At 37.9% G+C, this 144,179-nt stretch overlaps 1 protein-coding gene across 1 annotated transcript; it reads right to left on the bottom strand.

Moving 5' to 3' along the window:
• Window positions 1–46,140: 46,140 nt before the first annotated feature.
• LOC5564665 (neuroligin-4, X-linked) lies at window positions 46,141–139,652 on the bottom strand. The gene is made up of 7 exons (XM_021852766.1): window positions 139,439–139,652; window positions 127,396–127,545; window positions 126,266–127,328; window positions 126,094–126,212; window positions 125,763–126,023; window positions 96,474–97,253; window positions 46,141–46,799 (listed from the first exon to the last, which is right to left on the bottom strand). Exons 1-7 carry the CDS (start codon window positions 139,536–139,538, stop codon window positions 46,438–46,440), a joined length of 2,835 nt encoding a protein of 944 aa, XP_021708458.1. The 5' UTR covers window positions 139,539–139,652; the 3' UTR covers window positions 46,141–46,437.
• Window positions 139,653–144,179: the final 4,527 nt, after the last annotated feature.

Below are 144,179 nucleotides of genomic sequence, written 5' to 3'. Positions count from 1 at the left end.
CCCATTTGGCATAATGCCATTTGGCATAATGCCGTTTGGCATAATTCCATTTGGCACAATGGCCAATTGGCATAATGGCCATTTGGCATAACCGCCATTTGGCATAATTTGAAGAATGAATTTCCACAAAAAAAATCTCAAAGTTGGACTCGATAAATCCAATGTGTCATCTTTGACTCTGGACAATAGAATTGAATCTCTTCCGAGTTCCGACCAGTGACTTCCAAGTCACACTTGTAGATGTGAGTACTTATTCCTATCGCTTCATGAAGGAGTAATATGAGGAGTATAAAATTTGGCACCATAGAGCGATTTCGCTTTAATAAATCTTATAATGCTCTCTGAACGTCTGTCTTCTTTTATTTGTGATAATGCCGTAGTTATATTTTTGACTGTGGCTTGGATGTCTTTATTTTTTTCAGCTGGCAACACAGTTATATGAAGCTGTGTAGCTTAGCCTCTGGAAATATTGTTTTTTTTTTTTATTTCTGAGAGCGTAGGAACCAAATATAAAGAACTGCCAATGTTCTAAAGAAGCACAATCTCAAGAAAGATGCTTTGCCTTTAGGCATTCAACAATTGGCGAATTACTCTAGTAGAAATTATACCTTCTTTCAAAAATAAACTGTTCTTTTTAATTTGAAGCGTAACGAATCATAGGCACACCAAGATCGAAGTTTGTTACATCGGATTGCGTTGGTATCGTGTTGATTTTAATTGCCCGGATGCTTCGAATCTTGGACACCAGCCTTAATTCACAAAAAATCGTTTTTTTTTGGCTATTTTTATGCATGGATAATGTAGAAGAAGTTGCAGTTATGGAGGTTAGACGATAAAACACTTTTTCTTATATCTCTGGGCTAGTTATTTTTAATGTCGGCTGGGTCTAGGATTGAAGCCTTAAAATTCCGACGCCCAGAGAGACAGCCACACACACCTGGGACCCTACATATCGAGTCCATCAACAAATGGGCTGGCACCAAGGACTTTTCTTCCCTTCCGAATGAAAACGCGATCTGGGAGTTAATATCATAGAAAATCCCGATGGCGTCGACGAGAATTGATACCCGACTGACTGGGATGTGAAGCAATCACTGGGGCGAGAAGCACCACCACATCGACACCGTTACGAGAAAATCGGAATCAGGTCCAAAAACACCGAGAAACAGGCCACTGAACGGCTTTCAAAGCGTCTAGCAATTCGAAGCTGCACGGCATAAAAGTTAAGATTAGCCAAAATGCAAATTCAAAAGAACAGCTCATGTTTGGAAGAAGGTCAAATTTACTAATCTATATTAATTACTCTGCACCAACGCGTAATTTTAATTTCTGTAAAATTGGAACAATACAGCAGCATTATTTTGCAGGTTCTGCCATTTCAACTTCTCCGCTAGACACATAACGTATACGTGAAATTCAGTATAATCCAAGTGAGTACTCAGCCGCACATGGAATTTCATAACTTATGAGAGTCAAGCCCATTCTTTCATTTGGTCAAATTGTACGCAACGATTATCCCATATACTTGGATCTTCATCTACACGATACCTTTCCAGAGATATGTTCAACCGAAGATGCTGATGGTTTTGTCATCAACCTCAAATGCACACTTCATGACAACGAGTCTTTCTTAATGTGTTTCCTTGTACTTCACATTATTTCTTCAAACTAATAATCATGGCTAATATTTCCCCTTCTTTCAGTTAACTTTACTTGTCTTAGGGCCAATTTCTTCACCTTTGCTTAAGCTGTAAACCACGTTATCCATAGTTAAACTAGGTTTAAGGCGTAAGCGGTGGTGAAGAAACCGTTCATTAGACAAATATTTCAAGCACCAAAATAAACGTTTTGAAATGTGAGAGAAAAAATAATATTTCGTTAATTTATGCCAAATGGCCGTTATGCCAAATGGCTATTATGCCAAATGGTCATTATGCCAAATGGCATTATGCCAAACGGCATTATGCCAAATGGCTTTATGCCAAATGGGGTAGAGCCCCACAAGATATACGAATGCATTCGAAAATGTCAACTTTGGCAAAAAAAACTATGAAAGTGCTCATTAAACACGAAGCTGAGGAGCAGGCTCTGTCCCAGTGAGAACGTAGTGCCAATAAGAAGAAGAAGAATAATGTTTAATACTCTATTCCAAATACTTTTAAAAATAAAATAACTCAAGACATTTTAAATTGGCTTTTGGAAGTGAGTAATCAGTTCCTGAAAGAATTCTTAGAGAAGTCACATTCTAAGAAAAACCTTTCTAGATGTTTTTGATTAATAGCCTGGTAGTGGTAATCGTAGAATAAAATCCTAAAGTAGTTTTTCTGTTGAAACCCCTATGATAATTATGAGAAATGTGCTTACAAATTCTTGAAAAAAGAAATAAGAGAAATTTCAAAAGGAACGATCTAAGCAACAGCGGAAAGCATTGGAGAATACTCTTGAAAACTTTGTAATTCCCTCAAAATAATTTTATAGAAATGCGACAAAGATTTACTAGTGTGACTTTTCTATAGATTATAAAATTTTCTGTAGATAAAAACGAAACAAGGTGCTTTCGTAAATTTGCAGAAATATGTCGTTTCAAACCTCGAATGAAATGTTATATGTTTTTCAAGGTTATTGTCTTATAAACATCAGGATGAATCTATGAGGTCACTTCTGGAAGTGACGGCCATAAATTGTAGAACCCGTTGAACATATTTTTAGATTGAGTCTTGAGGATTTATCGATTAAATTTCTGACGGTATTGTTGGGTAGATTCATATAAAATTATATAAAATCTCAACTATACTTTTTAAAAGCAAACTGGAACGCTGGAGATATTTCAAATGGAGTCAGTAGATGGGTATCGGAAGGAATCGCTGCAACATTGGTTGGAAGATATCCTGAAGGTTTTTCTAAAATCATATACTGAAAAACTGCCTTTGAAATTTCAATGATGACGATGATTACGATGACGGAGCGTTGATCGTTAAGAGTAGCAAGTGCATACCGGACAGTATCTAAAGAGGCCGTGTGCATCATAGCCGGGATGACGCTCATCGGGCTTATCATTGAGGAAGATGTTCAATGCTTCAACCAGAGGAGTCCGCGACACGTGTAAAGAGAAAACGCTCAGAAGCTGGCAACAGGAATAAGATAACTCCACTAAGAGTAGATGGACCCTTCGGCTAATACCAAATGTGTCAGATTGGTATGGAAAAAAACCATGGGGAAGTGAACTTCCACCTGTCGCAGTTTCTGTCAGGACATGGTTGCTATAGATAGTACCTGCATAGGTTCGGGCACTCAAAATCTCCTGCGTGTCCAAATTGTGCTGGTGTGGAGGAAACAGCGGAGCATGTCGTATCTAAATGAATTGCTCAAGCACAGTGCATAGGCTGGTTTTAGCGGGTCGTCGTTGGTGCGTCATTTCCGCATTCCCTGAGTTACCTTCTCAGGGGATCTGTTTGCAGATTTCCCCCTTGTAAAAAAAAAAAGACTGCGTGTGCAGCTTGGTAAGCTTTCCTTACGAGACCACGTGGGAGTGCTAGATCAATCTTCCAGCCCTCCGAAGCAGTTCGAGAATGGAGCATGATGAACAGTTCGGGAAGCACCTCCACAAGGTCGTTTGTCGACGCCTCCTATTGGGATAGTCGGGCAAGGCCGCCGGTGGCCATATCTGAAGGTTGTGCTTGAATGTTGACAACGATAACGGGTGGGGCTACTTTGATGATTGGTCCGGATGACCGTTTACTTGGGACTTCGATTGGCGAAGGCGGCTGATGGTCGACTCAGGTGATCGGACTGTAAATAAGTACGTCACTATTTGCGTTGCATAAGAATAAGCTTGGGGCCCCGATAGCCGTAGTGGTAAACGCGCAGCTATTCAGCGTGACCAAGCTGAGCGTCGTGGGTTCGAATCCCACCGGTCGCGGATTTTTTCGGGTTGGAAATTTTCTCGACTTCCCAGGGCATAGAGTATCTTCGTACCTGCCACACGATATACACATGCAAAAATGGTCATTGGCATAGTAAGCTCTCAGTTAATAACTGTGGAAGTGCTCATAAGAACACTAAGCTGAGAAGCAGACTCTGTCCCAGTGGGGACGTAACGCCAGAAAGAAGAAGAAGAAGAACAGCGGGAGGAGAATAAAAGAGAGCTAGTGACAAGCATCAATGATCTACGCCACCTGAGTAAAATCCATAACATTGGGGTTAGTCAAGAAGCCACCAAGGGTCAGGGATTGAATTTAGAGAAAATTGAGAGATCCTCTCACTTATCGCTCTCTGTACCAATCATGAACCGCAGCACATAATTTTCTTCTACAACTCGGATTAGATCGGGAAGGCAACAGTGCATGAAAAAAAGCATCTAAACAAGCTCCAAACCTGGAGGACAGAATTGCTAAAATGAAACACTTACCTCGAATGGTAAATAAGCGAGAGAAATTAATTTAATCATCGCTCTTTCTATGGGGCTCTTGTTCGCCAGCTTGTTACAACTTGCGAAACATTGCTGTTGCTGATTATGGACCGATACAGATGTGATGTGTTTTTTTCGCTTGCTTGAAAACAAATGATAATGAATTCTGCACTGCCTGTTAAGGCTTATTATTTTTGCTTCAGCTTTTTTATAGGTTTCGAAAAATCAGCAAAATAGTTCTGCATGAGGAAGACTGTTCTATCAACAGTGTCATAGGAATCTCAACTGTAATATCTAAGTTCACCTTATAAAGCTCAGCAAAGATCTGTTTGCCAAGCTGCATGCACTTGTTTGCTTATCGTATCAGCTGCGAACGAGATAAAATAAGCATGCAGAATCAAAACGGTCGGCCTCCTGTGCGTGATGGTAGAGGAGGGGGAGAAAGACTTTTCTCCAGCTGAATAGACTTACGAGGAGATGGCTCATAAAACTTCACAGCCAAGGATGAGCGGAACATGGGTTCAATTTCCACTCTGTGTGTCTTATGAGCAAACACGAACATCATCTTCTTGAGCTGAGATGAAAAAGAGCCCACGATGCACAGAGGTTCAGTTTACTGAAAAGCTGGCTAAAGCCATTTTTCAAACATTTTTAAGTAGAAAAACAAGTGTAATTACATAAATTTTTTTTTTTCATGTTTGTATCCTCAAGAAGTTCATATATAAAAGCTTATCTTTTGACTGTGATTTTATGGCTTTCTCAGTCTAGGGAAATCAAAACGGAACTTTCCGTTTTGATTTCCCTAGACTGAGAAAGCCATAAAATCACAGTTAAAATCCTTCCAGTCGAGTATCCTTATCTTTTGATTTAGCGATTAACTATTATAGCTTCACCAAAACTCGTACAAATATATATACCTGTATACCAGCAGTTGTGTCAAGATTTTAATCTGTGAAAAACGAAAAATGGTGAATATGCCCAAATTAGCGTCTGCAGAACTGAAATATGTTCCACAACACTTGGCATGATCACAGCTTAAAAAATGAATGCTCAATTATTTCCATCATTGTTTAAACCTGAACCACTGCCCGACGGAGACGGTGATATAGGCACTAAATACTCTCGGCACGGAATAATAAGCGCAAATGCAGTGCAGTGAAAGCCCCCGGAAGCATTATAACGCAAGAAGGATATATTCCAGCGCGGAAACTGCCACCACAACATAAACATCAAAACAACAATCCTGCTGGCAGAATGTGGGGTGGGGAGGGATAAGTGAAAAGGATGAAACGGCATAACGAAAACGTGTTTATGATGATGGAAAGATGTTTTTTATTAGGTTTCCAAGCATAACCCCTTATCGGGTGAACATAATTGAAAGATGGCTTGCTAGCGCTTGGAAAATGGGCAAAACATGGCTCTGGGGCCTTTTATGCAATTAATGAACGCACTAAGGAAACACTTTTAACTTCACTTGAGCACGTCTGACCTGAAACAGTTTAAGGAAAAAATAAGAAAATGCTTGAATCCTTTAATTAATCGATCATCTCCAGTGGCAAAGTAAATAAATGGATCAAGTGAAAAGTGGAATTTGAACACAGTCATTTTCAATATGGTCTTGGTTTACAGTTGCATCTCTACCGACAAACATAGGAAAAGGTAAACATTTCAAATTCGTTCATTTTTCCAATTCCTCTATTAGTATCATTTGAGACATTACATTTAATTATTATATCTAGGTGTTCTGTGTAAGGCAACACTATTATTTTAATTTGGTGAAACCAATTCAAGGTTTATTAACATTTTGTTAACTACATGTTACATTTCATTTGTCGTAGTAGTTCAGAGATTTTACAGTTGAGTTGATGCCACCTGCTTATAAGAGAAAAAAAAAATGCTGCTCGTAAAGTGGAGCTGATAGGATTGAGAATCGCTCCGTAGGATACTTGAAATATAAGTATGGGGTCCTAAAAATTCCTATTTTCAAGACACTCAATCACTACCAGCCATGCATTTTATTTCCCTTTACCAATTTAACAATCATTGATCTATTTGAATTCGGTTGAGTCTGATTTTCTGATCCGGTAGTTCACCAGACGAAAAATAATCTGTTGCTCGATATCAGATGCCCAGAAGCGCGTTGGAAGGCCACTGCATCCATACATAGGGACGAACCAACATTTTAAATTTATCATTCCAAGAATAAAAAGTTATCGCACTGCAGCATCGCGTGGTCAACTTCCGCAATTATCCGACAATGACCACCATTAAAAATGGAGAAGCGTCACACCGAGTAAATCACCCAAAATTATAACTTTGCAGCAACTGAATGCCCACTCAACGACCCACGTGCATACATCCCTATTTTGTGCTGCGCAGTCCAGTGCACACGAACAGCCCATGAAATGCAATCAAACGCAAAACATCCACATCATAAAATTTGTCAGAGCATTCCGGATATCATCTCGTATCCGCCCGGTTGCATCCGCAGTGCCCTCGAGTACGGAAATATATCGCATTACCCTTCACCGAAACCGCCGAAAACTGCAACATTTTACACGTTTCATCAAACCGCGCACCGGTTGATCGTTTCGCTACCGTAGTGAAGTCACTTCACCACAGTGGATGCAATACAGTATAATGAATAATATGAATAACCTGCATACCGGAGGCTAGGCAAAATGAAGAAACATAATCCATCCGCACAGTGGTCTATATTGAATAAAAATCATGGCGAAACTTTCACATCCATTATATTTTATGAGTAGCAGATCTTATTTTGGGCATAGTCAGCTGTTCCCGCGGATATGATTTGGTTTGGAATAATTACACGAGAAAGATACGTTCGTATTGGAAGGGTAAAATAGTCTTAACAGATCGAGGCAAAATACTTATTAATAACAACTACCGAAAAGCTAAACATTACATATAATTTGCAATTGGATTAGATGGACAAATTGATGTGAAGATTTGCGAAAAAGTTACACGTCCTCTCAGTGAGAATCGAACTCATGACTCCCCGATCTCTAGTTGGGGCGCGTTACCACTACGCCATGAGAGGACTCATGAACGCAGAAGTTAACCTGAATTCGATTTCAGCTCAATAATCATGTGGTCCTTTTCGCAAAGTGCACTTCTTTCGGAAGAATTAGATGCCCATCCAAACACAACGCTTTCTATATATATCCAATGCCTAGCACGAGAGCGCATTTTTTTTAGGTAATGAAATAGCACACAACACTAGCCAGCAATTGTACTGGCTGAGGTTTCTATTGTGTGGGCTTCCAATGGGTCCAAATGATCCCTTGGCCTTTGCAAGTTTGTACTGTGCAACCGACCTTTTGGTCCAAGCAGTAGGCGTTGTTCTCCGCGTCATTCCCAAAAAATGCTTCACTTCACCAAGTGTTGTAATATAGGGAAAGTGTACCAGTTATGGCCATAGTGGTTCCCTATTTGTCCATATGTGAAATTTTGATAACTTTCACATTTGAAATCTTTTTGAATGTTTTAACATCAAGATCTATCTTAAATCTAACTACTACAACACACAAAAAATTTCAAAATTTGAAGACATGGAAGTAATTACGTATGGCGAAATAGGGAACCGTTATGTCCATAACTGATACACCTACCCTAGAATACAATAGCCAAAGCTTTCACAACTCCTCCTCGTCCGAATACACCAGGACATACACTGTGCCGCCGCTTTTCTTCTGCACATATAAACATGGGTCAGTTTCCGCCTGCATGAATCCAAGTCGCTTCCAAGCCCTAGCTGAATGCTTCAACCCAAATACATGGCTCTTACGCAAACGACACACCTGTCTTCATTCCAATCGCATAACATGGTGTCCTTCAGATCGCCATTCAAATACCGTGGTGATTCAAAATCCGGACGGTACCAATATCCGGACACTCTGATTATATTACTAAATTAGAGTTAGAATTAAGTGACAATTTTGTACCCTCCTTTTATTATTAACCATGCTAATCATTTTACATTTATTTTTAATCTAGTAAGCATCGTCAAATAATTAATAATAATAAAAACAAATTATTTGTTCGAGTTGGATGTCTTTTCGTCGCGGCCCAATTCTAACTCAAGTTTGACGATCAATGAACGCGCGAACATCGTTTGATTGAAGAAAAAGTTCGTGAAGTGTATTTTTAGAGCAAGTTTGAATCATAAGTGATTGAGAAAATATATTTTAAAAGTTTGGTGAGTGCACTGTTGTTGAATAATTTGAAATCAAATATATATTGGAGTGTAAAGAGACTGTCCGGGATTACGAGGCAGTGTTACAAGATCCGGACATGGTCTGAAAGAGCCACATTTAACTAGTGTAAGTGAGTCTAAAGCAAGAAAAAATATAAGAAAAGCTAAAAAAATAACTATAGGAAGCGTAGTGAGTTATAAAATCCAATTGATTGTGAAATAAATAGTGTATAACTTTCATAACAGCTCGAGTCGCATTGACTGCAGTTCCAGCCACATGCACTTAGGGTCAGGTAATCAAACCACTAATACTTCAGACGTGCTACTATTTTTGACATTGTAGGGCAAACACGAACATTAAGCTTATTTAATATTTGTATTTTGTTGTGTGTCGATATGGTTTTCATTAAAATTAAACGAATTTTACATGCTACAATACAGATGTCCGGATTTCGATTCAAAAATGTCCTGATTTAAAGACATCATTTGCATGAGGTGTCCGGATTTATAGACTAGACATGCTCTAACATTTGAATGATTTTCAAGTTAAAATCATGAAAATGAAAATCACCAAAAAGTTCATTACTTTCGTGAAGATCTTATTTGAAATAATGTTTCAAACAATTAGGGCTTTTCTAAAACAAAATACTCATAATCGAATTTGAACATTTGTGTCCACTTAAGCGTCCGGGTATTGATGCATCACGGTATACAGTTTTCACGCCCAGGGATGGGAAATGTACTGTAGCAAACATTTACCACCACGACATTCACATGTTTCTACACGGCCGTCAAAATCCAAAGCAAACCATGACAGTTCAAAACAAAAAATGTCATGGCTCTGCAAAACTGTAATCTTTTTCTTCCCAACGTTTTTTCAAACCCGAATGCGAAATGACTCGAGCACAGTGGTAACACGTTTTTTTTGGTTTTCGGGGTTTCGACTTTTTGCTCGGTAAAGGCGGCGTAAAATTGAACTTGTTTATAATTATATGTAACGCAACAGAATGATTGTGCTCTTGCTGTTGACTGGCAGAATCAATCAGGGTGTGTAGAAGTTAAGTTGAGAAAGAAGTGCAGCAGAGTCTACACGGTTAGAAATAATGTTGTTAAATGACATAAATGACATATAGTATACGCATAATCGCAAAACTGTCCTAAGCGCCAAATTCATTATTTTCCAAGAAAAACCTTTAATTTGTACTCTTATTGCCTATAATGATGTAAGAAGTTATTTGCAAATATGTCGGTTCACACTCGTAGCTGCAAAAGTAACTTATACGCCTTTATGCAAAAAAAGCGCATATTTTTAAATTTTTCCGGTTTTTAACTTAAAATTTGAATAAAATCTTGGAAACTTCACTTAAAATATATTATTTTAAACATAAACTTGCTTTGGTGTAATGCCTGGTTCAGCTTTGACCACATAGCGTTGCGAGATTTTCTGATTTTTCTTCACAAACAACTCATTTTCATACTTGTGGTGGCTAAGGAGTATACCGAAAAATAGTTGAAAATCTCGAAGAGTTGCAGGGAGTTGCAGCTGTATCTTTCAGACCTCTTAGAGGACACTCTGAGAAACATGTCTGTGAGTGATTTAGGATGGAACTCGGTGGAACTTTTTTTGAATCGATAACCAATGTTGTATGTTAGTATTTCATAAGTTTGATTGCATAGCCAACTCATCTTGCTGATTTCTCATATTCAAAGTTAAAATTGGTGTGCTTATCCCATCAAATATACTTTACCAACCTTCAAAAATGTTCTCTTTCAAATTTTGATTAAATGGATTGGTTTTAACACCCTCCGTACTAGTTGGAAGTAATGTTGAAAACATGCGACAAAATTTAGTTTTTCTGCTACTCCGAAAACTGTTACTTTCGACGGTTGTTGTAGTCGTTTTAGTGCTTTATAAATCTTATAAATACACGTTTCAATAGCCGATGTTATCTATAAACACTTGTGGATACTTATTATCGCCGAATAAAATAACCTGTGTGAAACTTTGCGACACTAATCCGTACTAGCCTTGAATTCCCGAAATGACTTCAGTTCGTCGTTCATGGAAGCCTTCCAAAGGCCACTGAAGGAACGCAGTAGGCCGTGCCGCGAGCGGTTATGTTTTCTACTGCCTATCACGTTTTTTTTCGCGTTCTGTTTGATGGATTTTTATGTGATTTTGCTGGTGGGTCACGTTTTTTTTTTCGTTTGTGATAAGCACGAATCTAATGATTTTGAAAAAGTGTATGTAGCGGAAATAAGTCGGTTTATTATGCACGCGTTCTGCTCAGTGTTGATAGACTCACACTCAAAATCTCAATCAATACGCTCTCCCGTGGGAGCAAACTCATTAGTGATCTGCTTCGAAAATCTTACGCTTGAGATTTTGATGTAAAATCAACTCAATCAACTCAAACCGTAAAAAATGATTCAGTCGCAAAACCTGGCAAAAACTCGTGAAAACCGAATGTTGTTGTTTACGTTAGAAAGGATTACTATAATTTTACCAGACTAACAAGAAATTATTGCCGTGTGTGAGTAAACTGTGGAAATACGAGACAATGAGTTAAAAAGGTGAGCCAACTCATCCATGATTTTTTGACTGCTGAGTTGCATGATTAACAACTCACGCATGAAAAATCTCAAGCGTGAGTTGTGAGAAATTGAGTTTTTCACAACACTGGTTCTGCTTGGCAGTGCTTCGTTAAAGCCCAAGCAGAAGGTGCATCAAAACCGAAACTCAAATTTTCAGAAGCGCGGGTCCGGAGAGCCGGGCAGCGGATCGGGCTGAAGGCTTGATCGATTGGTCACTTGCTGATGGTGACCAGTCGATCAAGTTTCCAGCTTGGGTCGCTGTCTGGTTCTCTTGAGGGTTTGAGTTTTGGCTTTTTAGCTTGCACGCGTTCTGTGTGCAATCGAGTTCAGGTTTTCGCGTCGCCGTAGTGATATTTTGCTTTTGTGAATTGAGCATGCTGATAAAGTAGCTGCAGCTGCTCAATCAAGGATGGATGATCGATTTGGTGAGCTCGTTCCATGCTTTTATTATTGAAGTCCAATATCTTAAGAAACGTGCTTTCATCATGACATCGGTGGAAATACTACTTAAATGAATTGATTTACCTAACTATGAACAGTTCGTCACCCTTTTACCTGGTCATTATTAAAAATAACCTTTGAATGGTTTGATGCTAGAAGTGTCGATTTATTTATTTGGTTTGACATTAATTATCTTGATAAAACCTCAACAACCTCAACAATATTCCGCCAATTCACTCGGTTCATGGCCACTTCTCTCCATCCTCGATTGCGATCCACGCCCTCCAGGTTCTGGTGTACCTGGTCAATCCACCTAGCTCGCTGCGCCCCATGTCTTCTTGTTTCGACCGGATTTGTAGTGAACACCATCTTTACAGGGTTGTTGTCCGGCATTCTTGCAACATGCCCTGCCCAGCGTATCCTTTCAGCTTTAGCTACCTTCATGATACTGGGTTCGCCGTAAAGTTGAGTGAGCTCGTGGTTCATCCTTCGCCGCCAAATGTATGTTCTCCTGCACGCCGCTGAAGATCGTCCTTGGCACTCGGCGTTCGAAAACCCCAAGAGCTCGCAAATTCCGATTATTTTGCGTAAGGAAGCAAAAAACAGTGCATTTGCTTTCCCGAATTGAAATAAAAGTGCTCTAGCATTTATAAAGCCCGTTTCTATTTCACCATATTTTCGATTGTTCAAATCGAATTTGATGGAGTTTTATCTATATAAAAATTCACATGGAATTTGAACTGGTTTGTGCGTTCGACACCGATATCATTAGTTGCACAACCGCAGAATATGGTAAAACAAATTGAAACCGAAATCCAAACTTCCGCCAAATAATAACCGTTTGTTTTTCAATTAAAAATATATGTGGGGTGCAAATTGTGTGCGTCGTGATCGGGATTTTTCCGCAACCATTTTCGTTTGTTCTTGTTTTGCGAGCCGTTCATCACCCTGTGTGGGACTCTGATGGGAGTTGATGATGAATGAACGCGAGAAGCATTAACATTCTCGAATTTTATTATATTCAGTACCAACTCGACCCCCCCTCCTCTCCCCTTCTCGAAGCAGGGTGGGTGGGGATGATGAGCTGCTTTTCGGTGGATACTGACTGAAATGGAAAATAAATAAATTTTTGCTTGCGAATGAAAGCTGAAGGCGAGTAAATTCACAATATTTATTTATACTGCCGAAACGCCATCAACGGGCATCGAATAAATCGTTGCATTTTTTGAATCGGTTTTAATCGCCATATATTTGTTTGATATTTTTGGGAAAAGTGATTTAAACATATGAGGCTGAAATTAAAACTACTAGTTGTATTTAGAGAGATGCATGATCGTGCATTTATGTGTGCCTTAAACGAACGTTCTTCTTTTTTTTTCTTGGCATTAACGTTCACACTGGGACAAAGCCTGCTTCTCAGCTTAATGTTCTTATGAGCACTTCCACAGTTATTGACTGAGAACTTTCTTTGCCAAAGTTGCAATTTTTGCATTCGTATATCGTGTGGCAGGTACGATTATACTCTATGCCCAAGGAAGTCAAGGAAATTTCCATTACGAAAAGACCCTGGACCAACCGGTATCGAACCCAGACCTTCAGCATGGCTTTGCTTTGTAGCCGCGGACTCTAACCACTCCAAACGAACGTTAGTAGTTAAAAATTGAACCAGAATAAATAAAATATTATTTATGACGTTTTTAATCACTTTTTCTAGCATCACTAATTTGGTAAAACTAAACTAAGCTATTAGGGGCCCAGATAGCCGTAGCGGTAAACGCGCAGCTATATTCAGCATGACCAAGCTGAGGGTCGTGGGTTCGAATCCCACCGGTCGAGGATCTTTTCGGGTTGGAAATTTTCTCGACTTCCCAGGGCATAGAGTATCTTCGTACATGCCACACGATATACACATGCAAAAATGGTCATTGGCATAGTAAGCTCTCAGTTAATAACTGTGGAAGTGCTCATAAGAACACTAAGCTGAGAAGCAGGCTCTGTCCCAGTGGGGACGTAACGCCAGAAAGAAGAAGAAACTAAGCTATTATTAACATTTCTCGCATAACTTATGATCTCGCCCTAAAAGCCATTGGTAACCATGTGTGTAGCATGTTGTTTCTGAGCATTTGAATGGATTTACATGTTATTTAACAACTCTATGATGAAGAAAGGATCATTTTCTACCTACCAGTGGTGTTGGCTTGTATGCTTATTCATTCATTTGCTTAGAAACAACCAGCTACACACATGGTTACCAATGACTTTTAGGGCGTTATCTCAGATTATGCGAGATTTGTTTACAACATATTACATTTACAGGTAAAAAAATCGTTTTTTAAACTAAATTCACTAAAATATTGCAACGGTTTTGATCTGAAATTATAAAAAAAAATGTTCGACATTGGCTCCTATGTTTCAAAATTAGGCATAATTCATTAATACTATACCAGGGAGACAGTTTCATAGTCATCTTCAAAATTTTATTTTAAGTCTACTGTAGGATTGGTAAATGCTGGGCATGGCGTACCATTGGTACTTCGCGTACCTGAAGGAATAAAATAGACCCCTTTGTGTGGTCTATGGCTCCTGTCCAGCAATTCCTATTCCTACCTCTTCGCGGTACTGGCCGGGATACGAGCAACCTTAGGGAAGATCGGGTAACCAACCCCGGTGGGAACTTTGGTCGTATGCTGACAGGGAAGAGGGGGCTTGCTTCTGCAAACCTGGAGCGTCTGTTTCCAATGTCAGGGGCGGCTGATCATCGTCCGAGTGCCAGAGAAGGACTCTAAGCCAAACTGTGCACTATGGCCCTCCGAACATTTAGGGGGAATGGTCCTCCGGAATTGTAGGGGGCTGGTGTCAGGCCCTGCAAGCCATCCGTAAAAACATCAAGCAACGAATAATCAACGAGAGAATACGAACCGGGACAATCGGCGAAGACCACAGCGTCGTAAAGGGACTAGCGATTGGAAGCTCGGTACGTGGATCTGTAAATCTCTCAACTTCATCGGGCGCACACGCATGCTTACCGACGTGCTGAGAATTGCTCAAAGAGACTTGCAACCAGAACTGCGACCGGATCAAGTTCACCCCAGCGATGAATTTGACTTCGGATTACGGCATATGCAAAACTTTTTCAAATAGACTTACCGTTTTGACTCATATTCCGAACACTTTAGGACAACAGTGATTTCAAATGCATCTGATAGGCAAAAAATAATTGATTTACGCGTAAATTTAAAATTTTTCGCAAATGCTAACTGTTACCTGTTGGATGTGCCGTTAAAAATGTTTGTTTAAACTTGTTAAGTATTATTTCCACGTAAAAGTTTGAAACAACATTTTGATTCAAGTGCCGAACATTGTGTTGATTCTGTCTCATGTTCCGAACAACATAAATTAATCGTAATGAAATGAATAATTTCGCAATTTAATTTCTCTGGGCTCATCATTGCTACCAAGGTATAAAATAGATTTGAAGACGTTAAAATTGAGTTGTAAGTGATTTTCATTTTCTGATAATTTGATGACATATTTCAGGGAAACATATCAACCAAATCCCCATACGAAAACCTAATATTCGTAATATGTGTCTGTTCGGAATTTGAGACAAAACGGTATATTTGTCTACTTAATTTAATTGAAAAATGTCGTTTTTCAAGTAGAGTAGATTTTTTCACTTATACCCCTTTCCGTCTAACCCCCTAAATTTTGGTTAAGTAAAAGAGCTTCCAATACTCGACCATAATTGATGCTTTCTCAGCATAATTCTGTTTACGCTTGTCCTTTTGACTATCAGTCTCTTTCATTTTTCCATCTATCCTTGGTTTCACCGTCATTATCCATGATCCAATCGTCGTTTGATCAGCCCGAAGCCAATTATTAGCGTTTTTACGGCTGTTTGGAAACATGAGCCTTTCGCATTCGGATTGCTGATACGGTTGTTTTTTTTTTCTCTCATGTTCTGATTGGCTCCGATTTACGATACCCTCTGACCGGCGAACCATTAAGACATTGGTCCTTAATGAGCTTGCTCTTTTGGATTGCTCGGAGTCAGAGCTAGCTTTTATGGGGTTTTGATTTCCCGTTAGTGAGATATCACCGAGCATCGTTTCACCAACTACATGCAATGGAAAGCTTTTCCGAGTTCTGTTTACTTTAACGTACTTAACTGGAAAAACCTTACTGACGCTACATCTTCATTCATTTTTCAAATTGTTGAAAGGTAATCCTTTTCCTAGATTTCCGTTCCACTTTTTTCCCACGTTGAGCTCGTTGTTGCTTGGTTAGAGCAGTAACTACAACAACAGCGGATCCGTACCTATAAATTAAGTTTTTCAACACCTGGCCCCGAAGGCTGATTAGGATTGAAGTTTTCGAGCTTTCGTGAGCACGTAGAGGGCAAAAAAAAATCCGTTGTTATTGTCCTGTACACTCGGTTGATGCACGTGTGGAGTGCTTTTCCCGGTAAGGAGGGGCCCAATGCATTGGACTACAATGCACGGAACAGCTGACCCTGATGTGCTCTGCTCACCTTTGTGGCCAGGTGAATGGTGGGCGAACTCAACAGAGAAGTGCAGCTGCACGTTCAAAGGGTGGCTACTGTGAGTGATCACCCGAGTAGAATTCGAAGAGTTGGAAAAATTGGGGTTCGAATTGTTCATAAAAAAAAAATCTAGGAAAATCGTGAAGTATATGTAAAAATGTGAAACATGAAAAACTCTCATAAGAATACTTTAATATCAAGAGAAGTCAACAAAGACTCTCATAATTCATTGGCATTTATTTTTCGGGCTTCGCATAGACTTCAGGCGGTCACGGAGTGGAAACTAACTTCACAGCTGCATTTTCGTGTTGACTTCTCGGATATAATTTTATCGCAGATTTATTGCAGTTGTGTAATTCATGTTGTGAACTTCTTATGGCTCCTTTCGCAGTTTACTCGCTTTTCCCAAATGAGGCAGGTTCGAAAGTGTGTACTTTCCCAGCAAAGATTCCGGAGTTGAATATGGTAGTTAAACATAACAAGAGTAATGGGTTCTGCCTTTTCGGTGAAATGCAAATGCAATTGAAGTCCTCGTAAATGTCTGTCGAATACAAACTATTCATTGTAGCACTGGGCTTGCAAATAAAAAAAAAACTTTTATGATTTACACCACTCGGAACGAGAGGCACTGTATCATCGAAGCCGAAGCAAAACTTTGCCCGGGAAATTGATATCGGCGTGGAGATTGTTCTCGGAGGAAATTAATATTTATGCGATACGCAGCGTACGAATGGTGAAACCTCGCCGGCTAATGTATGGACGGGAGCGCCATAAATTTCAGCGCATTAAATGTACACACAAATATGTCGTGGAACATGTATCAAACTCTAATATTTGAACTAGAACGTGCTGCTGCGTGATTCGCAGTTGCTGCTGTGCCAGAGCAGAGAGAGAGAGGTTAAAAGATATTGCAACATAAATGCAACTGCCATGATCTGCGTGCTCTTTGAGACTGTGGGAAATGCACATGTCCTCGAAGTGGCGAAAAATATCCTTCGATTTATCTTTAGCTATACGTTTACATAATGAGCAATGCATTTAGTGTACCAATAATGCAAGTGAATTTTAATCATACTGTAGGTACCGTCAAACGGGGTGACTTGCAACACTTTTCAACTTCAATCAACATAAACCATACTCTAAACGTAATCTAAAAATCTAAATTCCTTGTAGAACTTTGAATGGCCGGCTCGCCTACAGAATGAGATGATAGAAAATTAAATCGAATTATTTTGTCATATCAAAAGTCATCAAAAAGGTGAAATTTTTTAAATGTCCTTGTGCGGGGTGACTTGCAACACTCACTGCTAATTTAGTTTTTTCCAACAAAATGTTGATATTTTTTATTAGTCACACTTGTTAAGTATTGTTATTCATGTATTTAAAGCATTCGAACCAGTACAAGAACATTTAGAATACATTTTTGTAAGAAAATAATTGAGCTATTTTTGTATGGGAAAAAGAGGCGTTAAATCATCAAGGTCCAATATCTTAACCGAACAATATTTTTAATAAGTGTTTGTAGTTGATTGATGAATTATTACTCTTTTTATTATAAAGTAAACCTAACACAAAAGTTTTTAACTTATATAAAACTCTAAATTGCTTAGAAATAAAGTGTTGCAAGTCACCCCGCATAGGTACATGTGTATAAAAATTATTTATATTAAAAAGTTGTTGCTACAATTTCGTAAAATAAAGTTCGTCATATTATCACTTATTAGTTGTAGAAACAACATGTAGAGTATTACTTTTGTACATTAAATCTATCTCATGTTTTCAGGTCACGATTTCGAACCTCCATCAAGTATCAGTTTTCTAGACATTTAAAAAAATTATGTTTATTGTATAAACATATTTATAATAACAGTTTTAATCGTGGCCCCTACTTGAATTGTGAGTCACACGTATTGAAGCACCGATTTAAAACGAATTTTCTATTGAAAATTGTGTTTTATAGTGAAATTTAGTTGTAAATTACAATGTGTTGCAAGTCACCCCGCCGTTGCAAGTCACCCCGTTTGACGGTACTGCACTGTTGAGTTTCAGTATGAAGGATAACTGTTCCACAGCTTATCTCATGCTCCAATATTCACCATTTTGGGGAACAAACGTTTTGCGCACCGTTTGATACGATTATTTTGGGATTTCATGCATTAAGCAACTTTTCATTTTTCCATTTTCCCATCTTCCATGTTTTATTTTTGATCTTGCTGTCCTTCCAAATTTCCGTTTTGAATTTTTCCATTTCCCCTTTTTTCCATTTTTTCCATTCTTCCATCTTTCCATCTTTTCATCTTTCATCTTTTCATTTTCCATCTTTTTTTTCTCTTTTATTTTTTCCATCTTTAATCTTTCCATCTTTTCATCTTTTCATCTTTCTATCTTTCCAACTCTCCAGCTTTCTATCTTTCCATCTTTTCATCATTCTATCTTTCCATCTTTCAATTTTTCCATCTTTATATTTTTCTATCTTTTTTTTCTTTTTTAATTTTTCCATTTTTTCTTCTTTCTATCTTTCCATCTTTCCATTTTTCCATCTTTCAATTTTTCCATCTTTCAATCTTCTTTTCTCTTTTATAATTTCCATCAATTAATCTTTCCATCTCTCTATTTTTTTTCTCTTTTTCCATCTTTTAATCTTTCCATCTTTTTTTCTTTCCATCTTTTAATCATTCCATCTTTCCACCTTTCCATCTTTCCACCTTTCAATTTTTCCATCTTTATATCTTTCCATCTTTTTTTTTCGTTTATTTTTTCCATCTTTTAATTTTACCATTTTCCCTTCTTTCCATCTTTCCATCTTACCATTTTTCCATCATTACAGCTTTCAATTTTTTAGAGATGGAATTCTCTATCTTTTAATTTTTCCATTTTTCAATATTTTTTCTCTTTTATTTTTTCCATCTTTCCTTCATTTTTTTCTCATTTTTTTTCGATCTTTAAATCTTTCCATCTTTCAATCTTTCCATTTTTCCTTCTTTTCATCTATCCATCTATCCACTTTTTCATCATTCCATCTTTCCATTTTTCCATTTTTCCATCTTTCCACCTTTACATCATTCCATCTTTCAATATTTTTATCTCTCCATCTTTCCATCTTTAAATTTTTACATTTTTCAATCTCTTTTCTTTTCTATTTTTGCCATCTTTTTTTCTCATTTAATTTTAACATCTCTTAATCTTTCCATCTTTAAATCTATCCATTGTTCCATTTTCCATCTTTTATCTTTCCATTTTCCATCATTATTTTTTCCATCTTTAATCTTTCTATCTTTTCATCTGTCCATTTTTTTCATTTTCCATCTTTTTTTTCCTCTTTTTTTCCATCTTTAATTTTTCCATCTTTTTATCTTTCCATCTTTTTATCTTGCCATCTTTTTATCTTTCCATCTTTCCATCTTTCCATCTTCTCATCTTTCCATATTTCCATCATTCCAACTTTCCATCTATCCACCTTTCCATCTTTCTATCTTTCCATTTTTCCATTTTTCAATCTTTCCACCTTTCCATCATCATCATTTTTTCTTTTAATTTTTCCATCTTTAATCTTTCCATCTTTCCTTCTTTTCATCTTTCCATCTTTCCATTTCTCCATCTTTCAATTTTTCCATTTTTGCATTTTCCATATTTTTTATCTTTTCATTTTTCTATCTTTAATCTTTCCATCTTTCCTTCTTTCCATCTTTTAATCTTTCCATCTTTCCTTCTTTCCATCTTTCCTTCTTTCCATCTTTCCACCTTTCCATCATTCCATCTCTCAATCTTTTTATCTTTACATCTTTCTATCTTTTAATTTTTCTAGTTTTCAATATTTTTATTCTCTTATTTTTCCATCTTTTAATCTTGCCTTCCTTTTTTCCTCCTTTAATTTTTCGATCTTTCCATTTTTCCATTTTCCATCTTTTTATCTCTTTTAATGTTTCTATCTTTCCTTCTTTCCATCTTTTCATCTATCCATCTTTCCACTTTTTCATCATTCCATCTTTCCATTTTTCCATCATTCCATCTTTTCATCTTTCCACCTTTCCATCATTCCATCTTTCAATCTTTTAATCTTTCCATCTTTAAATCTATCCATTGTTCCATTTTCCATCTATTTTTCTCTTTCAATTTTTCCATCTTTCCTTCTTTCCATCTTTTCATCTTTCCATTTTTTCATCGTTCCACCTTTTCATTTTTCCATCTTTCCATTTTTCCATCTCTCCATCTTTCCATCATTCTATCTTTCAATCTGTTTATTTTTCCATCTTTCCATCTTGCAATTTTTTCATTTTTCATTTTTTTTCTCTCTTATTTTTCCATCATTTGATCTATCCATCTTTTTCCTTTTCTCATTTACTTTTTCCATCTTTTAATCTTTCCATCTTTCAATATCCCCATTTTTCCATTCCCCATCTTTTTCTCTCTTTTTTTTCCATCTTTAATTTTTCCATTTTTCCATCTTTCCATCTTTTTATCTTGCCATCTTGTTATCTTTCCATCTTTCCATCTTTCCACCTTCTCATCTTTCCATATTTCCATCATTCCAACTTTCCATCTACAGTGAAACCTCCATGAGTCGATATTGAAGGGACCATCGACTCATGGAAATATCGAGTCATGGAACAGCAATTCTTTGGAAAGCTGCTTCTAGGGACCATCTTAGTAACCATGAAATTATGTTTTTAGTATGGTTCCATGAGTCGATATCGAGTCATGGAATATCGACTCATGGAGGTATCACTGTATCCACCTTTTCATCTTTCTATCTCTCCATTTTTCCATTTTTCCATCTTTCCACCTTTCCATCTTTCTATCTTTCTATCTTTCCATCTTTCCATTTTTCCATCTTTCCATCTTTCCATCTTTCTATCTTTCAATCTTTATATTTTTCCATCTTTCCACCTTGCATTTTTTTCATTTTTCATTCTTTTTTCTCTTTTGATTTTTCCATCTTTAATCTTTCCATCTTTCCATCTTTCTATCTTTCTATCTTTCCATCTTTCCATCTTTCCATCTTTCCATCTTTCCATCTTTCTAACTTTCAATCTTTATATTTTTCCATCTTTCCATCTTGCAATTTTTTCATTTCTCATTCTTTTTTCTCTTTTATTTTTTCCATCATTTAATCTTTCCATCTTTTTCTATTTCTCATTTGTTCCATTTTTTAATCTTTCCATCTTTCAATCTCCCCATTTTTCCATTTTCCTTCTATCCATCCCTTTTCCTTCTATCCATCCTTTTCATATATCCATCTTTCCACTTTTTTATCATTCCATCTTTCCATTTTTCCATCATTCCATCTTTTCATCTCTCCACCTTTCCATCATTCCATCTTTCAATCTTTTAACCTTTCCATCTTTAAATATATCCATTGTTCCATTTTCCATCTATTTTTCTCTTTCAATTTTTCCATCTTTAATTTTTCCATTTTTCCTTCTTTCCATCTTTTCATCTTTCCATTTTTTCATCGTTCCACCTTTCCATTTTTCCGTCTCTCCATCTTTCCATCATTCTATCTTTCAATCTGTTTATTTTTCCATCCTGCAATTTTTTCATTTTTCATTTTTTTTCTCTCTTATTTTTCCATCATTTGATCATTTCATCTTTTTCCTTTTCTCATTTACTTTTTCCATCTTTTAATCTTTCCATCTTTCAATATCCCCATTTTTCCATTCCCCATCTTTTTCTCTCTTTTTTTCCATCTTTATTTTTTCCATATTTCCATCTTTCCATCTTTTAATCTTGCCATCTTGTTATCTTTCCATCTTTCTATCTCTCCACCTTCTCATCTTTCCATATTTCCATCATTCCAACTTTCCATCTATCCACCTTTTCATCTTTCGATCTCTCCATTTTTCCATTTTTCCATCTTTCCACCTTTCCATCATCATCATTTTCTCTTTTAATTTTTCCATCTTTAATCTTTCCATCTTCCCTTCTTTCCATCTTTCCATCTTTCCATCTTTCCATCTTTCCATCTTTCCATCTTTCCATCTTTCCATCTTTCCATCTTTCCATCTTTCCATCTTTCTATCTTTCAATCTTTATATTTTTCCATCTTTCCATCTTGCATTTTTTTCATTTTTCATTCTTTTTTCTCTTTTATCTTTTCCATCATTTAATCTTTCCATCTTTTTCTATTTATCATTTGTTCCATCTTTTAATCTTTTAATCTTTCCATCTTTCCATCTTTCCATTTTTCCATCTTTCCATTTTTCCATCTTTCCATTTTTTCATCTTTCCATCTTTCCACCTTTCCAACATTCCAGCTTTCCATCTTTCAATCTCTCCATTTTTCCATTTTCCATCTTTTTTTTCTCTTCTAATACAGTGATACCTCCATGAGTCGATGTTCCATGACTCGACATCGACTCATGGAACCATACTAGAAACAAAATTTCATGGTTACTATGATGGTCCCTAGAAACAGCTTTCTAAAGGATTTCTATTCCATGACTCGATATTTCCATGAGTCGATGGTCCCTTCAATATCGACTCATGGAGGTTTCACTGTATTTCCATCCTTAACCTTTACATTTTTTCATCTTTCCACCTCTCCATCATTCCATCTTTCCATCTTTCCATCTTTTTACCTTTCCATCTTTCAATCTTACAATCTTACAATCTTTCAATCTTTCAATCTTTCAATCCTTCGATCTTCCAATCTTTTCAATCTTTCAATCTTTCAATCTTTCAATCTTTCAATCTTTCAATCTTTCAATCTTTCAATCTTTCAATCTTTCAATCTTTCAATCTTTCAATCTTTCAATCTTTCAATCTTTCAATCTTTCAATCTTTCAATCTTTCAATCTTTCAATCTTTCAATCTTTCAATCTTTCAATCTTTCAATCTTTCAATCTTTCAATCTTTCAATCTTTCAATCTTTCAATCTATCAATCTTTCAATCTTTCAATCTTTCCATCTTTCCATCTTTCCATCTTTCCAAATCTCTTGAAAATTGAAATTGAAAATTGAAAATTGAAAATTGAAAATTGAAAATTGAAAATTGAAAATTGAAAATTGAAAATTGAAAATTGAAAATTGAAAATTGAAAATTGAAAATTGAAAATTGAATTGAAATTGAAAATTGAAAATTGAAAATTGAAAATTGAAAATTGAAAATTGAAAATTGAAAATTGAAAATTGAAAATTGAAAATTGAAAATTGAAAATTGAAAATTGAAAATTGAAAATTGAAAATTGAAAATTGAAAATTGAAAATTGAAAATTGAAAATTGAAAATTGAAAATTGAAAATTGAAAAATTGAAAATTGAAAATTGAAAAATTGAAAATTGAAATTGAAAATTGAAAATTGAAAATTGAAAATTGAAAATTGAAATGAAAATTGAAAATTGAAAATTGAAAATTGAAAATTGAAAATTGAAAATTGAAAATTGAAAATTGAAAATTGAAAATTGAAAATTGAAAATTGAAAATTGAAAATTGAAAATTGAAAATTGAAAATTGAAAATTGAAAATTGAAAATTGAAAATTGAAAATTGAAAATTGAAAATTGAAAATTGAAAATTGAAAATTGAAAATTGAAAATTGAAAATTGAAAATTGAAAATTGAAAATTGAAAATTGAAAATTGAAAATTGAAATTGAAAATTGAAAATTGAAAATTGAAAATTGAAAATTGAAAATTGAAAATTGAAATTGAAAATTGAAAATTGAAAATTGAAAATTGAAAATTGAAAATTGAAAATTGAAAATTGAAAATTGAAAATTGAAAATTGAAAATTGAAAATTGAAAATTGAAAATTGAAAATTGAAAATTGAAAATTGAAAATTGAAAATTGAAAATTGAAAATTGAAAATTGAAAATTGAAAATTGAAAATTGAAAATTGAAAATTGAAAATTGAAAATTGAAAATTGAAAATTGAAAATTGAAAATTGAAAATTGAAAATTGAAAATTGAAAATTGAAAATTGAAAATTGAAAATTGAAAATTGAAAATTGAAAATTGAAAATTGAAAATTGAAAATTGAAAATTGAAAATTGAAAATTGAAAATTGAAAATTGAAAATTGAAAATTGAAAATTGAAAATTGAAAATTGAAAATTGAAAATTGAAAATTGAAAATTGAAAATTGAAAATTGAAAATTGAAATTGAAATTGAAAATTGAAAATTGAAAATTGAAAATTGAAAATTGAAAATTGAAAATTGAAAATTGAAAATTGAAAATTGAAATTGAAAATTGAAATTGAAAATTGAAAATTGAAAATTGAAAATTGAAAATTGAAAATTGAAAATTGAAAATTGAAAATGAAAATTGAAAATTGAAAATTGAAAATTGAAAATTGAAAATTGAAAATTGAAAATTGAAATTGAAAATTGAAAATTGAAAATTGAAAATTGAAAATTGAAAATTGAAAATTGAAAATTGAAAATTGAAAATGAAAATTGAAAATTGAAAATTGAAAATTGAAAATTGAAAATTGAAAATTGAAAATTGAAAATTGAAAATTGAAAATTGAAAATTGAAAATTGAAAATTGAAAATTGAAAATTGAAAATTGAAAATTGAAAATTGAAAATTGAAAATTGAAAATTGAAAATTGAAAATTGAAAATTGAAAATTGAAAATTGAAAATGAAAATTGAAAATTGAAAATTGAAAATTGAAAATTGAAAATTGAAAATTGAAAATTGAAAATTGAAAATTGAAAATTGAAAATTGAAATTGAAATTGAAAATTGAAAATTGAAAATTGAAAATTGAAAATTGAAAATTGAAAATGAAAATTGAAAATTGAAATTGAAAATTGAAAATTGAAATTGAAAATTGAAAATTGAAAATTGAAAAATTGAAAATGAAAATTGAAATTGAAATGAAATTGAAAATTGAAAATTGAAAATTGAAAATTGAAATTGAAATTGAAAATTCCAAATTCCAGATTAAAGATTCCAAATTGCAGATACAGTAATGACCCGATTTTGTCAGCCCCAGATTTTGGCTACCCCCGATTATGTCAACCCTAAATGAAACAAGGGGCTGACAAAATCAGGACATTACTGACCCGAATCCAGAATCCAGAATCCAGAATCCAGAATCCAGAATCCAGAATCCAGAATCCATAATCCAGAATCCAGAATCCAGATTGTTTGAAGATTGATGATCGAAGAATGCTGGATGCAAAAAGAGATGCAGCTAACAAGTATCAAAAATAAACTTACCTTTGTGTTTCGAATGGCAAGAAATGTCATCAATATATCTATAAAACAAAACCACACCATCATGGATTTTAGCTTGTTACTTTTTACAGTGTGTCTTTATTTCTCATTTACTCATCAATAGTTTCTTTTTCTCGTCTGATTTTTCATATCCCACCTTCGAGTAATCCAATTTTTATTTGTTTAAAACATTGTTTGTTCTCCTTAATCTCCTTCCATCGTGTCTTCTTCTTTAAAATCAGTTTTTCTGTTGCTTACCTCGACGACTTACATCAATTGGTAATCAATTAAATTAGCTGTAATCAACATTTAACATTAGTCGGCGACTCAAGTTTTTTTCTTGTGGTTTCTTATGATTTACTTCTGCTTTCTGATTTGCATTTGTTCGCTTCTTTCTTCAGAGCTTTATCGGTTTGCCACCGAAATCGATTCGATGGTTTGTTTTGTGATTCTTTTAATGGTTTTAAAGATTTATCTATTCTTCTCTGTTTTTGTGTCAATGTGTAGATGTGAATGGCAATACCATCTTGCGTTCACCTGCGCAGTCATTTCGTAACCTTTTCACGGATTTTTTTTCTTTTTAATCTTTTCGTTTCTTCGTTCCATGATGTGGGTGTGTGTATGTGAATTTATTTTCCATTTTTTACCTTTCTCTAAATTGTAATATTATCTATAGTTTTGTTTGTTGGATTTGTAGAAAAAAGTAATGTACAAAGTGTTTTCACTAGTTTTTAAATTTTATTTTCGTTTTTCTTCATTTGATGATTCAAACGGTAACATCGTGCGGTAATGAATCGCTTCGTATCGCCTCAACTCAAATTGAGTGCAGGTGTTTCCGATGGATGATTTTGTGGGTTGAGTTTCTTTTTAAAATTGTCTTGAATTTTTAACAAAGTTCTTATTTTAGTGCTCAAATAATATTTTAAATAACATTTTCGAAGTATTACAAACTAAATTGATATCGATTATCAAAATATTGAAAGGCAATGGGATTCAATAAAATTTTGAGCTGCTGATCTCAAACCTTTTCTCAGATTTTTTGTAGCATGTACAGTTTTTGAGAAAATTTGTGAAAAGCCTAATTTTCTTAAATTCATTAAAAATGCTCAAAGTGTTTATAACATAAATCAAAACGTTTTGTTTTTTAGAGAGTTCTAATCATGACGGTGTTTTCTTTTTCTACGGTTTTTTACAGTACACTTGATGTCATCTGTGCGCAGCTCAGGCTTCAGAAATCAGTGAAAGAATGTTTTGTAATAGCTTTTGCCAGGAGATCAATGTTCGGAAAACAAATCTGGAAAGGAAATGTGTGATTCCAACTGGCATTCATTAAATATGAAAACAATCATCCACTGTTCACTCAACAATTTAACATGGAACTTAACCTAACTCAACATACCTCAACAGAGCAAACATCAACAATAATCAATCAACGAGAGTCCGGAAATGACTAGCATATATGTATCAAAGTATGTGTGGTGGCGATAGATCATTTATTGATGAACAATGCAATGGAAAGAGCACCAGGAAGCTGCACACTGTACGTGCGTGTAACGGACGCCTACCTCCGATCACGGTGCTTCAATAAACGTTATTATAAAAAAACAGTGACATTGAAACTTTAAACGCCAGTTTGTTTATATAATTAATCTACACCTCTGGATCGATTCGACAACAATCTTTTGAAATCGTAACGGTTAAAATGTTTTAGTTTTAAGCACATCAAGGTGAAGATGAATCGAAGCCAATAGTTGAATTTTCAAGAGCACAAATCTGGAGAACCGAACATTCGATTGAGCTGAAAACTTTATCGAATGGTCACTACCAGGTAGTGAGTTTTCAGCTCAAACGGATGTCCGGTTCTTCAGATTCGTGCTCCTGAAAATTTTAGGTTTAGTTTCGATTCATCTTCTCCTTAAGGTACAAAATTTACACACACGAGAGTTATTGGTATTGTCTGTGTCTGTGTTCACAGTAACATATTTTTTCGTGAAATAGCAACACATGTATGACGTTTTCAAAACAAAAGAGAAAAGAATCTATCAATATTGTTATTATTCGCAAATGATCTACAGTCCATGAGTCGATATTGACTGGTCCATCGACAAAGGGAAATATCGAGTCATGGAACATTATATATTATATTCTTTGGAAAGCTGTTTTATTATACAACGATAATATCTACAAAAATATCAATTATATTCAACAATTCTATGAAAACCCTTAACACTTAGCAAGCAAAACGGATCGATTTATATGATTTTTTGCTGCAAATTCAATAATATATAATGCACATGAAATGACCGAGCCGTCGGTCCATTCATGTGCATTATTTTTGTCAGAATATTCAGTGTATAATAAATTTCTTCGTAATTTCTTTTTAAATTCGTTTCGGAATTTCATCCGAATTTCCTTTGGAATTTCCTTCGAAATTTGCTTTGATAGTTACTTCGGAACTTCCTTTGAAATTCTCTTCAGAATTGCCTTCGGAGTTCCTTTTGGATTTTCTTCGAAATTTCCTTTAATTTTTATCGAAATTTCCTTTGGGGTTTCTTTTTCTTCGAAACTTGCCACTGAATTCCTTTTTGAATTTACCTTGGAATTTACTTCTGAAATTTCTTCTGAAATTTCCTTTGAAATTAACATGGGAAATTCTTTGAAATTTCGTTCGGAAATTGGTTTGGAATTTCGTTCGGAATTTCCTTTGAGGATTTCTTTTAGAATTACTTTCAGAATTTCTTGAAATTACCTTCGGAATTTCATCGAATTACCTTCTGAATTTTTTGGAATTACCCTCAGAATTGCTATGGTATTTACTTTCCTTTGGATTTCCTTTGGAATCCCCTAAGAATTTCCTATGGTATTTCTTCAGAAATTCCTTTAGAATTTCTTTTGAAATGGTTTTTGAAATTACCATGGGAATTTTCTTTAAATATTTTTTGGATCCTTTGGAATTCGTTTCAGAATTTCCCTTTAAATTTCCTTCTGGAATTTCATCCAGAATTTCCACTAGAATTATCTTCGAAATTTACTTTAAAATTGCTCTTATTATTGCCTTTGAAGATTTCTTTTATTTATTTCCTTTGAAGATTTCTTTTACAATTATCTTCAAAAATCCTTATGGAATTCCCTTTGAAATTCCTTTCAGAATTTCCTTCGAAATTCCTTTCAAAATTTCTTACTCCTTTTGGCATTTCTTCGGTGTTTCCTTTTGAAATTTCCTCAGGAATTTTCTTCGCAATTTCCTTCGAAATTCCTTTTGGAATTTCTTCCAAATTTCCTTTGGAATTTCCTTAAATATATTCTTTGATAGTTACTTCTTTTGGAATTCTCTTCGGAATATACTTCGGAATTCCTTTCGGATTTTATTCGGAATTTCCTTCAGAATGTCCATTAAAATTTCCTTTGGAATTTCCATCGAAATTTTTTCTTTGGAATTTCCTTTATTTTTTTCTTTGGAATGTCCTTGGCGATTTTTTGCTGAATTTCCTTTGAAATTTCCCTCTTAATTTCCTTTGGAATTTTCTTCTGGAGTTTCCTTTGAGATTAGCACAGGAATTTCCTTTGAAATTTCGTTCGGAAATTCGTTTGTAATTTCGTACAAAAAATTTCTTAGGTCATTCCTTCGAAATTTCCTTTGGCGTTTTCTTTTAGAATTCCCTTAGGATTTTTTTTGGTATTCCTTCGAAAATTCCTTTGGAATTCTCTTCGAAATAACTTTCGTAATTTCTTTCGGAGTTTCTTTCGCAATTCCTTCCGAATTCCCTTTGGAATTTTCTTCGAAATTTTCTTTAGTATTTACTTTGAAATTTCCTTCGGACTTTTCATCGAAGTTTCCTTTTGAAATTTGTTTTCAAATTTACTTTCAAAATTTCCATTAAGGAAGTTCTTCCAGGAAGTTCCTTCAAATTCAGGAATGTTACTGGAATTCCTTTAGAATTTATTCGGGATATCCACTTATTGCATTCTATTTGACGTTCCTGCACAAATTTGTCTGGAGGTTCCAGGTAAATGCTAAGGATTTTCTCCACATATTTCTTCATGGGTTCTTTCGTAAATTGTTCCATGAATTACCTTAAGATTCCTGCCAACTTTCCTGCAGAAATCCCTCTGCCATTCTTCAAGGAATTTCTACAGGAATTATTTTACCAAATCTACCAAGATTTGCTTCGTAAATAATACTCCAGGATTTCCACAGGGAATTCCTCCAAGAACGTTCAACCGTTCTTTTTAGAATTTCTCCAGAACTCCTGGATGAAACCGAAGAGCATTTTCTGGAAAAATATCCAAAAAAAAATTCCGAAGGAAGTTCCTCTGAGAAAGTCAAAATGAAATTCCTTAGGGAATTCCGAAAAAAATCTTATGGAAATTCAGATGGAAATGCCAAAGCAAAATCCAGAGGAAATTCCGAAGGATGTTTCAAAGAAAACTTCGATAGAAATGCCGAAGGAAAATCCAAAGAAAATTACAAAGGTAATTTGGGAGAAAATTCCGATGGAAATCCTACAAAGTTTCGATGGTAATGTCGAAGGAAATTCCAAAAGAAATTTCAAAGAAAATTCCAAAGAAAATTCCAAAGAAATTTCGAAGGAAATTGCAAATAATTTTCGAAGGAAATTCCAAAGCAATTTCGAATGAAATTTAAAAGGGAAATCCAAAGGAAATTACGACGGAAGTTCCAAAAGAAATTTCAAAGAAAATTCTAAAAGAAATCCCAAAGGAAATTCAGAAGAAAGTTCCGAAGAAAATTTGAAAGGCAAAAGAAGTTCCAAAGAAAATTTCGAAAGAAATTTAGAAGAAAATATCGAAAGCAATTTTGAATAAAAAAAATCGAATGCAAAGGAAATTCCAATGGAAATATCGAAAGAAAATCCGAAGAAAATTTTAATGACATGTCCGAAGGAAAATCACAAGAAAAATCCCAAAGGGAATTCCGAATTCCAAATACAAAAGAAATTCCGAAAGTAAAAAAATCCTCTGAAGATCGCCATGATCCTGAGGAGCTTTCCTGAGACCTACTCCGAATTAGTGACAGTGCTTGAAAGTCACCCTGATGGTTATTTTGCGGTACAGAGGATCATCCGACATGAAAGCGATGAAGAGACGAGCAAGGACCAATGCTGGTGCTGGTGTTGCAGAGAAAACTAGTCTCTATCTTTCAATCTATCAATCTTTCAATCTTTCAATCTTTCCATCTTTCCATCTTTCCATCTTTCCAAATCTCTTGGAAAATTGAAAATTGAAAATTGAAAATTGAAAATTGAAAATTGAAAATTGAAAATTGAATTGAAAATTGAAATTGAAAAATTGAAATTGAAAATTGAAAATTGAAAATTGAAAATTGAAAATTGAAAATTGAAAATTGAAAATTGAAAATTGAAAATTGAAAATTGAAAATTGAAAATTGAAAATTGAAAATTGAAAATTGAAAATTGAAAATTGAAAATTGAAAATTGAAAATTGAAAATTGAAAATTGAAAATTGAAAAATTGAAAATTGAAAATTGAAAATTGAAAAATTGAAAATTGAAAATTGAAAATTGAAAATTGAAAATTGAAAATTGAAAATTGAAAATTGAAAATTGAAAATTGAAAATTGAAAATTGAAAATTGAAAATTGAAAATTGAAAATTGAAAATTGAAAATTGAAATTGAAAATTGAAAATTGAAAATTGAAATTGAAAATTGAAAATTGAAAATTGAAAATTGAAAATTGAAAATTGAAAATTGAAAATTGAAAATTGAAATTGAAAATTGAAAATTGAAAATTGAAAATTGAAAATTGAAAATTGAAAATTGAAAATTGAAAATTGAAAATTGAAAATTGAAAATTGAAAATTGAAAATTGAAAATTGAAAATTGAAAATTGAAAATTGAAAATTGAAAATTGAAAATTGAAAATTGAAAATTGAAAATTGAAAATTGAAAATTGAAAATTGAAAATTGAAAATTGAAAATTGAAAATTGAAAATTGAAATTGAAAATTGAAAATTGAAAATTGAAATTGAAAATTGAAAATTGAAAATTGAAAATTGAAAATTGAAAATTGAAAATTGAAAATTGAAAATTGAAAATTGAAAATTGAAAATTGAAAATTGAAAATTGAAAATTGAAAATTGAAAATTGAAATTGAAAATTGAAAATTGAAAATTGAAATTGAAAATTGAAAATTGAAAATTGAAAATTGAAAATTGAAAATTGAAAATTGAAAATTGAAAATTGAAAATTGAAAATTGAAAATTGAAAATTGAAAAATTGAAAATTGAAAATTGAAAATTGAAAATTGAAAATTGAAAATTGAAAATTGAAAATTGAAAATTGAAAATTGAAAATTGAAAATTGAAAATTGAAAATTGAAAATTGAAAATTGAAAATTGAAAATTGAAAATTGAAAATTGAAAATTGAAAATTGAAATTGAAAATTGAAAATTGAAAATTGAAAATTGAAAATTGAAAATTGAAAATTGAAAATTGAAAATTGAAAATTGAAAATTGAAAATTGAAAATTGAAAATTGAAAATTGAAAATTGAAAATTGAAAATTGAAAATTGAAAATTGAAAATTGAAAATTGAAAATTGAAAATTGAAAATTGAAAAATTGAAAATTGAAAATTGAAAATTGAAAATTGAAAATTGAAAATTGAAAATTGAAAATTGAAAATTGAAAATTGAAAATTGAAAATTGAAAATTGAAAATTGAAAATTGAAAATTGAAAATTGAAAATTGAAAATTGAAAATTGAAAATTGAAAATTGAAAATTGAAAATTGAAAATTGAAAATTGAAAATTGAAAATTGAAAATTGAAAATTGAAAATTGAAAATTGAAAATTGAAAATTGAAAATTGAAAATTGAAAATTGAAAATTGAAAATTGAAAATTGAAAATTGAAAATTGAAAATTGAAAATTGAAAATTGAAAATTGAAAATTGAAAATTGAAAATTGAAAATTGAAAATTGAAAATTGAAATTGAAAATTGAAAAATTGAAAATTGAAAATTGAAAATTGAAAATTGAAAATTGAAAATTGAAAATTGAAAATTGAAAATTGAAAATTGAAAATTGAAAATTGAAAATTGAAAATTGAAAATTGAAAATTGAAAATTGAAAATTGAAAATTGAAAATTGAAAATTGAAAATTGAAAATTGAAAATTGAAAATTGAAATTGAAAATTGAAAAATTGAAAATTGAAAATTGAAAAATTGAAAATTGAAAATTGAAAATTGAAAATTGAAATTGAAAATTGAAAATTGAAAAATTGAAAATTGAAAATTGAAAATTGAAAATTGAAAATTGAAAATTGAAAATTGAAAATTGAAAATTGAAAATTGAAAATTGAAAATTGAAAATTGAAAATTGAAAATTGAAAATTGAAAATTGAAAATTGAAAATTGAAAATTGAAAATTGAAAATTGAAAATTGAAAATTGAAAATTGAAAATTGAAAATTGAAAATTGAAAAATTGAAAATTGAAAATTGAAAATTGAAAATTGAAAATTGAAAATTGAAAATTGAAAATTGAAAATTGAAAATTGAAAATTGAAAATTGAAAATTGAAAATTGAAAATTGAAAATTGAAAATTGAAAATTGAAAATTGAAAATTGAAAATTGAAAATTGAAAATTGAAAATTGAAAATTGAAAATTGAAAATTGAAAATTGAAAATTGAAAATTGAAAATTGAAAATTGAAAATTGAAAATTGAAAATTGAAAATTGAAAATTGAAAATTGAAAATTGAAAATTGAAAATTGAAAATTGAAAATTGAAAATTGAAAATTGAAAATTAAATTGAAAATTGAAAATTGAAAATTGAAAATTGAAAATTGAAAAATTGAAAATTGAAAAATTGAAAATTGAAAATTGAAAAATTGAAAATTGAAAATTGAAAATTGAAAATTGAAAATTGAAAATTGAAAATTGAAATTGAAAAATTGAATCCAAATTCCAGATTAAAGATTCCAAATTGCAGATACAGTAATGACCCGATTTTGTCAGCCCCAGATTTTGGCTACCCCCGATTATGTCAACCCTAAATGAAACAAGGGGCTGACAAAATCAGGACATTACTGACCCGAATCCAGAATCCAGAATCCAGAATCCAGAATCCAGAATCCAGAATCCATAATCCAGAATCCAGAATCCAGATTGTTTGAAGATTGATGATCGAAGAATGCTGGATGCAAAAAGAGATGCAGCTAACAAGTATCAAAAATAAACTTACCTTTGTGTTTCGAATGGCAAGAAATGTCATCAATATATCTATAAAACAAAACCACACCATCATGGATTTTAGCTTGTTACTTTTTACAGTGTGTCTTTATTTCTCATTTACTCATCAATAGTTTCTTTTTCTCGTCTGATTTTTCATATCCCACCTTCGAGTAATCCAATTTTTATTTGTTTAAAACATTGTTTGTTCTCCTTAATCTCCTTCCATCGTGTCTTCTTCTTTAAAATCAGTTTTTCTGTTGCTTACCTCGACGACTTACATCAATTGGTAATCAATTAAATTAGCTGTAATCAACATTTAACATTAGTCGGCGACTCAAGTTTTTTTCTTGTGGTTTCTTATGATTTACTTCTGCTTTCTGATTTGCATTTGTTCGCTTCTTTCTTCAGAGCTTTATCGGTTTGCCACCGAAATCGATTCGATGGTTTGTTTTGTGATTCTTTTAATGGTTTTAAAGATTTATCTATTCTTCTCTGTTTTTGTGTCAATGTGTAGATGTGAATGGCAATACCATCTTGCGTTCACCTGCGCAGTCATTTCGTAACCTTTTCACGGATTTTTTTTCTTTTTAATCTTTTCGTTTCTTCGTTCCATGATGTGGGTGTGTGTATGTGAATTTATTTTCCATTTTTTACCTTTCTCTAAATTGTAATATTATCTATAGTTTTGTTTGTTGGATTTGTAGAAAAAAGTAATGTACAAAGTGTTTTCACTAGTTTTTAAATTTTATTTTCGTTTTTCTTCATTTGATGATTCAAACGGTAACATCGTGCGGTAATGAATCGCTTCGTATCGCCTCAACTCAAATTGAGTGCAGGTGTTTCCGATGGATGATTTTGTGGGTTGAGTTTCTTTTTAAAATTGTCTTGAATTTTTAACAAAGTTCTTATTTTAGTGCTCAAATAATATTTTAAATAACATTTTCGAAGTATTACAAACTAAATTGATATCGATTATCAAAATATTGAAAGGCAATGGGATTCAATAAAATTTTGAGCTGCTGATCTCAAACCTTTTCTCAGATTTTTTGTAGCATGTACAGTTTTTGAGAAAATTTGTGAAAAGCCTAATTTTCTTAAATTCATTAAAAATGCTCAAAGTGTTTATAACATAAATCAAAACGTTTTGTTTTTTAGAGAGTTCTAATCATGACGGTGTTTTCTTTTTCTACGGTTTTTTACAGTACACTTGATGTCATCTGTGCGCAGCTCAGGCTTCAGAAATCAGTGAAAGAATGTTTTGTAATAGCTTTTGCCAGGAGATCAATGTTCGGAAAACAAATCTGGAAAGGAAATGTGTGATTCCAACTGGCATTCATTAAATATGAAAACAATCATCCACTGTTCACTCAACAATTTAACATGGAACTTAACCTAACTCAACATACCTCAACAGAGCAAACATCAACAATAATCAATCAACGAGAGTCCGGAAATGACTAGCATATATGTATCAAAGTATGTGTGGTGGCGATAGATCATTTATTGATGAACAATGCAATGGAAAGAGCACCAGGAAGCTGCACACTGTACGTGCGTGTAACGGACGCCTACCTCCGATCACGGTGCTTCAATAAACGTTATTATAAAAAAACAGTGACATTGAAACTTTAAACGCCAGTTTGTTTATATAATTAATCTACACCTCTGGATCGATTCGACAACAATCTTTTGAAATCGTAACGGTTAAAATGTTTTAGTTTTAAGCACATCAAGGTGAAGATGAATCGAAGCCAATAGTTGAATTTTCAAGAGCACAAATCTGGAGAACCGAACATTCGATTGAGCTGAAAACTTTATCGAATGGTCACTACCAGGTAGTGAGTTTTCAGCTCAAACGGATGTCCGGTTCTTCAGATTCGTGCTCCTGAAAATTTTAGGTTTAGTTTCGATTCATCTTCTCCTTAAGGTACAAAATTTACACACACGAGAGTTATTGGTATTGTCTGTGTCTGTGTTCACAGTAACATATTTTTTCGTGAAATAGCAACACATGTATGACGTTTTCAAAACAAAAGAGAAAAGAATCTATCAATATTGTTATTATTCGCAAATGATCTACAGTCCATGAGTCGATATTGACTGGTCCATCGACAAAGGGAAATATCGAGTCATGGAACATTATATATTATATTCTTTGGAAAGCTGTTTTATTATACAACGATAATATCTACAAAAATATCAATTATATTCAACAATTCTATGAAAACCCTTAACACTTAGCAAGCAAAACGGATCGATTTATATGATTTTTTGCTGCAAATTCAATAATATATAATGCACATGAAATGACCGAGCCGTCGGTCCATTCATGTGCATTATTTTTGTCAGAATATTCAGTGTATAATAAATTTCTTCGTAATTTCCTTTTAAATTCGTTTCGGAATTTCATCCGAATTTCCTTTGGCATTCCTTCGAAATTTGCTTTGATAGTTACTTCGGAACTTCCTTTGAAATTCTCTTCAGAATTGCCTTCGGAATTCCTTTTGGATTTTCTTCGAAATTTCCTTTAATTTTTATCGAAATTTCCTTTGGGGTTTCTTTTTCTTCGAAACTTGCCACTGAATTCCTTTTTGAATTTACCTTGGAATTTACTTCTGAAATTTCTTCTGAAATTTCCTTTGAAATTAACATGGGAAATTCTTTGAAATTTCGTTCGGAAATTGGTTTGGAATTTCGTTCGGAATTTCCTTTGAGGATTTCTTTTAGAATTACTTTCAGAATTTCTTGAAATTACCTTCGGAATTTCATCGAATTACCTTCTGAATTTTTTGGAATTACCCTCAGAATTGCTATGGTATTTACTTTCCTTTGGATTTCCTTTGGAATCCCCTAAGAATTTCCTATGGTATTTCTTCAGAAATTCCTTTAGAATTTCTTTTGAAATGGTTTTTGAAATTACCATGGGAATTTTCTTTAAATATTTTTTGGATCCTTTGGAATTCGTTTCAGAATTTCCCTTTAAATTTCCTTCTGGAATTTCATCCAGAATTTCCACTAGAATTATCTTCGAAATTTACTTTAAAATTGCTCTTATTATTGCCTTTGAAGATTTCTTTTATTTATTTCCTTTGAAGATTTCTTTTACAATTATCTTCAAAAATCCTTATGGAATTCCCTTTGAAATTCCTTTCAGAATTTCCTTCGAAATTCCTTTCAAAATTTCTTACTCCTTTTGGCATTTCTTCGGTATTTCCTTTTGAAATTTCCTCAGGAATTTTCTTCGCAATTTCCTTCGAAATTCCTTTTGGAATTTCTTCCAAATTTCCTTTGGAATTTCCTTAAATATATTCTTTGATAGTTACTTCTTTTGGAATTCTCTTCGGAATATACTTCGGAATTCCTTTCGGATTTTATTCGGAATTTCCTTCAGAATGTCCATTAAAATTTCCTTTGGAATTTCCATCGAAATTTTTTCTTTGGAATTTCCTTTATTTTTTTCTTTGGAATGTCCTTGGCGATTTTTTGCTGAATTTCCTTTGAAATTTCCCTCTTAATTTCCTTTGGAATTTTCTTCTGGAGTTTCCTTTGAGATTAGCACAGGAATTTCCTTTGAAATTTCGTTCGGAAATTCGTTTGTAATTTCGTACAAAAAATTTCTTAGGTCATTCCTTCGAAATTTCCTTTGGCGTTTTCTTTTAGAATTCCCTTAGGATTTTTTTTGGTATTCCTTCGAAAATTCCTTTGGAATTCTCTTCGAAATAACTTTCGTAATTTCTTTCGGAGTTTCTTTCGCAATTCCTTCCGAATTCCCTTTGGAATTTTCTTCGAAATTTTCTTTAGTATTTACTTTGAAATTTCCTTCGGACTTTTCATCGAAGTTTCCTTTTGAAATTTGTTTTCAAATTTACTTTCAAAATTTCCATTAAGGAAGTTCTTCCAGGAAGTTCCTTCAAATTCAGGAATGTTACTGGAATTCCTTTAGAATTTATTCGGGATATCCACTTATTGCATTCTATTTGACGTTCCTGCACAAATTTGTCTGGAGGTTCCAGGTAAATGCTAAGGATTTTCTCCACATATTTCTTCATGGGTTCTTTCGTAAATTGTTCCATGAATTACCTTAAGATTCCTGCCAACTTTCCTGCAGAAATCCCTCTGCCATTCTTCAAGGAATTTCTACAGGAATTATTTTACCAAATCTACCAAGATTTGCTTCGTAAATAATACTCCAGGATTTCCACAGGGAATTCCTCCAAGAACGTTCAACCGTTCTTTTTAGAATTTCTCCAGAACTCCTAGATGAAACCGAAGAGCATTTTCTGGAAAAATATCCAAAAAAAAATTCCGAAGGAAGTTCCTCTGAGAAAGTCAAAATGAAATTCCTTAGGGAATTCCGAAAAAAATCTTATGGAAATTCAGATGGAAATGCCAAAGCAAAATCCAGAGGAAATTCCGAAGGATGTTTCAAAGAAAACTTCGATAGAAATGCCGAAGGAAAATCCAAAGAAAATTACAAAGGTAATTTGGGAGAAAATTCCGATGGAAATCCTACAAAGTTTCGATGGTAATGTCGAAGGAAATTCCAAAAGAAATTTCAAAGAAAATTCCAAAGAAAATTCCAAAGAAATTTCGAAGGAAATTGCAAATAATTTTCGAAGGAAATTCCAAAGCAATTTCGAATGAAATTTAAAAGGGAAATCCAAAGGAAATTACGACGGAAGTTCCAAAAGAAATTTCAAAGAAAATTCTAAAAGAAATCCCAAAGGAAATTCAGAAGAAAGTTCCGAAGAAAATTTGAAAGGCAAAAGAAGTTCCAAAGAAAATTTCGAAAGAAATTTAGAAGAAAATATCGAAAGCAATTTTGAATAAAAAAATCGAATGCAAAGGAAATTCCAATGGAAATATCGAAAGAAAATCCGAAGAAAATTTTAATGACATGTCCGAAGGAAAATCACAAGAAAAATCCCAAAGGGAATTCCGAATTCCAAATACAAAAGAAATTCCGGAAGTAAAAAAATCCTCTGAAGATCGCCATGATCCTGAGGAGCTTTCCTGAGACCTACTCCGAATTAGTGACAGTGCTTGAAAGTCACCCTGATGGTTATTTTGCGGTACAGAGGATCATCCGACATGAAAGCGATGAAGAGACGAGCAAGGACCAATGCTGGTGCTGGTGTTGCAGAGAAAACTAGTCTCTACTGTAAGAAGAAGGGGCTTCTGCGAAGAAACTACGGTACCGACGGCCGCCCCGAATTGACCAAGAGCGGCTTAAGCAACCGAATGTCGCAACTGCATACGCGCAGCACCTCGAGACTGCATTACCGGAAAAGGGTGAGCTGGATGAAGCCCCTCTTGAGGACTGCTGGAGAACAATGCAAACAGCCATCAACAATGCAGCTGAGAGCAACTTCGGGTACTTTGGACGAAGTCGACGGAACAATTGGTTCAACGACGAATGTAGGCAGATTCTGGAGGAGAAGCTTGCAGCCCGGGCGGTCATGCTGCAGTAAGGGACCCGGCAGAACGTGGAACGTTGTAGACGGAAACTGCATACCCGCCTCTTTCGGGAGAAACAAATGCCGCCTGGAGAAGCCGGAGTGCGAAGAGATGGAACAGCTGTGTTGGTCTCAAGAAGCACGTAAGTTCTAACAGAAGTTCAACGCATCCCGCAAAGGCTTTACGTCGCGAGCCGAGATGCGCAGGGATAAGGATGGGATCATTTTGATGGGCGTGCGTGAAGTGATCGAAAGGTGGAAGCAGCACTTTGACGAACACCCGAATGACGCTGAGTGCACAGGCAATGAAGATCGAGACAATGGAGGAAATGCCTTCGTCAGTACTGCGGACAATGGAAATCAACCAGCCTCCACTTGGATAGAGATTATAGATGCAATTCGCCATCTCGAGAACAATAAAGCTGCTGGTAAGGATGGTATCGGAGCTGAACTCATAAAGATGGGCCCGGAGAGGCTGGCCAATTCTCTGTACCGGCAGAACGGCACAATTTGGGAATCAAAACAGCTACCGGAGGAGTGATTGGAAGGGGTCATATGCCTCACTACAAGAAAAGCACAGTTAGCGAGCGATCACCATTCTAAATGCAGCCTACGAAGTTTATTCCAGATCATTTTTCGTCGTCTGTCACCTGTAGTAAATGAGTTCGTGGGATGTTATCAAGCCAGCTTTGTTTGACGGCCGATTGATAATGGGCCAGATCTTCACTGTACCGCAAATCCTCCAAAAATGTCGTGAATACCAGGTCCCAACGTAGAGCTATGGAAAATCATGGAAGAGAACAGCTTACCCGAGAAGCTCACGATACTGATAAGAGTAACGATGGAAGGTGTGCAAAATCGTGTGAAGCTTTCAGGCGAACGTATCAGTTCGTTTGAATCCCGCCGGCGAATACGACAAGGTGATGGACTTTCATGTCTGTTGTTCAATATTGCGCTAGAAGATGTTATGCGGAGAGCCGGACTTAACAGCCGGTGTACGATTTTTACGATATCCAGTCAATGTGTTTGCTTCGCTGATGATATGGACATTGTCGGCTAAACAATTGAAAAGGTGGCGGACCTGTACACCCACCTGAAACACGAGGCAGCAAAAATTGGACTGGTAGTGAATGCGATCAAGACAAAGTACATGCTAGTTGGTGGGGCCGAGCGCGACAGGGCTCGCCTAGGCAGCAGTGTTACGATAGACAGGGATAAGTTCGAGGTGATCGACGAGTTCGTCTACTTTGGATTCTTGCCGACGGCTGACAATTACGTTTGCCGTGAAATACGGAGGCGCATCATTAGTGGAAGTCAGGTCTACAATGGCTTCCACAAGCAGCTGCGATCCAAAAAGATTCAATACCATGTACAAAACGCTCATAAGGCCGGTAGTCCTCTACGGGCATGTAACGTGGACGTCGAGTGCTTAGGACGATCTTTGGCGGTGTGCAGGAGAACGGTGTGTGGCGGCGAATGATGAACCACGAGCTTGCCCAACTCTACTGCGAGCACAGTATCCAGAAGGTGGCCAAAGTTGGAAGAATATGATGGGCAGGTCATGTTGCAAGAATGGCGGACAGCAACCCTGCAAAGATGGTGTTCGCGTCGGATCCGGTTGGTTCCAGAAGGCGTGGAGCGCAACGAGCTAGGTACGCATCGATTTGGCGAGCGTTGGGCAGAACCAAGGATGGAGTGCTCCGTAGAATTGTTGATTCAGTGTTGTCTGTTTAGATGTTAACTAAATAAATGAAGATGTCGTTGGCACAGTTGGCTGAGAGGGGATTTACCGTTGGGTTCAAGCGGGACGTTTGTGAAATCTTTAACTTCGCTGGAGAAGTTGTTACCAAAAGCGGTCGTAGTGAAAGTTTGTACATTTTGAGGATTTCCGAGTCTGCGATGGTGGTGCAATGCAAGTGGCATAGCGAGTGGTGCCAACACCAATGACACAGTAGGTTCAGACACCGGGAGCCGTCGTTTGTAGAGAAGATGTATAAAGAGAAGCTTTGCGACGGAATGGTGCTTGAGGACCGTGGCATCCGCATGATATGCGAGCCGTGTATTGAAGGGCCAGAAGACCGATACCGAAGGTTTCTAATGGCTGGCATCGAAGTTTGTATGGCTGTTTGCCCACGTGCTCTTGAGGGTTAGAGCAACGCTGCTACTGTTAGATACATTTGTTAGCTACAACTTTGCCAAAGACCATTTTTAAATCGATCGCCTCAGTAATTAATTATTGATTTTTTGTATTACGTTTTTCGCGCGCTGGTGTTGACTAAGGGGTTGCCGATTGTGATTGGCTTTGCCCACAGTGTGTCCCAAGAAGTGTTCAGCAGCTAAAAGTTCCTGATGCAACCGGCAAGTAGAGGAGTAAGAAGTCCGGCAAGAAAAGCGATTGAGGGTCTGATCAACGAGTTGGTTCTGACGTTGATCCAGTTGAGAAGCAGTTGAAAGAACAAGTAGCCAAGGAGAAGGCGAGGAAGAAGTTACTCGCTCAGCAGAAGGCGTGGAAGGAAGAGCAGCTGAAGCCAGAACTGTAGATGCGTGAGCTAGAAATCCAGGTGCAACGCGAGATGGAGGAGCAGCAGTTTGTAAGGTGCTCAACTGGCTGCGGAGAGCGATTTTTTGAAGAAACGGGATGCAATCCGGAAGCAGTTCGCGAACAGCGTTAGTAGGGTCAACGCGTTGAAGGACCAATATGGCGCTGCTTTTGGAGCTTCGAAAGAAAATCCGTAGCAGAAAGTGTGCAGGTGGTTGGATGAGCAATCAGGGATTGCTAAATTGTCGTCGGCTGCTGACTTATACCCCAACGGCGTTTCGCTACGAGCAGAAATAAGGCCGAAGAAGGTTGAGAAGCCGAAACTTTTAAAGAAAGCCCGGAAAATGGTCGACACCGAGTCGGAATCGAGCGAAGAAGATGGAAGCAGCGATTCGTCAGAGGATCGAGTGAGAAGCAGCCGTCATAGCAAGAAAGCCGGCTACGGGCCGGGGCGAAGTGTTGATCGAAGCTCGAGTTATAGCGAAATTGGCGATGAGTCAGAGCGAACCATCGGCCGAATCACGAGAGAGAAACTGGTCACTCCGAAAGTGGTGTCGCAACAACTTCCGTAGTTTCATGGAGAAGCAGAAGTATGGCCGCTGAAGCGGCTGCAGGAATGAGTGCTCGAGATAGTCAGGAGCCGGCTAGTTCTTTTTTTTCCGTTCTACTTCCGTTCTAGGTGTTATTCGGGACCTTTGAAGCCTATTTGGGAAGCCCGAGTAGCTATTGAAGATGAAGATGAGGAGCACTCCAGCGCCGAGAGCTGATCGGCTGGAGACGTTCATAAATTTTGATATCATGGTGAAGCAACTGTGTGGAAACCGCACAACCGAACGACTACCTGTATAACCCGATGCTGGTGCAGGAGTTAGGCGACAAGCTGCCACTAAGCTACAAGCTGAATTGGGTCCAATACCAGCGGCGCAGAGTGACAGTCCGCTGAAGATGTTCACGAACTTCACGACTGACATAGTTTCCGACGTCTCCGAAGTGGTGGAATTTACCACACTGTCGATGAACGACCGGGTGCGACCTGGGAAGAAGAACAATCGAAAGAAGGAGGGAGTTCTTGCATGTGCATGAGTCCGAGTCGAAGCAAAGCGAAATTAATTGTAGCGAGATGACCAACCGACTCTGCTGGATTTGCAGGCGAAAGGATCATCTTATTCGCAACTGGTAAGAGTGACTACGAGAAGTTGAGAGGCAGAAGTTCGGTAGAGTCTACCTTAACAAGCACGTTGGAATTCGCTGTCTTTCCAAAATCCGGTGTGTGATGCGAAATTGTCGAGGAGTGCATCATCGTCTGCTGCACCAGATAGAAGAATCAGTGCAGCTACAGAAAGCTATATCGGACTACACGGTTATTTTCCGGATGATGCCAGTGACGCTCGACGTATTAGCAGATAGTACGATACCGTCGCATTGCTGGACGAAGAATCGCCGACGACTTTGGTGGACGATGTGGAGATGTTTTTGCTGTATAACACGCGAACGGTGTTTGAGCTGCAACTTTCGAAGCAGAATGTTCGGTACGCAGAAATGGTGCAGCGATACAAGCATTTTGCAGGGGTGCCGACAAGGGACTTTCCGTCTGGTGTGCCAACGATTTTCATCGAGTTGGAGAATTTTCATTTGTTTGTGCCGTTGGAGTCACATGTCGGGAAACCGAATGAACCAATTGCTGTACGATCTACGGTTCAGAGAAGCAAAAGCTCACGGTGCAGACGTATTCACCTATCTGCACTCCTTCGCACCGGTGAGCAACCAGGAGCTTCACGACCAGATGCAGTACCAGTACGCGCTGGACGAAACAGCTTGTCGTTCGCTGTTCCAGATTCGGCGGAGGAGAATAGGGCTCGAGAATTTCTTGCGACGACGACAAAGCGAATAGGCGATCGTTTTGAAACAGGATTGCTGGGGTGTCAGCGCTGAAGAAGATCGTGTGTCGGCAAATCGAAAAGTACCAGCTAGAGGGGTACGCTCACAAAGCAACCGACGCCGAGTTAACCGAGACGCCACAAGCAGTTGTGTGGTATCTGGCGCTGAACGTTGTGGTTGATCCTCGGAAACCAGGAAAGGTACGGTACCAGGGTCTGGGACGCTGCAGCGTCGGAGAATGGAATTCGGAGTTGTTCAAGGGCCCAGATATGCTAGTCCCCTTACCTCGGGTAATCTGCCATTGCGGAAAGCGTTTGGTCGCCTTTGGTGATGACATACAGGAAATGTACCACCAAAACCGCATCAGAACAGAGGATAAGCAGGCGCAGTGGTTCATTTTCTGGAGCAGCAGCGACGATGCTCTGCAGTTCGTGCTTGCCCAGTTCAGCGCAGTTCGTGAAGAACTTGAACGCCGAGCAGTTTTCGGATCAGTACCCAGAGGCTACGATAGCGATCGTCTAGCGACATTACGTGGACACAGTAGAAGAAGCAGTGTAGACTTTGATGAGGTCTTTGCCCCTGTCACTCGACACGCTTCTCTACGGACACTTTTGTACGGACGGAGAGGCAGTGTACATGCGTCAGTCGCCCGGTTACGCAGTGCGGTGCCAGGAGGAGATAGTGTGCAGATTACGTCGGAGCATCTACGGGTTAAAGCAATTCGCTAGGTGCTGGAACTAGAGGTGTTCGGAGTGTTGAAGAGTGTGAGGTTCGTCGTCAATTCGGCGGATCCATGTTTGTTCACCATGGTAAGGAATGGAATCAGGATTTATCTCATCGTATACGTCGACGACCTTCTCGTTGCTTGCGAGAGTGAGGCTCAAGCGTGTCTACGAGGCTTTGAAGGAGAACTTCGTCATGGAAGACTGTAGGAAGTACCGGAGCATCGTTCGAGCGCTAATGTACGTTGCAGTGTGTGCAAGACCCGACATAGCTACAAGTGTGTAGATTTTAGGGAGAATATTTGCTGCGCCGACGGAGAATAACTGGACGGCTGCTAAGAGAGTGATCCGTTATCTCAAGGGCACCGTCGACTGGAGATTGGAGCTAGGAGGCGTCGAGACCAACGAGCTAGTTGCGTACTCGGACGCTGATTGGGCAGCAGGAGACCCACAAACGCGTTAGTCAATGAACTGGATTTGCAACGTTCTTTACTGGAGGTGTCAGTCGCCGTCAGGACTACGTAAGCCTTTCGACCATGGAGGTGGAGTTCATTGCGTTGAGAGAAACTTGCCTGTGTTCTGTGGACGAGAAGCTTGTTGGAAGTTTTGGGGGAGAGCCAGTTGAACGCGACTGTCGTCTATAAGACGTATCAATACTTCAAGATCGTCGTCTATAATAACGGATTTTTGGTTTTTCTTCACATTTTGGTGTTGCAATACACTTTGCTTCAACAACGGAATTTTTTAAAGTTTCGAGAGTAATGCCAATATCTAGTTTTGTTTGCAAATAAATGTTAATATCAAGATTTCTATGTATGTTTCTTATGTACTCCAGTCGGCTCGAAAATAATTGAAAATGAATCTGGTAGGATTGAGAATATTAATGAGATATTTGAAATGTAACAGAGACATGATGAGAATCAAAATCAGCGTGAGTAGGGGGAGATCCCCCAGTACCGGACACTTAAGCCACTAAATTCATAATTCGTAAAATATTGGTTTTATGCGCTCGTGTTTCTCATTTATGATAAATATTATCATTTTTATAGTGTACAAAAATAAATTTGAATATATAAATATGGATTTTGACATTGCATTTTGATGATGTATTTTAGTACCAAATTGATCGATCTTGAAAGGTGGCACCCAATACCGGACACGATCTGGAAATGCCTCGAATTCTGTAAATTTGAACATCATTGAATGTGTTTACTATAGGAATAGTACATAATTGCCAATTCAATGGATTTGCAACATTTACAAGAACAATTTGAATATTTTTTAGTTAGCAAGATGTACATAAAAAACCTCTTTCTTATATGATGAAAAATAGCACATTTTACTATGTTGTTCTGAATGTTCATTTTCCTTATTTTTATTGCATCTTTGATACCATGATCGACGGAATCCATGAAAAATGAATGTATTTTGAGACACTGGTGCAATAATTACAAAGATATCATATAACAAATCAGGCTGTCCGAAACTGGGGGACAGGAGGTGCTTAACCAAAATTGTAATTTGTCCATATTTAGTCCAATTATGGTACAAAATATATTCATACTATCAAAATAGGATTATGTTCAAATATGCTTGCGTGATCCAAAGTAGTTCTTCATATTCAAAATAATTATTAAATAGACTCAAAATTAAGGCAACACGTAATTTTTTTTGATATTTTCAAACTTTTGTACTTTTTCAAGAAGGCATGCATATTTCAAGGATGTGTTATTCTACGCAAACATTACTCTCCATAATAGCTTCCTTTACTACTAATACACCATCTTGATTGGACCATGATTTCTCAATGTTTCGACTTTGTCCGGTATTGGGTGCTGTCCGGTACTGGGGTACTCCCCCTAATCAGTTGGTTACAAAGCTGAATAGAGTCTAATCAACGATTAATTATGAGAAACATCCAAAAAGAGTAGAACACAAAATGTTGTCTATTTTTTTTCAAATCGTTCCTGAAGTAAAGAATAACTATACAAACAACCTGGCGTTTAAAGTTTCAATGGCAATTATTTTTTACTTACAACGCCGAATGAATCACCGTGCCGATATCAGAGCCCCCCCGCCTGCCGGGAGGGGGTGAAGGGCCTCGAACAAAACATTAAACAACTTCACCATCATCGCCGCCACAGCCACTACAGTAGTTGTCGGTGAGGTCATCGCTGTCGTTGTAATGGTCAGCATCCGACCTCGGTGGGGGCGCAGGGCGCGAGCGTCGTCGTTGTCCTTGGTCAGGGTAGGAGGAGGCGAAATGCAATCAAACGCGCATTTCACTCATTGCCGCCTGGGGCAGTTGTGACTGCTGCTGCTGCTGATGTTGTCCTTTGAGATTTTGCAGTTGTGTTCCGGGATCCTGCTGATGCTGCTGTTGTGGTTGTGAGTGCGAATGCGAATGGGAGTGATGCTGATGGGAGTGTTGGTGGGCGGCAATGCTGGGTGGCGGAGGCGGGCCACCCGTCGATGTCATCGATGACTGCTGCTGCTGGTGATGGGATAACCGGTTCGACTCCGGTGAACTATTACTACAGGATTGCGACCTGCCGAGGGTGGATGCCGCATTCGAACGCATGTGGATTCCGATCGCTGTTCCGTTTGGCGGTAGTTTAATTTGTTGAGCCTCTAGAAGTAATTAGATAATGATAATGTTGGGGTTTTTCGTTCGATTAAAAGGGAAAAAGCAGGATGGAGGGATAGCACCCGTGGAGTCGTGGGAAAAGTTAGTGTAATGAATGTTTTGTGCTGTAAAGTGTGGTCCATTAAAATTGAGAAAATGATTACATCATGTTATTTAAGGCAGTGTTTATATGGAAAAATAGAACGAAACATAAATTTTATTCTATAGTTAATTTGTTTTATCCGCCAAGACTTTTCAAAGGGGGGTCTCGTAGCCTCGAGGTTACGGTTTCGCTTCGTAAGCGGAAGGTCATGGGTTCAATTCCCAATCCCCCCACACAAAAAACTCCGTCCAGCCACCAGAAGACGCCGCACGAAGGACTGTGTATAGGGAAACGCATCCATCCTTCGTCAGTATTGGATGGTGACTGAGACACATTGACCCTCTTTGTAGGCTGTTGCCTCACACGACACATATACATGGCAAAATGAACCACCGCACACCAATGGACTTCGATATGGATATGGATTGGATAAACGGCAGCACTCTCCTCTACCTGCTCGGTGTGAGAGAAATAGCAATAAGAACTAGGATATAAATAGATTCTGTAAATATGATCCTCGGCATAGTAGTGGCCAAAGGCACGGAGTGCCTAACAAATAAATAAATAAAAAAAAAAGACTTTTCAATATTGGACATGATTTTTATCCATCACTTTTTCTTTTCAAGAAAGGATTTGGAAGCATAGTTTCCAATTCTATTATGCAGCAATCGATTTCCACATTTTTGTGATGAAAACTTTCAACGATCAATACTTGTTTTAATTATGATTCGTGGTTTACGGCTAACCAGCCGAGTGGAAGTTTAACAACTACCGAAAAACTAAACATTACATATACTTTGCAATTGGATTAGATTGACAAATTGATGTGAAGTTTGCGAATAGTTACACGTCTTCTCGGTGAGAATCGAACTCACGACTCCCTGTTCTCTAGATAGGGCGCGTTACCCCTACGCCACGAAAACGATATGTAATGTTTAGTTTTACGGTAGTTGTTAAACTTCCACTCGGCTGGTTAGCCGTGAACCACGAATCATAATTAAAACAAGTATTTATCGAGCAACGGACTCATGTTCCGTAAACGGTCGTTTGAGAACGTCACGACCCATTGAAAGCCCGCACTATAGAAATCTCAGCCAGCAAGGGTTCATTCAAATATTACGTAACGCAAATTTTGCCAATTTTAGACCCCCTCCCTCCCCCACGTAACAACTTTTGTATGGAAAATTTTAAATTTGTGTATGAACCGTAACACTATGTAAGACCCCCTCCCTCCCCCTGTTGCGTTACGTAATATTTGAACGATCCCCAAGTTCTTGGCGAGTGGTGTGTGATATTTCAATACCTAATAAATAATGCGCTCTCGGGCTAGGCATTCGATATAAATAGAAAGCGTTGTGTTTGGATGGGCATCTAATTCTTCCGAAAGAGGTGCGCTTTGGGAAAGAAGACCACTTGTTGAGCTGATTTCGAATTCAGGTTAACTTCTGCATCCGTGAGTCCTCTCCTGGCGTAGGGGTAGCGCGCCCTATCTAGCGAATAGGGAGTCGTGAGTGTTTGATTCTCACCGAGAAGACGTGTAAATTTTTAGCAAACTTCACATCAATTTGTTCATTTAATCCAATTGCAAAGTATATGTAATGTTTAGTTTTTTGGTAGTTGTTTCAACGATGAGATGAGATTCTTAATATGGACTATTCATTTAACAAAGTGGACTCCTTGTACAAGCAATATCTTTTTAATTTATTAATGAAATCGCAATCGGTTTTCAGTACATCGTTCGACTAATGATGTACAATATTGTAATAATAAAAAATCCACCAAGATTATTAAACTTCATACGAATAAGGCACAACGTTCAGAGCGGTCGATTTTTTGTAGTTATCAAATTCAATGATCATTAGAAATTTTCTGGAAAATTTCGCAAACTATATTTTATATTTTTTGTTTATGAAAAGCTTGCTGCAAAATATCAAGTTATTTTTGAAGCAACAGTTCACCAGATATCATGAAATCATTTTATCACCGATATTTTTGAAGAAAAATGTTTGAAATTGAGGAGTTACTAATATGAGTATAAGTTTTAAGTTCAAAGTTCGTCCTGACGGAAGTACAAATATAGTATTAATATGAAAAATAAACTATGCCTTCATAAAGTTGCTTATTGAGACCCAGCGTTACATTAAAAGTACAATAGAAGAACAAATGTTTTATTTTCAGAAGAATTTATTTTCCACATATTATTTTCATAATATATTATTCTGAGATTTTCCATCAAAATATTTGGAGAAAAACGCCTACAATTTGATATCAGATAGACCAATAAATATGCGAAAATTATTTTTAATAGTGTGGTAACTGACGCTCGTTGGATCAATGATCGCGTTCCGTTCGTCGCAAAATTCGTTAACTAACTGACCTGAATCTCGACTACAAACCTCATCCATACATGCTACACCCTCCAAATCTTAACGCATACATACATACATCACGCATCATCCATGAGCGCTGTTTCTGTCGCACCCATCTCCTAAAACATCTTCTTTCATCTCTCTTTCATGTTCATCATTCACGGCGACGCATGCAGGTAAGTGTGCATGCGTTTGAACGCGCATCTCATTCTCGATTTGACCAATACAAACCAAGGCTGTGCTTCGAACCGATTGAAATGAAAACCGATCATGAGCTTTCGTCAGACAGAAAGCTCGTCATGATCTTCCATATACACTGAAACAAACATGACTATCTTATTTCCCAATTTCTACGTGCTCGAGAAGTTTTCTTATATTTATTATATTTTTTTATAACACAGACTCTGTACACCACAAATAGTATGAGACTTTTCAATAAAACGACCATAAATAGTAAAATTTATATTCAAGAATGTGATTGAAACTCACGATCTTGCTCTCATTTATACAAATATAGTTTCTTTACAAATCTAAACCAATTTTTAACACGCTTTATACTTCACTTTTTTTCTGGGAGTAAAAGGATGGTTTATCAGTAAATTTGGCCATAAAAGATAAATCCCTAAAGTGATCTAGTGTCAGACAATGGTGGAATATTATTGATTATTTTAAAGCTCAACCTATAGTAAAGGATATGGACACACAAATTGTTCATAAAAATAAAGATTTTTGTTATGCGAATAATAATGCTCAACTTTGATAAACAGATTTTCTTAGGAGTTTTTGGTAAAAATATTTAGCTCTTCAACCAAAAGCATTTTGTAAGATTTTATGGTTTCATAGCATTCTAGAATAATAGTTGAACCATGCACAGAAAACAGATTACGATTTAACCAGTAAATAAAAAAGTTATTGCTTGAACAAGGTGTCCACTAGGGTGCGGCTTATTTTTCAAAAGTTCTCAAAACCAAAAATTCGTATGCTCTACTGAATTCTAATCACATTAAAAGAGAAACCTCAAAATCTGAGCCAAAAATATTGAAATTTAGAGGTGGCGCAAGCGTCTTGAAGGTAAATTTTCAGGTTATGAAAAATGACCTTCAGTGAAGTAAACGTAACTTTGTTATTTTCCAACCGATTTTGAAACTTTTAGCATCAATACCTTCAAAATTAAGTTTATGAAAACTCTATAGAACATCAAATTTGTCTAAAATCAAAAATAGTTTTAGTTATAAGTAATTTATTCAAAAAATTTCCTCATTTTTCTAAAAATTTCAACTTTGTTTGACCATAACTTCATGATTACTCAACCGATTCCAAATCTTTTTATATGATTTTGAAGTTAATTCAATTGGTTTCAAACCTTTCATACATCACATTTCACTAAAAAAATGTCTTGACCAAGTTTTTCAGCAAAAACTGAACAAAAACATGATTTTTTAACGAAAAATGCCAGTGTTTTCAATTATTTGCCAGTTAAATATTATCTCTAAAGCTGAAACTGGTTTTTCTCATTTGTTTAACCTTTGTGAGTGACTTTGCAACAATTTTGAAATAATTCTGCAACAAAAATATTTTTGCGTATGTAAAAATATATATGCACTATTCAACTCGTAATTAAGGCAAGATGCTTTATAAATTTAAGTTTAATAGAAAAAATGCAATTTCCGGCGAAAAAAACTTAAATAATCAATAAAAATTTGATTTTTTCATTGAAAAATCATGTTTTTGGGTAATTTTTGTTGAATTATTAAGTCAAAACCATTTTTTAGAAAAAAGTGTTGTATGAACAATTTAAAAACAAATAAATTTTCTTCAAAAACATGAAGAAAGATTCAGAATCGATTGAGTAATTATGAAGTTATGGTCAAACAAAAATGATTTTTTTAGTAAAATGAGGAAAAATTTGGATAAAAGTATTTTTAACTAAGACTAGTTTTGATTTTAGATAAATTCGATGTTCTACAAAGTTTTTACAAATTTAATTATAAAGCTATTCATGCTAAAAGTTTCAAGATCGATTGAAAAATTACAAAGTTATGTTTATTTCACTGAAGGTCATTTTTCATAACTTGAAAATTCACCTTCAAGACGCTTGCGCCACCTCTAAATGTTAATATTATTGGCTCATATTTTGAGGTTTCTCTTTTAATGTGATGAGAATTCAGTAGAGCATACGAATTTTTGGTTTTGAGAACTTTTGAAAAATAAGCCGCACCCTAAGTGTCCACTTTATAAAATGAATAGTCCTTTTGCTTCATAACTGGGAGGCATTTGACATTTTGGAAACGCTTATAAATAATCTGTTCTACGATCACTATTTGATTAAGTTAAAACTGTTCATCACTTATTCTTGACAGCCTAGTTGTATTAGAATTTGAATTCAGTCTCACATTTATTAACGAAAGCATTTTTTTTTTACAAATTAGAGCTTTTTAAATCAAACTTAGAAATGTTCCCATAATGTTAAACGCCAAGAGGTATGCATTGTCCCAATCATTTTATGGAATTCACTCGATTTTGTTCAAAATATTCTCATTCAAATTCCAAAAACTATTGATTTATGTTGAATTCAATGTCGAAGTATATTGAGAAATATAATATTATACTAGTACTTAAAGACTCATAGCGGCATTTGTTATATTTGTTTCAACTTAAACCACTTATGTAGATGATTTCTCTATGAATGTTGCACTTAAGTAAATCCTATCTAATTCATCTTAGATACAATTGCATTTTTTTATTTCTTTATTAAGGTGAAGATGAATCGAAGCCAAACTCCAAATTTTCAAGAGCACGGATCTGGAGAACCAAACATCCGTTTTAGCTGAAAACTTAATCGATTGGTCACTAGCTGGTGGTGACCAATCGATTAGGTTTTCAGCTCAAACAGATGTTTGGTTCTCCAGATCCGTGCTCTTGAAAATATGAACTTTGGCTTCGATTTATCTTCACCTTAACGAGATATTCAGCTCATCTCGGGACCAATTTCCCTCGGGACTTCCCTATATAAGTTATAACTGCATTCAGAATGAATCGTTACGCGATGTTTCAACTGCAATCGATCACTACGATACTAGTATTTCTTTTTATACAAAATTGAAATCTTTTAAGCAAAATACAGAAATAATCAGATTATATTTGAAAAACTAACAAATTTATCCCATTTTACGATGTTTCGTTTTTCTCAGAAAATTAATCAATTCGACAAAAAAAGCCGATCTGAATGCACAGAGACCGTACACCCCGGGCTTGAAAGTATAAAAATAAACAAAAATAATGGCGTTTTCAGAATGTTTGTGTCTGCCCCAGGTCATTTTTAAAATAAACTTGAACATTTTGCATTTTTTATTAAAAAATCTAATCTAATCAAAAACCCGACACAGTGTTTTATATTCAGGACAGCAGAAATCATGTGCCATATTATGTTATAAACTTGAAATTCAATATGAAGAGTTGTACTCAGATTTGCATGGACGCTCTCCCCCCTCTTTTTTGAACCCTCCCCATTTTTAAAGTATTGCAAATGATTGAATATTTGATATGAATATGATAGGATATTCAAGAAGGTATCACACATGCATAGGATTAATCAAAAGATAGTTCAAAGTCCGTTGATCCGTCAGGGAACATTCATAAATTACGAGGACTTTTTTTGGAAATCAAGATCTCTCTCCCCTGTCATGGCCTTTTGTCCATATACAAATTTAAAAAGCCACGTGGTGTATGGATAGACCCTTGATCTGAAATGCGATATTGTATACATGAAACATAATAGCCTGCAGAGACCACGTGGTTACATTATTGGTATTTTTCATTCTCCTTCCCCACGCAAACTCTTCAAATTTTTATTTTTACTTATACGAACCGTAAACTTTGAACAGACCCCTCCCCCCTAAAATGAACACGCAAATAGGGATGGTTCCACAGTATGGTAAAGGGGTTGTTCATAAACCACGATATTTCTGGAGAGATAGCTGGTGGATTGTAGTATCACTAAAATTGCTTATTTCAACCATTTATATCAAATATTCAATCATTTGCAGTACTTTAAAAATGGGAGGGCACAAAAAAGAGGGGGGAGAGCGTCCATGCAAATCATAGTACAACTCTTCATATTGAATTTAAAGTTGATAACATAATTTGGCACATGAATTCTGCTGTCCTGAAAATAAAACACTGTGTCGGGTTATTGATTAGATTACATTTTTTAATAAAAAATATGCAAAATGTTCAAGTATATTTTAAAAATAACCTGGGGCAGACACGAACAATTTTAATACTTTCAAGCCCGGGGTGTCCGATCTCTGTGCATTCAGATCGACTCTTTTGTCGATTATGATTAATAAGGAGCACACCCTCGTTGCGTTGATTCTCTTGAATAGTCTAAATGCGGGGTCTTTCCAACTTAGTTCATTCCTTAAGATGTTTCTAAGTAAAGAAAAGATCGACTGTATCGAAATCGTCCCTCAATAGTAATAAGGTTATACGACGTGCACTACACTAAGGATACAGATAATGTCACAATATGTCTGAATACTGGTCGCAATGGCGGATCCTAACAAAAATCCAAAAACAAACTTGGTGAATTAAACATATTTAAGCTTAATCTTCTTATCTGAAGAGCCGTGATTGAGGTTTCATTCAAGTGTGATTTGCGGTTTTGTCTTGTTGAAAAACTATGAGCTAGTGTTCATTTAAGTTATCTCTAACCAAAAAACAAATTTCTCCTTAAAAAAGTTCGTATTGTTCTCAGTATTTACTTTTCCTTTAATTTCGAAGAATAAGCCATCAAACGCAAATACTCCCAGAACTATGACCCTAGCGAAATATATCATTGTGACCATGTAAAACACATTATGTAAGACCATGAGATGATTTTTGAAGGTAGAAAGCTTATCTCCAGCTGAGAGAGACTCGCGAAGAGGAAAAATAGCAACGTCATATGCAGCCCAGATTTCGTTGTCACGAAATGTCCAATGCAGCCCGTCGATTTTATGGCTGAAAAAGTGAAAAGTATCGTATTCAAAACAAATTGTTAATAAAAACCTCAATCAGCGGAGCAGTTTTTCCGAAGGTGCTGATAAATCTAAACACTAAACTAGTTATTTCTAATGTCTGCTACGTTTGTTGGCATGAAATTTCACTCAAATGGCTGTTTATACTTCGGTGTGAAGCAAACGCAATATTTTTTTTGCTAAGGTAATCATCTGAAGTTTTGAACGGCTTGCGCATGATTACGATAAACACAGAGTGGAAGAAGATATAACTGAGCAATCACATACAAAGAAGATCCGCTTCGCGCGTCTCGTCTCAGATCTCTAGAGTATGATCAAACGTTTTTTTACTCCTAGATAACGAAACCTTCGAAATTTGTTGTTAATGCACTAGATCAACCAGGTTATCAAAATATGATAAGAATCAGCTCGAGACTTGTTCATACCCGGGCACGGTAAAAAGAAGCAATGTATTATGCTCCGAAAAATTAGATTTGGCAGTGACATCATTCCTATCGCAAACTCGAACGAGTGCATAATAAAGCAAGGCCTGCTCTCCTTTACTATCCTCAAGGCCTCATGCTTGACGATAGGAATGACGACTCATGTTTTGATTGAAAATCTTTGTTTACACGTGGGAATAGCCTACCTCGTTGTGCATACAGTGTACCCGGGTAAAAAAAAAACAGATGTCAGACGTCGAGAGTTTGAACTTGTAAATCCACATTATGTGAAAAGTTTTTGAAATATTTTCAGATTGTGTTGATTGAGAACATTTCTGAAGCTTGATAGGCTCCATCCAAGGCAGCCTTTTGAAACAGCTATTGTTAGATGTTGAGAGGAAGAACTTGTTAATTTACATTGTTTGAAAAATGTTTGTACTATTTCTTAAATTTGCTGCTCAAATATAATTCTGGAGCTTGATAAGCTCTTCTCGAAGAAAAATTTCGAAATCAGTTGTCAGATGTCGAGAGTGAGATCCTGAAAATCCACATTGCGTATTAAGTTTGGAATACTTTCTGAGTTTGTTGCTAATGGACATTTTTGGAGCTTGATAAGAATGTTGAGAATTGGAATTTTGTAAATCAACATTGAGTAAGAAATATTTGAACTATTTCCTTAGTAAGTTGCTTGGATATTTCTAGAGCTTGTGAAGCTCCATTCAAGATAGTATTTTGAAGACAGTTATTTTCAGATGTCGAGAGTAAGAGTTGATGTATAGTGAAGTATCAGTTGTTGTCAGCCCTGTCGTCCTGCTTAGTCACGCTTAGTCGACGACTAAGAAGCTTTTCTCGGATTTTTTCTCATCAGTTGAAAATGAAAGCTGTATTATAGACTTGAATTAATTTAACTTTGTTGGATGTTGATCAGGTGCAACTCAACGCCCTGTGCAATATCAATCGAAATTGTCAAGATTTGTCAAAGCCCTGGAGTCTCGAATAGAGCAGTTGCAATTCAACGCCCTGTACGATATTATTTAATTATTACAAGCTATACAAACGCCCTGGAGTAGTTTGACCTTATTCTATGTGGATCAGGTGCATCTCAACAGTCTGAAGACATCAATTCCTAATAGAATCAACGCCCTGGAGTATTTTAACTTTATCCCATGTAGATCGGGTGCATCTCAACGCCCTATTGAACATCATTTGAAAATTCTAAGTTTTGTTAGCGGCATAGGGAAATTGGGCATTTTTCCGCGTAGAACAGATGCATCTTAACGCCCTGTATGACATCAATCGATCAAACTGTATCAACGCCCTGGAATAGTTTGACATTATTCCACTCAGATCTATGCGAGATGAGATCAGGAATATCTTTATTCCCTGTAGAAAATCAATCGAAATTTCTGATCTATATCAACGCCCTGTAATTATTTGACCTTATTATGTATTTTGACGCCTATCTTGACGCTCTGTAGGACGTCAATCGAAATTTCAAATATCTCAACACTCTGTAGGACATCAATGAAAAATTTCAAGTTTTATCAAAACCGTGCAGTGATTTGATATTGTTACACGTAGATCAGATGCATCTTAACGCCCTGTATGACATCAATCGATACATATCTGTGTCGATGCCCTGGAGTAACTTTCACATAGATCTTTGCGAGATCTGGAACATTTCTACGCCCTGCAGAAAATCAATCGATCTTTGCATACGTCCTGGAGTTATTTGACCTTATTCCATGTAGATCAATTACATCTCAACACTCGGTATGAAATCGATTGAAAATTCCGACCTGGAATAATTTGGCCTTATTTCACACAGATATTTGCGAGATCAAGAGCATCTGAACGCTATGTCGAAAATCTATCGAAACTACCGTGCTGTATCAACGCCCTGGAGTAATTTGAGCTTATTGTATCTTATCAGATACAACTTAACGCCCTGTAGGACATTAGTTGTAAACTCCAAGCTGGATCAACTGCCCTGGATTAATTTGACCTTTTGATGTAGATCAGGTTCATGTGACCGCCATTTAGGACTTTAGGACAAGCCAATCGAAGTTTCCTTGCTATATCAACGACCTAGGGTTATTTGACTTTATCCTATGTAGATCAGGCGCACCTGATAGCCCTGTTTAACATCAATCGAGATTGTCAAGCTGTATCAACGCTCTGGAGTAATTTGTCCTTATCCTTTGTCGATTAGGTGCATTTTAATGCCCTGTAGGCAGTCTTCAAAGAGCATCCTTCTACTCCAGGATTCAAACAAGCATGCTTTGAATAAATCCCAATAAGTGGGATCGTTTTGAATCATGATTTTCCGATCACAGTGAGCGTAATTTTGTTAGGGATTCAATCCCAGGATTGAATCCTTACTCATGATGTGTCATCCTTGTATCTCTGCATGGGAGATGTTTGTTTCAATTTTGAGTGGAATTCCGACAGTTGGCCAGCTTTTTGAGTACGCTCATGGCCGCCACAAGTAAGCTCCCTTCATGGTAGGAATCAAACGATCTAACATTCAGCTTGGGTCGTTTGAAAAACCAAGAGATCAGAATATTAGTTAAGGTTCGACTGTAACTCAAATATTGGAGGATTTTTTCCCGTTCTGTTTTGTATTATACATTGAATATTTTTTCACAGTATAAGAAGTCTGTTTTAATTAAGAATTAGAGAATGCAAGATATAAATTCATCCGTGAATAAGTTAGGTCAGTGGTGCTCAAGCTGGAGCACGTTGCGGGCCAAATCGTGATTTTTCATCAGCACAGCGGGCCGCATTGGGATATTTGACTCTGAGAGGTGCGGTCTCCAACATTTTGGTCATTCAATTTGAACACAATTTTTTCTACCAGTGCTAACCGTTGTTTATTTGCTCGTCTCGCAGGAAACCATTTTCAAGATGCACACTTAAAATACTACACACACAGCTTTTGCAGTTTGATGCAGGCAATAAGCTCAATAAATCAGCTAAATTAGATAATTTCTGACCGTATGTTAGTTAAAAATATATTTCACAAAAGTTCTGAAAAACTTACGCATCAATAATACCAAGTAAACGTTTTCCCAACAGTTTATAGTTTTTGTGTCACATAAAATGTAGCACGATAGATTTCTTTCTATAGATTTTCTCTTCTGTGAATAAAGGAGAGAAGATTCAAATTTTTCGGCATGTTTCCATCTCAGGACGTAAGATTACTTCGCTGATTAGCGTGAAAAAGGGCAATGAAACTTGTCATTTTTATTCGCAGAAGAGAAGATCGATGCAAAGAAATCGATTATGTTACATTTGGCCTCATTCATGCACACACTTTATTCAATGATTCAAAATTCCCAAAACTCAGAATATGCTAATGAGATTTAAATAATGAAAAAAAGAGTGTTTTTCATATAAAAAAATAAAAAGACTGATTGACTTTCCCAGCTATTTTTAAAACTCTCCTTATCACTGTTAATTTCTCCTGCGCATTAACCTTTTTTTTCTCATGGTAGCATTCATCGATAAATAATAAACAAACAATTGATTTCGTTTAAAAAAATATATATATTTTGAAGCTTCTTTGTAACAACTTTTGCTCAAGAACTTATTTTAAAAACGCCATATTGGCAGATAAAATGTCGACCAAAACTGTGAGAAAGGGTTGAAAAATTTTATTGGTTTTGTTTCTAAGAAAAGAATCAGAATGATTTGCAGATTAATTGTTTTGATTTTTATGAAAGATTCTGCCTGTGAATACAAACATTGAAAATAATTAATTGTGAACGAAACAGATTCAGAATCAAGATCAAATCCAGATTTTTTAAATTATTATGAAAATATTCATATTTTTCAGCATTAAATCAGTTATTTGTCTGTTACATATGATAATATCATTTTTCCCAACGACGTATTTAACAATTCAATTTGAATTGAGATAACAAAACAATAGAAGATTGGATGACAACGAAGACCAACTATGATGTTCCCTTTAAAGTGGTTAAACCAAGCCGCTATACTTGGGATTCTGGTGGGCCAAGTTTACGTGCAGGTTCTATTGTGTTTTATACCGACGGGTCAAAGATGGGCGACAATACCGGAGCTGGAGTTTTCGGTCCTGGTATCAGCAAGGTAATCGCTATGGGGCGCAGTCCCACCGTGTTCCAAGCTGAAATACAAGCCATCATTGACTGTACAAATGTTTGTCTCAAAAGAAACTATAGGTTTGCAAAGATCTGTATTTTCTCAGACAGTCAAGCAGCTTTGAATGCTCTAAAGGCATTCACATGTAGATCAAAGTTAGTGTGGGAATGCATTCTTTCTTTGAAGCAATTGGCCAGTAGGAACGAAGTTACATTGTACTGGGTGCCCGGCCATTGTGGAATTGAGGGGAATGAAATCGCCGACAATCTAGCAAGACAGGGTGCAGCTTCGAGCTTTGTCGGCCCTGAACCGTTCTGTGGTATTCCTGAGTGCACTCTCAGGATGAAACTGAAAAATTGGGAAATGTCCATGGTAGAATCCAATTGGAACGCCACGGATACATCCAAGCAAGCGAAAAGATTCATAAAACCCAGTCTAGCTAAAGCCCGGGCTATACTGAATCTTAATAAAGGAAATCTTAGGGTAATAACTGGCCTGATGACCGGTCACTGCCCAAGCAGGTATCATCTTAAAAATATAGGAAAAATACAATCCTCTGAGTGTCGTTTTTGTCAAGCTGAAGACGAAACTGCTGAGCATTTACTCTGCAACTGCGGAGCATTGCTTAATCAAAGAACGTTAACATTTGGAAAAGGGTTATTAGAGCCCTTGGAAATTTGGCAAGGTAGTCCTAATAGGGTAATAGACTTTATAAAACGAGTTGTGCCCAGTTGGGACAGTGTGACACATCAACCAATGTCTATCACATCTCAATTGTGAAAGGATATTTGATGAGCACCAAATAAAATATGGGTCATACCACAATATTCCTTAATAATGGAAGCAGTGGTTAAAAGGCTCTACAGATGAGGGAAAAAAAAACAAGACATCCCAAAACATTTAAACAAGAACCACAAAAGTAATAATGAATAGTACCGTAATCCGGGGTATCATTGATCAGCGGGGTAACATTGATCGCAATGACCCTACTCGTAAAAAGTTCGAATCTTCATTTATCTATGAAATATTTTCAATGCATGAATGATGATACTCTTCCTTTTATGAATGAGCTAATAAAATTTAAGGTTTTTGCAAAAATTGAGTTGTGTTCATGCGTGAATTTTTCAACTTTTGGAAATAATGATTTTTATGATTATGGACGACACATTCAAAAAATCATCTCTCACATAAGCTCAGAAAATGATATGAGCAAGTGAACTGCGATTGTTTCTTAAAATGACATCACTGGAAACGATTCCGTTGTCAAAACTTTCATAAATTTGTTCAGTTAAACATGATTTACAAATTACTATAAAGAATGCAGAATCTCCTTAGAAAATTGCCTACCTTTAGGCGTATTCCGAAATTCAAGGTGTTTCTTATTTTGAAATAACTCAGAAAGTAAATGACTTGTAAGAGTTTGGCCTTCATATTCGGTTTCAGGGACCATGATTTTAGTAAGTAATGATATTTTCAATATTACCGAACTTTTTTTTCCTGAGTGATCAATGTTACCCCATATCAGCTAAATAAAAAAATCACTCAAAACATTTTTTTAAACGTGCTTTAAACTTTCAGAAAACAAAATTTAGTATATAGAGACGAGCATTGGATGTCAGTACTTGTTTTAAAAATATAAAACTTTCAACATATTCATTTCCAAATGAAATTTTCAAGAAATATCCGAAAAAATGATCAATGTTACCCCGGATTACGGTACGAGTATTTCCCCATTTCTTTGGAAGTATTGGAAGTCCTTACTAAATGTTATGCACTTTTGTAATTGTAGAATAAGAATTTTCTTCTTTTCTCCAAAAGTGTTCCGCGGGCCGCATTCTTGGACTCAGAGGGCCACATGCGGCCCGCGGGCCGCAGGATGAGCACCACTGAGTTAGGTGATCGATCTTAAACGCCCTAGAAAAATAACGCAGGATCCCTAACAGGAAGAGAGCTCACACTTGAAGCGGCCATTGTCGTTCTTAAAAAGCTGGATTTTGCTTGTTTTTTAATTATTTTTATGAAGAGATAAAAAGGCTTTCCTACGTGCAAGGCTATAGCTGCTGTTAATGTGAAAAGGTTAAAATGCCTCAGTATCTAGGAACTTCTAGGGGTTTTGGATCTCGCTTGCAATATAGGAGAGGTAATTTACAAACAATTCTTTCCAAAACTGTTCAATGATAATAATTTTATTTTTTTCATTTTCCATTTATTAGTCAATATTTTTGGCGTCCAATTTCTAAGTACTCTCTTGAGAGCTCCAACTGAACAAGGGACGACTGCATCTTTGAAACCAATTCATGGTTCGATGCCATCATAGTTACTGCAGTTTTTGGAACATAATTACTAAAATTGAAGGCGTTGGACTTTAAGGGACTTTGACAGATGCATTTCCTTGAATTAGTCTGAAATATTTCCATATTGGTTAAAAAAAGCTCAGATATCGTAAGAATGGTCTTACTTATAGATCGCTAGAACCTTGGCTAGAACCAACTTAATTTCCCCACTAACGTCGCTGAAAAATTCAAAAATTAAAAAAAATAGAGTAGAAGCTAGGACAGTAGAAATAAAAATATGTCCGAACAAACCAAATTATTCCTGACACTTAATAATCAACAGTAAGTAGATACATTTTCATCGTTGCGTCTGACGTAATTAAATATCATCAAGGATTCAATCCTGGGATTGAATCCTCTCATTAAAAAGGCAAGATTTAATGCATGCCTTGATCAAAAGAAAATGAGCGCGCGCAAACGATCTTGCCTTGAAAGATTTGGATCTTAGCAGCTCTTGGAGTGAGATTTTTTGAAGACTGCCTGTAGGGCATCAATCAGTAATTCCAAATTATTCCAAATATATCAGGTGTATTTCAATGTCCTATATAACATCCATCAAAATTGTTAAGCTATATCAATGCCCTGGAGTAATTTGGATTTATTTCACATGTATGTTAGCAAGATCTGGAGGATCTTAAAACGATTTTCATTCATTCGAAGTTTCCATGCTGCTTCAACACACTGGAGTTATTTCACTTTTTATGTACATCAGCTGCATATTAACGCCCTGCTTAACTTCAATTGCAAATTCTAAGCAGTATCTACGCCTTGGACAAATTTGACTTTATTCTATGTTGATCAAATGTACCTTAACGCCCTAAATCAATGAAAAATTCCAAGCTGTATCAATGCCCTGGAGTAATTTGACCTTATTTCAAGTAGATTAGGAGAATCTTATCGCCCTGAAGAATATCAAATGTAAAATACAAGCTTTTGAAACTCATAAAAGTAATCTGGCATTATCTTATGTAGATCATGTGCATCTTAACACGCTGTATAAATTGAAAATTGCAAGCTGTATCGAGGCCCTAGAGTAATGTGACCTAATCCTACATAGATCAGCTGCATATTAACGACCTTCATGATATCGATCAGAGGCCTTCCTTAGCCGAGTAGTTAGCGGACTAAGCTACAAAGCAAAGCCATGCTGAAGGTATCTAGGTTCGAATCCCGGTCGGTCCAGGATCTTTTCGTAATGGAAATTTCCTTGACTTCCCTGGGCATAAAGTATTGTCATACCTACCATACGATATACGAATGCGAAAATGGCAACTTTGGCCAAGAAGCTCTCAGTTAATATTTGTGGAAGTGCTCATAAGAACACTAAGCTGAGAAGCAGGCTCTGTCCCAGTGAGGACGTAATTCCAAGGAGAAGAAGAAGATCAATGCCCTGGAGTGAATTGTAGATCAGCTGCATCTCAATGCCCTGTAGAACATTATCTTATATAGATCAAGTGAATCTTAACGCCCTGTATGACATCAATCGAAATTAGCCCGAGCTGTATTAACGCCCTGGAGTAATTTGATGTTGTCTCAGATAGGTCAACTGAATTCTCTGTAGAACAATATTTGAAAATTCAAAACTTTATCAACGCTTTGCAGAAATTTGACCTTAATCCACATATATCAGGTACATCTTTACGCTCTGTAGGACATCAATGATAATTGTCAAGCTGTATCAGAGAGTCAAGATAGTTATCAGACGCAAATTAACGCTCTATAGAAAATCAATCGAAATTTCCGAGCTGTACGACCCTTTGTCACATTTTTCGAATGAATACGGCGAACAATTTATGAAAAACTAGTGGTTCCGACAAACTATTTCATTTCATCATTTTAATCATATTTTGTAAAAAAAAAACAATGACTTGTGAGAATTATATGAATATTCTGTAGGAATCTGAATATGTACAACGTGAATGGAGGCCGTACGGCGACTGGTGACTTAACGGTACTGTGAATTTGGCGTATTAATTTTGATTACCGATAATAGTCAAATTATTCCGAAGTCGTAATTTACGGTTTTCTCTAATTCTGATTCATATATTACATCAAACACAATCAAACATTCTAAAGAATCAAACACAATCAAACATTATAAACATCAGAGACCAAAAAAAAACAAAGACATTTCTTATGTTTTACTTTATAACTCGTCTAATTATGTTAAAAAAAATGTTTCATATGTTGCTGAGTAATTCTTGCTGAAACCAGGCTACCATAGTTAGGCACATATCGTTAGAATTCCAATGTTGTCGTAGTTCGTCAGAATAGGCTAAAACTTGAGAAAACTTTAGAGGACATTCGTCGCTTCTGTTTCGCTTAGAAACATGTAGGGTACCGTCGTTGGGGGTGACAATGGGTCAAAAAGGGATATGTGCGATTTATTTTTTGAATAACTATCGCAATTTAACTCCAATTAACTTCAAATTTTGTGTGTATGTACTTTGATGGTACATTAACAACTGTTCAAAACATTAAAGACAAATATTTATTCACAGCGGCACCACAAGTGAATGAAAAATGACCCAATCTCACCCCATAGAGGGGGTGACATTGGGTCACTGTAATTAAAATAACTTGTTTTTGAGAATATGATTTCAAAACCATTCACAACTGAAAAATATTGATAAAAAACGATGCAAACAAGACAAAAAGATATCTAAGATGTTTCACAAGTATGATAAACCCACTTAAAAGAAAGATTATACAGAAAATTGAAGAGCTATGAGAAAAAATATGTAAACCCAACATTTATCGTCAAGTTCACATAAATTTTCTTGGTTTTTCCCTCAAATTGTCTTCAAAGTCTCATCCCCATTGCTATAAAGCCCATTCAGTTTCCCCAAAGGTGTACTGAAACAGTGATTATTTTAAACCTTCGCAAATAGTTAAATTTCAGTGCGACATTCCACGATCAATAAATTTCAGGAAGAAGTTGACGTCATAATCCCAGAATTTCAGCGATCCAACTCATTTGTACTTCCGTGAGATGTTTCTATTATATGAAAACACTGATAAATAATCAAATTTAGAAAAAAAACACCCTTTTGATAAAAATTTACGATGTTGCTGCGCACGAAACACAGTTGCTGGTTTGAGAAGTTGTCAAAATGCGTTATATTGTTATTCAATGCCCGGAATACTCAAGTCGACTTGTTTGATGTTCCAGAGATGCTGTATATAGAAAGAATAAACACATCATAATGAAAAAAGAGAACACCCGGCACCGTAAAATGTCAAAAAAGTGGACTTGGAATTTCATTTACTATCGTTCTTGCTTGACCCAATCTCACCCCCGTTTTCAATGTTTTGGACATCGTACCGAAAAAAAAATGATTTTTTAGTGGGAAAATCAAACAGATTCCGGAAAATACCTGTGATGTGTAATGAAAAGACTTTCAACATTCTACTAATACAACTATAGAGGCTAGAGTATATGCGTGATACTTTGTACAGGAGAAATTTAATGTTGTAAATTTTATCTAGTTTCAACATGCAAGTTTATTGATGTAGTAAACAAAAACCACTTTTTCTAAAAATGTATATTGTTATGAATTATGTGTAATAATATGTTCCCTAACATATGAATTATTAATTTTAGTAATATCAGCGTTATTAGCTGAAATATTTCACAAAACATATTTTTCCGTTTTGACCCAATCTCACCCCCTAGACCCATTGTCACCCCCATCGACGGTACACAACATTCAAACTGCATACCTTTTCGCATTGACACTTATAGCCCCGCCTATCTCCGCCAGCAAAAGATATTCCAACAGTGACACCAGCGAAATTTTTACTCTATAATTTATTATTTCTATTGTTTTGGTTAACTCGTATTAATTTAAAGAAAAGCTCATTTTTTTCATTTATTTCAGTTGTTTCTTCATGTATCTTTCTTTTTATATATCTCCTGAAACACAAAGCAAACTTAGAGGTATCATATTGAGAAAGGATGTTGCTTCCATATGAAATAATTTTGGCGATCATTTAAAATTTAGTCATCTTGGATTCTATCAGAAAAAAAATATTTTCGCGCACCATTCCAATTTTGTGGTCATCACCAAACAGCTAGCTAAGAAAAAAATGAGTTAGAGCAGCTGCAAAAACTAGGTCAGCAATGGTATTAGCCCTTTGAAATGAACAATTTTCTAAATTTATGCAAACAATATATTTTGTATTTTGGGTAAGAAATCTGATGACCATATTGTATTATGACGCTATCTATGAGTATTTAGTATGATGGTTCTCATTACGTTGAAATGAAAAAGAAATTGAATTGAAAAAAGTACTCTCTATTTCGAGAATCTGTGTGAATTTTGATCATTGGTCACCTGGTTTTGAAAACATTCCGATGTTTTTACGGGGCTCGATACTATCCATATTTTTTTTTAATTTTAAGTTTTTCTTTGTTTTACATTTTAATTGGTCGGCGTTAAGTCAGAGGGGACCAAGTACAAAACTTGAGAAAATTGTATTATCCTTTCATTTGATGCGAGATTACCTTACCTTCATTTCACTTTGATCAGATTTGATAAATGGTGTAAACTGCGAGAGATATGTAATAAATTTACTTTGGATGATCAATAAAAATCGATAAAAGTATGCAGTCAGAGTGGACCAAGTGCTTATTACCATAACTGCAAAATTGATCAGCGCGCTGAGGAATGCGAGGAAATGAAAATATTTCAAGTGATTTGTCAGATTTTTCGACATTGAATGATTTTTATAGTCATTCATCAATAGAAATTCAAAATAATTACCTAATTCGATGCATTTGTTTTTGATTTTTGATCATTTACCATATTTGGATGGGTGATCAAAAATTGCAACAATTTCTGTGCATTTTTTGAGTCGATTTCAGAGTCCGATAGAAGATTATGGTGTTTCCATGGTGTGTGTAAAGAATGTCATAGAACCCGCTTATTGGACCAGCATATTTTGGCCGGTACTCAAGATTTTAACTTGGTCCACTCTGACTGAACGCATATTTGAATATTTCTGGTCTTCAATGCTCTGACCCTGAAAAACCTTCATTTTCAAGCTGTCGTAATGTCACTGGTTTCTGGATTGACGATATGGATTATTGAAGAATCAACGATACTGGCGTCGAAGGGTCTTGATAATCTGTTTATCTTAGAGATGCGCACCCAGTTTGAACGAGCAAGCATCAAATGATTGTTATTTTCCTAGAAATTGTTCAGTCAGAGTGAACCAACTCACTGAACGGTGGTCTTTAGTTCAGTCAGAGTGGACCATGTACACATAGTCGATCAAAAAATCGTTTTATCAGAGCTTTGGATTGTGATTTTTCATGATTATCCCTTCCCGTTATATAGTTTAATAGTGACACAAAGATGTGTAGAAATATTTAACCATAATTTTACCGAGTTTAAAAATTACAAGGCGTTAGACTTAAAGCCCATTTTTCTCAAAATATGAAAAATGTCACTTAGTCCATTCTGACTTAACGTCGACCAATTGTAATGACCATAGAACACAAACTAAACAAGTGCAAATGCATATTAGGACTCATGTATTTGGAATACATATTAATTTGAGACAATTTTCTCATGAGACTTCCTCATTTACGCCTAGGAGTACAACCGCCCTCTGGGCTATAGCAACGCCCTTCTCAAAAGGGGACGACTAAGAAGCTCAAATTTTACGACGACAGGGCTGGTTGTTGTCAAATGTTGAGAGTGAGAAACTGTTAATCCACATTGTGTAAAAATTGTTTTGAATATTTCCTGATTTTGTTGCTAATGTATATTTCTGGAGCTTGATAAGCTCCCTCCAAAGAAACATTACGAAGCTAGTTGTTGTCAGATGCCGAGAGTAAGAACGTGTAAATCCACATTGAGTAAGAAGTGTTTTGAATATTTTCTGATTTCGTTGCTTGAGGACATTTATGGAGCCTGATAAGCTCCATCCACGGAACCATTTCGAAATCAATTGTTGTTCCGAGCTTGATTAGCTTCAAACAAGAAAGCATTTTGAAGTCAGTTGAGAGTGGTAAACTGGTAAACCCACATTGGGCTAAAAATGTTTAGAATATTTCCAAGGAAATTTCCACTACGAAATGATCCTGGACCGACCGGGAATCGAACACAGACACCTTCAGCATGGCTTTGCTTTGTAGCCGTGGACTCCAACCACATGGCTAAGGAAGGCCCCGGTAAGATCTCGAGAGTGAAAACTTGTAAATCCACGTTGAGTGAAAAGAGTTTGAGTTGAAAGTGAGAACTTGTTAATTTACATTGTTGAAAAATGTTTGCATTATTTTCTGATTTTTTTACTATTCTTCTTCTATCTGGCGTTACGTCCCCACTGGGACAGAGCCTGCTTCTCAGCTTAGTGTTCTAATGAGCACTTCCACAGTTATTAACTGAGAGCTTACTATGCCAATGACCATTTCTGCATGTGTATATCGTGTGGCAGGTACAAAGATACTCTATGCCCTGGGAAGTCGAGAAAATTTCCAACCCGAAAAGATCCTCGACCGGTGGGATTCGAACCCACGACCCTCAGCTTGGTCTTGCTGAATAGCTGCGCGTTTACCGCTACGGCTATCTGGGTCCCTGTCCCTTTTTTACTATAGGGTATATGTTGAACTTGATTAAAAAAATAAATAAATAGAAATAAGAATAAGAATCGAAAGGAGAGCGCTGGACAATTTACGGGAGCGAGCTTTTGACAATCAGCCCCAACCGCAACCAGATCGCGACAGATGGAAAACAGGAGAGAGGAAGCGAAACAAAAATTCTGAGTTGAAGATATGTGTTGCAATCAAAGTTTTAGTTTGTAGAATAAAGAGATTAAGATAGGATTTTTGGAATAGACTTTTGAATTATCAAAATAAAAAAAAATGAAGTGATATTGGAGTAGTGAAATCGTATATCGCGTTCTATTTGATTTGTAAGAAAAATCCGACAATACAGTAATCAGAAAATGGGTGTTGTTATTTGATCGATTCAGTGCTCGCAAAGGAAGAAAACTAGAGAAAAACATGTAGAGATTTTTCTGGAGCAATCCTTGGAAAAGTTCCTTAAACCTGGGGAAATCTCTGTAGGAATCCCTGTAGAAATTTTCCTTGAGAAATCCCTGAGGAGTCTCTAGAGAAACTCCTGTAGGAATATCTGTCGGATTGCGTACTGTAATTACTGTAGGACTCCTGGAGGAATCCCTGTAGAATCCTTGGAGATATCCCAGGTATAATCACTTTAAAGATTTTGCTGGTGGAAGTCCTAGAGAAGTCCCTGAAAAAAAAATGTAGTGGTATTTCTGGTGAAATCTCTGGAATAATTCATGGAGACATTTATGGAGAAATCCCATGAGAAAACTCTGGAGGAATCCATGAAGAGATTTTTCAAAAGGTAGCTTATGTAGGGATTATACCTAATGTAATCCTAATGTAATCCCTGACAAAAATCTAAGGACAATTTCTTATGAAATTCCAGCAGGAATTCATTCGCTGGAAGTACTTTAAGAGGAACTCTTTAAGGAATCTCTGGAGGCCTATTTTTGAAGGCCCAGAATGAATCTTCTGGAAGAAATTCATGAGGAATCCCTTGAGAAATTCGTGAGTTGTAGAACTCCTGGAGGAATTCCTGATGTTTCCTGGTAGTATGCCTGAAGCGATCCTTCGAGGAATCCCGAAAGAAATGTTCGGAATAATACCTGGAGAAATTTCAAGAGATTTTAATAGTGGAATCTATGAAGGAATCACTGGGGGCGTTCTAGCAGAATCTCCGTCCATAGCGGAATTGCTAGAAAGTCCTCGCAGAAATATACTTGCAAAAATTCTTGGAATAATCCTTCGAGGATTCCCTGGAGAAACTCCTGGCAAAATTCCTGAACGAATTGTTGAAGATCTTTCTGGAGCCATATTAGAGCCGGTCTAGAACATCTGGTAGCGAACAAAAGCTCTTCCTGAAGGAATCTCTGGTAAAACCGCTTGTGGAATCCCTGGAGAAATCGCTGTATGGATTACAGTAGAGATTATCTTGGAGGAATTGCTGGTAAAATCACTGGAGAAATCTTTGCAAGAATCTCTGGGGGTTTTTCTTGAGGATTAGAATCTATTTAAATTTTCGAATTCTGTCAAAAGTTATAATTCGTCATCCTTAATGCATAGAGTAGTTTTTTTTTCTTAATGCATTAGAAAGTTTAAAACAAATTTGACCTTCTGTAAGCTTTCCACACGATAAATTGATTCTAAAAAATGGCTAGATTAGAACTTCTAAGGGGTCATGCACAAATTACGTCACGCTCCAAGGGGAGGGGGTCAAGCCAAGCGTGACAAGCCTTACAAAATTTTCGAAGGACTCATACAAAAAACGTGACAAAGGGGAGGGGGGGAGTACTCAAAAAATTCGAAATTTAGCGTGACATAATTTGTGTACCATCCCTAAGTGCCTTTATTTATTTATTCAAATTATAGATATATTCAATTACATAGATATCTTGGCAAATGGGACCATTTTACGCAAAAGTACACGGAGAGCTCCAACTCAGCAAAGTTCCTCAAATCACATTAGCAAATATACATCGAGAGGAAAGTCTCCCGCTGTAATTGAGTCATATTCCATTTCACAATCCTAGCCAAGCAAAATTGCCGAAACCCCAAACTCCCACATCTCCATTACGGTGAATAATCACCCTCATAGCTGATGATGGTTTTGTACTCAGTTGCTCCGACAGCTGGCAGCATCAAGCGCTGGACCCGAATGGTCCTTCTGCCGAAAAAATATAACCCATCATTTCCACCCGAAACCAACGTCAGACTTCATTTCTCAAACCTCAAATCTCATTAGGTTGCGTAGAGTATCTAACCCCAAAACCGAAACCAGCCACTGGCTGGCTGGCTGTAGATGGGTCACCAAGCCCCGGCACGAAGCATACGGTCCTCTCTGACTGACCTAGATCGTCGAACCGGCAGCTAAGGGAGAGAGATATGTAGTTTCATATTTTATTTGTCCCCAACCGTTGTTGCCACCGCATCTCATCCAATGAAATATAATACATCCATCCTATGGGGGCAGGGGTGCCCAACGTAGGGTACACGGGCCTCATCCGGTCTGCGAAGGATTTGATGACTCTTCTCATATCTCATGACTCATATTATGATTCTTGGGGGCCTTCCGTAGCCGAGTGGTTAGAGCCCGCTTTTGCAAAGCAAAGCCATGCTGAAGGTTACAGGGTTCGATTCCCGGTCGGTACAGGATATTTTCGTAAAGGAATTTTCCTTGACTTCCCGGGGCATTGAGAATCTTCGTGCCTGTAATTCTGGAAGAGTTCCATGTGAATTTTAAACCAAATTTGGAGAAGTTTTTTTTTTTAATTCAGGACATCATTCTCACAGAGTCCAAGACAAGATTTTTTGAAAGAATCCTGAGCACAACTATCGGAAATTTTCTGGGCAACATTAAAACAGAACCCGGCAACAGGATCCAGGATTTTCAGCTGCAATTCACAGTTTCCAATTTCACTAGAAAAAATCCTTTTTATCGATTGATTTTTGCGATTTTCGATCTTTACGAAAATGTCAAGCGGTTGCTGGAATATGGCCGTAAGTCGCATGATCGATTTCTCATCGATTCTTCATCGATCCTCTCTTCTGTGAATAATAGAGACAATATGCAAATTTGTCAGCATTTTTCACCTTAGGACGCAAGATTGCATTACTTCTGAAGTGAAAAAATACAAAAAACTTGCATCTTGTCACTTTTATTCACAGGAGAGAGGATTGATGAAGAGAAATCGATCATGCGACTCACGCTCTTATTCTAGCACACGCTTGATGTGGAAATTTCTTGTTTATGGATCGTGGTTCAAAAAAGTTTTGACATGCCTGCTATAGAGTATAGTGCCGCACAGCTGTTGGATTTTCCTATGGCAAACGAGCCTTATAAGTGGAAAGAGGAGGAAATGTTCGGTGGCAGTTATGTACATTGATGGTAACAATTTTATCACTGTCGGAACCTGTAGTGAAATTTACGACTCAACGAAATTTGTCAGTTTCAATTTGCGCTCTTCCTCCGGGGTTGCCGCTGTCGGACACACACACGGTCGGTTCCGGATAGGCACGTGTGTTTTACAAATGATTGTCAGCACACTTCCGTTTTTTCCGGAAGGGTTCCCCGGAATGGAGTTTATGAAGCTCTGCTCTGCTGAAACACTATCGCCGGTGAGAGTTTTGTGCTTTTGATTGATAATTTCTGGAATAGAAGGTGGCTCCACTTTCAAAGCTCACGGTATTATTTAGGAAACCAAATTTTCTCCATAAGTCAAAAAACAAAATTAAACGCGTCTACATGTACGTATCCCAAATGGTGGATGAGATTTTTAAGCGTAACGTAGCTTCTTCAGCCATTCCTTGAAAAACCGATCTAGTGGGTCACCGAATTCCATGAAAATTTGCTAAACTCTTTCTACATGAAAGAATATAAAAATTTCTAGTTTCTTAGGCTTTTTTTTATTTTTTTTCGGTTCTGGGACCAAAGAGGGTATTACTGTTCTCATTTTTTCTAGAAACTTTAGAAAGTTTAACGTAAACCCTCAAATTTTCAGCAATGTATGTTCTTTAGTTTCTGAGATTTTTTTTTTTAATTCAAATATCAGGTATCCCACAATGATAGATTAGTGAACTTTCATGAAACACAGCTAATACTAATTTGTATTCATCAAACAACTGGAGTTTTAGGAAATTCATAAATAAATGGAAGAAGGTAAAAATTGGCAGGGACGATCAGTAAATAAGATCAATTCTTACTGAAATTCGATACTTTTATTTTTATCATATATTTGTCTGACTGTGAATATCATAGTATAATACTTTTTTCCTCTTCAGATAAAGGAAACCATTTTACAATAATATAACATTCATACTCGGGCTTGAAGCAATGGTATGATTGGGTCCCCGATATTTGCTTGACACGGGGATAACAGCTTTTTAGTTTCCGTTCCATTGCATTGTAAACTTTTTCTGAATAAACTCATAGTGCATTTTTGAATCTTTCTTGGAACTAGCCCATACATAAAGTTCATTGGCTGTTGTAATATGCTGACCATGCAGGCTCGCTTTTGTGGCATTCCGTTTTAAAACTCCACCTAAAGCATTACATTATCCTTTGCCATGACACGTAGCGAAAAAATTCCACTCTGCAGTAGCATCAAAATCTTTTTGCATAAGACATAAATTACACAGCGTAACATAAATGACATTTTTGCGTGTCTCAAGGATCAAATTATGTGTCTCTAGTAGATTTAGGGTTGCTGAATCTGGTGCCATTCTCAGAAATGTTCCAGCACGTCACAGTTTTTAGCTACAGGTCGCCAAAGTTGTATAAAACACTGGTTTTATTAATGTTTACATGAAATTTAAAGTACAATTTATCATACTTTTTTGTAATCTAATCCACCAAACATGCAAAATAGAACTTGAACTTTCATTTCAGACATAATTTGATTGAAATTACGCAATCAAATTTCGATTAAACCGATTTTTTCAACATGCTTGCAGTCTCCATACAAAATTCTTCGTTTTTTCTATATGGCAAAATACAACAATTCTCTAAACCATCAAAAAATAACTTTTCCGTATCGAAAGTAATGCAAACTTTGATGATAAGTATTGTTATACACATAAAGTTTGAATTTTGTGGCAAATTAAGCCAATATATTACCTTACAAGCTGGCAAACTTGCATGCAAGTTGGCTGAAATAGTCATTTTTTGCATTTTCAACAGTCAATATCTCAAAAACTAGACGTGCTATGATATTTCTGAAAACGGCAATGGATTCAGCTACTCTTAATTAAGTGAATAGCGGTGTTTTGGTGCTGGAGACAAAAACGTGTTCCGCAGTGTTATAGGCTGTCAAGCGATTGAACAGTCCTCAGGGTGGCCACCAAATATTTATTTTGCAATTCCCGTTTTTTTTCCCGGTTTCCCGGTATAATTTTCAAAACTTTCCGGGTTTTTAACAGGGGTGAAACGTAAAAAATTGACACTTAGTCGGTTTTTGCGTTGAATATACTAAAAAAAAGCTTTTCAACTGAAGGTTTAGGCGATTTTTCCGTACAACAGAAAAAAAATATAATGTGTAGAAGATTGGCTTGTTTTTTTGGCTTCCATAAAATTTGCTCAAAAAACGTATAAGTCGTTTTTTTCAAAACTAGGTTTTTATTACCTCTTTGCTTCTCAATTGTGCAAATAGAGCGGTTCCTATTGTTTTGATTCACTTTGACAGGGATCGTTTCAAAAACTACCAAGCCCATATTTATCAAGATTATGTACATCAATTGCAAGTATTGCAATTCCTAATCTTTCCATTTCTTTTTCTGCATAAAATTGAAGAGTTCCCTAAAGAAAATAAGTTCACGGTACGTATGAAACGAAGCCACACATGTTGAAGTACTCACCGTAACAGTCTCTCGAATAGAACACTCCTATTGAGAACCGTGGTGAGCTACCTAAATGTCAGCGGACAGTATGAGATCTTCTGGCATGGCAAACAAAATTGAATGCGTAGAAATTTATTGTAGAATAACTGTTTGTATTTCCATATCTCACTTGATTGATAGTGTCAATTTGTGATTTGAAAAGCATTTTTTGAAGCATAATACTTATCATGTCAATTGGTTGTGGTACAGATAAATCGGAGACTAAAATTTTCGAGCTTAACCTAATCCTAAAACGAGAGTTCTGCTGCTAGACCTCCAAAAGAATCCGTTCTAAACATTCGCTTTAGCTGTAAACCACATTTACCCATATGTTTAAACTATAATGCCTAAGTGGAGAAGAAGAAACCGCTTATTAGTCGATTAGATAACTAATGACACATTCAAAGCTCTTATGAATACAGGATTGTACTCAAGATTATTCGAATTTATCGATTTATTATTCAGTGAATAAAGAAAACTTTGAATCCAATATTTTTGAGTGCTTATACGTTTTGCAAGAAGTTTTGAAAATCTGATGCAAAACTAGAAGTCAGATTATTTAGAGAAAAATACCAACCCTGCTGAGAAAACAAATCAAAACATATTTTTTGCGACTATGCTACACAGCAAAAAAATCTCAGATTTACATGGTACGTAAACTTCTATGATAATCATGTTGAACGAGTTATAACTGAATATTCAACGATAAATAATGTAAACTGTCTCATTGCATTCGAAAATGCTTACAATCTTGAGTGAAACTGAAACATTTCATGATCTTACATCCAACATTCGCCAATATTGCATGCTTTCTTGCATCTTGAAATTGAAATTGCAAACAAGAATGCTCGGTTCACGTGATTCTACGCTGAATATTCTACCAAAAATACCACATGGATGGATCGACGGCTCGTCATTCCATGTGTATTATTTATGATTGAATTATCAGAGGGAAAATCATGTAAACCGAGGCGTTTTACATGCAGAATTTTGTTAAAGGAATATGTTTCGCGTTCAATATTAAGGAATTTGATAACAATGTTGCAATGTTGGATATAATAAATGTGTTTATCCCGAGTAACACACATGTTATAATTGATGCATATTAACTCTTATATGACAAAATCTAGTCATATAAGAATTGATATGCATCAATTATAACATGTGTGTTCCTTGGGATAGGTTTCATCATTGAATAGTAGTGATAAATGGCTTTCCATGATTGAAACTGAAATAACGTTACGTGTACATCTGAGATTTTTTTGGTGTGTAGCCAATGAGAAAAGTGGAACATTTATAAGAAATATAGTGTTGCAAAGACTATTTCTACAATATTAAATTATTTATTAAGTCATTATTGTTTGAAAATATTTTTTTCCAAAATTACAGTTACTTAATGTCATTATTATATGTCAATATTATATGAGTGAGGATGTAACGCGTCCCACCCACCAGACCTAAACAATACTCTGTAACTAAAAAAACATCCGTGAAACAGCTGACTGTTTGCGGTAACTGTACCTAACACCATCATACGAGTAATACTGAAGAGGAAATCGTGTGAGAGGAAACCATGTCTTGTGAGTATCGATTAGATTCGTAACTAGATTTAGAGAATATTTATAAATTATCGAAATATGTTACAGTTTTAAGCGTTGCAGAAAACAAGTCAGCCGCTGTCGAAAATTTTGGTTTCCTTTCGGGAACATTCTCAAAAAAGAAGTGACACTAATAAAGTGTCCCAGTGATAATCCGGCCCACAACATGGCTTCCGATGGTTCCATACCTGTTGCGTGGGTGTCAAAGAAGGAGAGATACCCAAATGTTGGTACTGTCAAAGCAAAGCCTGCCAGGAGAAGGCCCAGGAGTACAAGAAGCAAAAGAAGCACACTGGTGGTCGTTAGTATACGGACGAGTCTGACACATCCAGCGTCAACTCCCGTTTGGGTGCGTCTAGCGTGAATGCGAAAATCAGAACGCTAGAAGAACGCCAGAAGCGGCAGATGGAAGAGCTCGAAATGGAGATGCAGCTGCGGAAGAAGGAAAAGGAGATGCAGCGTGCGCTCGAGAAGCAGATGATGGAGATGGAGCTGCAGATGTGTGTAGAGGAAGAAGTAGAAGAATTGGCTTGGCCAACGGAGATGCTTCGGAAGAAGACGGAGCAGGTCGAGCATATGAAGGCGAACCAGGAGTCGTTCGAGGAGCGGTTGGCATCCATGGACAAGGAGTTAGCAGGATTGTCGAGCCTTAAGGTGTCAAAGCTGGCGTCGAAAATAGATACGGGCGTTTTGCGAGTGGAGCCTTCCAGCAAAATCAACCGAAACGCGTTGAAGCTGATGAAGGGGAACTTCCCGAAGCTCGTAGAAGACGACGAAAGCACCGAGGAGGAAGACGATGACGACGAGTACTCCAAATCCGATTCGTCCATGGAGAGGAAGGTCAGCAACAACGCTTCGCGAGTTATCAGGAAGAAGGTCGACAGTGTGAGTTAAGACGGGCTGGGGCAACAGCAGACCGGACCGACGAAGACATAACTGGCTGCACGAATGGGACTTACCTATACTGCCGTGAATCGCAAGTCAGTCCCATCTGTAAAAAGTAGGCATTGAGAAAATGGGCAATGAAGTTTTCAAACTCGTTTTCCATACAAATATTCAAAAAATTCCAGAGGATTGGAACATATTCCAATCTTAATGAAAACGACTTGCTTTTCACTACGATATCTTTCCGAGAAAAATATAAAAATGATCAAAACAAGATACAATTTTGTGTTCCACGGTGCAAAAATCTGTAGTGGGACTGATATGCGGTTACTTTTTATTATGGGACAATTTGACTTGCTGTTTTTTCATACTTTTTCCGAACAAATCATATTATCTCATTTGGCCAGCTGAAAGAGCATTGAAAGACATGTTGAAAACTGAACTCAACTCAATTTTGACGAAAATGCAGATGGGACTGACTTGCGATTCACGGCAGTATAAGCTTCCCAAATTCACGGGCAATCCAGCACAGTGGCCTTTGTTCCACGCGGCCTACAAAGCGTCCAACGATGCCTGTGGCTACATGAACCCCGAGAACCTGATGCGACTGCATGAAGCGCTGGAAGGAGATGCACTCGAGCTGGTATCTGGCCAGCTTCTTCTTCGCAAAACCATCCCGAGGGTTATTAAGAAGTTGCGTCGCCATTACGGCCGTCCAGAGTAGCTGTTGGAAAGTCTGCTGGACAAGGTCGACCGCCTGGATCCTCCACAACCGGATAATTTAAAGAGCTTCATTCCATTTGGAAACACGGTGGAGCAGCTTGTAGCACGTAAAATACGGCTAAAGGTTTTACGTCTCCTGTTTCGTTCCCTGGCTCAAGAAACAGACGGCTTTAGCGCCACCTCCGAAGAGGACCGTCTGTCGAGTTATGTTTGCCCGGCAAGAAACCCAACCTCAGGGCGGGTTTGTTTTATAAGAGTCCAAATAGCAATTTAGGAAACGATACAGAAAACTCAAAAGGTATAGTGGATCGAGATTTCTCAGTTATAGAGGTCGCCTTAAGCGTTTCTCAATAAATAGTTGATGCTGACCGTCGTTCTACTGACACAAAAAGACACCACTCCCGAGTATCATCACTGGAAGAACTCACTAATTCAATTTTCCCTGTCCGCTTCAGACACGTGAGTGGAGAGACTGATTTCCCAGGCAGTCTACCCTGGCGTACAAAAAACAGAAAAAAAACAGGTAGAACGACGCGAAACGTGAGAAATCTCGAAGACAAAAAAAACTGTTACAGGGAAAGCATTAACATATTACAAAAATACATAATTTGGTTGTGAACAGCAAAACATGTAGAAGTTTATTCAAATTTGATAACCTAGGTTTTTATTCATAATTGTGTGTTCCTTTCCTCTTCATTCTTCTTCCTACTTTCCCTAATGTGTGTGCGGATTTCTAATCTGGTTCTATCGTGGAGTTTTAACACATGCGCATGGTTAGTTTGATTTGGCTTGTACTCACGGACCCTTTTAGCTTTGATAAATGCCACCGGCAAAGCAGAAGCGACGGTGATGAATGCGCCGGCAGGCAAAGCAGAAGTACCGGACGAAGAATGCGACGGCAAAGCAGGATTCCGAATTTAGCACATCGATGATGGTGGTATTGCGGCTACCACTCCAAATACGGCAACAAACTGCGACTTTTTTTTGGTTTACCTCTTGATGAAGTGTCGCACGCTGGAAATTACATGCGTCGGTGACGGATGACGCAGTTGACGACGGTGGGGATCGTCGGGGGCTTCACACGTGGCCTGTCCACGCTAATAGAAATTGGTGAAGGCCGCTCTGTCGGAACGGTTTGTTCCCTTCCGGCTTTCCCCTCAAACCTGGACTTTTGAACGCTGAAGCGTGGGGTCGAGAGCAGCGTTTAGCGAGTAGATGCGGTGTGTCGAGCTTGGGCCGTTGATCGCTAGATCAGATCCTGGATAAAAAGCCGTCGAACGGCTGTTCGACGCATTTAGCAAAAAATTTCTCCACACAACAAAAAAACACAATTACCTTTTTTATTCACAAACGCACACACGAAACTAAATGACCGCACTTAACCTCCTGACTTAGGTTATTGACTTTTCTTGACTAACGAAAAGGAACAAAAAGTAACATTAATTTCAATCTACAAGACTTCTCACATTTTAATTTATTACCGAATTAAACACACCGCGACACTTAACGATTATTCACGCACTCTCGCCTCTTCCACGGTTCAGGTCAAAATGGACGAGTAGAGATTCTGAAAGTCCTCAGATAGGGTGTGATTTTACATCTTCGTGGACGGAAGTACGTTAAATCACCGAAGTAATTTCACGACCTTTTCAAACGACGATCCTTATCAACTATGAATGAGAACCGAATGAAGCGCTATCTCTTTCGCTAGCATTCCATCTGAATGACCTGTATCGTTCCGTCTATTTTTGGACTCCGATCTATTTATAACGATCGACAACGTTCGGGCTTGAACTTTGAACCTTAGGCTTATTCGTGTTTCGTGGTGTAGTGTGTAAGGCGACAGGGACTTTTATTTGATATAGTATTGGTAGAAGGCGACTTGTATGCAAGTTTTGTATGCGGTTTTGGAAAAGTGCATTTCATTTTGAACGGCGATATTGAATATCGCATATATTTAAGTGAACTATTGAATTTGTTGATTTTGACATGGAAATAAAATATTATTAAATGAAAACTAAATTAACACGAATAATAAATTAACATTGAAGAACATGAAAAACAATATAATTATATAACAATTTATGTACATCTATATTTATATTGAATAAATCTTAAAATAATATTTACACAAAAGAGACCATGCTACAAGCTCTGCGGTCACTTGGAGGCTACTGATCTACGGCAACATCTCGTCAACCCGCTGCTAATTAAGTCGCTGGTCGCCAAGCTGCCGGATCGTGAGAAGCGCAAGTGGGTTCACTACCGTAGAGGTCGCGGTGAAACAACGCTGCGGACTTCCTCATGGAAATAGTGGAAGATGCCTGCGAAGCCAACGTCGACGTGTAGTTCAAGCCACCTTCAAGAAGTTCACAATCCGGAAGCCACAGTGTAAACTGGGGCTAACACAGGTGAATAATCTTGATACCATGCAACCAATTTCGAAGGACGGACCATCGGCTGCGGCACTGCGGCAAATTCAAGAAGATGTGATATGCTGATCGGCTCAGGCTGGTGAACCGCGAGAAACTGTACCACGTGTGTCTCAGTGCACACATCCGGACAAACTGTACGGTTCTCTTTCGGATTGTTCCAGTTCAGCTACACTGGGGTGGAAAATCGGCTACTGAGCTAGCTTTCCTGGACGAAGGTGCGTCCGTCACGCTGGTGGAGAAAAGGCTCGCCGATTGCCTGGGCGCGGTCGGAGTACAAGAGCGACTGACCATCGTATGGACGGGAAATGTTTCGCGCGTGGAAGATACGAGGAGAACGAGTCGGTGGGTGTCAGGTAGACGTGCTAGCGTCGGCGACAGATTGTTGCTGCATACTGTCCACACTGTCGGCAAGTTGATGCTACCGCATCAGAAGTTGGACATCGAAGAGATCGCTACGCTTACGATGAACAGCCCCAACTTCTCATCGGTGCGAACAATATCCACTCGTTTGATCCGGTGGAGGCAAGAGTGGGCAACCCGATTGCCGTCCGTACAAATCTGGGAGGGACAGTGTACGGTCCAAGACGATCGACGACAGTAGCGTCCAGTAACTATCTGGGTTACCATCAGCCGGTTAACGACGGAAACCTACAGGAACTGCTCAAAAGCCAGTATGCGCTGGAAGAATCGGTAATGGTGACCAGATTGTTGCGGAGTGTGAAAGAGGAAAGGCCGGCGGTGCCGGAAAATTGCAATCGCGATGAGCAAAGGTCAGTGAGAGCTGTTGGTGTCATCTGAGATCCAAACATGGACCAGTGTGCATTTTCCAAGATGGAATACGATGAGTTGAAGCCGTACTGGCACGAAATCAAACGGCCGGCGAAAACGTTCGAAGGAAGCATTGTGTGCCTTGCGATCAATAGCCGTCAAAAAAGAAAAGGAGAGCCGGCAGTAATTACACGGGTTTCGGCAAAGGAGCGGCAGATGAACCGTGCAATTTGGGACAGTTTCTTCGACAAGAAATGCGTGAGAAAGTCACTTAAAGCACCACTCGGATGGAGTGGAGGAGATGATCAAAAGGATTGGCCCGATCTACCAGAGTTCTTTGGACGACGGGAGAAATCGGAAGTCATGGAGGCAAGTTATCGCAGAAGCTTTTATTCCGAGTCGAGACCGACAAGCAGACATGATGACTGTTGACGGGAAGATGCAGAGACAAGGTACGAGTTTAGCGGCGCTGGAGTTCGCTTGAACAGGCCTATTGTCTGAACACTTCTAACGCCGGAGCATAGCCGCAGCAAGACAGTTCACGTGAAATGGTAATGTAGATATTGCGTATTTTTTTCACCACTGGACTATCGCAGAAGTTTATACAAGTGCGGGAACGCTAATAAAAGTGCGCGATTGCATCAAATCCAGTCGGTGTCTTCAGCGGGGCTATTCATCGCAGTCCAAAGAATAAGTGCTCTGAAGACACCAACATGATTCAATGCAATCTCGCACTTTTATTCGCATTTTCGCACTTATGAAGTCGCATTTCGCAGTCCAGTAGTGAAAGAAATACACAATAAAACAGGAGAAGGCACAACATAAAACATAATTTGTTGAAGCAGAAGATGCGAAAAACTGTGTGATATTATCGCCATTGAAATAGATTGTTGTAGATAGTTAGCAGTTTATATATTCCATAGTGCCTTAACTATAGTTGAAATAATTTATTTGAGCGAGGATTTCTTCGTATTATAACACGAGACCATAGCCGTGGTAATACTGAAGAGGAAGTCGTGTGAGAGGAAACCACTTTTTGTGAGTATTTATTAGATTCGTAACTAGAATTAGAGAATATTGATAAATTATTGAAATATATTACAGTTTCAAGCGTTGCTGAAAACAAGTCAGCCGCCTGTCGAAAATTTTGGTTTCCCTGCGGGAAAAGTTATGATTTTTTTTAAATATTTTTTTTTGCAAAGTCGTGATTTTTCTGGTCATCCTATTTCGGAAATGGTCACCCTAATCAAAAAACCCAAAAACACGTGTATCCTTATTTCGGATAAGGAACAAAACAGCAAATTTTCACTAGTTCGGTTTTTCATGGAATGGCTGCATTTAAAAGTTAGTTTATCTGGCGAATTAAATATTTTGGAAAACCAATTGTCCTACAATGATTTTTATTGTTTTGTCCCAAATACTCTTATCGTTTATTATTTTGCAACCATGATTGTGCATGAAAAATGGAAAATGTATATAATGAACAATCAAGCTCGTTCCCTCATTCGAAGGTAAAAAGGGAGTTTTTCACCCAAACGAAACAACCGACTGAACAGCAAATTAAATTGCTGGGAAAGAGGAAACCTGCAAGTTTCTCCGAAATTACATTGATTAATTATTAACTTACATTCATTTGCAATCAACCGCATTCAGCTTCCAGTCGTTTCCGAAACAAAAACATATTTACAGCTCCGATGAGCAACGGAAACATTTACTTTATGGAAAACCGAAATGGTTTTCATTAGCAAATAAGAGTATTATTAAGCCGAACTCAACTCAATAGCTCTGCACTCGAATTTTACCTCATTGAAACAAACCACATTCCTGGAAGGTCTTCTCAATGTTGTAGCTTCCCTAGAATGAATGCTTTATTCAATTCGCTGCACCCAGTGGTGTTCAATGGAATTTTCGAGGCCATTGAATGCCTACACACCAAGGCAAGAAGCCAGGGTTTCATCATCATCATCATCACCGACCTATTGACTGGAATAAATTTGATTTATTCCTGGGACCGACTGACCGAACCGGGACGGGAAGGGGTCAGAGCGATTTATTTATTTTATTGCTGACTTGCTGGTTATTTTCCGGCTTCTGGCAGTATTTTGGGTCAGTACTTGTAGCAGCATGATTACCAAACGAATTTTCCTCACTTCACAGCCGCATTCATATTTGTGGACCTGTTTGTTGCTTGCTTTGGAATCTTCGGCAAAATTTGTTGCAGCACTTCGAGCTAAGCTCCGTGAAAGAGTGACCAAATAATGAGGTTCATATCAAATTTAATTGATATTTCGAGGAACTTTACCAACGGTTAACATAATTGTGCCTTACGGCTGCTAACAAATCTCTATGGAAGTGGGAGGGCGATACGTTTCGCGTAATTTTATAGGTGATGAAAAAAAAACAAATTTCAAACTTTGATCAACTTTTACTCGATAATATACATTGCCATATAGGACATTTATGTTCTTGTGGGCAGTATGTTTATCCTGTTTAACATACTGAGACCGCTCGAGGAGTCTTTCGTCGGCGAATACCACGCTGTTTTTTTGCGAGGGCAGCTCGACAACAGTCCAGATGTTTACGTTGCGAATGATCTTAGATAAATTCTGGGAGCATAACTTGCAGAGCTACCATCTGTTTATTGATTTCAAAGCGGCGTACGATTTAGTGAAAAGAAATGAGCTGTGGCAGCATGGTTTTCCGGTGAAACTAATTAGGCTGATACGTGCTACGCTGGATGGTTCGAAAACAAGTGTTCGGATTTCAGATGAAGTGTTAAGGTTAGACGGATTGAAGCAAGGAGATGCACTTTCGAATTTGATGTTCAAAATTGCGCTCGAAGATGCTACTAGGAGATCTGGCGTACAGATCAACGGCACTATCATCACATGGTCGCATATTCTGAAAAAAAAAAAGTCACGAACACCATCTTCAGTCATTTAGCTGCACACACTGTAACTAGACAGGCATGCTCCAGTGGCACAGCGGAGAAACATTCCTGACAAAATGTTTCAATGGCTGAAGCGAGAATCGAATCCACAATCCATAACACGATGCGCTTAAATGCCTGACGACACTAACCGCACGGCCTCCAGTCCCACGACCTAGAAAAAGGTGCGTAGCGCAGATGCATGAATTACGAAATGCATAAAGATGCAAATATTATTAGGCATGTAAAATACGGCAGACTTCAGTGGGATGGTCACTATGGGCGAATGTCGAAAGTAAGAATTGTGAGAATAATATTCAGCAGGGAATTAGGTAGATGCGTGCGAGGAAAACCACGAATACGCTGGCTGTACACAGTGGAAGAGAACCTGGCGACCCTAAACGTTCGGGGCAACTGAAGAAGTATCGCCCAAGACCGACGAAGATGGAGCTCTACAATATGCCCACCAATTACATTATTAATTTGATTCGAATTCTTTATTCTGATCCCGGAATTCCACAAGATGTTTCTTTGAGATCTCTTTAGGAATTTCTTAAAAAAAGTTTCTCCAAGATTTCTGCTTTGACTTTCCCTAAAAGATTTTTTTTGAGTAATTTCGTCCAAGAATTCGTAATGAATTTTCTTCCATATTTTTATTTTGACATAACTTTTATTTTCGTATAAATTTATTTCAGCAGTCCTCTTCCTTCGCATTATTATTTTTTCACAGGGTCCAGCACACTTAGGCATTCTAAAGTCAAATTCAATTGATGTGATTTACAATATTTACAATCGATTCAATCAAATTTGAGTTATTTTTAGGAACGAAGTTTGTTTCAACTAGTGGTTTTATGCTGCTGTTCTACGCATATTTGTCCCGTGGTCCATAAGGTTTGCATAGTAGAAGCATTAACCTAAGAATGTCAATGTCGCTGCTGTTCGTGTTACCAACATCTAGTTTGCCACGAATTGACAGCCTGAGTACCGGGCATCAAAGTGTCAAATCAATTAACATAAACAACAGCAAGGCATTGAACAAACAATGAAAAACCATAACTAAAGGTAATAATAATTAAAATCAGTTTTGTGACATCAGCGCTACTAGCGTTCTACTACTAATATTTCTATTGTTTGCATAGAACATAGGACAAGTAGACGAAGGGCGGAATGTAAGTTAGGGAGTATCGTGAAACAATAGAAATATTAGTAGTAGAACGCTAATGGCGCTGTTCTCACAAAACTGAATTAGTTTATTATCACCTTTAACTGTATCTTTTCATTGTTTGTTCGATGCCATGACCGGTACTCAAGCTGTCAGCGCGTGGCAAACTAGATGTTGGTAACACGAACAGTAGCGACATTAGCATTCTAAGGTTAATGCTTCTACTCGTGAAACGAGCTTATTTTCCAGAGGAAAATTGTAACATTTCGGATTTCTTTTCAAGCTTTTTGTTTTATATTTTTTAAATAAATACCGATATCCCGATTATTGATAGATATTGATTAAAAGATTTATGAACAATTAATTTGCAGGATACTAATGATTTTTCTTGTATTTAAATATTATCTGATTAGTTCAAACATGATTATTTATGCTAATGCCAAAAATTTGGATAGTTCTAATTCTAATTAGGCTGATACAAATATTAATTTTCTTTTATGTCACCCCCCCCCCCCTTCAAAAATCCGAAAATTTTGAAGGGGAGAAAAAAAAAGATTCATCATTTTTTTGACATCAGTAAGGTTTTTTTAATTTTTAGAGTAAAAACCAGGCAAAATAATGATGCAGATGACGATTGGAAAAAGTTTAACAACTATCGTTAAAAATAAATATTCGAAAAAATAACTTTTTTTTCATTTTTAATTTTTTGTTCCTTATTTATTTTTATCCCCCCCCTCGTACCTTCCAAGTGGTTTCGGACATAAAAGAAAATTAATATTTGTATCAGCCTTATTATATAAAAAATAAAGAAAATTGCGCATGTAAATGCGTTGTTTTGGTTTAAAATCTAACATAAATCATTATTTCATTTTCATTTATTTAGTTAACATCTAAACAGATAACACTGAATCAACAATTTCACGCCACAATACTCAATGCGTGGCCGCATCTCTCCATCCTCAGTTCTGCCCCACGCTCGCCAAATCGATGCGCACTTGATCCGCTCACCTAGCTCGCTGCGCTTCACCAAAGACAAATTAAAGACCTCCATGTCCCTTGAAGTTGCCGCTCTCCAGCTCGCTGCGCCCCACGCCTTCTTGTACCAACCGGATCCGAAGCGAACACCATCTTTGCAGGGTTGCTGTCCGGCATTCTTGCAACATGCCCTGCCCATCGTATCCTTCCAGCTTCGGCCATCTTCTGGATACTGGGTTCGCCGTAGAGTTGGGCGAGCTCGTGGTTCATCCTTCGCCGCTACACACCGTTCTCCTGCACACCGCCGAAGATCGTCCTAAGCACCCGACGTTCGAAGACTCCAAATGTTAAAGCCTCGTTAAACCAACTAACCAACCAACCAAGACTCCAAGTGCTTGCAGGTCCTCCTCGAGCATCGTCCACGTTTCATGCCCGTAGAGGACTACCGGCCTTATGAGCGTTTTGTACATGGTACATTTGGTGCAGGCGTGAATCTTTTTTGACCGCAGCTTCTTCTGGAGGCCATAGTAGGCCCGACTTCCATTGATGATGCGCCTCCGTATTTCACGGCTAACGTTATTGTCAGCCGTCAGCTAGGATTCAAGCTAGACGAACTCGTCGAACACCTCGAAAGTATCCCCGTCTATCGTAACACTGCTACCTAGGCGAGCCCTGTTGCGCTCGGCCCCACCAGCTAGCATGTACTTTGTCTTGTCTGCATGCACCACCAGTCCAACTTTTGCTGCCTCGCTTTTCAGGTCTGCCACCTTTTCAAATGTTCGGCCGACGATGTCCATATCATCCGCGAAGCAAACAAATTAGCTGGATCTCGTAAAAATCGTACCCAGGCTGTTGAGCCTGCCTCTCCGCATAACACTTTCACGGAAGTCCATCACCTTGTTGTAGTCCCCGGCGGGATCCAAACGAACTGGAATGTTCGCCTGAAACCTACACACAATTTTGCACACCTTCCATCGTCGCTCTTATCAGTCTCGTGAGCTTCCCGGGAAAGCTGTTCTCGTCCATGATTTTCCATAGCTCTTGAAATCGATAAATAGGTGATGCGTTGGGACCTGGTATTCACGACATTTTTGGAGGATTTGCCGTACAGTAAAGATCTGGTCCGTTGTCGATTGGCCGTCAACGAAGCCGGCTTGATAACTTCCCACGAACTCGTTTACTACAGGTGACAAACGACGGAAGATGATCTGGGATAATACTTTGTAGGCCGCATTTAGAATGGTGATCGCTCGAAAGTTCTCACAATCTAACTTGTCGCTTTTTTGTAGATGGGGCATATTACCCCTTCTTTCCACTCCTCCGGTAGCTGTTCTGTTTCCTAGATTGTGCCTATCAGCCGGTGCAGAAAAATGGCCAGCCTCTCCGGGCCTATCTTTATGAGCAGCTTTATTGTTCTTGAGCTGGTGAATGGCATCCTTAACCTCCCTCAAAGTGGAAGCTGGTTGGTTTCTATCCTTCGCAGTACTGACGAAGGCATTTCCTTTCTTTGTCCCGTCTTTCATTGCCTGTGCTTTCAGCGCCATTCAGGTGCTTGTCGAAGTGCTGCTTCCACCTTTCGATCACCTCACACTCGTCCGTCAAAATGCTCCCATCCTTATCCCTGCACATCTCGGATCGCGGCACGAAGCCGTTGCAAGATGCGTTGAGCTTCTGATAGAACTTACTTGTTTTTGAGATCGGCACAGCTGTTCAATCTGCTCGCACTCCGTCTCCTCCAGGTGGTGTTTTTTCTCCCGAAAGAGGCTGGTCTGCTATTGCCGGTTCCGTCTATAACGCTCCACGTGCTGCCGCGTTCCTTGCTGTAGAATGACCGCCCGCGATGCATTCTTCTCCTTCCTCGTCGAACCAATCGTTCCGTCGACTCCGTCCCACGTACCCGAAATTACTCTCAGCTGCATTGTTGATGGCTGTCTTCACTGTTCTCCAGCAGTCCTCAAGAGTGGCTACATCCAGCTCACCCTTTTCCGGTAATGCAGCCCCGAGTTCTGCGCGTATGCCGCTGCGACATCCGGTTGTTTGAGCCGCTCTAGGCCACACCGGGGCGGCCGTCGGTACCGTACGATGTTGACGATGGAGAGTTTTGGGCGCAGTTTAACCATCACCAGATAGTGGTCAGAGTCGATGTTAGCGCCACGATAGGTCCTGACGTCGATAATGTCGGAGAAGTGCCGTCCATCAATCAGAACGTGGTCGATTTGTGATTCTGTCTGCTGTTGTGATCTTCAGGTGCATCGGTATGGAAGGCTGTGCTGGAATTTGCTACGGGCCATATTCATTTAGATACACGGACACATAGAAAAGAAAATTTTTAACGAAACGAATTGAAAACGGTTGAGTACGAGAATGTGCCACTGGAAAGTGCTAATAGCCACCTACAAGTGTGCTAACTCGCTATGAGGCTACAGGTTGCTAACGTATAGAAATCAACGGCACAATAGCCGAGGGGCCAGATAGCCGTAGCGGTAAACGCGCAGCTATTCAGCAAGACCAAGCTGAGGGTCGTGGGTTCGAATCCCACCGGTCGAGGATCTTTTCGGGCTGGAAATTTTCTCGACTTCTCAGGGCATAGAGTATCTTCGTACCTGCCACACGATATACACATGCAAAAATGATCATTGGCATAGTAAGCTCTCAGTTAATAACTGTGGAAGTGCTCATAAGAACACTAAGCTGAGAAGCATTTGATAACATGGCTTGTTTTCATTTTGGTTGAATAAGCAGGCAACATAGCAAACGTGATAACAAAAGTTTATACTAAAAAGAACATATAAATATCTCATTGTGTTATCATTTGAAACACTCTGATAGCAAGTTATGTTATCCAGCCAATTTCTCTCATTGATAACTCATTATGTTATCAATTAGTTATAAAGATAAAATTATGATAACTACCATTTGACGTCATTCACCAATCGGTGGCATCCTCGACCTGACAGCTCAAAATTCGTTAACAAGAGTCTTCGTATTGAATACAAATAATAACAACATTCCTTGTTGAGTGCTCGCCCGAGTCAGTCGACTATCGCGCAGTGATATACCGAAACCGAAGTTCACCAGTGTTTTTCCCAAGTATATGGGTTTTTTCCTGGCTACGATCGGAAAGCATACCGCCGATAGTGCACCCGCACAAGGAGCAGCTACCATTGGCCGAGCCCAGATCGGTAGACTGAACATCTTTAACTTGACGATCACCACCAGCATCAATCGGTGGTGATAATACCACAAAAGGCATAATCTAATTCGCACCACGTGGCAGAACAAAAGCGATCGGCGTCATCGTTTCATCGCATCAAAACAAGCTGCAGAAATAGATTGGACCACGCCGGTACATCTGTCCTCGTAGCTAGAGCAGCAGAAAGGAGATTGTAGGTATTGTTCCTCCCCAGTTTCATACCATCCGCATTACTTGGTCGCTGTTAGTCCCCGTTGTTAGAGTGATAATCTCACAGTGGTCTCGAAGTGCTCTTCCGCTCAATTAATTGGCAAATTTTTGATATTTTTTTCAAAACATTTTTTTGGAGTAATATTCACACACCGTGTGACACAGTGGTCTCGGAGTGCTTTATTGCTCAATTATTTTTTTCCGCCTCATTTTTTTTTTTGTGAATATATATTTTTTATTTGAAAATATTTTTTTGTTAATATTTTTTCGTTATTTTTTTTTCTTTTTTCTCGTCAATATTTTTTTTTTTTTTGTAATTTTTTTTTTTTTTTGTAAATATTTATTTTTTCGTTATTTTTTTTTTGCACTATTAGGAATTTCTCGCCAAACTAGTTATAGTACGTGAGTTGGTTATTATTTAATTCCTTTGACAATAGTGTGATTAAATTAAGTGAAGTTAATTCGCTCATTAGCGCTGTGTTGATCTTCCTTTGCGGTAGAGCAAAAATTGCTCCGCAATGGAACCAAATGATACTGGCGGGGGCACGCCGGAATATTTAGTCTCTTCTGACGATGAGTTAGTTTTGGGTCAGATGAATAAAATTCTAAAAACCCAACATAGTGAGGCCATGGAGACCATCGATGATGGTACTCCTTCTCCTCCTTTATCTCCTTCAGCTGTGCCTCCAGTACACTCAGGTACTGCATTGTCAGGAGACTCACCGCATTCGTCTCAAAAGCAAACGGTTACACATTCTGGTCTGCTTGGCAGTTCAAGCCAATCCCATGCGTTTTCCCCCTCTGGTTCCTCATCGAACCCGGCAACCCCCCGCCATAAAGCTTACCCACCCGGATCTAAGGGTCCCTTTCTGGTTTTCTTTCGGCCCAAAGCGAATGGAAAACCGTTGAACAAACTCCAAATTGAAAGGGATCTGGCAAAATCGTTTCGAGGTATCCTCGAGATAGATTCACCCAGCCGTGATAAGTTGCGTGTCACAGTCAGTGATCGCGACCAGGCGAACAAAATTGCTGCCTTTGAGCTCTTTTTGATGGAGTACAGAGTCTACATTCCCAGTCGCGAGGTCGAATGTTATGGAGTGGTCACGGAGCACAATTTGACTCGCGCAGACATCATGTCGGGAGCTGGTGGGTTTATGTACCTCTTGCGGCCAAGCTCCTCACGAACTCAGTGCATGCCCGAAGTACATAGAGCGGGAGAAACATACCATAAACTCTCTGAAACAGCGGTCCAGGCGTTCTTATGCAGACATGCTGAAAAAGATCGCTCCGACTGTTGCTCCATCGGCCCATACCTTTCAAAGCAACAATATCTTCGCATCCCTGCCGGATAACGATCAATGCTCTGACTCTGAGGATGGAGAAGAGTATACAATAATTGAGACAGGGACGAAAAGGAAGCGTGCTGTTACAAAACGGCGCTTGAAGCAACAGGCTTCTCAGAACGTCCCTGTTGATCAAAACGCTTCTTCAAAGCCTTTGACAAAATCAAGAAATGGCGGAATCACCAAAAAGGGGTCACCTCCAGGCTTCAAGTTTTCAGCTGGAGAATTTCCGTCACTTCCGGGAACTTCTAAAACCCCAGTTGTCCCAGTTTTTTGCCCAGAAGAACAACCAATTCGTCAGCAGGAGCAAAATAATGCTTCCGGAAAACTGACTCTTTCTGGGATAGTGGATTTCATTTTCGAAATGTTTCAATTCTCACCCGAAACGAGGAACCTGCTCAACATGGCACTTTCCTTGGTGAAACCTTTTCTGAAGCAAATAGCTTCAAAGTGGCCGATTCTTGACTCGTTTGTATCTTTCGATGGCTAATATGGTCAATGAGGTCGGAGATATGATCGAAGTACTACAGTGGAATTGTAGAAGTCTTTTAAAAAATATGGAGGCGTTCAAATTTTTAGTACACAGCACTCGCTGCGACATATTTGCTCTCTGTGAAACATGGCTCACTTCTGATAAAAATATCTCTTTCCACGATTTTAATATTATTCGTCTGGATCGAGGGGATGGATATGGAGAGGTGCTCTTAGGGATTAGCAAGCATCACTCCTTTTATAGAATCGATTTCCCCTTGATGACAGGCATTGAAGTAGTTGCATGTCATATTACAGCCCGAGGTAAAAGCCTCAGCATAGCCAGTGTGTACATACCGCCAAACGCTACAATGTCTCGCAGAGATTTAGCGGCAATATGCGAAGCTATGCCTGCGCCATGGTTGGTCCTAGGAGATTTTAATTCTCACGGTACAGCCTGGGGGTCACCGAGGGACGACAATCGCGCAACCTTAATATATGATCTTTGCGACTACTTCAATCTGACCATTTTGAACACTGGGGAAGCAACACGAATAAAACCTTCAGATCCCCCTAGTATGTTAGACCTCTCAATCTGTTCGAATTCATTATCATTGGATTGCATGTGGAAAGTAATTCAGGATCCCCACGGTAGTGATCACCTGCCTATCAAAATTTCAGTTACCAATAATTCGTGTCGAACACACCTGATCGACGTAGCGTATGACCTCACGAAGCATATCGACTGGGGAAAATATGCTGAAGCGATCTCCGTAGGTGAGCAATCGGTCGAGATACTTCCTCCGCTGGAAGAATATCAATTCTTATCCGCGTTGATTATAAACAGTGCTCTTCAAGCTCAGCGTAAACCGGTTCCAGGATCTTCAGTACGGCGTCGGCCGCCCACCCCGTGGTGGGATGGCGAATGTACCGGAGTCTATCGCGAAAGATCAGATGCGTTTAAAGAATATCGGAAACGTGGCACGCGCGATAACTACGATCGGTATTGTTCTCTTGACCGCAAGTTCAAGAGCCTCGTGAAAGCAAAGAAACGCGGTTACTGGAGGAATTTTGTTAATGGTCTATCACGGGAAACGTCGATGCGAACTCTTTGGACGGTCGGAAGAAGAATGCGCAATGCGGTATCGGTAAATGAGGATCGTGAAAGCTCTTCTCGATGGATATTCGACTTCGCGAAGAAAGTTTGCCCGGATTCTGTCCAAGTGCAAACGATCACACGAGATTATCCAGACGAAAGGAATGAAATGGACTCAACTTTTTCGATGGCAGAATTCTCACTCGCTCTCCTTTCATGTAACAATTCTGCCCCAGGTATGGACAGGATTAAGTTCAACTTGCTCAAAAACCTCCCAGACGTCGCAAAGAGGCGCTTGTTGAACTTATTCAATGCATTCTTGGAGAGCAACATTGTTCCGGATGATTGGAGACAAGTGAGAGTTATTGCCATCCAAAAACCAGGAAAGCCTGCTTCGGACTACAACTCGTACCGTCCTATTGCGATGTTGTCGTGTCTTCGAAAGTTGTTAGAGAAGATGATTCTCTTTCGGCTGGACAAATGGGTTGAATCGAATGGCCTTCTCTCAGATACTCAATTTGGATTCCGCAGATGCAAAGGAACGAGCGATTGTCTTGCGTTGCTTTCTACTGAAATTCAACTGGCCTATGCTCAAAAAGAACAAATGGGCTCAGTCTTTTTGGATATTAAGGGGGCTTTTGATGCAGTTTGCGTAGATGTCCTTTCAGACAAACTCCACGAGTGTGGACTTTCCTCGATTTTGAACAACTACTTGTATAATTTGTTGTCTGAGAAGCATATGTTTTTCTCACATGGAAACTCGACAACTTTGCGAATAAGTTACATGGGTCTCCCCCAGGGCTCGTGTTTAAGTCCTCTTCTTTACAATTTTTACGTAAGAGATATTGATGATTGTCTCATGAGAAATTGCTCGTTAAGACAGCTTGCGGATGACGCCGTTGTTTCTGCCACAGGACCAGAGGCGGACGATTTGCAAGGACCGTTGCAAGATACTCTGGACAATTTGTCCGCATGGGCTGTAAAGCTGGGTATCGAATTCTCTCCGGAGAAAACTGAGTTAGTTGTCTTTTCTAGGAAGCGTAATCCTGCGGATCTAGAGCTTCAATTCATGGGTAAGGAACTCTCTCAAGGTTTATCACATATGTATTTAGGGGTCTGGTTTGATTCTAAATGCACCTGGGGACAACAAATAAGATATCTGTATCAGAAGTATCAACAACGAATCAACTTCATGCGTACACTCACAGGAACATGGTGGGGAGCCCACCCGGATGATCTGATAAAGCTATATCGCACCACGATTTTGTCGGTTCTTGAATACGGTAGTTTTTGCTTCCAATCCGCCGCGAAAACACACATTCTGAAGCTCCAGCGTATTCAGTATCGCTGTCTTCGGATCGCTTTAGGCTGTATGAACTCGACTCATACCATGAGCTTAGAGTTATTAGCAGGAATACTGCCTTTATCAGATCGGTTCGTGGAATTGTCGTTAAGGTTCCTCATCCGCTGTGAAGTGTTAAACCCGTTGGTAATTGAAAATCTTGAGAAGCTAATCGAACGAAATCCTCAAACAAGATTTATGACATTGTACTACGTGTACATGACTCTGGAGGTTAACCCTTCTTTGAATCTTCCCAATCACGGTTGCTTCCCTGACTTCTCAAGTTCCGCTGTAGTTTTTGATCTGACCATGAAGCAAGATATCCGTGGAATTCCAGATCTGCTTCGTTCGGAGCAAATACCAAAAATTTTTGCAAGCAAGTTCGGTCACGCCAGCTGCGATAAAAGGTTTTACACAGACGGGTCAAAAACAAATGATTCCACTGGATTTGGTGTATATAACGAGTTTCATAGCGCCGCATATAAACTTCAGAACCCTTGTTCCGTGTATGTCGCAGAATTAACGGCTATACATTACGCATTAGAGCGAATTGCCTCTCTTCCCTCTGATCAATATTTCATTTTTACGGATAGCCTTAGCTCCATAGAGGCTATTCGTTCAATGAGGCCGGTAAAGCACTCTCCGTATTTCCTCGGTGAAATACGATCTACATTGAGTGCTCTATCGAATGAATCATATACTATCACCTTGGCCTGGGTCCCTTCGCATTGCTCGATTCCGGGCAATGAGAAAGCGGACTCGCTTGCCAAGGTGGGCGCTATGGAAGGCGATATTTATGATCGACAAATCGCCTTCAATGAATTTTTCTCAATGGCTCGTCAACATGCATTGGTCAGCTGGCAACAAAAGTGGGATGCCGGAGAATTGGGCAGGTGGTTACATTCCATTCTCCCGCGGGTATCGAAGAAGCCGTGGTTCAAGGGGTTGGACTTAAGCCGAGACTTTATTAAGGTAATGTGTCGTCTTATGTCCAATCACTACTCTCTAGGCTCTCACTTCTATCGAATAGGGCTCACAGATAGCAATCACTGCAGCTGCGGTGCAGGTTACAAAGATATCAACCACGTAGTTTGGGAATGCCCCGAATACGGTTTTGCCAGATCTGATTTTTGTGCAACCCTCAGGGCCCAAGGGAAACCAGAAAAGGAAGACATTAGGGATGTGTTGGGTAAACTTGACCTTGTGTACATGAAGATTTTGTACAATTTTTTGAAACAAGCTAACATCATTGTTTAACTCCCCTTTCTTGTCGGTCCACTTGTCCACCTTGTGTCCCCTCGAAACCCGTCTTTTTGTATCGTTACAGGTTGTCATTGTCCACTCAACGTTCGACCAGCAGCAAAGCAAACACGTCACAACTTAAAGCTGCTGAATGTCAACGGAACGATCCCATTGTCCTATCCCTTCCTTGAAATTATTGTTACCCCTAACCTCGACCAAACCGCGAGTTTTTCGGTTCCCCAAAACTAACATAGAAAATTAAGAAAACACCATGAATTTGTATTCAAAATCAAAAGAACTCGGCTCAGTAATGCCTAATGGCGCATGAGCCTAACAAATAAATGATTAAGTAAGTAAATAATAACAACATGAAATGATGATGTGCATCTTGTTATCACTATGTTATGCGGTTGTTATTCGACTTTACTCGGGTAACGCGTCATGATTTTTACAATCTCCCAATTTCGATGCAACAAAGCGTTAACAGCCACATGCTAACTTGATCACATTTAAGCTCACTACCGCTACTACCGGGTACCCCCGTTGGTTTGACCACATATAATCTGAACATTTTTTAATTTGTACCCCGCTAATTTACACATCGTTCAGATTAAAAATGGTTCAAACGTCATTTAGCTCATGGAACGGAGTAAAGAGAAATGAAACGCAAAATCAAAACAAAACAGGGAAAGAGGTTACCAGAAACACGATTCTATGGATCGATGCACGAGTTCACTAATTTGACGTTTGAGCGGTGCCGAATTCACTGGTTTCCATGGTCACGTAAATATCACGGCACTGCTCAAATGTTGAACAGTGAATTCGTGCATCGGTAGATACTGTTCATTTATCATGGCATACTTGTTAAAACTAAGAACTGATTTTCCTAAGCATTAGGAATATTAGACGGATTAATCCCGATATTAGACAATGTATTACCTCTAGGAATGATCCATTTATTATTAAATTAATTAACTCATTACGCGTGGTAAAGATGGACAAATTATGGGTGAAATTATGAAAAAAAATCCACGTGCTCGGCTGGGATTTGAACCCAGGACTCTTGTATGCTAGATGAGCGCTTAACCAACTAAGCTACCGAGCCACTTGGTGACCCAATAACTGAGTTGGTTACAAGTTTAGAATTCAAATCCCTACAGACCACCCCTTTCATAACCCATATCCATCCATCTCATGTCACTGTTGTCTTTAAGTGTTCGAAATATAAGTCAAAACGGTATTTTGGGCATACTTCGCACTGAAATTCTTGGAAACAAAATAAGGGTGCTATTCATTGAAAGCGCCAAAACAACGAAATCATCCATTGTAGAGTGGATGCTATAGAATGTTGCATCAGGATTCTTTGCAAGCAGAATAAGAAAAAAGTCAGTTAAAAGAGAGATTTTTTGTAGGTGAGCAAGTGAACAAATCTCTAAAACAAGTCCTGATATCAGCTCTGTACGGATATGCCAATTCTATAATAGCACTACACTAACAGACAGGGAATTAAAGCGCTATATGGTTATTTGGGCATGATTTACAATCTATTGTATTCAATAAATGCTCTCATTTTCCCACAAAGCGGAGAACAACCATTCACTGACAAAGGAACGCAAGAGCATACCCGAGCAGAAGAAAATAACTACTGAATACCAAATTGAGGTATTCCATATTAGATAATTTCCAATACTTACAACCTGAATAAGGTATGAATGAGCCCTGCATAAGAGGTAAAATACCTCAAATAATACCTTCTGCATATGCTATAAATACCAAGCTGATAACTAGATCAGATATTGCAATACCTAAATAATACGTGATAGATTTTCATATAAAAGCGATTTTTTCAATAATAGTTCAATACCTCCAGCAGTCCTCAATAGCTATCGAATACCAAAATGAAGTTTTTTTTATTGTTTTAAACATGTTTTTCAAATACCATTCTTCTTCTTCTTCTTCTTTCTGGCGTTACGTCCCTACTAGGACAGAGCCTGCTTCTCAGCTTAGTGTTCTTATGAGCACTTCCACAGTTATTAACTGAGAGCTTACTATGCCAATGACCATTTTTTGCATGTGTATATCGTGTGGCAGGTACGAAGATACTCTATGCCCTGGGAAGTCGAGAAAATTTCCAACCCGAAAAGATCCTCGACCGGTGGGATTCGAACCCACAACCCTCAGCTTGGTCTTGCTGAATAGCTGCGCGTTTACCGCTACGGCTATCTGGGCCCCAAATACCATTCTAATACCAAAATGAGGTATTGACAACTGAACAATGCCTAATTATGGTATGACACCAAAATAAGGTATGCATGCATAAGTGATTGTGAGTTATTCTTTCCTCCTCGGGATAGACTGGATTCATCAGCGGAGGACATGATACAGCAGCGGGATTATATTTGCTACGGTAGACGGATGGGAAGGTAATCGAGACGTGGGATAATTCGATTTAAAAGTTCCTCACCCTCCCCCACCCCACAAAAACTCACCTGTGTTGGTGCTGGACGTGCTAATGCCACCACCGGCATTTCGTGGCAGTGTCATGCACTCGTTCCGATTGTAACTCATCGGGATGTGGACCGTGCCCGGTTTGGGCAGCGTCATCATCCCGGCGCCTCCGGTGAAGGTTGAATTTTTGATTGGTATCGTAATGTGCTCCGTTCGAGGTTTGTACGAGGTGTTATTGGCCAGAGGGATTTTTGCATTATTGGCGGTTTGGCCCGACGGAACGTTACAACCGCCGCCATCACCTGGTCCACCTCCAACTCCTCGGCCATCGTTGCCCGGAGATCCACTCTTCATGACGTTGATCTGCATCGAGTTGGAGCAGATATGGGGCGATTTGACATCGCTGGCCAGTATGAGAGCACCGGTGTCGTGGTTTTCGACGTCCACTATCACGTTGGCGGACTGGGAGTGGCCAAGGTGGTAGTGGGCGTGCTTAATCGGATCGAATGGACCCTGCTGGTGCATTCCACCTCGCTGCTGGTACTGCTTCTGCAGGCTCTTCACCTCCAGTCGGGTTTTGTCCCGTTGGTAATAGACCCCGGCAAAGATCAGCACATTCAGTATCAGCAAACTGCACCCGATGGCGATGGTAACGCTGAGCGCGGTCGAGTATGCCGCATATCCGGCCGCTTCTAGACCGGCCAAGGTGTCCGTGGTTGCGTTCAGCACCGTTGACGTGGGCTGGATATAGCCGGTGTAGTTGCCGACTGGCATACACGTTGTTAGCAGGGCAGGCTCCATCGTCGTCATTCCGAGTGCAACTGAAAGTAGTTGAGAAGAGAACAAATTAAACCGAGCATTAAGCAGTGCGATGTACATTGAAATCTCCCACTACATATATCGTTTTTACGTGAATTTCATTAAAATAATTTTATTAACGTAATATAGCGAGAATGGAGTTTGTGTACATTTAACGCTACACGGGCTTTTCAAATCGAGTGTGACGGAATCGATCGCACAGAAAATTCTTTTCATTTTCAAAAGTTAGAAAATAGTGGATTTTTGGTAAGTGGAAGATTTGTATTGCATTAGTGAAAAAATCCCCTAGAAATTTGTTCGAAACATCAGTTTTTTGCGCGTGACAAGCAATAATGTGATCAGTGACGCAACGACTCTTTCAGCTGTTGAATATTGAGGACAGACAATTTTTGGACTACGGCTGTAATTGAACGCGTTTTTAACGGCGGATGATTGTGTTTGGATGCGATTCTATGGAGGAAAACGGATCTAGATTCGAAATACGTTCGTTGTTTGGACAGTGGTTTTGAAGATTGTTCCTGAATTTTGGAGTGCGATTGAAGTTTTATGAAGCAAGTTTGGCTTTAGCAAGTCTACAAGCTTAAAGTGGCTCCTTCCCAAAACAAAACTCATTCCCGTGAAAACCATGGAGATGCACAGGTGATCTCGGTCTCTAGTAGCAATGGACGTCACAATAACATTCATTCGTCTCCTCGATGGTCGTGGGGACGTGGCCGGTACCGTTATTGACATTAATAAGTTTGGAGTCCTCGAAATTATACATTGAAGATGGTATGCTACTCCCAAGCTACTTTTGTTGGATCCCTGTGCAATTTTGATTATTCAGGTCAATCATCTACGAATTATAGGCCATCAAAGCTTATGCTTATTTATCGCAACGCTGTATTCATTCAGCACCCACACATGAATGTCCCAAGTAATAAAATAGCACTTTAATTCATCTTGTCTGCTAATTTAGCGTTATTGATTCTGTAACAAATATCCGAAGACACTTACTCAAATGACAAATACCTGAACGACATTTATCTGATGTAGATACCTACGATCATTTTGTTTCCGCTCAAAAATCTTATCAGACAACCAGATTCTGGTGTTAGCACAGTTATGAATCAAAGATAAGGTAATTCCGAAAGAAACGCCAAAAAGTATGCTTTCACTAATACACGATTCATTTACCTCGTGGATAAATTGCTGTTATAATGTTCGAGCTCATAATATGAGTCGGTTTGATCCATAATAAGGATCCTCCTTTCCCACTGACCCACGTCTGTGGGATGGGCAGCGTTTGAAATTTCTTTAGAAATCGACCTATTTTCAATTAACCGCAAATTTTAAGGTGTATTCCAGAAAACAACTATATTATGCATTGTGAGGCAATTTTTTTCGATAAAATGAAGAAAACATTTCGGAAAAAGTACGTGGACTTTTTAGAACTGAGGATGGTGGCCTGAGACGATGCCCACCGCAGCGTGAATAAACACAAATTGCTAACGACCATCATAACGCGACATTGTACCGGTCGTTGCTAAACACGTATGGGAAACAGCAACCTACCCTGTCGGTTAACAGTGCGTTTGTATATTTGGCAACGCTACCCAACCGATCCAACCATTGCTATTCTTCAAAACAAAGTGACGTGCAGTCTCGTGTTTCGTCGGTATTTTTATTGTTCCGTTTTTTTTTTGAGGATGTATTGGAGAAACTCTGCAGGATTTCCCGGAGAATATCTAGAAGGATTTCTAATGGAGCTTCAGAGGATTTCCTAGGAATTACTGGAGCATTCCTGGAGAAACTCAGATTAAATTATTGGAGGAACTATCTCGAAAATCCAAATAAAATCCAAATGAAATTTTCGGAGGAGTTCCGAGTGTAACTCGAAAAGAGCCGCCCAGAAATTACATCGGGACATTCTTTTCAAGAATGTCCCCGAAGATTTCTCCAAAGAACTCCCTCGGTATTTTCTTCAGGAATTTCTCATGGGATTTCCAATGGCATTTCCAATTCCTCTTCATCCAGGATTTTTTTCTGAGGATTTCGTCCAGAAATTCATAAAGAAATTCTTATTTGGATTTTCTCCAGAAATTATTTCGGGGATTTTTTCAGAGAATTTAAACCAGCTGTGGATTTGCAGCAGGATTTTCTCCAGAAATGTCCTCCAGGAATTCCTCCGGGGATTTCGAGGAATCCTCCCGGGATATCCCCCAACATTTACTCAGGGGATATCTTTCAGGCATTCATCCGGGGATTTGCTTCAAGAATTTCTCCGGGGACTCGCTCCAGGTATCCCATCGGGTATATATTTCCTTCAGAAATTTATCCGTGGATTTCGTCCAGAAATTCCTCTTGGGATTTTCTTAAGAAATTTTTTTGATGATTTGAGAGGATTCCTTCGGCGATTTCCCCAGGAACCCCTCCGCGAGTTTTCTCCAAGAATTTCCCAGGGGATTTTCAATAGCTATTACTCTGTGGATTTCATCCAGCAATTTTTCGGGGAATTTAGTCTATAAATTCTTTCTGAGATGTTCACCAGGAATTGCTCCGGGTATTTCCACAAGAACCTCCGAGAATTTCCTCCAGAAATTTTTCTGGGGATTTCGTCCAGGAATTCCTACGGAGATTTTCTCTAGAAATACCTTCGGAGATTTTTTCATAGAATTCCTCTGGAGAATTTAGCAATTGCTCCGGAGATTTCATCCAGGATTCGATTTCGTACAGAAATTCATCTGAGGATTTTCTTCAAAAAAATTTTCTGGGATTTTTTTTAGGAAATTTTTTCTTCTTCGTCCAGAAATTCCTCCAGGGATTTCGTCCAGGAATTTCTCCAGAAACTTCTTTGACGATATGCTCCAGGCATTCCTTCCGGAGAATTCCCCCAAGAACTCCTCCGGGGATTTTCTTCAAAAATTCTTCAGGAGATCTCCGATAGCAATTCCTTCGGGGATTTGCAACAAGAAATTTCTCCGGGGATTTCATCAAGAAAGTTCTCCGAGGATTTTTTTTAATAAATTCCTCCGGAGATTGTTTTATAGATTTCCTCTGGGAATTTACTCCAGGAATTTATCCGAGAATATCAAACAGCAATTCCTTCGGTGATGTTCGTCAAGACCTCTATTGAAAATTTTCTCCAGGAATTCCCCAAGGGACTTCTAATAACAATTCCTACGGGGATTTTGTCCAGAAATTTTTTTCCTCCAGGAATTGCTTCGGGAATTACCTCCAGAAGCACCTCCGGAGATTGGTCCAGGAATTTCCCTGAGCATTTCCTCCAGAAACTTCCCTGGCGATTTGCTCTAGGAATTACCAAGGGGATTTCCAATAGCAATCCCTCAGGGGATTTCGTCCAGAATTTCCTCTGGGTATTTCACCCTAAAAAAAATCATAAGGAAATTTCTCCGGGGATTTTCTTTAGAAAACCTTTCTGGGATTTTTTTCAGAGATTTTTTCTGGAAATTTTCTCCAGGTAGTTCTTGGGAAATTTGCAACAAGATTTCTTCCGAAGATTTTTTCATGGAATTTCTTAGAGGATTTTCTTCAGGAATGCCCCCGGGATTTCTTCCAAGAACTTTTCCGAGAATTCCCTCCAAGAAATAATCCGGGGATTTCCTTCCTTTAAAGTTCTCTGGGTATTTCTTCGGTGCTTCACCGTTCATTCCTCCTGAGTTGTTCCAGAAATTCTTTAGGAGATCTTTCAGCAATTCTTCTGGATTAAATCCAGCATATCCTCCGAAGTTCCTCCAAAGTTCCACCGGGAAGTACTTTGGATTTCCTTCTTAGCTCATTTGGAATTGTTGCGTAGTTCTTTCGGGTATTCCTCAAGGAATTTTCCGAGTTTCCCCCATGAATTTCTCTGTAGGTGCTCTAACAATTCTTCCGGCGTTCCTTCAGAAATTTCTCCGGAGTTCTTCCTGAAGCTTTGAAGAAACTTCGAAGAATATGCTGGATAAAATCCAAAAGAATTGCTGAAAGAAGTCCAGATGAATTTCTGGAGCAACTCAGGAGGAATCACTGGTGAAGCTCCTAAGGAACTCTAAAGAAGTTCCTGTAGGAATTTTGGACAAAACCCTAGAAAATCTCCAAAGGAAATCCTGGAGTAACTACGAAGCAATTCCTGGAGAAACTTAGGAGGCGTTCCTGGACAAACTCCGAAAGTGTTACTGTAGGAAGTCCGGAAGCGTTTCTAGAGAAACACCGGAGTAATTGCTTGACGAACTCCGAAGAAATTCCTGGAGAAACTAAGGAGAAAATTCAAATTCCCACAGTTGGAAAGAAATTCCGGAGGAACTTTCTAGAAATCCAAATAAATCGCTGGATGAATTTTTGGAAGAAATTCAGGAGAATTGCCGGTGGAATCCGGAGGACGTTCCGAAGAATTGCTGGATGACATCCAGAAGAATTGGCGATGGAAATTCAGAATAATTTTTAGAGGAATTCCCAGAAGAAGTCTAAAGAAATTCCCGGAGAAACTTTTGAGAAATTTTCTGAGGAACTCTGGACAAACTTTCGGAGGGGTTGTAGTGAATTATTCGAAGCAACTTCAGAAGAATTCCATTTCATGTTTACTATGATGGTCTTCTCAATCAACTTTCCAAAGCATTTCTGTTCTATGAGTCTATGGGAACTTCAGTAATCGATTCATGGAGGTTTGCCTGTACTTGAGAAACTCTGGAAAATTCTGGAGATATTTCGTAAAAAAATCAGGACGAATTATGGAGAAAATCCGAAGGAATTCCCGGTGGAGCTCCAAAAAACATTCCCGGAAGAGTTCTTGAAAAACAAATCTCCGGGGGATTTTTTGGTGGAACTCCATGGAGGAAATCCTCGGCCCCGGAGGGGAAACCTTAAGAGGAGTTCTTGGGACATCCCTGGAGGATTTTTTTGAAAAAATCGCCGGATGAATTTCTGAAGAAAATTCCGGTGGAATTCCTGGTGGAAATAACCGAAGGAATTCATTAGCGATAGGGAGCCAGATCCTATTCTTGGCACTTTTGATTCATTTCGGCAGGGGGGTTTTTGTAAGCTACAGAGCTTTTTTTTCCTTTCTTTTATTTGTTTAGGCACTCCGTGCACTTGGCCACTATTATGCCGAGGATCATATATACAGAATCTATTTATATCCTAGTTTTTATTGCTATTCTTCTCATACCGAGCAGGTAGAGGAGAGTTCTGCCGTTTGTCCAATCCATATCCATATCGAAGTCCATTGGTGTGCGCGGTGGTTCATTTTGCCATGTATATGTGTCGTGTGAGGCAACAGCCTACAAAGAGGGTCAGTGTCAGGGTTGCCACGTATACAGATTTATCTGTATTTTACAGATTTTCTTGAATATTTTGTGACCAAGAATCTATATATGCAGATTACAGATTTTGCGGAAAAATACAGATGTACAGATTCTGTATATAGAATTTAGCTAATATTATACAGATTTTCGAGAAAAAAAGAAAATTCGTATTTTTGAAAACCTTTCAATTTAATCTTTGATGTTACAATTCCGCAATGAAGTTACAAATGATTGGTATTTTCATGAATATCTTGCTTGATTTTAACTTCTATCTGAATTTTTAGGCATACAGATTTAAAATACAGATATTTTGTATACAGATACAGACATATAGATAATTGAAGGAAAATATACAGATTGAAATGTGGCAACCCTGGTCAGTGTGTCTCAGTCACCATCCGATACTGACGAAGGATGGATGTGTTCCCCAATACAGTCACCCCACAGTTATGGATAGCACACAGATATGGATCAGAGTTGGATTGAAATGGGAATATCTCATCAAATAGAGTTGCAATTACAGTCACCCCACAGTTATGGATAGCACACATATATGGATCAAAGTTGGATTAAAACGGGAATATTTTATCAAATAGAGTTGCAATTACGCAGAACTCATTTTACCTTCGTGAACCATAAATCTTCACAGCATCGCAATCAATTATAATATGCTTAAGCATAATTCTGCCGTCCATAGGAAATAAAATGTCAACCGTATTCCCAGAAGCGTTGATTCATAACTGTGGGGTATTGAAAACCATACCACAGTTATGAATCACAGATAAGGCGATTCCGAAACAAACGCCAAAACGTATGCATTCACTAGCACACCATTCGTTTACCTCGCAGGTAAATTGCTGTTATAGTGTTTTGATCCATAATATGAGTCGATTTGATCCATAATAGGGATCCTCCTCTTCCACTGATCCACATCTGTGGGGTGGATATCGTTTGAAATTTCTATCGAAATCGACACTTTTTCGTAAATAATCGGATATTTTGAGTTGTATTCTAAAAAACAACTATATTCTTCAGTGCCAGGGAGGTAATTTTGTTTTGTACTGCGTCACCATGTTTTTTAATCACATTTTGTTCTGAAAAATGACCCTTAGTTGATCCATAACTGTGGGGTGACTGTACATAGTCCTAGACGCCGCACCTTCTGGTGGCTGGACGGAGTTTTTGTGTGGGGGAATTGGGAATCAAACCCATGACCTTCCGCTTACGAAGCGAAAGCGTAACCTCGAGGCTACGAGACCCCCCAGCTACAGAGCTTATATTTGGTCTAAATATGCATCGTACTGAGGCGCTTCTAATTGTAAAGTTTCAGACGATTCGGCCGAGAAAAACCCCCCATGCCAAAGTGAATCATACAAGTGCCCAAGTGGTTCTGCACCCTACTTTTTGTCTAAAGTCGGATTCGCTGCTGACAAGTAATTTATCGGCCTATCTTGATGCTTGGACAATTTCTTTAAGGAATCGGTCAAGAATGCGCTTTTTTCTGATCGCAGTACGCAGTTGAAAAGGAATGTCAGTTCAAAGGGGAGTGGCTGTAGAAAATTTCTGCAAGGAATTGGCGAGAAATTTCTTTAGCGATTCCTGTTCAGCAGCAAATCAGGCTTAAATGTCCAAACAATGCGGAACAAACACTTCACGTTATGTCGTGCAACTGTAGCTGTCAATAATGATAAACAAAAAGCAAGAATAGGCCTATTCACATGACGTCTCAAATCAGCTGATCGGGAAGCACTTTGACATTTCTTCTATGAAAATGACAGGCCCGTGTTAGCACCGGTCCTCCACCGATGTAAACAAATGCATAGACGGATCTGTCACATGAAAAGGCCTATAGCAAATACCGGTGCGGAAACAGGGTCGTACACTACCAACCTTGATATCAACGATCGGTGCAGAAATGAAAGAATAGCTAAAATAGAACCACTTTGCGTATTCATTTTATGCACGCATCTGTGAACGCACTGGTGGGAATCGTCTCATGTAATTTTAAGGTGAAGACTGTAAATTCAAACCCAACAATTTCATCTTCACAAATAGCCTCCACCACATTCAGAACTTCCTTCAAGCTACAAGGAGTTTCCGAAGGAGAGCATTGCTGCGCGTTGCAAAAACGACTAAGGTGTGAAGAGGTTATAACGGCACGAATAACGAAGCGAAAACTAAATCTATCGGAGAAACCTTCATAAACTAGGGTCGGTGTACCCTTAGTAGACAGTCCCCTATAGTTGCACAAATAGTTTTTACTGCCGTATTGCTGTAAATTACTACAAAACATATATTTTTACATGGAGCTTTTTATCATGAGCTATTTATCTATGTATGAACCATTGATTCGCAGATCGATTTTTCTCAAAAAATGATCGAAATAAATAAGCATCAAAGATGAAACGTTTCCGAAAGAAACGCCAAAACGTATGCTCTCACTAGCACGCCACACGAACCTCGCAGTTTAAGTGCTGTTATAGTGTTCTGATCAATAATATGAAACGAATTGATCCATAATTCTGCGCAAACATTTGAAAAAGTCTCATCGACATTGGTATACAATGGTTTTCAAAGACTCTGTTGAGCCAAAGTCAACTCGATCGCGCTCACCTATACCTAAGACAAGACCGGACAGGTCGAAGTACAAAAATTAAACCAATTGCCTGTCAATAAAGACCATTTTCTCATTGGTCGTTTTGGCAAAGGCCTACCGTAATCCGGGGTAACATTGATCATTTTTTTAGAATATTTCTTAAATATTTGGTTCCAAAATGCAATAGTTGCAAATTTTATATTTTTAAACAAGTACTGCCACTCATAGCACGTGACTATTTATTTTATTTTGTTTTTTTGAAAGGTTTAAGCATGTTAAAAAAAATGGTTCAAGTGATTTTTTGATTTAGTTGATATGGGGTAACATTGATCACCTATGTAAACAATGTTCGGTAATAATGGAAATGTCGTTATCTACTAAAATCATGGTCCCTGAAGGCCAAATGCTTACAAGTCATTTACTTTTTGAGTTATTTTAAAATTAAAAACATCTCGAACCACGGAATACGCCTAAAGGTAGGCAATTTCTTAAGGGAAAGTTATATTCTTAACAGTAATTTGTTAATGTTGCATAATTGAACATAGGTACTTATGAAAGTTTTGACAACGGAATCGTTTTCGGCGATGCCGTTTTTAGTAAGAACCGCATTTTCCTTGCTCAAATCATTTACAGAACTTATGTGAGACATGAATGTTTGGTAGTGTCATCCTTAACCATTGAAATCATTGTTTCGAAAAGTTGCCAAATTTACGCATAAGGTAAACGCAATTTTCGCAAAAATCTTCACTTTTATCAGCTGATGAATATATGAAAGAGAAGCACCATCCATGATTTGGAAATGTTCTATCAATAAATGATAATGCGAACTTTTTATGAGATGGGTCATTCCGATCAATGTTACCCCGCTGATCAATGATACCCCGGATTACGGTACTTTCACATCGTTGAGTTTGATTGCATCAGGGCACTTTGTTGCTAGCCCGGCCGTGTTGCCAGTTCATCGGTTAGAGTTTTCATCTAAAATTTGGAAATTTTCAATAAAATCTTTTTATTTCAAATCTATTTATATTCGATGTAAAGTTCAAAGCATGTACTCCTACAATGTTAAAATACAAAAAAAATGCCTAATTGAGACCAATATAATGGAAATTATGTCAATTCTCTCTAAAATATCGTCGGTCTTGAATTAAAACCTGATTTGTTTTTGAATAGAGCATCCTCTATTGCACTAAATGAATGAATCGTACAAGAAACAACCAAATTATGAGCCTTTATATTTGAATTTGTTCACAAGATTTGCTTAAAAATGATTCTGGTAACACTGGCTTCTGTATCGTCAAGGTTATCGACTGAAACACAACGGGGCAGACTTAGTTGAGCTGTCACGTCCTGTCCTAGACCTATGAGCCTCTGTACGTGTCATAAATTCTTTTGTTCTCATGACTTTTACTGTGCGCCGTGTGTTGGTGCTGTCTCGCTCTCTCTCACGGGCATTTTGAAAACATGGCGCACAGTAAAAGTCAAACATTTTATAGCATGCATAGGCTCATACCACTATCAGGAAGAACTAGCGCTTATCTTTCTGATGGTGGTGTTAGTTTGCGTGGGCGGGCTAAACGGGCTCAACAGAAACGTTTTTGAAAAACGGCTTAAGACCTCTTGCGCCCTTCTCTAATGGTTGTCTAGAATTAGGATTCTCCTCGGCAATCGAACCACATTTTTCGCATAGCTTATGATCTCACCCTAAAAACCATTGGTAATCCAAGTGTGTAGCTCGGAGAAGGATCTCCTCTTCATCGTAGCAATGTTTAATATCGTGTTAATTAATTCGTTTGTGCAGTAACAACAAGCTACACACTTTGTTGCATACTTGGGTCGAGATCATATATTATGGATCCGACATAAATAAGGACAACCATTTTTTAAAATATATTTTTTCTCAATCTCCAAGCGTCGTGACTAATATTTGAATAGTGCGCTGTTTTCATAAACATCGTAAGAATGCAACGCCACACACGTCATTATGACAGTTATGTCGGGAACGAGTCACACGTCGCGTGTCCCACACGCGCGTTCCGATTTGGTGGGCGCGCGACAATATCAACCTTCCGGTTGTCGCGCTATTGCCCATTGCACGGTGAGATCATCAGAAAATCGCTCCCTCCTTCGGGAAATCTGAAAACAATGGTGCACCATTGTTTTCAAGTTTTGTTGAAGAGCGAAAGAGAGAGAAATTTGCCGTGAAATGCCTAATTGTACTTTGTACAACAGTTGTGATTTATATGCTATTATTTTGAAACAGAAGTATCTATCGACACCAAACCAAAATGTATTCTTCAAGAATCTTCTTAGGCAGCATAATATAAGCGTCAATTTAGCATCCATTTATTACGTAACGCTAAAATTGGAAATTGTTGACCCCCTCCCCACCCCCTTCGTAACGCTTTTGTATGGAAATTTTTAAAATTCTGTATGAGTCGTAACGTTTGAGCTGACCCCCTTCGAGCGTTACGTAATTTGTGGACGCCACCTTAAGAACAACACTCGACAGATTTTGTTTACAGTATGGCCCTAAATAATGCGGTAAATCGACAAATGAACACAGAAGTCGCATAATAATGAACGCCCTTTATACGGTTTGAGTGTACTACAATTAAGAATCAGTTTATCTCGAAATCCAGATAATATTAATGTTTGGGGTCTTCAGTAAGGCTGTTGTGGAGGAGGAGCGCTATGTGATGGTACCTTATTTGATTCGGAATTTGACCGCTAGGTGACGCTAGTGTGCATGAAACTTTTACTTTTGTATTCCTGATATCTCAGAAGCCTGTCCACTTACAAGGATGGCGGCTTCGGCAAAGTTGTTCAATAGATCAAGGACTATCATTATTTTAGTCAAGAGTTTTGAGATTTTGTCACCAGGCGGCGCTAGTGAGCATGGAAATTAAAAAAAATGATTGAATAGTTCAACTCGGGTTGTTTTCATAGGCGTAAAAATTATCACAACGTTCAAGAAGGCCTCACATGCCTTTCGGGTGCCAATATTTATCTGAAGGACAGGCATATTTTGTGATTTTTTATTTCATTCGCTTATTTTCTCATTAAAACTTTATCTACATATTTGAATTACAGGTTTCATCACCAATCCTCATCTTCATCAGATATAGATGTTACGCACATTTCGCACAATGTTGTTAAAGTAGCATGTTGATTGCAAACAAAATTTTCACACTAGCTGCAAGTTAAGGTCGTAGAAGTATTTTTGGAGCGGCCACAGTTACCACGAGTTCCTCTTTTCTGTTGCTAGTGTGTAGTAGTGGGATTAGTGGCATAATAGGCACACGGGGCGAAATGGACACCCCCTAGTTCTCTGAAAATATTCATATTTCATTAAAATTCCATACACTGCAAGAAATCTGTATTGTACATACATGAACTGTTTGACGATATGAAAGTTCATATTTTGCTCGAATTGTCCTTTAAAATTAATATTTAAGTTTTTCTCAGTCTCAAACTGAAATTTAAGCAAGGCCGTGAAAGAATCCAATTTTTGAGCAAAGTAACGAACCAAAATATGTTTTTTTCTACCTGTTGTGTTTGAGGAGGAGTCGTCTTACGTATCAGAATGATCGACATTCATAAATAAAGTTGTATTCACTAAATTCCACGTGTCCAAGTGTTCATTTTGCCCCGATACTCTTTTTACCAGCCTTGCTTTCGACCCAATATTCAATCATATTTTTTGATGAAATTTTTTGATGTGTCCATTATGCCCCTAATCCCCCTAGATGTCTCTCCATATGCATTTTCGTTATCGTCCACAGCTTGTGGGGGTACAATTGTGTTTAAAAATTACTTTATTGCTCTCGGTAGACTTGGAATCTTGATACTAAATGAGCAAAGGACAGATTGTGGAGGAATTTTCTTCTCAGCTTCGGTGAAGCTTGTCGATAATTTGAGAATTTATCCCGAAAGTAAATATAATATATATTGCAAACAAACTAAATTTGAAAAAAAAAAATTCTTGAAAGCTCAATTACCAGAAATATTCAAAACTGTATAGAAAATCGGCATGGACCACTTTTTTGTAACTCTCGAAACAGAAAACGTAGCACAAAGTTTGTCTACTGTATCCACGCCGCCTTTTGTGCGGTTGTATTTAGTAAATGATTATATCTAGTTTTTCAGTTCCAACATCGATGGTTCCAAATTCGTGCGTCGTTGATAACAGGAGAACCACTTTGTTCTTTTTTGTCAGAGCACTGACACGACTGTCATCCTGCACAGTGTCTGCATATTTCAATATACAGTCAACAACACCGATCCTCAGTAGGATCCGTCATCGTTGAATTCTTCTTTGTGTGAATGTTTTTTTGACAATACATGCACGAATCTGGTAGAACGTGCATTCAGTTTTTCAATTACTTTTTCTACACTGATAATCAACCACCTACTGACATTCGGTGGCAGCAAATTGAATTTCTCTAGTGAAAAAATACATTTACGTCAGAATTCCCCTATAAAAATATCCGCAAATTGCAAAAGTTGTATTTTTTTTTATTAAAACACCATCATGATTCATCAACTGGATGCATCACATTGCCGTTTCTTTACACCAGTAATATAAAATTCATTTGTATTTTTTTATATTCAATTTTCAATTTCAGTGCCTCTAGGTGAAATTGAATTTTGAAATGACATCAACAGTGGGTGAAACTGAGTGTGTGTGTGTGTGTGTGTTGCACCCACTCTCTTTCTCGTCGCATTCGCACTCGAAGTCAGATTGGCTTCTTGCTAGCGGAGTTTGTTTTTGTTCGTTTTCGCACTGATCGGGTATCATTCGGCTAAATTTTTACGACACTGATCCTGCATACATTTGGGATCGTTCAAATATTACGTAACGCAACATGGGGAGGGAGGGGGTCTCACATGGTGTTACGGTCCATACAAAATTTTAAAATTTTCCATACAAAAGCTGTTACGTGGGGGAGGGAGGGGGTCTAAAATTGCCAAATTTTGCGTTACGTAATATTTGAATGAACCCTTTTTGGCTCTTCCTCACATCGTTGTTGGTACTTTGCGTTTTGGTACCCACTTTCTGGTCGGTTTGCCCTTACTTGCCCCTGATTTTCGAGTGTGTGGCTCGTGTGCTGCTAGTGCTAGTTTCTGGCAATTAAATATATTGCGTTGAATCGTCGTATTTGATAACGCTTTTCCTCGTTTCAACATTTTCTGAAACTGTTTTCTGTAAATTTGTCGTACATCGTCCTGATTGCAGCCAGCTAGTCTTGCTTTTTGCGTTCCGGCCGAGAATCTTTATCATCAAACCTTATGTTCCTCAAAAAGAGCAGAAATCTGTGATAACTCATGACGGCTCGCAATATCGGCATTCCCGATCCATCAGACGGCCACAATTCCTACAGCATGATTTCTTAGTTCCAATAAGGAAAAGAATTCCAAGTAAAGCCATGATCTTTTCACGGGTCATTTCTTTCACATCCCTAGTTCTGGTATAGGTTTCTGAATTGCTTCGTATAGCAATATTTGTCCAATGAGTGATTTCTTCAATCATTTCCATTGAAAACTGGGTTAAAAAAGTTATAGGGGTTGTGTGAAAGACATGACCGCAGTTTTGACGTTGGATAACCTTAAACGACGTTCAGACTTGAGCTGATATTAAGTAATATGAGCTATCTTGATATCAAACGTCATACCTTCTATTTCCAGGGAAAGCTAGATGTATGGTTTCTGATATCAAGAAAGCCTATATTACGTTATATCAGCTGTAGTCTGAACGTAGTATTATGCTACGTTCAGAGTAGAGCTGATATTACGATATATAAGCTATCTTGATATCAAATGTTATACTTCTTATTTCCAGTGAAAACTAGATGTAAGGTTTCTGATATCAAGAGAGCCTATACTACGTGATATCAGCTCTAGTCTGAACGTAGCATTAGGCTGGTTGAAAATGGTCTGAATATGAATCTGCTCATGAAAATTATTTTTAAAAAGTGCCAATTGTGTTAAGGCAATTGTTCACATCGGCTGGTCGGCTCCAAAGGCACGTTCCCCACTAGCTGGGAGATTTGTGCCATTAATAAGCAAACTTTTGGTGGCCTTGAAAAGGACCGATTGTTATCGTTGCTGGATGAAATCGCGTTGATTTGGGGGAGCAGCTGCAAATCTATCGCGTCAAGTCCGGGAGCCCATCAGCGTGTGCAGCTAAATGGCTGAAGACGATGTCCGTGTCTTTTAAGATCCAAAACTATAAGTTGTCGATATCCACTCCTAACTACTCTAAAAGTGATTATAATTTTTTGAAACTTGTGCAATAATCGCAGTAAGCATTTTTAAGGAAGTGATGTTGAAAAATATGTAAGTTATTGTTCAACATACCGAATAGTTTAGCAAAAATCATGGGTATCAGTGATATTTTTTCATAAATTTACTAAAGTTTCAAATATGTCCGCTTATAATTTTTACAAAGATACTCTACTAAATCTGAACAACACAACGAAGAACTTAAGCAATCATCTAGTCCATTAAAAATTAGTTTTGAATGTTGTATATTTCTATTTTGTTAAGTGTACGAATATGGAATTGGGCCAATTATAGACACAAACCCAATACTTTTCCATTATTCCAAAGATTTAAGCAAATGAATACAGATTGTCATTGCCAAACAATAGATGACACCTATGACCTTCGTTATTGATAAAGTATATGCACCATTTAATAGTTTGATAGCAACTTGATATGAAAACAGTGCCCCGTACGAAATGAAATTGAGTCACTGTAGTTGCGGCAGCTCCGATATGCGTGTTGTTCCATTCGCATTCCATTGAAAACTGAGCTGAGGAGTGAGGATGCGAAAGGCACTCGAGATTTGCTTTCGCACTGTGGTGACAGTATGAAGGCAAACGGAAGAAAGAGGGAAGAAGCAGGGACCGAAGCGCTTTTATAGTGAAAGCCATTTTACGAGACGTTTTAGAACAGCTGATCGTCGCAATGGCGTCAATTGACAGGAGACCTGGGATTAAATCCAGCGTGATTTTTAACAACGCCACATTTTATCAAATGGGGACATGGAGAAAATTACAAAAATGAGATCCAAAAATGTTCGTTACTACAACATTACACCTAGTTATTGTATCAGCTACATTTTGTTACCCATATTGCGCATAAAAAAGCACTTTTGTGATCATAAATATTTTAATATTTTTTCTCCATTTATGTTTTCGCCTGGATGAAAAGCTACGCTAGAAATGCGCACAGTCATCAACCATCATCATTGCGAAAACTGATGACGATGATTGAAATTTCGCAGGTCTCCTGTCAATCGACCAGTTTCGTAAAATGGCTCAGTGGAACTCAAAAAAAAATTTTTACTTTGCTTGAACGTGATAGGTTAGATAATAAAGGGGTCAACATTTTACGATTTGCGGGTAACGAATGCGGGTAACTTTGATAGTGCGTTACCCACCTCATACTAAACCAAATATCATAATATGTGTTAATTGGGCCCTAAAGCCCTGTCCCAATTTTAGTGCCAAACGCTTAAGTTTAGGCCAAAAACACATGTTTACTCAATTTTCTAATGTTTTCCGTTGGTTTAAGCCCAAAAACATTTTTATTAGATTTTGTCACATCGTTTGGCTTAAACTCAAATTTTGGGTGTATTTTGTTTTCCGTGTCCCTTACGAAATGTCAGATAGGAACAATCCCAGTGGTCGAACTAAAACCCCTGTGGTGTTTTTGTCGACTAAGCGAACGTCAAACATGATCAAAAGTGTCAAGGTTCATTTATGGACCAAATTTTTAAATTAAAGTTTAAACATGATATAGCCATTATTTGAGCGGGAAAAATTGCTAAAGTAATTACAGTAACATGCTTTTTCGTGTTATTAAATAAAAACAAGATTTCATTACAAATTTTAGGACCCAATTGGTTAAGCAAAACGAATGCAAAACTAAAGAATATTAGTATGACACTTCATGTAAGAGTTGTTTTCATTTGAACTGAGAACATTTGAGGCTTTATATACGAATATTGAAAATTGGTACGATTTAAGAATTTTTGAAACGATTATGCAGGTATGCAACGCCCTATAAATCTTACGTAATTCATTCAATTTTGTTCAATTTATACTCCATTATCAAAGTACAGTCACCCCATAGTCATGGATCAGTTAAGGGTCATTTTTTAAAATAAAATATGATTACAAATAATGGTGACAAAACAAAATTACCCACCTGGCAATGCCGAATATACATTTTTCAAGAATACACATAAAGAATCGCGTTTCTTTACGAAACAATCAGAGGGAGTTGTGTACAAGACACGACTGCATGACGTTAACTACGCCAAGTGATTTTCTGCATTTGAATTTTAGTCGATTGTCATCGTTGCAGCCTTCCTTTAGTTCAAACTAAATATCGTAACGGTCGCAACATTATAGATTTTCAATTGACACCCAGTATATACGTAGTTAACGTCAAAAGTGTCGATTTCGATAGAAATTTCGAACGTTGTCCATCCCACAGATGTGGATCAGTGAAACATGAGGGTCCTTATTATGAATCAAATGGAATCAAATTATGGATCAGAACACTATAAAAGTAGTTTTTTTCTGTGAAGTAAACGAATGGTGTGTTAGTGAAAGTATACGTTTCGGCGTTTCTTTCGGAATTGTCTTATCGTTGATTCATAACTGTGGTACGGGTTTCGATGTCCCACAGTTGTGAATCAACGATTCTATGAATAAGGATAACATTTTATTTAATACGGATGAATAAAATATGCTAGAAGATGTTACGATTGATTGCAATAATGCTGTCATATGTATGGTTCACGCAGATAAAATGTATTCTGCGTAATTGCAACTCTATTTGATAAGATATTCTCCGTTTAAGCCAACTTTGATCCATATCTATGTGCTATCCATAACTGTGGGGTGACTGTAATTCCGAAACAGAAAGCCGACTTTCGATTATATGAAAATTTATATATCCTTTCAAAATAATTCGTTTGACAATCTATCAACTGCAATCGATAGCTAGAGTACCAGTACTTGTTTAAAAAATATGAACTTTAATTATTTGAAACAGCATGCATAAATACACACGTTTTCTTCGACAAAAAAAAACTATCAAAGTAACCCGGTTTTACGGTAACAAAAAATCCCTTATTCGTAAAATTCTATTTAGGAACCCTTGATCCATTACGTAAATTGAGGTTCCAGTATACCGGCATTGATTCAAGTTGAGCTCATTTTCTACTCTCCATCGGTTTCACTGTTATGCGAGCAATGCATCTAGGTACAATGTTCTACGATTCAGTAGATTTTGCCGGCTCGTTCACGGCTCATTCCACAAAATCAACATTAACGAACGAAAACCTCTTAAGGGTAGGCCATCGGCTGTGGAACGCCTAGGAAAACGGTGGACTCTAGCTATTAGAATGCATCCAATCGTATAAGCACAAAAGCTCGGTGATTGGGTTTTTTTTTATCGACAATAGGCAATCTCTGTCCGCTAGGGGGATACCTATGCTCAATAGATAACGCGCAAATGGTCAACGGTTCACCGTGAGGACGACCGCAAATTAAAAGATTAATTCTTTCGTTTTATCCGGAGGCATGGATGATGTTATGGGAAAAATTCCATTAAGCATTCCAGGGTACCATTGTATGAACCTGTTTTGCCTTAGAGAACTTACAAACGAATCTCCATGGCAAGCATGCTTATGATCAATATTTTGTTTTATTATCTTCTTGGCATTACGTTCTCACTGCGACATAGCCTGCTTCTCAGCTTAGTGTTCATTGAGCACATCCACAGTTATTAACTGAAAGCTTCTTTGCCAAAGTTGCCATTTTCGCATTCGTATATCGTGTGGCAGTACGATGATACTCTATGTGCAAGTAAGTCAAGGAAATTTCCATTACGAAAAGATCCTGGACCGACCGGGAATCTAACCCAGACACCTTCAGCATGATTTTGCTTTGTAGGACACTAACCACTCGGTTAACGAAGGCTTCTTGTCCCGGATGCACTAGGTTTTTGAATTCCTTACCATATGGCACATACACTAATAATACAAACTTTTTATTTAGTCATATGTTAGGTTTCGTGCATGAAGTATCTCATGTAAAACTTTGATCATACTATTATTGTCATCCAAAACAATCGAAATATTGATTTATTCTTACGGACCTAATCAAGAACATCGTTCCCTTTTCTTTACGAACAAATACCAATTGTAGCAACACACATTACGTCATAGTCATTAGACCCGACGCTTTACTGCAATATTTCTGCAACATCGAGCAAATACCTCGTTGAAGCGGTCGTATGTTCGGACACCATTGTTCTCTTATAACCGAGCTTTTCCCTACCTACCATCAGCATTGAGAACTTGCATTTCGGACGAAAAAAATACCTCCACTCAACTTTGATTCGATTGCCCTTGTGATTGTTTCACAACATGGTCCATTGTCCACAATAGAACATCTTTTTCGTCTTCCTTCTTCTTTTTGGCTTTACGTCCTAACTGGGATCTATCCCAGTTGCTTTTCAGCTCAGTGTTCTTGTGAGTACCTCTACGCAGTTATTAAACTGAGAATTTTCTTTGGCGATTGACCATTTCTTGGATGTGTATATTGTGTAGCAGGTACGAAGATGTTTTTGGGATATCGATGAAAATTTCAACCCGACAAGATCCTTGACCGGTGAGATTCGAACCCACAATTTTCAGCTCGGTCTTGCTGAATAGTTGCGCGTATACGGCTATTAGCAGAATTAGTGACCAAACCTTACGAACCGTTTCTGCTCGAGCTGGATGGTTTTATTCTCATGCATCAACATCCAAGAGGCGACTAGTGAAAAAGTTGTCAGAAAAACAACACGACCGGTTTTACATGTTTGGGCGTAACATAGTGTGTATGAAGGGTTGTGGCCGTCAACCCTGTCACGAGGAAATGCTTTACTGTGGCAGAAAAGCAACACAAAATTAGATGCTTTTACTAGCACAAAGTAGGAAATGAGTGCAACAGTAGCGCATCAGAACAAGCACTAGGAGAGCCTGGGGAAATTTAATCCCCTTTTTTTGGTGCGGCTGTAACTTTGTTTCCCTGCACAAGCTCTTGAGGTAAATACTTCTTCTTTATATTACGTCCTCATTGGGACAGAGCCTGCTTCTCAGCTTAGTATTCAATGAGCACTTCCAATGTTATTCACTGAGAGCTTTCTTTGTCAAAGTTGTCATTTTCGCAGTGGTGCATCGTATGATAATATGCCCAGGGAAGTTAAGGAAATTTCCATTACGAAAGTACCACATTCAGCATGGCTTTGATTTGTAGTCGCGGACTCTAACCGCTCGGATAAGGAACGTCCCATGTCTTAAATTAAAAGGGCTTACTGAAAAATACAAGATTGGCCAATTTTTTTTAGGTTTCGAGAAAATGAATCAAGTATACTCAGCCTCCCCTACACAAACTGAGCATCCTCACACCACCGAATGTATGTAGAGAGTAAGCTCTTGCTTTGGAACCGGTGCCGGGAGCAGGAGGAACGGGTAAAAGATTTCAGTTTTGTTGATTTTTTCTCCGACGAGAAATTTGTGTTGTCTCTCGGAAGTGGTACTGAGGCTTCCGTTACTGGTGCTGACAGATTTTAGAGCTAGGTACCACGAATTCCGGTCGAAAAATGCTTGATGATAGGATTTTCTTTTTCATGTTTCCGGTTGCAGGAAAGGTCGGTAAGGTTGTTGCAAGATGCGAGTATGTACTGCACATAGTTGTCATTAAGGAAAGCAACATGTTGTGCGGTTAAGTTGAATAGGTAGCGAATACTTTCGTTAAATTCATACTTCTAACCTCTCTAACGGCATTATCTTTTTCTTCTTGGCATTATGTCTTCATTGGGACAGCGCTTTTCAGCTTAGTGATCTTATTCCTACTTTTGTCGAATGTTACAAATATGCAGTTATGGTAAAGTGGCCAGATATGTTAGGCCTCAATGCGGGACACAATTGGTGTACTAATGAAAATAAATGTGCGAATTATTAAATAGTACACATTTTTTATTATTGATTTTTTAAATCAATATAAATACATGATAGTTTTAAGTTAGTTATTTCTAAGAAATTTTTGACTTATTGCTCTGTTGCTCAAAACTATACATATTCTAGTGAAATTTTCTTAAACTGTCGTGGAAAAATTTTCAACATTCAACAGATTAAAATATCAAAACAAGTTTAAATTTAGATCTAAATCACGCGGTATTTTCGAACTAGATTTCTCAAGGATTTTTTTTTAATCTTTTCGAATATTTTTCAAAGATATTCAAGCAAATATTAATAGTTTTTCGAACTGAATCCTTTCAATATTCTGGATGAAAACATTCCAAAACATATTTCCAATTGAGAATGATTCTGAGCATTATTCTGTGAATTAGTATTCTTTAAAAAAATCTCAAAGTTCAGACATGATTCTTGGCAAAATGCAGGAATTGAAAATATATGTTGTAAAACAGAAGAGAATTATTGGCAAATTCTGAACAGTGCCATGAGAAGATTCTGTACTAAATCATGCACCTCAAATTAATGAATGCTGTTTCGTATCCTGTGAGTATTTTTAAAAGACTGTGCCAAAAATTTTGTGGAAATTTTTACTCGTGTATACTCTGCAAATTATGATTTTACCAGAATTATGTTAAGATTCCGGCTGTAGGTAAATCTGTGGATTCCATTAATTTCGATTATAAATCAAGCAGTTACAGAAAATCAATAAAGCAATACAGCGATCAGAATCATGTTAGGATTCAAATAATATTTTGTGAAGATTCCAACATAAATTATGTTAGAATAAGAATAATTGTCTGTAAATGCTATTAGGATCTTGATTAGAGTTTTCTTGGTGGATGGAGAAAGCCGAATTGAATTTACACATAACAATAAATAACATTTTGTTGTTCTTATTTCAACTACAAATTCCATTAATTTTGATTAGCTGTTCAATCCGGGACGTTTTCCGGGACGCTTGGTGATGCGGGACAGGTTGATCAAATCCGAGACTGTCCCACACAATCCGGGACGTCTGGTCACTTTAAGTTATGGGCACTATACTAGTATACGCGGTTGCTTTACAAATCATCGAGAAACTGAAGGGACGTGAAAATTTCAACACGTGGGCGTTCGCGATGAAATTAACGCTCATTCACGAAGGCACCTGCTACAGTGCTACGTGGTAGCGCCACAGGAAAGACACCAAGCCGACGAAGAGATTAGTTTGGGAGCGTTGGCCAAAATTTGCTTGAGCCGGGAGACGACCAATTACAGTCTGGTCCAGGACGCAAAGGACGCCAAGGAGGCCTGGGAGAAACTGCGGAACGCTTTCCGAGAAAAGGTTTGACCAGGAAAATCGGCCTGCTTAGAAAGCTTACTTCAATTCGTTTGGATGACTGCGGCAGCATGGAATCGTATGTCGACGAGCTGATGTCTACGGCACATAAACTTGCGGGAATCGGCTTCAAGGTTGACGACTCATGGCTGGCTGCGTTGTTACTCATGGGACTATACCGGAGCATTATGAACCCATGATTATGGGGCTCGATGCATCGGGCACTGCGTTGTCGTCGAACGCGGTAAAGGCAAAAATTTACAAGACGTGAAGCTACAAAATGGGTCAAAGAATGGCAGCGCCGATAGTGCGTAGTTCTCTAACTAGACTTGGAGACGACGAGGCAGCATCGGTGGCACGACGAAGACGGACGACACCTGCCACAACTGTATGAAGTGGGGGCGTTTTGCCGCGAAATGTCCACAACAGCAAAATTCTCAGAGAACGTCTGGCAAAGCTTTGTGCATCATTTTTGCGATGGGTGAGGTAAGTGGTGAAGAATGGTACTTCGTTCCTGGTGCCACGTGCCACATGTCTCGAAGTGGCACGGCTAACAATGGCAGCATGATGTCAGTCGCGAAAGGATTGGTCAAGCTAGATCTCGATGAAGGTTCCATCGAAGTGCATGTTTTGCAAATTCCGGAAGTGGCTACCAATCTCCTCTCGATAAGCAAGATTTGTCAGAAGGGACTGACGGTTATCTTTGACGCGAAGAGTTGTGAAGTCCGCGAGAATGATGGAAACGTTATTGCATCCGGTAAGCAAGTGAATGGACTGTTTAGGCTCAACCGGAACAACGAACAAGCGCTACTGAAACCCGAGCGCTCCCATCAGCCACAAGCGGCTCGGTCATCTCGTGACGATGGCAAACGGGATTGAATTGAGGAATGGCAGTCGTTATGTGATGTCTTTTATCGACGATGAAGTTTTTGGTGTATATGAGAGTTGCATGTCTATCGAAGACGGGGTTGATGGTCTGATGGCTACCGCTTCTGCTTCACAAGCAGAAGGTCATGGGTTCAATCCCAGGCCCGTCCCTTTCCTCGTACTTTGTAGTTGTATATCTCTCACTTGCTACGATCTTCCATTATAAATCTATCACACTAAACCTATTCGTTCATAGCAAACGCTAGAACCAGAGACGGACAAGAAACCGTTTCCCTAACGCTTCCATTCTTCCACGCGCATGCCTTTCCTTACGCCTGATACATAGGCAGTCAGTCTGCTAACCACAAAAGCAAACCTCTCTGCCATGCCTTTACCCCAATCCATACACTCCGCATGAACTGGCGTAGATGCAGTCGGACTCCACGGTCTACAGTGGGCTAGTATAAGTGCAACATCATTTCCCTCCCCCTTCCCCACATTGGTCTGCACTCTGACGTGGCAGGCACCATTATAGCCTAAAAATAGAAGATCACTGAGGGTGTCTGTTAGTCCCAAACAGTCAGGTACAAGAAGGCGAGGAGCGCAGTAGAGATGGTCGGGTTTCACATTTTTCAAACCCGAACCCGACCCGTACCCGACTTATTTTATTTCTTCGAACCCGGACCCGACCCGAACCCGAGACCATATTTGAAAAGCAAACCCGGACCCGACCCGAACCCGAAAATTTTTCACAGTGCAAACCCGAACCCGACCCGAAACCCGAAAAATGTTTGTAAAAAAAACCCGAATACAACCCGAGTTTGAAAAGATGGTAAATTCATCGTTTCTGATGCATAAAGAAGCTTTTAGATTGTTACTCTGTTCACAATTTTCACCAAACCCGACCTGAACCCGATTCAAACCCGACTTTTTGTAAGCCCGAACCCGACCCGTACCCGATAATTTCGTAGCCTACAAACCCGACCCGAACCCGAACCCGAAAAATTTCAAATATTCAAACCCGAACCCGACCCGAACCCGTCGGGTTCGGGTTCGGGTCGGGTTTCGGGTTTGAAAACCCGAGACCCGACCATCTCTAGAGCGCAGCGGGCACGGTGGGCTGACCGGGTGCTGCAAGATCTGGCGAGTGTGGGCCGCAGCCGAGGAGGAAGACAGCTGCGAAACGAGTTGTATGGCGTCGAATTGTTGATGCGGTTTTATTGTAATATCAATGTAATACAAATAAATGTAATAGACTCTATTAGCATACTCATGGTGTACTATATTGAGAAGGTGATATATTCCGAAAACTGACAGCTACTTGACCACGTCATTCCTATCCATCTCGAACAAATTTGTGAAAAAAAAAAATGATCTAGTGGTCCGGATGGTATATGGTACGATAGGAGTGACGTCACATGTTTATAACAAATTCGATGTTTACAACAGTACAGAACCTGCCTTGTTAATTTTTATGCCGTGAGCAATGAGCATACTATGATTAGATGATTTCGTTCAATGATACAATGATTTTCAAGCCTGCGGTAGAACTTGGCGGCTACCGCAGATCGAAAAGCTCTTTAAAAAAACGCGGTACATGATTTGGGATTGGATTCATATGGGATGTATTGTGATAGATTTTTTGCCTGCGTGATCGTTTTTGTCCGACGGTCAATTAATGTAAGGTACAACGGGGCAAGTAGAAATGGCTGGGGCAAGATGAAATGGCAAGGTATCCTAGTGAAATTGAATGATGATGAGAAATTTTATTATAGAAACCTTAACTTGATAGATGCAACAAACTTTTAGGGAACAAAAATCTGAAAATATTTATTAGCCGCATTTCATCTTGCCCTACCCGTTTCAACTTGCCCCGGTGTACCTTATATGTAAACACACACTTTGAACTGTTATTTGCTTTCTTTGTCTAGAGAACATGTATGCAAGTTTTAATTATTTTACAGCGGCACAGTTCTGCCAACGTGTTAAAGTACTTATGGTAACCCGATAGGGTGTCATTCAAAACTGGAAATGCAATAGATGGCTCTTTTCCTGTAGCAGTAAAAACGAAATCCTGAAGCAAAGAAAGCACCAGGGAAGATAAACTAAGCTCAAAAAGTTTTGAATTCACATTATGCTTGATTTATAATCACTACTTTTTTGAACCAGTTTCCTAAATGCAAGTAATTTACGTTTTTCATAATTATGCATACGTTTTGACAGTGTGCTTGTTTTGGAAGCTTGAGAAATTTGAGAATCCAGCGTAGCGCGATCAGTGAGTGGAATACAAACATCAGTGTCGCCGCTCGGCGGCCAGTGAGAGAAACTAAATGTTCGAAAGGTTGTTGTCTGTACTTTTTGCCGGTGGCGCCAACTGTTGACGATTAAGACCGAAATAAACAGTCGTTTTCCTAATGCCTGTTTATACTATCACGAGAGCATAAATTTGTAGCTGTAAAAACAGCACAACAATCATAATATTGTTTTGGAGTTGACGAGGAATAAAATCAGTGGGTACAATGTCATTTTCGATTTTTTTATGTTATTTATGGTTATGCTGGTGTTCTAACCAACAGAGTACTGGCACGCAGAAATTGGTTGTGGTAATGAGGCAGATTATCCTAATCGAAGATAACGATTAAAATAATTGAGTTCAAAAACATTGTTTCTTGTTGCAAGACCTTGGTCGTGTTAATACATGTCTGTATGTTTAGTCTAGTCATAGTTAAGGTTTGTCGACTTACGTTTAGTCCCTATGGTTGGATCGTTTTGTCTTCGATGTCGGTCTGGGCAACAGTCTAGTTTAGTATAGAATTATATGTTATAAATGTTTTTGTTGTAATTTACAGATACTTAATGTAAAAGGCCATGGTAGGGAGCCGGATCCTATTCTTGGCACTTTTGATTCACTTCGGCAGTGGGGGTTTTTTTGAAAGCTACAGAGCTCGTAGTTGGCCACAATATGAGTCGTACTAATGCGCTTCCAGCACAAAATTTTCAGACAATTCGGTCGAGAAAAACCCCCCATACCAAAGTGAATCATGGAAGTGCCCAAGTGGTTCTGCACCCTATTTAGGGTTAAGTATTGATGAATGGAGCACTGAGTCTACTTAGTATGTAAGTTCACAAATTATATTAGTTCATAAGCTGTCTGATATTAAGAAGATTGCAATAATGCAATTCACTTTTCCACGGTTCTAATGATAGTAATAATTTTTTTTTAAATATAATAGTTCATCAAGAATTCGGTTTAGCTTTAGGATATTCTGTCCACTCATCTAACTAATTTGTAGTAAGGTACCGTGGGGTAAGTGGATACAGAAAAATCAATAGTTAGCTTCATTGTTATGTACAGCTAACGTGAATAATGTCACTCAAACTTTTTTCTGTGAATAACAAATAAGGGACTATTATACTTCAAATCGTCATTTATTCCGATTTTTTGATTGTTATGTATTGAGTATGAGAGACTTAAAAATTTGCGACAAATGATCCACTTGTCCCACCATGGTGGGGTAAGTGGATCACCATTAAAAAAAAATCTGTTCTCGAAACAAATGTAGTGTGATTATGTTTAATAAGAATCATATAACCCTCGTTTTTGTTATAAGTGTTAGTAATGCTACATTTTAATACCTTAAAATTAAAAAGTATCTTTATTAAATCAAAATATAATAAAAAGTATGTATATATTAGCTCATACCAATTTGAACAAAAAAAAAAAAAATACATTGTAAGTAGAAAAAGTTGGAGAAAATTCATTCATTTATACGCATAAGTTATACAGAAGTGTTGTAATATAATTCCTAATGATATTTTCGAAAAACACTCTTGGTTTAAAAATATTAGTTACATTTATTTTTGAATAACAAACTGAAATCGTTCTATTTTAATTCAGAATATATGTGTATCATCTGTCTGGAACAATTTATATGTTCAAATAAGTACCTTATTAGCATAGATACTATGCTTTCGATTGGAAAACTAGTATATTTTGCTCTTTTACAACTCAACTTAAATAAACCACGAAAAGTTTCTTGTGAATTTTGAAATTATTATTCTTTTTATATTTTTTATACCAGAAAGGTTAAATAAACTTTTAGGTGGATTAATTCAAATTTTCTATGGTCAATTTGACAAATTCAAGCTGGGAATAGAACAAAATAAAGGAAAACAACATTTGCGGATATTAAAGCTTTTTAAAATTCTCATAAGCAGTCTGCCAATAAATGATAATTATTCTTGATCCACTTACCACACCCCATTGAAAAGTAGGGGTAAGTGTACCATGTCCAATATATTTGTATTTATTTATAAAAATGACATATTTTTCATTGTGATTCATTCAACTAGAACTGAAATGCTCACCATGTGTCGAACAAAATAATAGAATTCGTTTTTAGACAGAGATACAATGGATTTTTGATTGATGGAAAACAATTTTCAAATTAATTACTTTTTGCAGCTAACAAGTTTGCTTGTGTTAGTGTACGTGTAGTACCAGTTTTGCAATAGTATCAGTGTGGGCGTAAGAACATAACCTAAAACGAAGCAATGGTGCGAAAACATTCAACATATTCAACTATTTAGGCTTTATATTGACAAATGATCCACTTACCCCACTGATACACTTCCCCCACTGTACCTTATTTGTTTTTGTCCTGTCTTCTACTCACGTCTTTTGGTTTACCTGTCATCCAGTTCAAGTCATTATTATGTGTGACCCAAGATCGCCGAATAAACGTACGCGCTGGCAATGAAGGGTTGCCAACAATTAAATCTTCATTTCTTTTTCAGGACTATGAACTAGCTTGGCCGAAATAGTTGGTGTCCTTACAAAATTTGAAAAAAAATGCTGTTTTGAACAACTTTGTCAAAATGGTGTCTTTGACAAAGTTGTTCAAAACAGCACTTCATTACTTTTTAAGATGTACTATATTTCTTGAAAATGTCTACAACAGGGAACGACCCGTTCTTTTTGTCGTTCGATTGGTTCAGTTGGCACATCCTTTGCGTGCTTCTGAGTCACTGAACCTTCAGAAGATCTGGTTCACTAAAATGAGCCGGTTTGCCCATCTCTAGAGACCACTTCTTTCAGGAAAACGGTTACTTGTAATAACCCAACATGTAGCCAAGTCAGCCAAAAATGTGCAGACAAGACTTAACCCCTCTACCTGCAGCTTCATTTTTTACCGCAAAATAAATATTCAAATCGTTATAGCTTTTTTGTTTTTCAATATATCTGCACCATTTTTTCACAAGTTCACAAAAAAACTCTTCAAGTTTAACAATCTGTGTCGATATAGGTCATTGGTGATCTGGTTTTGAAGATATTCCGATGTTCCTTGGGGGACCGACATTTTTCATATAAAATGTCTTTAGCGGCCATTTTGTTTTTGGCCAATTTATCAGAAAAATAAAATGTGGACTATAAAACACCAAGTAATAAGGAGCTGCTTCGAAAAAATCATACAAATTGATTAAGAATTCTTGGAGATATCTGAAAATTACAGTATGATGTTTTTTGAAGTTTTCAAGATCTTTGTTTGACAAGCATGGTACCAGAAACCTAAATGCTTATTACTCAAAGACGACTTCACCAAATTGTTTCATTTTTTCACAACATACTCTCATTAATGTATTGTTCCGAAAACTGAATATTTGAATACGATAAAAATTCTGTAGCCTGAGAAATCAACGGGGTTATGGTTACGCGGTCCCCCAAAGTGTTTTGGAATATCTTCAGATTCAGATGACCAATGATCAATATCGATACAGATTGTAACTAGAGGAGTTTTTTGCGAACTTGTGAGAAAATGGAGCAAAAATATCGAGAAACAAAAAAGTTATCGCGATTTGAATAATATTTTTGAGGTAAAAAATGAAGCTGTCGGTAGAGGGGTTAATTTGGAAATTTATGAAGTTTGATATGTCGCAAGCTAGGTGTTACATTCTCTAATATAATGGCAACTTCCTCTGTACAACTAGGTATCCGGAATGCGCGACATTTTTCCAAGCAATCTACTCTTGAGCCATTCTTCTTAAAAAAAAAAAAAAAAAATCGCTGCACGGTAATGTTTTCAGTAGGATATTTGCCCTTTAAAGCACCAGACTAGACAACGGACTGGCATGCAACGCCCAGTGGCAGTCGGAAGACATTCCTCTTTAAAAGTTTTTCGGCCTGAAGCGGGAATCGAACCCACACTCCTTTGCACGATGCGTTTAAATGCCTCGATGACACTAACAGCACGGCTAAGAAGCCAACACACTTGGTTTTCAAAATCATGAAGTTTGATATGTCCTTGTTTTAGACTCGATGTTAGCTTAAAATACCTCTTTGAATTCTTATAAATAACAACCAGCATCACTCTAAAAGTCCCCCTATTAATATTTCCCGACACTTACCATTGCTGTGCAGCGAGTGTCCGTATTGGGGCCCACCCGGTCCCATGCCCCTCCGCTTGAGGTCCTGCTCCAGGAAGGACAACCGCGACAGGGGATTCGGCTTGACGATGCCCTCGTAGATGTCCAGGTCGTCGTGGTTCTTGAAGAGATTGTGCCGCGCCACCACGTCCTCCATGCCGGCCTTGTGCAGCTCCGGTATCAGCCGGAGCCAGATCGAGAGCTGGTGCGCCCGGAAGTGGTTCTTGACGCGCGGTTTCATGCCTAGACGGGGATGAAAGAAAAGTTGTTTAGAGTTAGTGGTGAGTGGATAGTGTAGCGTTGGGTAACGAACCGATTTCAAGGTACTTCTGATGCACTGGGTCGTACTCGTCCCAGTTTATGCTGCGGAAGCGGTTCCGCTCTTTGGAGGCCATCAAAATCGAATCCTGCCGGTGGTGTTCGTTTGGGTTCCTGTGAAGAGACAGTTCAGTATTGAGTCACGTAGTAGAAGTCTAAATACTCACCCCGTCCGGGCAAAGTTCGCCCAGTAAATCATGATGGCCTCCGACAGGGCCACCTCCGATTTGGTGTAGTTCTTCGGAAAGTGGTTGAACCCATCGACCAACGGAGCACCGAATACGTACGGTAGGTCTTCCCCATGGACGGTTCCCATCCGCTGGGGATAGTCACCGTCCTTGGTTTGATAGTCGAACACATAGAAGAAACACTTCGGGCCGGACGGTTCCTGACCGGGCAGGGGTGGAGGAGGTGCTAGCATGTCTCCGGTATGGACTAGCGGGGCTACGAATTGAGCATCGGAAAGTGCGGCTACCGCTGCGTCCCTAGTATTGATCGGATGCGTACTGGTTCGTTCCCAGTCGGTGTATTCATTAACTACGGTGTAGAAGATTTCGCTTAAGTGGTACGTGTATGCGTTGCGAACGTATGTTCGCAGAATTCGATCTCTTCGTTCGCCTTCGAAGCCACTCTGGATATCAGCGGCGCTAAATCGCCACAGAGCTTCTCCAGTGACCACCCCGAACAACAAGTCGTACCGACCTGCTGCACCTTGTGATCGTTTCGATGTTCCTCGAATAGGCGTTTCGTCGATATCCTGGTTTGTTCGTCCAGGCCGAATTACAACACCGTCTACCGATGGCCCAAAAGCACTGAGGAAGCTCGGTGGTTGAATATCCGCTGCGAACAGTTCTTCCAGTGGGACATCCCGCAAGCAGTCCACGATCTGTTCGTGGTTCTTGATGAGATCTTCCGGTATTGAGCAATTGACTTCTTTTGCCAGCCGCAGCGCGTATATCACGGGATCCTCCACCAGGGCCCAGGACGAGTAGGCCGAACCGGACAGAAGGATAGCCCGGTGGAACAAACCGGGCACCATGGTTGGCGAAGTCATTAGGAAGTTGATGCACGCTGCGCCGCTTCCGTGACCGGCCAGCGTCACGATCGACGGATCACCGCCGAATTTGGCAATGTTCTGCTGCACCCAGTGGAGGGCCGCCATCTGGTCCATCAGACCGTAGTTGGCCACCCGGGCCCGTATCTCCGGACTTGGATTGGCATTTAAAAAACCTGGTATGTGCAAAAGGAGAGAGTCAGTAAATGTTTTCTGAAATCTTCTGAATCGCTCCCAACTTACCTAAGATTCCTAACCGATAATTCAGTGTAACTACAACTAATTCTCCGTAACTGGCCAGTACGGTCCCATCGTAGGGGTTCCCACTGTTCCACTCGAATGATTCTCCGTGTAAAAATACTATAACAGGTAATTTCTTGTCGCTTTGAGCGGCTGTTGATGGGATGGAAAGCAAATGAGTATATTAGAATTCATAAGTAGTAATCTCTTTAGAGGAATTCAAATGTCAAATCGGTGAGTCAACGAATTCGATCATCTTCGAGTTGCATTGAATGTTGCACATGTCTGATGCAGTAGAATAAGTGTTTTCCATAAATATTCAAAGCGACCATTTTGAATCAAGCGTTATTTTCCAGCTCCATATTTTATTCTTTGAGAGAAAAAGAAGAGCAGTGTTTCCCAACCGGTGGTCCGTGGACCCCTTGGCGCCCATGACGACTTCACGGACCCCCTGCCCGGACCCCAAATACAATGGCTTAAGTGTTATTTTCAATGATTGATGAATAAACGAGAATAATCTCTATCCTCGCTTGTTGTGTACAAGTTCATAATATACGAGATTCAAATTATTATTATGTCAAATATTTTATTAAGTCATCATTGTTATTTTTATGTATGCAATTACCGAAAAAAAAATACTTGCATTGTCAATCTGAGAGACTACACGACTAATTTTACCTCATCAACTTTGCAAGTATTTTTCTTATGTTCGGAATCGTATATGCAAGTAAAATTGTTGTTAAAGGTATCCATATGAAATGACTGGCATTTGATTGGAAATTCCTTGGTGATCTTTATTCTTTTACTCAAACCATAGAGTAAAGTGGGGCAAAAGTTCGAGTGGAGCAAGAGTTTCTTTTTATAACTTCTAGCTCAATTCAAAGCAAAACTTGTAAATGCCATGGTGGTTCGATTCGAATGCAATTCAATTTAAAGACTTTCATTTCACTACAAATATCATAAGAATCGATTGAGGTAAAAATTTTAATTTTAATCAAACTTCCATTGCATGGAACCAAAATAAGACAAAATCTCATTTGATTTTTATGTAAGAACGTTTCTAGGCCTATAATAAGCATGCTTTGATGTGTATTAGTGTTTTCATAAATGCTTGAAAACAAACAACATTTTATTTCCTACGAACGGTAAAAAAAGGCTAAAAAATATTATAATTGATTACGATGCTGTACAGATTCATGGTCCACGTAGGTAAAATGTGTTCTGCGTAATTGCAACTCTATTTGATGAGGTATTCCCGTAGTAATCCAACTCTGATCCATATCTGTGCGATATTAGAGTGGTTCAAAAAATCGATTTTGCTCACACCACTCATTCGATTCTAGATCAAATTTTTAGTGTCTTCCCAAAATTTGAGCTCATTTGGATAACTGTGAGGTGACTGTATTGTCTTCAAATTTAGCGAAATTTGCCTGATCGTGCGAAACAAAAGTCATCAAAATTTCACATTTTAACTTAGCTTTGCGAAGGACTGCTATTTTCAGGTACATTACAGTTGACTCTGTTTTGGGCATTTTTTTTTTAAATGCAAATTAAGTGTGTATTTTTATCTGTAAACATCAGTTTATGGCTGGTATAAAGTGTGTCTGTCGTAATACTGTCGATATTTTGTGTTTCGGCCTGCAAACTTTTGCATCGTTTGTAGTTCGAATGTAGTTCCTTGTTGATGTTAGATTGGCTTTTCAGTCTTGACAAAAATAATAAAAAACTGTTCTCCGACTTCGGTAACAGACGGGAAGAAGGACTGTACCTCTTATAAAATTGGTGTGAGTTGCTCAATGCTGTCTGTGATGAATTACAGGAACTTTTTAAGATCTTTGGAATGTTTCCACAAACATGATTTTCGAGAACATTCATTTTAAGAGGTTCGCGGGATGTTTGTAGAACTGATGAAGTTAAGCTCTATTAAAAAAGTGTATATACATAGTGAAATCTAGTGTTTTTATCAAGACAAATTGTACATTACTGTTATCCGGGGGAAAACTGATCACTGCGACGAAATTGATCAGTGCGGAAATAAATTAAAATCCCTCTCAAGGCTAAGCACCCTGTCATTCATTTAGGCAGCCATTTTGACTTTGCAGCTTTAAATATTCACGTTATAAAATTCAATCATTATATGTAGTTATTATTGATTTGAAAAAGTACCAATATAAGCGCCCAAATGAAAAAGCATGCTGATACCTTTTCAGCTTTATCAGTGAAAAATCGATCTATTTTAATTAAGTAGACGAGCAGTTGGGAAGAATCAACGTTGCTGGAGACGTCGACAGCCTGTGGGTCCCTACCCACAAAGCTGTGACAACAACGGCGCGGGAAGTGATTGGCACTGGTCAACGATGAAGACGAAACGACTGGTTCGATTTTTTTTTTTTTTTTTTTTTTTTATTAGTATCATTCCAAACATTACATTCATTTCTTATATCTAGGTGTTCTGTGTTATTTGACAACACTATCATCCTAATTTGGTAAAACAAATTTAAGATTTAATTAACATTTTGTTAACAACATATTACATTTCAATTTGCCGTAGCAGTTCAGTTTTTTTTTACAGGTGAGTTGATTTCACCTGCTTATAAGAGAAAAAAAATGTTTTTAATATACTTAACCTCACTTAACCTAAACATATAACGCATTAATCGTGGCAATAGAAGATTGTAACGATTTTTGCCTGAAATTATTTATTATTTTATTTGACATTTGTTCCAATGTTTCAACATTGGATATTCTATGTAACTCATTGGTACTATACCAGGGAGGAAGCCTCAGAATCATTTTCAAAATTTTATTTTGAATTCTCTGCAGAGCTTTCTTCCTGGTATTACAACAGCTAGTCCATATTGGTACAGCATACAACATGGCTGGCCTGAAAATTTGTTTGAATATCAACAGCTTGTTCTTAAGACAAAGTTTTGATTTTCTATTAATAAGGGGATAGAGGCATTTTACATATTTATTACATTTGGCTTGAATGCCCTCAATGTGATTTTTGAAAGTTAAATTCTTATCTAGCATGAGCCCTAGATACTTAACTTCATCTGACCAATTTATTGGAACCCCTCTCATCGTGACAACATGTCTACTTGAAGGTTTCAAATAAAGAGCTTTTGGTTTATGTGGGAATATTATTAGTTGAGTTTTGGAAGCATTAGGAGAAATCTTCCATTTTTGCAAGTATGAAGAAAAAATATCCAAACATTTTTGCAATCGACTACAGATGACACGCAGGCTTCGTCCTTTGGCGGAGAGGCCTGTGTCATCCGCAAACAAAGATTTTTGACATCCCTGAGGTAACTCAGGTAAGTCAGATGTGAAAATATTGTATAATATTGGTCCCAAAATGCTGCCTTGAGGAACACCAGCTCTTACAGGAAGTCTTTCAGATCTGGAGTTCTGATAATTAACCTGAAGTGTACGATTTGACAGATAACTTTGAATTATTCTAACAATGTATGTTGGAAAATTAAAGTTTTTTAATTTTACAATCAAACCTTCATGCCAAACACTGTCGAATGATTTTTCTATGTCTAGAAGAGCAAGACCAGTAGAATAGCCTTCAGATTTGTTGGAACGGATCAAATTTGTTACACGTAAAAGTTGATGAGTGGTCGAATGTCCATGGCGGAATCCGAATTGTTCATTGGCAAAAATTGAATTTTCGTTGATGTGGGCCATCATTCTGTTCAAAATAACCTTTTCAAAAAGTTTACTGATGGAGGAAAGCAAACTGATTGGACGATAGCTAGAAGCTTCTGCAGGATTTTTGTCTGGTTTTAAAATTGGAACAACCTTAGCATTTTTCCATTTGTCAGGAAAATATGCTAATTGAAAACATTTGTTAAATATATCAACTAAAAATGATAAGCTACTTTCTGGAAGTTTCTTGATGAGGATGTAGAAAATTCCATCATCGCCAGGAGCTTTCATGTTTTTGAATTTTTTAATAATAGTTCTCACTTCTTCCAAATCAGTCTCCCAGGCATTTTCGAAAACGTTCTCTTGATTGAGAATATTTTCGAACTCCTGAGTAACTTCATTTTCAATTGGACTAGTAAGTCCTAAATTAAAATTGTGCGCACTTTCAAACTGCATAGCAAGTTTTTGAGCTTTTTCGCAATTAGTTAGTAATAATTTGTTTTCCTCTTTCAATGCCGGTATTGGCTTCTGAGGTTTTTTCGAAATTTTCGATAATTTCCAAAAGGGCTTAGAGCCAGGGTCCAATTGAGAAATTTTATTTTCAAAATTTTTGTTTCTTAATTGAGCAAAACGTTTCTTGATTTCTTTCTGCAAATCCTGCCATATAATTTTCATAGCAGGATCGCGAGTGCGTTGAAATTGCCTTCTCCTCACGTTTTTAAGACGGATCAGGAGTTTAAGATCATCGTCTATAATCACGGATTCAAATTTTACTTCACATTTTGGAATTGCTTCCGGGCTTCAACAATGGAATTTGTTAAAGTTTCAAGAGCATTGTCAATATCAAGTTTAGTTTCTAAAGAAATGTTAACATCAAGATTGGAGTCAACATACGTTTTATATATATTCCAGTCGGCTCGTAAATAATTGAAAGTGGAGCTGATAGGATTGAGAATCGCTTCTTGGGATATTTGAAATGTAACAGGGACATGATCAGAATCAAAATCAGCATGAGTAATCAGTTGGCTACAAAGATGACTAGAGTCGGTTAAGACCAAATCAATCGTAGATGGATTTCTAGAAGAGGAAAAACATGTGGGGCTATCAGGGTATTGAATTGAGAAATATCCTGAAGAGCACTCATCAAATAAAATTCTGCCGTTGGAATTACTTTGAGAATTATTCCATGACCGATGTTTGGCATTAAAGTCACCAATGACAAAAATTTTTGACTTATTGCGAGTCAATTTACGCAAGTCAGTTTGGAGCAAATTAACTTGCTGCCCAGAGCATTGAAAAGGCAAATAGGCAGCTATGAAAGTATATTTACCAAACTGTGTTTCAACAGAAACACCTAAAGTTTCAAAAACTTTAGTTTCAAATGATGAAAACAGTTGATGTTTTATACGCCTATGAATGATGATTGCAACTCCCCCACATGCCCCATCAAGTCGATCATTACGATAAACAAAAAAGTTAGGATCTCTTTTGAGTTTAGATCCAGGTTTTAAATATGTTTCGGTAATAACTGCTATATGCACGTTATTAACCGTAAGAAAATTAAACAGCTCGTCCTCTTTACCATTCAGAGAACGAGCATTCCAATTTAAAATATTTAAATTATTATTTGGATCCATTAGAAAAACGTAATCCAATAACAATTTGACTTGTAAATTTTACACCTACTTGGACTGCTTCAGTCATAGTGGTGGCTTTGAACATTGCATCAATCATTAGATTCAATTGTTCAGTTAGAAAATTAAAATCAGAGGCAGACATATCATCTGATGATTTCCCATTGGAATTTTCGGTAGACGAAGAAGCGGGGTAGGAGTTACCTGTGGCGGTAGGGTTTTTTCCATTTGATTTGAAACAAGTAGAATGGGTACTCATGGAACGAACAGGGGAAGAGTTCAAATTTCCTGCTACGATATCGGCAAAGGATTTACCGTGGGTAGATACATTCGAAATAGAAAGATTCGAACGGCTACCCGACGGATTAAAATTAGTTTGTGAATGAGCATGATTATGATCTTCCTGATGGGTATGATTCATGATCAAGCGATCGTTAACTGAAAAATGAGCATTGTTCGATACTCTACCAGGCAAATTCCGGAAACGACCGTTATCGTAACGGATATTATCTTTCATCTGCCTGGCACGAGCCTCAATGACCTTTTTGCGTGAAGGACAATTCCAAAAATTGGACTTATGGTTAGCCCCGCAATTACAACATATGAATTTTGTGGTATCTTCCTTCACTGGACAGACGTCTTTGGCGTGAGAAGAACCTCCGCAAATCATGCATTTAGCATCCATGCGACAATTTTTTGTACCATGACCCCACTTTTGGCACCGACGGCACTGAGTGGGGTTCTGGTAATTTCCTCCAGGTTTCTGGAAATGTTCCCATGTCACACGGACATCAAACAAAAGTTTTGCTTTTTCTAAAGCTTTAATATTATTTTGTTCTTTTTTGTTAAAGTGAACTAAATAAAATTCTTGAGAAAGCCCTTTCCGAACAATGCCAGATTGGGTTCTCTTTTTCATAATGATTACTTGGACTGGGGAAAATCCAAGTATATCATTTATTCCATTTTTGATCTCTTCAGGTGATTTATAGTCACTTGAGAGACCTTTCAAGACAACTTTGAACAAACGTTCAGTTTTGTCGTCATAAGTAAAAAATTTGTGCTTCTTCTCTTCAAGATGTTTGAGAAGAAGCTCACGATCTTTAAGAGTTTCCGGCAAAACGCGACAGTCTCCTTTCTTTGCGATTTGGAAGGAAACCTTGATTCCCCTAATGGAGTTCAAGATCTCCTGCCTAAATCCCCCAAATTCGGAACAACTGATCACGATAGGCGGCACTCTTTGCTTCCTCACTTGAATCAAAGAGCCTGGGCTAGAGGCTGCTTCGATTTGGTGTTCGGAAAATTTGTCTAGAGCATCGAACTGATTGCTCATTTCGATACGATTATTCATTTCACCCTTGGAAGAAACTTCGCATTCCGGGGAAGCGTCCTTTCTTCCATTCTTGCCACGTGTAGTGACAGTTTTAAAACCCACTTTTTTGGAAGGAAGTAGTGAATTCAGAGATTCACCCTTCCTTTTGTTTGTTGTTGATACCATGTTTAATTAATAAACGAAAGAAGACGTGACCTTCGAAAGGTTTTTTCCCAAGACGGTGTCCAAGAAGGATTACCACCGCTAGCTTTCGCCAACGGGTCCAACGAAAAATCGAAGGCACGGGTCCAAACAAGGATCGTAAAGGGATCAATAGTAGAAAAAATAGTACTGAAAAGTACTGTTTTAGTAGCACTGAAAAGTACCGTTTTTAATTTTAGCACTGAAAAGTACTGTTTGTGTAGCACTGAAAAGTACTGTTTTATTGCTTTAGGTAGTTTTTAAGAAAACTTCCAAGAGCAGAGAGAATTCGTGTACGCACAGCACGAAGGTACGATGCGCACTGGCGACTGGTTCGATGAAGAGTGCGTGCCAGAGATGATGAAGAGTGCCATGAAGAATGTCGCCAGAAGACGTATGCTTGTGGCCGGTACCCGACAGAACAGAGAGTGCTACAGGGCACCAAGAGCCGAAGAACAGTAGTGGTTAGAACACACGCCTCTCACGCTGAGGACCTGGGATCGAATCCCATCCCCGAGATAGTCACCAAAAATTTCAGTGACGACTTCCTTCGGAAGGGAAGTAGAGCCGTTGGTCCCGAGATAAACTAGCCCAGGGCTAAAAATCTCGTTAATAAAGATAAAAAAAAGCATGAACCGGAATGATATGCGGAAATTGTATGCAATGGTCAATAATGGCCGCAGAATACCGTACTAGTGCCCGCCATGTGCAATGATCAAGAAGGGAATTTGCTGATCGATAAAACGACGTTGGCTGCCAGGTGGAAGGAGCACTATCAGCCATGTTGAACGGTGAAAATGGAAATGTAGCGAGGAACAGGATGAACTTAGATGATGACGATCAAGCTGTGGACACACCGACCATGGGAGAGGTTGAAAAGGCTATAAGCGAGCTGAAGAACTGTAAGGCTGCTGGGAAGGACGAGATTCCGGTCAAGCTTATCAAGCAAGGAAGTGAGCAGCTTTACCAGTCGATCCACCTAGTACTTCTGAAGGTATGGGAAGACGAAGAATTGCCCAGCGGCTGGTTGGATGGCTTTATACGCCCTATCTACAAGAAAGGGCACAGACTGGAGTGTGTCAATTACAGAGGAATTACCCTGCTGATTTAAGCGTACAAAAGAGCAGATGTTTAGCTTGCGAATGATCCTAGATAAATTCCGGGAGTATAACTTGCAGATTCACCATCTGTTTATTGATTTCAAGGCGGCGTACGACTCAGTGAAAAGAAATGAGCTTTGGCAGATAATGTCTAAACATGGTTTTCCGGCGAAACTAATTAGGCTGATACGTGGTACGCTGGGTGGTTCGAAATCAAGTGTTAGACGGATTGAAGCAAGGAGACGCACTTTCGAATTTACTTTTCAACATTGCACTCGAGGGTGCTATTAGGAGATCTGGCGTGCAGAGAAATGGCACTATTACCAAAAGGTCGCACATGCTCCTTGGCTTTGCGGACGATATAGACCTAATTGGAATCGATCGCAGGTCAGTGAAGAGGCCTTCGTGCCTCGTGCGAGGATAGGCCTGTTAATGGTCATCATGTCTACCAAAACGAAGTACATGGTTGCAGGTAGAGATAAAGCCAGGCTTGGTGGTGTAGGTGCTCAGGTAGTGTTTGATGGGGATGTGTTTTAAGTTGTTGAAGAATTTGTTTACCTTGGAACACTTGTGACATGTGACAACGACGTTTCCCGCGAAGTGAAAAGACGTGTTGCGGCTGCGAATAGGGCGTTTTACGAATTACGTAACCAGTTTAGGTCCCACAGCTTGCAAACGGAAACAAAATTCGCCCTGTATAAAATATTGATTCTTCCGGTGGCTCTCTACAGCCACGAAGCGTGGATGTTGAAAGAGTCAGACTGGAAAGCTCTCGGTGTTTTCGAGCGTAAAGTGCTGCGGACAATACTCGGTGGGAAACTCGAAAATGGTGTGTGGCGCAGACGCATGAATCACGAGTTGTATCAAGTGTACAAAGATGCGAATATTATCAAGCGTGTAAAATACGGCAGACTTCAGTGGGCTGGTCACTTAGTGCGAATGTTGGAAGAAAGAATTGCGAAAATAATATTCAGCAGGGAACCAGGTAGAGGTCAGCGGCTTCGGGGCAGACCACGAATACGCTGGCTGTACGCAGTGGAAGAGGACCTTGCGACCCTAAACGTTTGGGGCAACTGGGGAAGTTTCGCCCAAGACCGACGAAGATGGAGCTCTACAATACGCCCGGCAATGGCGTGACGCTACGCTGTAGCCATCAAGGTAAGGTAGGTAAGTTGCTCTAAAACTGTGTTTACAACAAATTAAATTAAACATTGTTTTGACTTAGTCATTTAACAAAAGTTGCCCAAACAGTAGAAGCATTAATCTAAGAATGCTAATGTCGCTACTGTTCGTGTTATCAACATCTAGTTTGCCACGCTCTGACAGCGTGAGTACCCGGTCTCAAGGTGTCAATTACATTTTGGGGGGACGGACCTGGTGTAGTGGTTAGAACACACGCCTCTCACGCCGAGGACCTGGGATCGAATCCCATCCCCGAAATAGTCACTAAAATTTTCAGTGACGACTTCCTTCGGAAGGGAAGTAAAACCGTTGGCCCCGAGATGAACTAGCCCAAGGCTAAAAATCTCGTTAATAAAGATAGAAAAAAAAAATAAAAATCATAACAAACCATCTTCTATAACATGGCATTGAACAAACAATGAAAAAGTACGTTTAAAGGTACCGTTTTGTCTCAAATTCCGAACAGACTCATATTCCGAACACTCGCTTTTTGTATGGCGATGAGGTTGAAATGTTTTGCTGAAATATATCATCAAATTACCAGGAAATGGCGATCAATTACAATTCAATTTAATCATCGTTCTATCTATTTTATACCTCGGGAGTAGTGATGATTCTCTAGTTCGAGACCAATAGAACTAGCTCAGATAAATTTATTTGCGGAATTATTCATTTAAATACGATTTATTCGTGCTGTTCGGAATTTGAATCAAGGTGTTCGGAATATGAGACAGAATGAACACAGTGTTCGGCATTTGAATCAAAACGTTGTTCCATACTTTTACCTATAAACAATACTATATAAGTTTAAATAAACATTTTTATCAGTACACTTAAAAGCTAACAGTTAGACTATGCGAAGAAATTAAAATTTTCACAAATGTCAGCTAATATATGCCCATCAGATGCATTTGAAGTCACTGTTGGCCTTAAGTGTTCGGAATATGAGTCAAAACGGTAATTATAAATTAATTCAGTTTTGTGACAAAAGCGCCACTAGCATTCTGCATCTAATATTTCTATTGCCCAAACACAAGAATTTACAATGGAAAACATAAATTTTCTTAGCTATGTTGACTTTTTCGCCGGAAATTACATTTTTACTATTGAACCGATGTTTATAAAGGATCTTGTTATAACTACAAGTTGAACATCGCAAATAATTTTAAAAAATAAAAAATATATTTCTTATAAAATTTATGAAAAATTGCTTCTAAGATCTTTTTGAGGCTATAACAAATGACAAAACCAGTTTCAGCTTAAGTATTAACTATCAACTGATAAAAAATTAAAAAATATAGTATATTCCATTGAAAAATATTTTTTTGGCAGTTTTTGTCAAATAACTTATTCATTTTTTTATTTGATTTGTAGTACCGTTTTGACTCATATTCCAAACACTTAAGGTCACCAGTGACTTCAAATGCATCTAATTGGCATAAATTGGCTGATATTTGTGTAAGTTTTAATTTCTCCGCAAAGCCTAACTGTTAGCTGTTGGGTGTACCACTAATAATGTTGATTTAATTAATTTTAGTATTGTTTTAACGTAAAAGAATGGAACAACATTGTGATTCAAATGCTGAACACTGTGCTTATTCTGTCTCATATTCCGAACACCTTGATTCAAATTCCGAACAGCACGAATTAATCGTATTCAAATAAATAATTTCGCAGATAAATTTATCTGAGCTTGTTCTACTGGTCTCAAACTCGAGAATCATCACTACTCCCGCGGTAAAAATTATATTGTAAATTTTAAAATTGAATTGCAATTGACTGCAATTTTCTTATTATTTGGTGACATATTTCAGCGAAACATTTCAACCAAATCGCCATACAAAAACCGAGTGTTCGGAATATGAGTCTGTTCGGAATTTGAGACAAAACGGTATCTACAGTTGAATAACAACTAAATTTGCTTCAAAAGCATGTAAAAACATTTGGATTTGTTTGAGTATTCATGTAGTTATGGTGAAACAAAAATAATATGGTCAGTCAAACAGAAAAAATGGAGAAAATTACTTTTAACTAAGACTAGTTTTGATTTCAGACAAAATTGATGTTTTATAAACATTTCACAATTTTTTTCAAAAAGAATGATGTGATGCTGAAAGCTTCAAAATTGGTTGGAAAATAACAAAGTTATGATGACTTTACTGAAGGTCATATTTCAGAATTTGAAAATTCACCTTCAAGTTGCTTGCACTTTTTTGGCTCAAAATGTGAGCTTTCCCTTTTAATGTGATTTAAATTCATAAAATAACACGAATTTTTGCTTTTGAGATTTTGTGAAAAATAAGCCGCACCTTAGTGTTCAACCAGACTGGACTAGATGGTACTTAGACCAAAAATAAGTCAAGAATTCCAACAATTTTGATCTTTCCGATGCAATTTTGATACATTTTGAAACACGTCACGTGTTTTATTTAGTAATGCTCTCTAATGTCACAACATTTTTTTAAATTCTTAGTCTCTGAACGAACACCACGCTTGTTTAGAACCTATCATTTTTTTTGCTATGGGCTCATTTTTTTTGCTGTTGATCTCGGTAAAAGCTTAAAAATGCCGATATTTATTTTAAGTCAATCATTATGCCAAACGGCCATTATGCCAAACGACCTTATGCCAAACGACTTTATGCCAAATGGGGTACAATCGATAAAAAATAGTCAAAAGCATAAAATTCTGTATTTCAGCGATTCTTTTTTTTATTTCTGAGTGTATCCTATGAAAAATTATTTTTATACCACACCGAAAACATGTGTTAACCTTCCAGTCGTCGCGCAGTTTGCCATCGTTAAAACCATGACGCTACTGTTAGGCGAGGTTTTTTCAATAGTGTTGTACAAAATACAACAGCGCGACGACTGAATTGTTAAATATAATACAAAACGAAGATTATCAAACTTTTCCTGATCATTTCGGCTTATTCTGGACAGCATTAATCTTCAAAACCAACTTACCGTGCGCCGGTGAAAACACGTTCAAGTATAAACAATCCTCCGACTGGTCGATTAAAAAAGGTAGCAAACGTTTCAAGTACTCTAGTCGTCCTTTTGGCATCTTATCTAAAGCTGCGGTTTCGTTATTTACATTGGGCAGCCGCTGCGGGCAAACGGGGCTAAACTTATCGGCTATCCGGACGCCATCCCACGGCGAGGGCGTTCGGGTTGGACTAAATCTGTAAATGAAAGAGAGAGAAAAATGGAAGCAAAAATTAATTATGCATAACGGGCTTCTCGATGTATGGGCGGGGACGAGCATAATGATTTATATGTTTAATTGGTCACGTGAATATGATTGATATTTTTTTTGAATGCGCTCGGCTGGCGTAATCGCATAATCTCGTTACTAAATGGTCATAATTATGTGTGCATTTGGTTCAGTGACACATTTTTTATTCTCTCTTTGATGGACCGATGCTCGGAAAACCGGTCAGATAATTTTTGATATGATTGAATCAACATTATGGATGTTTTAAGAGAACGTTTTTCGTCATAATTAGATTGGTAAGTTGGGTCATGCCGTCGAATCAAATTAAAGCATTCAGTTCGATGTTTAATTTGTTTAATTATGCATCGAAAAATAGTCCACGTTCTGGTCCATGTTCATACTTCACTGCATGAGTCAAAATTGTTTTCAATTATTAGTGTCATCTGTGACTTTCATTGACGGTAATGTCCGCTGCTGTGCAGTAAAGGCAGTCTGAAGAGTTCAGTGGAATACCAAAGTGGCTATTTTCATCGATTTATCCCAAGTTTCATCTTAAAATTTTACACGCAATATCACTCAATATCAATGAATTAGTAAATTCTTCACATATTTTCTAAGAAAATCCTTCGATTTAAATCAAAGACTACTCAACTGGCCTTGCTCATCCAATGGCTCACTCACACTAGATGCCGCAAGTTTAATACAAATAAATATTGCCCATCATAAACCAAAATGGGATATCGAACCAGACACTAACAAATCCGAATAAATTCATTTCGGAAGCCACTTCAGTGCTTTCTCAACGAATTGAACGACAATCTCAATAATCCACTCGATCTCAATCTCCCAGCCAGCAACCAATGTGACAATTTCACAAGAACAAAAAACCCTCTCTCCGAAACTGAAATGGATCACTTAAACCAAATGATGATACAATTTAGTAGGAAATCGTTGTGGAACTGTTTTGTCTCCGAGCGCTTCTCCCCCCATGTAGCTCTGGTGTATTGCAAAATAAACGACTTCGCCGAAGCCAAAATTTCTCCGAATGCCGGCTCTCGACCAATGAACAAATAGCAATCCAATCACCCATCGAATGAAGGGCCACCATTCGGGGCAGCGAAAGCATCCAAGCTCCACTGGAAAAGCTTACAAAGGCATTTATCTTCGTCCGGTTTCGGCGGCAATGGATGACTCCATATCTCCATACACTCCAATGTGGACGGTTCCAACGAAGAAAAAGAAGCACTTTGCGGAAAAAATAAGCAAAGCGGCAGCGTTTTTTTTTTAGATTTTTTGGACCCTTTTCACACACGGTCAACATCATCGGGGCTGCGGTCGTGATCGCTTTGCTTTTGGTTCAAGTACCCATTGCTGTGGATGGGATCCATTTCTTATCTTCCGTTGAAAATTTGGTGCGACCCAAATGGATGAGCCCAAAGCATTAAGGATGTGCGATATTTCCAGAATTGGTAACAAATTTAAAATGCACCAAAGCCGTTTTTCAATTTTTGATAACTATTGAAACAATTACATAGACACTATTGATTCAAAAGTTACAGATAAGTTGAATATTGATTACAAAAATGCATCACGACAAAAAGTTATCTTAAGTTTGAGCTTGATTGGCCGCCCGTGGTTGCTACTCCGGTGTCGTCAGATCAGCTGCACTTACACAAGAAACCAACCAAATGACTGTTTGGAACTAACAGACACCCTCAGTGTATAAGTGCTGGTGATCTTCTATTTTTAGGTAACATAGGCACCTGCCACGTCAGAATGCAGACCAATGAGGGGAGGGGGGGAGGAATTGATAATGCATTGAACTGGCACAGTAGACCGGATATACCCTTGTATCTACGCCAGTTCATGCGGGAAGGTGTAGTGGTAAATTTATGGCAGGGAGGCTTGCTGTTTGGTTAGCAGACTGCCTATGTATCAGACGTAAAGAAAGGCTTGCTATAATAAAGGAAGAATGGAAGCAAAGGGAAAAGGCCTGTCTATGGTTCTAGCAAATGCTATGAACTGTGATATATTAAGTTGATCTCATGATCTTCTGCTTATGAAGCAGAAGCGGTAGCCATTGGATCAATATCGTCGCACCGAGATAAAAAGTTATCTGGCAGAAAAACTAAGCGTCCATCTTGATGGTTGCAACACATTTGTTCTTATCACGTAATGAACATACGTGCTGAAGAGACCAAGTTGAATTGACTTAAGGTTCTTGTTTTGCTAGAACACCGTCTGTCTTGATGCCTTTTTTGTTGTCAGAATTCAACCTACCTGTAACTTTTGAATTAATAGTTTTCACACACGTTTCACAGTTATCGAAAATTGAAGTTATTTGTAGTTTGTCATCGACCAAATTTGGTTGCGAGAATGGCTTTGGGCTTTGGTGCATTTTATATGTCCAATACTGTAGGTGTCTAAAGTTTATACTTTAACCAATAAGGTGTCTTTCTTATTTTTTCCTCTTGCTAAGACTCCTGTTGTAAATTTTTAAATCGTTGGTAGTTCGACTGTAGTTCGTTGTTGGTGATATATTGGCTTTTCAGTCTTGACAAAATTAAAAACTGTTATTTCATTTTGTCCAACGTTTCGGTCCGTTTGGGACCTTCCTCAGGGACTCAATTGTTACAGTTCTTTCGTCCAGTGTGGTTCGGTAGAACCTGTAACTGTCTGGTGGATCGATTTTTCCCGTACGACCGCTTTTAAAGCAATGGTGATCGATATTGGATCAGGTACTAAATTCCGGTGCGCAGCTTTAAGTTCGATTTTCCCACCGAAAAAGCATCCTAAACTGGCTGCGGTCGTACGGGAAAAATCGATCCACCAGACAGTTACAGGTTCTACCGAACCACACTGGACGAAAGAACTGTAACAATTGAGTCCCTGAGGAAGGTCCCAAACGGACCGAAACGTTGGACAAAATGAAATAACAGTTTTTAATTTGGTCAAGACTGAAAAGCCAATATATCACCAGTAAATTTTTAAAGGCTAAAAAAAAACCTTTCAGAGGCTATTAACGTAACTTCTCCATACGTTCTTCATAAATTTCTCAATAGATTTCACGAGATAAAACTTCAGATATTATTCGTGTGATATATTTAGAGATTTCTTCTGGGATACTTTCAGGGATTTCTCCAGAGATCCTTCAATAAATTCCTCCTGAGTTTCCCCACAGAGTCTATCAGAAATGCTACTAGAGATTTTCCAAGTGATGCTTAAAGGAATTTCTCCAGAATTAGCTCCATAAATTTTTTGAGTAGCTCAACGCCACTAAGCTACCTTTGAGCAAGACTCAAGCAAGGATGGTGGCTACCTACATACATACATACATACAGCTCAACGCCACTAAGCTACCCAGAATTAGAGAGCATGATTGACTGCCCGCAGATGCTACTCCATTATTGCAAGAACAGCTGTACTTACACAGGGAACCAACAGACACTACTCGGGATCAGTAGCATCCTCAATGTGTAAGTAACCACTAAGGTACCCGAAATTTCCCATACATTATTCCAGAACTTCCAGAGCTTTCAAAGAAATTCGTTTAGGGATTTTTTTCTAGAAACTCTATGAAACTCACGGATACTCTAAGGAATTGTCCAAATGTTCTTTGAGGAAATCTATTAGGAATTATTCAAAAAAAATCCTCAATAGCTTCGACCTGTGATTCATCATGAAGCTCCACCAAAAATTAAAATTTCTCCATCATTTGATCCAAGGTTTATCCTGCAATTCTTTCTCGAGTAATTTCTCATGTTAAATCTCCATGGATTTCTTAAAGTTCATTAAAGCTTACACACCTTTTACTATTACAACAGGGTCCTGAACCCCTGTCTATATTTTAGTACCAAATTTTCAAGTTATGGCTAGAAATATAAGTTTAGTCAATTTTAAATGCTTTTCGTTACGGGAAAAACTATTTTTTTCTATTTTTTTAGATTTTGTTACAGTGTGTTTTGTTTTCCGTGTACCTTACAAAATGTTAGATTAGGAACAACTCCAGTGTTGAAGTGTTACAATTTTTTTTCGTTACAATAAATGTTAATTGTTGAAATGTTCATTTGCGTTAAATCACTAAATTATGTGTAAAAAGCCCTAAGGGACGATTCAAATATGACGTCCATCGTTTTCGGGATTTCTAGACCCCCCCCTCTCCCCTCTGTCACGCTTTTTCCAATACCTATTACACGTACTGTCACACTTCCATAAACCCCCGCCTCCCCCAAATGATGAACGTCATTTTTGAATGACCCCTAAACCAAATTGACTGGAACCTTACAAAGGTATAAATAATTGAATGCTCCAAGAAAGTACATAGGTTGTGACGTGTTCAAATAGCCCGAAAGAAGGCAAATTTAGGACTTGATTGATTTGTGCATTTTATTGCTTCCCAACCCCAGACATCTTCTTGTTAATGTCAAAGGGGTCGATTCAATATAAGGGTGCATTGTAGGAGATGGAATCCTAGACAAAATTCAGTTATGA

This window comes from Aedes aegypti, chromosome 3, assembly GCF_002204515.2.
Source record: "Aedes aegypti strain LVP_AGWG chromosome 3, AaegL5.0 Primary Assembly, whole genome shotgun sequence".
NCBI classification, from domain to species: domain Eukaryota; kingdom Metazoa; phylum Arthropoda; class Insecta; order Diptera; family Culicidae; genus Aedes; species Aedes aegypti.
This window is presented reverse-complemented; position numbering and strand designations above follow the sequence as displayed.

What these genes read in the sequence shown, in the direction of transcription:
- LOC5564665 (XM_021852766.1), bottom strand. Translation starts at nt 139,538, where the DNA reads ATGCCAAAAGGACGACTAGAGTACTTGAAACGTTTGCTACCTTTTTTA. An exon ending in GCGAACTTTGCCCGGACGGG is followed by an intron (nt 126,213 to 126,265) that starts GTGAGTATTTAG and finishes GTCTCTTCACAG; the next exon opens with GAACCCAAACGAACACCACC. An exon ending in CACGTCCAGCACCAACACAG is followed by an intron (nt 46,800 to 96,473) that starts GTGAGTTTTTGT and finishes AATTACTTCTAG; the next exon opens with AGGCTCAACAAATTAAACTA.